The sequence below is a fragment of the Cynocephalus volans genome, chromosome 17 (assembly GCF_027409185.1).
Source record: "Cynocephalus volans isolate mCynVol1 chromosome 17, mCynVol1.pri, whole genome shotgun sequence".
NCBI classification, from domain to species: domain Eukaryota; kingdom Metazoa; phylum Chordata; class Mammalia; order Dermoptera; family Cynocephalidae; genus Cynocephalus; species Cynocephalus volans.
The window spans coordinates 40,884,054-41,028,232 of NC_084476.1; the positions used below are offsets into that span (position 1 = coordinate 40,884,054).

The 144,179-nt window shown below is 40.9% G+C and overlaps 3 protein-coding genes across 7 annotated transcripts; all 3 read right to left on the reverse strand.

Annotated features, from left to right (window-relative positions):
• Positions 1 to 13,886: 13,886 nt before the first annotated feature.
• CCIN (calicin) lies at positions 13,887 to 15,653 on the reverse strand. The gene has a single exon (XM_063082662.1). It carries the CDS (start codon positions 15,651 to 15,653, stop codon positions 13,887 to 13,889), a length of 1,767 nt encoding a protein of 588 aa, XP_062938732.1.
• Positions 15,654 to 19,892: 4,239 nt separating this feature from the next.
• On the reverse strand, positions 19,893 to 37,808 carry GLIPR2 (GLI pathogenesis related 2). 2 transcript variants are annotated; one of them, XM_063082511.1, is made up of 5 exons: positions 37,749 to 37,808; positions 29,638 to 29,746; positions 29,195 to 29,298; positions 27,329 to 27,406; positions 19,893 to 20,403 (listed from the first exon to the last, which is right to left on the reverse strand). In XM_063082511.1, the coding sequence occupies exons 1-5, from the start codon at positions 37,759 to 37,761 to the stop codon at positions 20,243 to 20,245; spliced, it is 465 nt and encodes a 154-aa protein (XP_062938581.1). In that variant the 5' UTR covers positions 37,762 to 37,808; the 3' UTR covers positions 19,893 to 20,242. The 2 variants fall into 2 exon arrangements, with proteins under 2 accessions (XP_062938581.1, XP_062938582.1); XM_063082512.1 differs by lacking the exons at positions 27,329 to 27,406; positions 29,195 to 29,298 and having other exon boundaries at positions 20,337 to 20,403.
• A 15,110-nt stretch (positions 37,809 to 52,918) lies between these two features.
• RECK (reversion inducing cysteine rich protein with kazal motifs) lies at positions 52,919 to 120,274 on the reverse strand. 4 transcript variants are annotated; one of them, XM_063082163.1, is made up of 21 exons: positions 120,175 to 120,274; positions 110,649 to 110,707; positions 104,741 to 104,815; positions 103,808 to 103,844; positions 100,995 to 101,080; positions 99,325 to 99,372; positions 84,572 to 84,605; positions 82,035 to 82,232; positions 79,645 to 79,912; positions 77,119 to 77,298; positions 72,081 to 72,293; positions 70,342 to 70,478; positions 68,103 to 68,243; positions 66,347 to 66,535; positions 64,740 to 64,862; positions 62,687 to 62,858; positions 59,100 to 59,292; positions 57,602 to 57,812; positions 55,662 to 55,735; positions 54,705 to 54,860; positions 52,919 to 53,721 (listed from the first exon to the last, which is right to left on the reverse strand). In XM_063082163.1, the coding sequence occupies exons 1-21, from the start codon at positions 120,272 to 120,274 to the stop codon at positions 53,500 to 53,502; spliced, it is 2,916 nt and encodes a 971-aa protein (XP_062938233.1). In that variant the 3' UTR covers positions 52,919 to 53,499. The 4 variants fall into 4 exon arrangements, with proteins under 4 accessions (XP_062938233.1, XP_062938234.1, XP_062938236.1 ...); XM_063082164.1 differs by lacking the exon at positions 54,705 to 54,860; XM_063082166.1 differs by lacking the exons at positions 52,919 to 53,721; positions 54,705 to 54,860; positions 55,662 to 55,735; ... (8 more) ...; positions 77,119 to 77,298; positions 79,645 to 79,912 and adding an exon at positions 80,735 to 80,760.
• Between the last annotated feature and the right edge of the window lie 23,905 nt (positions 120,275 to 144,179).

Below are 144,179 nucleotides of genomic sequence, written 5' to 3' on the forward strand. Positions count from 1 at the left end.
CTATGTAATAAATTATCTTAAAACTTAGCACCTTAAAGTAACAAACATTATTTCACAGGTTTCTAAGGGTCAGGAATTTGAAAGGGCTTAGCTGGGAATTTCTGACTCAGGATCTCTCCTGAGGTTGCAGTCAAGCTGTTGGCCCATACTGTAGCCATTGAAAGCTTGACAGGGGCAGGACAATCCACTTTCAAAGTCATGCACATGGCTGTTGGCAGGAGGCCTGAGCTCTTTGCCACATGGGCCTCTTCAAAAGGTTGCTCACAACACTGTTATTGATAATGCTGCTATAAACATTTGTGTACAAGTTTTTGCGTGGACATGTATTTTCATTTCTCCTGAGTATATATTCCTAGGTATGGAATTACTGGGTCATATAGTAACACTATGTTTCACTGTTTGGGGAATTGCCTACTGTTTTCCAAAGTAGCTACACCATTTAACATCCCATTAATATTGTATGAGGGGTCCAATTTTTCCACATCATCACCAACACTCTCTTATTATCTGTCTTTTTTATTATTATAGCTATCCTAGTGGGTCTTAAGTGGCATCTCATTGTGGTTTTTGATTTGCATTTCACTGATGGCTAATGATATTGAGCATCTTTTTATGTGTTTATTGACCATTTGTGTATCTTCTTTGGAGAAATGTCTGCTCAGGTCCTTTGCCCATCTTTTAATTGGGTTATTTGCCTTTTTATTGTTAAATTATAAGAATTCTTTATATATTCTAAGTCCCTTCTCAGACATATGCTTTTCAAATATTTTCTCAATTCTTGTCATTTTACTTTCTTGGGTTGTATTTTCTTTTTTTTTTTTTTTTTTTCTTTTTTCGTGACCGGCACTCAGCCAGTGAGTGCACCGGCCATTCCTATATAGGATCCGAACCCGCGGCCGCTGGGAGCGTTGCCGCGCTCCCAGCGCAGCACCCTCCCGAGTGCGCCACAGTCTCGGCCCTTGGGTTGTATTTTCATTTTCCTCTTTTTTTTTTTTTTTTTTGGCAACTGACCAGTATGGGGATCTGAACCTTTGACTTTGGTGTTATAACACCGTGCTCTAACTAACTGAACTAACCAGTCAGCCCAGAGAATTTTTTTCAAAGAGCATACATTTCTCGACTCATTTTATGGGACTAGCATCTTCATATAAAACCCAACAAAGACAGAGCAAGGCAAAGTACAAACTCATAATATTGTCGCAAAAACCCTGAGTAGGGATAAGATGATGTAAATACATTCCTCCTGATCCCTCCCACTGAATGCAGCTGTAAAACCTACACAGAATGGAGCAGATTCTATTTGAGGACTCTGAATAGTATATACTGGCAGGGGAATTGGAGAAGAAAAACAAAATATGAAGCACTGAACTGGGGACAAGTCTTCCATCCACTGGTCCTTTTGCCACTTGGCCTCAGACACGGGAATGGCTGTGGAAGTGCATGGCAGAGTGGTTTAAGCAAAGCTCTAGTTGTCTGGATGTAGAATCAAAATGAGGAGCCCCATGGAACTGAATCATACAAGGGAGATCATGGAGAGGGAGGAAGTTGGGAAAATGACCCCATAAAATTGTTTACAAACTCCCAGGCTTGGCCCTGAGCTGCACTTATGTTGATTTGGTCCTAATCAGCATATAAGAGACTTTGAGAACTGAATTTACCATCATCCAGGTCTCATACTGGCCACTGGTTGGCACATACGTGGGACAGATCCAAATACTACTGCAAAGTCTTTGAAAACTGAAATGTAATTCTAACCATGGCCTACAAAGGGTAGGTTGGAACTTATAGCCTGAACCTAATTAGGTCAACTACATATTAATACAAAAATATCGACATTTTTCATAGGATTGAAATAAGGCCCAGTCTTATAGCATAAATGTTTAAGATAAAATCTGTAGTTACTTGGCATGTGAAGAACCAGGAAAATCTTAACTCAGATGACTCAGATAGCAGAATTATCTGACAAAGACTTTAATGCAGCTATTATCAAAATTCTCTAACAAATAATTGCAAGCCCTCTTGGAACAAATGGAAACTAGTAAAATTTTAATAAATGGAAAGGACAAAGAATAGCAAAATAGAAATGTTACAATTGAAAAAAGAAAAGAAGAGAAAAGAAATTCACTGGATAGACCCAAAAGCAGAATGGAGACAACAAAGATAAGAGTCAGTGAATATGAAGATAGATAATAAAAATGAGTCTGAACAAATGAGAAAAAAGATAGGGGGTAAAAAACCTGAAAAGAGCCCCAGGGACCTGAGGAACAATAGAAGTCCAATATTCGTTTCAGCAGACTTCAGGAGAGGAGAATGTGTGCAGAACTGAAAAAGAATTTGGAGTAATAATGGCTAAAAACTTAGACATAAAATCTACAGATTCAAAAATCTCAGTGAACCTCAAACAGGATAAAGACAAAGAAATCTACACCCAGACATATCAGAATAAAACTGCGAAAAATTATAGAAAAGAAAAAAAAATCTTCAAAGCAAGAGAAAAATTACACATTACCAACAGAAGGACAATGATTTTGAATGAATATTGAATTCTCATCAGAAACCACAAAGGCCAGAAGGAGGTGGCACTTTTTTAAGTTGTTGAAAAAAAGAACTATCAACCCAGAATTTTCATATTTAATGAAAATATCCTTTAGTAATGAAGATGGAATAAAGACATGCTCTGGAGAAGAAAAAGTAAGATAATTCATGGTCAGCTAACATGCTCTAAAAGAATTACTATTGGAAGTTATTCAGAGAGAAGGGAAATGACACCAAAAGGAAAGCTCAAACATTAGGAACAAAGAAAGGGCAACAGAAATGGTAAATATCTAGGTAATATACTAGACTGTTACTATTATTTTCCTCCTGAGTTCTTTAAAATATGCTTGATGTTTGAAAGCAAAAAAAAAAAAAAAAGTGTGTCTGAAGGGGTTTTCAACATGTGTAGATAAAATATATATGGCAACTATAATATAAAAGGGGGAGGGTAAAGGGACCTATTATGGCAGTAAAGTTTTTATATTCACCACTCAAAGTAGTAAAATATTAATTCTAAGTAGATTTATGAAAATGTCAGTACTTATATTGTAATTCCTAGAGCAGCCATTAAAAACCTTATGCAAAGAGACATAGTCAAACACAATAAATTAAAATGGAATACTAAGGAATATTTAAATAACCCAAAGGAAGGCAGGAAAAAAAGGTAGAGGAATGAAAAAGAAGAACAAAATGAAAAACAATAAAATAGTAGACTTAAATTCAAACATATCAATAATTACATTAAAATTAACTGTTTAAACATATAAGTAAAAAAATCAGAGGTTAGAATGAATAACAAGGGTGAACCAACTATATTCCGTCTACAAGAAACTCACTTCAAATATAATGATATGGATCGGTCAAAAGTAGAAGAATGAAAAAGCATGTACCATGCAAACACTAATATGAGACAAAATAGACTTGAAGCAAGAAAAATTATCAGGATAAAGACAGACATTACATAATGATAAAAGATTGATTTACCAAGAAGGCATTACAATCCTAAATGTGTATGAAAGTAACCACAATGACCTCAAAATATATGAAGCAAAAACTGACAGAACTGAAAGAAGAAACACACAAACCCCAAACTATAGTTGGGGACTTCAACATTCATCTCATGGAAATCCATAGAACTAGCAGGAAGAAAATCAGTGAGCGTACAGAAGGGACTGAACAACACCATCAACAAACTGAATCTAATTGACATTTATAGAACACTCTACCCAACAAGTTATACATTTTTTTCAAGTGCACATGGAACATTCACCAAGATGGACCATATACTAGTTCATAAAATAAACCTTAACAAATTTAAAAGAAGTGGAAGAAAATACAGAGTATGTTCTCTGATCATAATGGAATTAAAATAGATATAAAGGACAGAAAGATATTAGGAAAATTTTAAAACATTTGGAAATTTAAATACTTCTAAATGATCTATGCATCAAAGAGGAAGTCTTAAGAGAAATTAGAACATATTTTGAGCTGAATAAATGAAAATACAACATACAAAATTTCTGGGATGTAGTAAGAGTAGTTTTTAAATGGTTATATTAGAAGAGAAAAAAGATCTCAAGTAAATAATCTAAGATTCCACCTTAAGAAACTAGAAAAAGGGGCTGGCCATTTAGCTCAGTTGATCAGAGCACAGTGTTATTACATCAAGGGCAAGGATTCAGATCCTCAAACTGGGCAACCACGAAAACAAAAATAGCAATAAAAACCTAGAAAAAGAAGGGCAAAATAAACCCAAAGCAAACAGAAGGAAAAAATGACAAAAGATAAGAACACAAATCAATAAAATTGAAAACAGAAAAATAGAGAAAATTAATAAAATCAAAAGCTGGCTCTTTGAAAAAAATCAAAAAAATTAATCTCTAGCAAGACTGACAAGAAAAAAGACACAAATTACCAATATCATGAATAAAAAACCCTGCAAATATTAAAAGGATAATAAGAAAATACTATGAACAACTCTATGAACATAAATTTGACAACTTAAATGAAATAGAAGAACTCCTTGAAAACCACAAACTACCATGACTCACCAAAGATGAAATAATCTGAATAGTTCTATAACTATTTAGTTGAATTTGTAGTTAAAAACCTTCCAAAAAAAAAATCTCTGGTAGATGGCTTTGCTGACCAGTTCTACCAAGTATTTAAAGTAGCAGCACCAATTTTACACAATGTCCCCCAAAAAAGAACAAGAGAAGGGAGCACTTGCCAATTCATTTTGTGAGAGAAGCTTTACCCTGATACCAAAGCTAGACAAAGAGTGCCAAAAAAAAGAAAACTATAGACCAATAACCCTTAAGAATATAGATATAAAAATTCTCACCAAAATGTTAGCAAATTGAATACAGCAACATGTAAAAAGAACAATATACCATGACAAAATGGAGTTTATCCCAGAATGCAAGCCTGGCTCAATATTTGAAAAATCAATCAATATAATTCACCACGTTCACAGTCTAATGAAGAAAAAATTTGATTATATCAATTCATACAGAAAAAAATTTGACAAAATTCAACTTCCATTTATAATAAAATTCCAGCAAACCAGGAATAGAACAGAACTTCCTCAGCCTGATAAAGGATATCTGTGAAAAACCTAACATCATATTTAATGGTGAAAGACTGAATGCCCTACCTCTAAGATCAAGAACAAGCCAAGAATGTTCCCTGCCATCACTCCTATTCAACATTGTACTGGAAGCCCTAGCCAGTGCAACAAGACAGGAAAAAGAAATAGAAGGCATAAAAATTGGAAAGTAAGAAAACTGTCCCTATCTGCAGTTGACATGATTGCCCATATAAAAAAAAATTAAAGAACCTATAAAAAAAGACTTCTAGAATTAATAAGTGAGTTTGACAAAGTTGCAAGATACATGGTCAACACAAAAATCAATCATATTTCTATGTACTAGCAATGTATGACTAGAAACTAAAATTTTTAAAATACCATTTATAATTGCTACAGAAAAAGAGAAATACTTAGGTAAATCTAACAAAACTTGTACAAAATCTATATGCAAAGATCCATAAGAATCTGATTAAAAAATTCAAAGACCTAAATAAATGGGGAGACATAATGTGCTCATGGATTTAAAAACTTGAGAGTTAAAATGTTCACTCTTCCCTAAATCAATTGGATTTAACTCAATCCAATCGAAATACCAGCAGGATTTTTTTGTAGATATATACAAGCTGATTCTAAAATTTATGTGGAAAGATAGGAAGTAGAATAGCTAACCAGTTTTGAAAAAGAATAAAGTTGGTGAGTTCACTCTATTTTTGAACTTACTATAAAACTACCATAATCAAGACACTGTGATATTGGCAAAAGGATGAACATATAGATCCATGGAACAGAGTAGACAGTTCAGAAATAGACCCACACAAATATGGCCAATTGATGTTTGACCAAGGCACAAAGGTAATTCTATGAAGAAAGGATAGTCTCAACAAATGTTGGAATAATTAGACATTCATACACACACACACACACAGTCCTCAACTAAACCTCACACCTTACAAAAATTCATTCAAAATGGATTGTAGACTTAAATGTAAAACTATAAAACATTTAGAAGAAAACACAGGAAAAAATCTTCATGACCTGGGATTAGACAAAGGGTTTTTAGATATGACACCATTTTAAAAAAATCAATAAATTGACTTTCACCAAAATTTAAAGCTTTTGCTCTGGGAAAGATACCATAAAGAAAGTAAGACAAATTACATATTGGGAGAAAATATTTCTAAATCACAATCTGGCAAAGCATTTTTGTCCAGAATATAGAAAGAACTCTCAAACCTTAATAGTAAGAAAACAAGCAATCTAATTTAAAAACAGGCAAAAGACTTGAATGGAAACCACCAGAGTATATACAGATAGCAAAAAAGGACGTGAAAAGATGTTCAATATCATTAGCCAATAGGGTAATATAAATTAAAATCACAATAAGCTACCACTACACACCTGTTAGAATGATTTAAATAAAAAATACTGACAATACCTAGCGCTGACAAAGATGTGGAGTGGCTGGAACATTGATTGTGGGAATTAAAAAATTACAGCCACTCTGAAAAATATTCTAGCAGTTTCTTATAAAGTTAAACATACACTTACCATATAACCCACTCCAGGGTTTTCACTCTACAGAAATGAAAGTTTATATTCACACAAAACCTGTATGTGAATGTTTATAGCATCTCTACTCATAAGTGCCTCAAATTGGAAACTATGCAAATGTCCTTCAATGGGTTAATGAATAAATAATGGTATGTCTACACAGTGGAATACTACACAGAGATAGGAGGAATGAACTACTGATACAAGTACATGGATGAATCTCAAAGGCATGTGAACTGAAAGAAGCCAGTCTCAAAATATCACATGCCATATGATTCCATTTATATAACATTCTCAAAATGGCAAAACTATAGTGGTGGTGAACACATATCAGTGGTTGCCAGGGATTGGGGGGGTTCAGGTGCAACTATAGCACATGGTCAGTTTCTGGAAGTTATGGACCTGTTCTGTATCCTTACTACAGTGCTGGTGACATGAATCTATACAATGCGCTAAAAATTATAGAACTATGCACCCCAAAAACCGATTTTACCATATGATAATTTTTACAAATAAAATAAAAACTTGAATGAATACATAGCAAATGGAATACAGTAATTAATAAAAGAAGTTACAGTTACTGAACTCAGTAATTATTTAAAATATATGGTATTTTATATAAAAATATATATGTCATGGCCAAGTTAGATTTATTCTAGGTACGGGAGGATGGTTTTATGTTGACAAATGAATAAAAGTAACTCGTCCTGTTAATACATTAAAGAAGAGAATATATGCTTATTTCAATAGATGCAGAAAAAGTATTTGATAACATTCAATATCATGATATATAAACATATCAGTTTTTCCTAAATTGATCTATAAATTCAGCACAATCTCACCCAACATCTCAACAGGTATTTTTTGGTGGATCTTGTGAGCCTAACTCTAAACTTTATAGGATATGATAAAGCTACAGTGAGGGAGAACATGGTATTGGCATAAGGTCAGATAAACAGATCGATGGAATAAGAGAGCTCATAAACACAACCACCCATGTATGAACACATGATTTACAATGAAGGTGGCACTGCAGAGAAGTGAGAAAATGGGTACTGGGACAATTGAATATCCGTATGGGGAAAAAAATTTGGATCCTACTTTTTATCATACACAAAAATCAATTCCATACAGTTTATTGACCTAAATATGAAAGGCAAAACAATAATGGTTTTAGAAGGTAATACTTAGTAATACCTCTATGACCTCAGGATAGAGAATGACTTCAAGTATCAAAGAGCAGTAATGAAAAAAGACAAATCAAATTAAAATTAAAATATACCACTAAGAGTGAAAGGCAAACCACAGAGTGGGAGAAGATAAAAATTCCTACAAATCAATAAGAGAAAAATAGTCAACCAAATAGAAACGGAAGCAAAGAGTTCACAAAAAAAAAAAAAAAAAAAAATCCAAATGGCCAATAAACGTGAAAAGGAGCTTAAGTTAATTAGCAATAAGGAGAATGCAAATAAAGCCACATTGTATGCTACTGCATATCAGATTGGGTAATTAAAATTCACACAACATCAAGTATTGGCAAGAATGTAGAGCAAAAGGAATTGTCATATATTGCTGGTGGCAGTGTAAATTGGTACGATCACTTTGCAAAATAGTTTGGCATTATCTAGCAATGAAGACAGCAATTTCACGGCTAGATAAATACCCTAGATAAACTTGAGTACGTGTGCACCAAGATACTTTCACAAGAATATCATTGTTTGTAAGTGCTCAAACTAGAAACAACCCAAATATCTATAGACAGGAGAATGGATAAATAAAATGACATATTCACAAGATAGAATACTCTGAAATGAAATGGAAAGCCCAACACATAGATGCAGCAATAAATCGATAAATTGTAAAAACATAATTTTGAGTGAAAAAAACCAGACACAAAATAATTCCTGCTTACAATTATCTTATGTGAAGTACAAAAACAGGCCAAACTGGACTATATTGTTAGAAATGCCTACTTAAATCGTAAAACTATATAGAAGAGCAAGGAAAACACAGATGTGAGAGAATTATAATCAGGAAGGGGGCCATGGAGGCAGGTTTTGTGGTACTGGCAGTGCACTGTTTCTTGTATTAAACAGTGGTTATGTGGACATTTACAATAATTTAAGCTGTACAGTTACGTATTGTGCACTTCTCTCTTTTTTTTTTTGTCAGCTGGTCCGTATGGGGATCCAAACCCATGACTTTGGTGTTATAAGGCTGCACTCTATCCAACTGAGCTACCTGGCCAGCCCTTGTGTACTTTTCTATGTATGTGTTATATTCATAATTTAAAAAGGTTTGAACTGTTTCTTACAAGTCTGAATGAGCACTCTAACTTACATGTGGTGTATTTCCTTTCATTCAGAGATGCAATGCTGATCTTTCGGAAGTAAATGTGGAACTTCTTACGTCATCCATTAAATGATAGAAAATATGCAGCTAAACTTGAGAGAATGGGAACTCCCGCTCATTACTGAGAATGGTGAAAAGGTCATGCTTGGTAGCAGATATTTTCTAACATGCCCTTCCTAAGTCGGGAATTCTCTATTCTAAGAGAGAGAGGTAGGTAGGGAAGGCATGGAGTCTTGCCATGATTCTGTGGCCTGAATGAAATGATGCACTACGGTCTTTGATGTTCTGAGCCATGCTGTCTTTGTTTTGTCCTTTCAGAACTCCTCCTCAGGACTAATGCTTTCTCTAATAGCAGCTGAGTGTGGAAGAGGCAAGATTATTAAACAACTCTCATCAAATAAGCCTATGAAAAAATGCTGACCATCATTAGCTATCAGGGAAATGTAAATCAAAACCACAGTGAAATGCTACTTCAAACCCCTGGGATGGCTGTGTTTGGAAAGACAGATAATAAGTGTTGATGAGAATGTGGAGAAAATGGAACCCTCGTACATTGCTGGTGGGAATGTAAAATGGCGCATTTGCTTTGGAAAATGGTCTGGCAGTTCCTCAAATGGTTAAAATGGAGTTACTATATGACCCAGCAATTCCACTCGTAGGTATATACCCAAGAAAAATGAAAACATACATCCAACAAAAAACTTGCACATAAATGTTTATAGAAGCATTATTCATAATTAGCCAAAAAGTGGAAAGAACCCAGATGTCCACGAGCTATTAAATGGATGAACAAAATGTTATATATTCTTATAATGGAATATTATTCAGCAATAAAAAGCATAAGGTACTGACACATGCTAAAACATTGTTGAACCTTAAAAACATTATTCTAAGTGAAAGAAGGCAGATGAAGGTCACATATTTATAATTCCATGTATATGAAGTATCCAAAACAGGCAAATCCGTAGTGACAGAAAGTATATTAATGGTTACCTAGGGGTGGGAAAATGAGGGGGTTAGAGAGTGACAGCTCAGGGATGCAGGATTTCTTTGAGGGGTAATGAAAATGTTCTAAAATTGATTGTGGTAATGATTGCATGGCTCTGTGAATATACTAAAAGCCATTGAGTTGTACACTTTAAATGAATGAATCATATGGCTTGTGAGTTACATCTCCATAAAGCTTTTTAAAATATGTCATTCCATTGTACTAGTTTGCATTTCTGAACAACCCAACTTAGACCGAAATATCCTGGTTTTTTGTTTTTTTGTTTGTTTGGTTTTTTGAAAGATGACCAGTGAGGGGATCTTAACCCTCAACTTGATGTTGTCAGCACCACGCTCACCCAGTGAGCTAACTGGCCATCCCTATATGGGATCTGAACCCGTGGCCTTGTTGTCATCAGCACCACACTCTCCCAAGTGAGCCACGGGCAAGCCCAAAATATCCTGGTTTTTAACCCCAGACTTCACACCTTAGCAGCATTGTATAGTAAGACAAAAAAAGATAGGAAACTCTTCTTCAGGTATTGGTGTCTTGATAAAAGGAAGCTTCACTCACACCAGTTTTTACTCTTATGTGGTATACTAGGGCAATGCATCCTAGGAATATTTAGAAAAGGTAAAGCTTGCTTTGCGTGTGTGTGTGTGTAAAGTGTGAGAAGAATAATTTTGAAAGGGGAGGTGGGAAAAAAGAACTAGAATGAAATCTCCACCACAGGTGTATTCTCAGGTAGATCAATTTTAGAAAAAGTTGAGGATCTTGAACCTGATTAAAGTTATGCGTGTCTGACTTTCCCTCGGACAGTCTCCATATACCCCAGTTCAAAGGTCTTATCCTTCAAGACCATCATATCTGCTGTGAATTGCCAAAACTCGCTTATCAGCAAAAGCCAAGAAGTTGGCTCTGATTCCTACATTCAGCTGTGCCAGCCTCCTCAAGGTGACAGCACCAGACTACTGCAGCCTCACGTCTAAGTTTAATGTGGGAAGGGGCTTAGGAAGGTAGGAAGGAAGTACCATACTGGTCACCATATCAAATTATAATCCCACCATGACAACAAGATCTCCCATTTTAGCAAACATCCAAGTGATTCTGATGCAAGTGGGAGTGGTCAATATTGTCCAATACTGCAAGGAAAAGAAATATGACTGAGCAAAGGACAAAAAGGTCAATGTTGTCAAGACAGTGAGGTGGCATGGTGGGAACACAGGCCAGACTGAGTGGGCTAGAGATTGATTTGGAAGTGAGAGATGGAGTCAGAGAGCACAGAAAACATTTAGGAGGCTCAACAGAGGAAAAGATGAGCAGATAGCAAGAAGTGAACCTCAGAGCTGAGAAGCATTTGTTTTTAGGATAGGAGAAGTTTGAGAACATGGAATGAAAAGAAGAAATTGGGAGAGGGATATATAGAGAGGGCGAACTCAGGAGCTTAAGCTGGGAGGTGACAGAATTGAGAGACAGGTGGAGGGATCAGCTTTGAATCGTGGAAGGACACCTCTTCCTGTGAGGTGAGGAAAAGCAACAGAAGCTCTGGTGAGATTTTGGTGGACATGAGATTGTTTAGGGAGCTCAGGTCACATGGCTTCTATTTCTCTGGAGATCTAGTGGTAGAATGAGAGGCAAGGGGCTAAGAATGGGGAGAGGGGAAGAGTGGGGTCCCTGCACCCCAGAGAAGCTTGGAGAGTGCTGTGAAGAATGGCGTGGGGAGTTAGCAAGAGGTGGCTCAGTGGTTAGCCAAACCTGGTGGGGTGGTGGGCGGGGCAGTTGAGTTTAGTCCATGGATGTGTAAACCCTGTTCTTCCAGCTGTGGGGGGAGGGGGCAGTCAGGTGAGCAGAGGTGGGGACTGCCCAGGGTTGGAGAAATGTGCAATGTGAAAGATGTCCCAGGTGAGAGAGGGTCAGCTGTGAAGTCCAAGGTCCTGGCTGGAAGGAGGAAAGTAAGACCTGGCAGGCAGGTAAGCTTTGAGGAGAGAGGCCACCCAACAGAGGTCAGGAAGGTGATGCTGAGCAGACTGAGCAGGATGGAGTGGGAAGGAGAAGGGGAGTGAGCAGGCTGACCCGTGAAAATGTCTAGTTTCCTGCATAGTCTGATATAGTAGCCACTAGCCTCAGGTGCTATATACATGCAGTTAGACTGAATGGAGCTGTGCTGTAATGCAAAAGACACACCAGATTCTGAAGACTTAGTATGGAAAAAAAAAGAATGTTGACTATTTCATTAATAAATTTTTACATTGATTGCATACTTAAATGATAATATTTTTGATATATTGGGTTAAATAAAATATATTATTAAAATTAATTTCACCAGTTTCTTCTTACTTTTTTAACGTGGCTACTAGAAAATGTTAAATTACATATGTGGCTCACGTTACATTCCTGTTGCATGGCACTGGACCCTGGCACATGAATTGTCTGTGTTATGCCAATAGCCCAAGCACCTGGAACAGGGGCGTAGGACAGAGAGGCCTCGGTGAATGATGTGTGTGCGGGCATGTGAGTTCATGAATGAATAGATGACTAAGTAAATTCATGAATGAATGAGGATTACATGTGGTTTTCAAGGAATTGGTCTGTTTCTTTTAAATTGTTGAAGATTATATGTGAGTTCATAAATGAATGAAAGGGAAACAGAGATAGTTAAAATTGAGGAAAGCTGGCCAAGGCTTTGGGGTAGGGAGTCTCAAAGAGCATTTTATGGGGCTTTACTTAATACAAGGGCCCAAGAATCTGGTCCCCTGCCTCACCTCTCTTTTTTTCCTTTTAAAAAAGTACTTCTGCAGCACTTTAATATATGCCGGGGACTGTCCTAGTCATTTTGCATGTATTAAATCATTCAAACTCACATCCACCCTATGAGGTAGGCACTCTTATTATCCCCCTTTTACAGATAAAGAAACTGAAGCACAGAGATGTTAAGTAACTTGCCCAGGATCACCCAGTAAATGATGGAACTGGTATCCCACCAGGCCACCTGGCTGCAGAGTCCATGCGTCTAATACACTATCCTGTCACTCTCTCCCTGCACTCTCGCCTCATCCCCAGGCTTCTCTCTACTAGAGATACAGGTTTCTTTCTTCTCCCTTTACTTGCCTCTCTTCTACCACCAATCCCTCAGACCTCAAATTCCTGGAGAAAATTCTCAAGGAACTTTGCTTACTAGAAACAATTGTAAGTAACCCCAACTTCCCCACAGATGAGATACAAACTACCATAGCTACGTGGTCAAATACAATAGCCAAGTAACCCTGCCTTCCCCGTTCCTTCTGCCACCTTCCCCAAGCCTTGGCTACACCATCTTCTCCCTCCCCGGATCATGAGGATCCTCTCCCAGACCTGGGATGGGCCCTCCCCTGCCTTCCTGGAAGACTTGAGGGAGGTCGTGATAGGGGAGACCGAGGTTTCACAACTCTGGGCAAATGTTCATCTGTCAGTCTAGCAGATGCCTGAGAGGCATCTACAACGCACAGAATAAGGCACTTTCCAGACATCACCTGGGCCAGTGCCTGGGAGATGCCTCTATTCCACCCACCAGGGACTCCTTTCCAGCTTTGGCGTGGATACCACCAGTGACAGGGTATTCCTGAATTTCCTCCCACTTGGAGACAGTACCTAGGAGATGTCTCAGTCCCACCCATCAAGGATTCCATTCCGGCCTCTGTTGGATACCTCCAGTGATGCAGCAGCCCAGAATTTCCACCCACTGGGAGCAGCCCTAGCCCAGGATCTCCACCTTCATGGCCAAGCATAGACTGGAACACTAAGAAGGAACAACAGGCCACCTTCCTCTCTTTCTCTCTCTCATTAAATTGTGAATAATAATGCATTTACTTATTCTCCCACTTAAAAAGTTGTTTAAATCCTTTGAAGAATCTTGCAAGGTAGCTTGGCTAGACAGCAGGCAGGACAGTCCAGTGCCTCTGGTGGGGGTGCCAGGGTCTTCCACTCGCCTGTCTTTTGGTCTAGCAAGTAGGCGTTCGGATTGATGGTGTAGTCCTTTGTCTGGACATCATTGGCTGTGGTGACACCTCCACATACAAACACCTTGCTATCTCCAATGGAGCATATAGCATGGGACACATCCAAGGGGCAGTTGTTGGGCAAGAGAGGCACTGAGGTGTTCGTCTTGTTGGCCTTTACCTTCTGCAGGTTGATTTCCATGCTCTGCCGGTGGCTGTGCACACAGAGGATGTTGTCCTGATGCAAGGAGAGCAGGGGCCGGTGGTTGAACTCAATGGGGAATGTGATGCACTGGACCACTTCCCCAGTGTTGGTGTCAAAGCAGTCCACTACCCCGACCCGGGAGATGTAGCCCTTCACCAAACATCGCCCAGTGACAATGTACAGGTTCCGGTCACCCTTAGTAATCACGGCTGTGCCATCCATAGGGATGCTCATCTTCCCTGCCAGGGACCAGGTCTCCTTGCGCTCATCATAGCGATAGATGTTGGAGACGTACCGCCTTGGGGCAATGCTCCCACCCACTGAGTACACTGTCCCTCCACAGGTCACCATGGTATGGAAGACAAGCCCAATGGGCAGGTCAGGCAGCTTGGTCCAGGAGTTGTCATCCATGTCATACCGCCAGGCTGTCTTTAGCCCTGAAATCTGCTCAGTGGTGCCACCAGAGATGTAGATGTAGCGACCTGCAGAGGTGGCACTAAGTGCTGCTGCCCGATAGGGCATCTCTGAGAGCTTTAACCACAGATTCTCCTGAATGACATAAGCAAACACTCCATCGTTGAACTTGCCATGGGCCTTTTGGCCACCAAGGATGATCACCGAATCAAGTAGGGCCCCTTTGCGCTGGTAGCTCAGCAGGCTGCAGGGCCGCTCCTGCTTGCGGTCCATCAGGACACTCTCAATCAGGGTGGCATGGACTGAGCTGTTCTCTATGCCCGTCAGCTTGTTGCTGGCAAACATCAGTGTTTTGTTGGAGACAGCATTAAGATTGATGTAATTGAAGAACTTCTTGAAATACTTCTCCCGCTCGTCCTTCCGGAAGTACACCCAATTGATGAGTGCGCTGAGAGCCTGGTCCTCATTGAGCACATGAAGGTTTTCATCTCGGAGCAGGCGGCCAAAGATGACAGGCGGGCAGCGCATGAAGTGCATGGAGCCCTCAGGACTGGCCCAGTAATGGAAGTTGTCACGAATGCCAGAGTAGGCCAAGTCTGATACCTCTTTGAGCTCAAACAGCTCAGCCAAGAAGAGGTAGCGCAAGCAGTTGGCACGGCGGATGGACTTAATAAGGAAGTCATTGCAGTGAATTCGAAGGCGTGGTGTGTTGAAATACTGGGCTCCACGAAGCAGCTCCTCCACGTTCTGCTCTGAGATCACCACCCTGCCGCTGTAGAAGTAGTCCAGGAGCTGGTCCACCGTGATGGGACTCAGGTAGTTGGGGTCAATGGTGATAAAGAGTTCATCAGGGGTCTTCATGTCATTGCTGGAGATGAGGTTCTTCACCAGTGGAGAGACAGCAGCCAGCACGTTGCGGTGTGCAAAGAAGACATGGTGGTCCACAGTCAGGGCCATGTCCCAGTACTCTTTGCGTTTCCTCTGTTTGTTCAGGTTCTGCAGCACAAAGCTGTTGTAGTTTTTTTCGGTGAATTCCAGTTTCATGGTGCTTCTTGCTGGCTGAGGCAGAAGAACAGCAACAGGCACTGGAGAACAGACTTTCTCAGGCTTTGGGGATTCAGATCGATGGTTGTTTGCAGAGCAGTTGACCAGAGAGGAGTGGGGGTGGGAGAGAGAATGATGTCATAGAGTGGATGAGGTCATCACAATGCAGGCCCCCTTGGGGCCTTTCTCAGAGGCACTGGACCTTTCTCCCCTCTGATCTCTGATCCCTCCAACTTCCAAAGGCCAGATACCCTACCAGGACCTAGAATCCGTGGCCCAGAGTTCAGGAGCAAACTCAGGATGGGGGGACAACTTTCAGATGTCAGTTCAAGGCTTCTGGAATGTCAGATTCAGTTTGGGTAGAACAGTGGGGAGTGGTTTGTGTAGTGGAGATAAGGCAGAGTAGGGGAAGGGAACAGATGATCAGGTCATCTAAAAGAATCCTCTTATTTTACAGTAGGGAAACTGAGGCCCAGAGAAGAGAAGGGACTTGCCCAAGATCACATAGCCAATTGGAAGCAGAGTAGGGCATAGAACCCAAGCCATCTGTAATTCAGTACTCTTTCCATCCTTCCAGGAAGCTCTAAATACCTAGCTTTCCCCAGTCTCTGATCCTCAGGCCTCAAAGTACCTTTCTCTGCCAAGACTCCAGGGGATCAGAGAAGAAACACTCTGTCCTTTGGCTTCTGACCTTTATGGCCATGGACACCATTTTGCTTCAGATGAGAGGCCTCACACTGGAGCAGGGATGCAGAAGTTAGTCACTTACCTACCAGGAGATGGGAGGGCCTTTAAAGGCCTGATCATTTCAGTTCCAGGGCAAACTGAGACGTTCTCTCCACATTTCCAAGTGTCTAGCTGTAAAATGTTGGGGGCTGTTGTGGGTTGGTTAGGACAAGTTGCTCAGACTCTCTAAACCTCGGTTTCCTCATCTGTGAAATGGGAATAATAGTAATACTCGCTTCAAAGATTGAGTTTAAATGAGAAAATGACTAGAGAGTGGTAAGCACAAGTTTGGCTCGGAGTAAACGTTTATTTAATAAATGCTACTGCCGTTTCCTTACTAGTACTCCATCAGTTCGCGCAGCACCCGCGTCCTCGGCCGCTCCCTTGGGGAGGCTGTGGAATCCCTCGCGTCCCTTCTGGGCGGCCTTCCCTAGCGCACGCCGGCCACACGGTGGGGCTGGAGGGCCATCCCTGCGGCGGGGCTCCGCGCTGCAGAGCCGCGCGCCGCCCGGTTTTCCGCTTTGCTTCCACGCGCCCGCTGGCCCCGCGGTGCAGACGCGGCCGCGCAGTTCCGTCGGCTGCGGCCCCGCAATTCACACGGCAGGATCGGGGGCTCACAGCCTGGCAGGCCTTTAGAACTAGAAGGGCCTCCTAAGACAAACACACACCCGTCCCCACTTCACAGATGCGGGCACTGACTCACCACGGGGGTGCGCTCCCGTGACAGGAGCCGACTCTGGCTCCGGGCATCATCAGCTTGGAAGGCTCATGACTTCCTGGAGCCCCGCTGGGCGGGGTGTCCGCAGACCCCAGCTCAGGCTCCCGCCGGCACTCCCTGCCTCCTGGAGGTCCCGTGGCCCACCTATGGTGCTGCTGCCTGTGCAAAGAGGGGATAAGGGCCAGCTCTGATCTCCTAAGCAACAGCAGCACTTGGGTGAAAAATGAGATCTCCCAGATACCTTGCCCCCACTGGCATCCAGGCTGGCAGGGCTCATCTCCTGGGGCATCTCTACCCAGGAGTAGGGGGCGTGTGGGTCAGGCCCTGCTGCTTCACATGCTCCTTTGCCCCGACATGCTTCATTCAGCCTTGGGGACATTTCAGTGCTGGAGGGCAGGTCCTTTTTGATTTTGTTTCAGGTCCCAGAACACAAGGGCAGAAAGGATCTCTCTCATCAGATGCTTCCAGCCAGAAAGTTGGGCCTAGAGGCGGGTCATGGAGACCTGAGGAGATATGATAGACCTAACTCCACGTGCCAGATTTCATACAGCTGGACACATTGAGGCCCAGAGACAGGAAGGGGCTTTCTCAACTCACAGTTCACGGAGCTAGGACTTCCAGCCAGGGCTCTGTCTCCCTCCTTTGCCCTCTGGCTACAAAAGAGAGCTGGCAATCTGGCTTGTCCTCTGTTTTTGTTGGACTTGTGCTCTTGCCATCTTCAAGAAATCCATTAAAGTGGGATTAGTGCCCACCTGCTCAGCCAGCTTCGCTGTCTGGCTTTTCTTCAGCCCTGGAGAGGTCGCCTGGTCCAGCTTTTTCCTTAATCCAGCCAACTGTGGAAATGGGCTCCAGCCTACAGAGACTGGCTGCATGCCCGCTCCCACCACCTGGTTATGTGCATGTGTACTGGGGGTGGGGCTGGGGCATCACTAGGAGCCACCAGGAAGTTCACCGACCGGCAGCTTGCCAGGTCTCTTCACTCCACACATCCTCAGCTTCCTGCCCCACTCAGCATTTTCCTTTCCTGGGGATCCCCTAGCGGAGGAAACCATAATATTCTAATCTTCGAGGACCATCAGTTGACATACCAGTTTTTTGGGAAGCCCTGAAGAAAATGAGGGGCATGTTTTAAAGTTACACATATTTGGCCTTTAATTAGAAAGCTCAGGAACAGTCTCTCTTTCACCATCTCCTCCTCTTTTGTACCTCTAAAAACTGGCTTTCTCACTTCTATGTATTTCCCACTGCTAACTTGGCTTGCTTATGGTTTTGGTTTGCCATGGTCCTATTTCAGACTCATGACATCCTTACTTTTTCAGTTCCACTGGTAAATTCTCTCCACATTTCTTAGCTCAAATTCTCAGTCCTTGGCCAGCCTAGGTGTTGGCTGCCCTTGGACCAGGTAGCCACTCTAGTCCAATCAGCTGTGTGCTGGTGGGTAACATGGTTCAAAACTTGGCCCCAAAAGCAACACAGTCTACAGTGGAGGGGTTGGAGGTCTTCTGGGGCTTGAGTTACTCAAGATGGGGATTCACAGTCATGGACTGCCTCAGCCACCAACTAAGAATTGGGCATGAATCACATTGGAGGAAGATATTACACAAGAGAAAAAGATTTTATTGTCTTATTAGTTAATATCCCTGGATGGGGCTGGATGGTTAGCTCAGTTGGTCAGAGTGTGGCCTTATAACACCAAGGTCAAGGGTTTCATTCCCTGTGCTGGCCAGCCACCAACAAAATAAAATAAAATTAAATTAAATTAAAAAAATATATATATGTATGTATATATACCTGGATGAAATGAGGGGCATGGCATGAGGCTGTGTTCACAGTGCCAAATAGACCTTCAGTAAGCTATTTTCAAGACTGGTCTGCCCAGACTCCTGTCTGTAAGCCGGCAACCCCCTAACTCCCACCCCTGCTAGCTTGACAGATGGCAATGCCAAGGTTTCAGGGACAGCTTGGCATCTGGGTTGGCCCTCCCATATGGACCTTGTGAAATTCCTATTCAAGCGAACTTTTGTAGAGTTTGAAGAAAACACAGAACCAAATTAGCATTTCTGAGCCCCCCGCCGGGGACATCTCCCTGGAACATTTAGGCTGTCACACATTCCCGGGAGGAGCAGCAGCACAGCTGCAGCTACAGCTGCCAGGAATAGGCCTGGGCCCCCGCCCTGAGCCGGCGGGAGGGTGGAGGCTGGAGGGTTTCCTCTGGGTGCACCCCTCCCCTCTGCTGAATGAGCGGAGTGAGTCAGTGAGTCAGTGACCTCCCCCTGCACTCCCTGACTTCATCCATCCGAGGCTGTTTGGCCAAAAGCCCAGGCAGTGTGAGGGGTTTTCTTCCAGAGCAGGCCTGGGCCACCTAGCAGGGGTGGGAGGGGAGAGTTTCAGGCCTAGCCCAAGACCCCAGAATAAGGGCATACTGAGCTCTGAAATGCCAGAAGAGTTTAAGAAAAAATGGGGAGGGGGACAAGAGGTGGTGGTGGTAGTGGTATTTTGCTATTGAAAGGTAGAAAAATGCAAGGAAGTAAAGCTTTCTTTTCCATTTGTTCTTTGGCATTCCCACTAGAGGATTCCAGGAGGCATGCAGGATGACATCATGTCTTACAACTGAGAAATCTCTATAATTCTATGAAATGGAGCCCCTGACTGCCCCCACATTTCCGATGGAAGCCACTTTATGTTAATGTGTTTAAAGCTGTATGTCACATTTAAATGAGGATTTAATACTTCTAAATATCTACCAAAAGTAGATTACAATGCATGAAGATCACATAAAATGAACTTCGCTTCTCAGCATCACAAATATTTGAAATACAAAAAGTCCAGGGACAGATATTAGAAGTAAGAAAGGTACAAAAGAGCTTAAAATAACAAAAAAATTTTAAAAATTGATTTCCCCCCCGAAATCCAAATAGCTGTGACCTAGGTAACTAACCATCAGGGTAAATACTTCCTATGCTCATTTCTTTAACGAGAATGAGCTCATGCAGAACTGTATATCCTAGTGTGTGTACAAGAGATGCTCACGTGCATCACACACACAAGCACTTGTACCCCCAGGGACAGACACACAGCTGGGCTTTTGTTGTTCTAGGCACTTTGTATGCACATTCAAGTCTGCCACCTTCCCATTACATTTGAATTACTTCTTCGGAGGCAGGACATTTTCTTCGAAGAAGCCCTGGTTGACAACATTCCCCGCGGGGAAGTATCTGGCCACCACGAAGGAGGACCCGTCACTTGCAGATGCCTTCCCCACTCCCATCTTCTTTGTGTTCTTCCACACCATGGCCGTGAAGTGTCCTGCCGGGGGAAAGGCAGGGAAAGAGGGAAACAGGTGAGTTAGCAGAGCCTTGAGAAGGTTGTTGCAAAGGGATTCTCGAACCCCTGTGCCATGTTGCCAGACTTGGGGCAGCTTGATCTTCATAGACACCAATCAGAGGAAGGAGAGACTGCCTGATTTCTAAAGCAGGTCCTTCCAACCAGCCACACAGATTTTGGATGCCACACAATTAGGATGCCACCCTCCTTGGCACCTGCCTCCAAACTGCACTCTTCAATGTCCCCAGTGAACTCCTTGTTACTCTCCAATGGTCACTTTTGTCTTCATCTTACTTAACATCTCAGGAACATTCACTACAATCAATTCCACCCCTTTTCAAAGCACTCTCCTCTTTTGGTTTTTATGACGGCACCGTCCCTTAGCCTTCCTCCTGTCTCACTGCTGCCTCCTCCTCTTCTACCTTCCTTGTGAATGCTGGAGGACCTGCATTTCCCAGGCCTCAATCCTAGGCTCTTTTCTTTTCTCTGTGCACTCTCTTTAGATGATTTCATCTTTCCCTGGCTCCCAAGTTTATTTCTCCAGCTCAAATCTCTGCTGTGTGTTCCAGACACAACTACTTACTGGACATTTCCACTTGGAGGATTCACAGGCATCTGCAATTTAACCTCTCCAAACGTCATTCAATTTTGTTTCCCCCAGATTTACTCCTCTCCCAATATGCCCATTTTCATCAGCAGCATCTCTATGCACACCATCCTAGGGGTGTGCCTTGGGTAGAATGTCCCCCAAAACTTAGTCCCCACTGTGACAGTGTAAAGAGGGTGAGAAGTCCTATTAAGGTAATTGAAAGGTGAGGCCTTGAAGAGGTGATTACATTGCAGGGCCATGCTTTAGTGAATGGATTAATAATGATGGTCATGGGCAGGGTTCTGAGGCTTTAGAAGAAGAGCACATGAGACTTTAGTCTCTCTCTGCTCTGCCATTTTCTGTCATGTGAGACCCCTGGGTCACTGTTGTCACCCCCAAGGCCTTCACCAAATGCATTCATTCCCTGGACTTTGGACTTCCCAGCCTCTGAAACTGTAAGCAATAAATTTTGTTTTCTTACATATTACTCAGCTCCGGGTATTTTGTTACAAGCAACAGAAACAGACTAATACAGGGTGGGTCTGCATTTCTCCCTCTCCCCCATTCTCCCCACAACAACTCATCATTCAGTCCTGAAGAATCAAACTCCAAAATACATCTCAAGTCCATCCACTCCCAAAACTTTGGTCCTAACCACAAACTTTTCCTACTTGGACCATGGCAATAACCTCCTGCCTGGTTCTCTAGAGCCCACCTTGGCCCCCTCTGATTCATTTTCCATGTAAGTATTCAGAGTGATCATTTTGAAACAAATCATATCTGTTTACTTCCCCGCTTAAAAATCCTTCACTGGCTTCCAGTTGCACCTAGAATGAAGGTGAACGCTTTGGCCTGGTGGCCTCCTTTCCATTCCCTCCAGGGAGCCCTTGCTTACACTGACCACTGCATGAATGCTCTTCCAATGACCAGCGGCTTCCTGTCCTTCAGTCTAAATATCACTTGTTCAAAGAAGCCTTTCGCAACCACTGGATACCTCCCTCCCAAGATAGGCTATCTTTCCCCTCATAACGTTCTTACCATCTGCAATGATCAGTTTGCTTGATTACTCGATTATTGCTTGGCTCCTTCCCCGGGCAATGAGCCCCATGTAGGCAGAGACCTAGTACCTTAGCATAGCCTGGCACGTGAAAAGTCTAACATAAACTTTAATTGAATGAATGAATGAATGGAATAAATAAAAGTATGAAAGAACCATTGTGGATTCAAGTTCTTCCTTCACTGTAGGCACAGGCCTTGCATGTTTTGAGCTCTTTGAGACCTTTGACAATTCACAGCCTCATTCAAATCCCTCTGCTCTAAGCCAAACAGCCCAGTTCCTTTTCAAGCTAATGTTCCACCCCAGCCCCTGACACTTCTGTGGCTTGACGAAGCTTCTTCACACCAGTCTCCCGCTTCTCAGGCTGCCTGCCCTTCACTCACGAGTCCTTTCAAGCTACTAACATAGCTTAGCTTCCAACTCTTAGCCCATTTGGGGTCAGAGTTGATGCTGTAATGTATTCTTTGCTTAACAATCATAAATTCTTCTCTTCGGAGTAGAGGCCGGGTGTTCATCACTCCCATTTTTATTGTTTAGCACTCACAGAGATCAATGGGATATTTACGTTCATGTCACTGGGTAGCATTCATTTGCTAAAGCAACCCTGAAGAGACTGTTTCCTCCTAAATATCTGGCTTGCAATTTGGCAAGCTATGTGAGGGCGGGCACCACATCTGTTTTATTAACAACCATATTCCCAGTGTTTAGCACTGGTCTTGGCACATAACAGATGCTCAGTAAATACTTGGTGAAGAAAGGAAGAGACAGAGGAGGAAGGAAAGGGAAAAATCATGCTCAGGGCAGCTAAGCTTCCCATAGAATAGTTAAGAAAGAAAGAGGGCAACCACTTCACACCCATTAGGATGGCTATTACAAAAAACAAAAACAAAAATAATGGAAACTAACAAATGCTGGCGAGTGCTATGGTTTGAATGTTCGTGCACTCCAACTTGACCCACATTGTAAAAGTATTAAGAGGGTAATTCAACTATGATATTTGAAAGGTGGAGTCTTTAAGAGGTGATTGGATCATGAGGGTTATGCCCTCATAAATTGATTAATCCATTCATGGGTTGACGGGTTAGTAGATTGATGGATTATCACGGGAGCAGATTGGTGGCTTTATAAGAAGAGGAAGGGAGCATATGGATGCTCTCAGCCCCCTCTCCATGTGATGCTCCGTGTTGCCTTGGGGCTCTGCAGAGAGTCTGCACCAGGAAGAGGGCCTTCACCAGATGTACCCCTTGACCTTGGACTTCCCACCTTCTAAAATTTGTTTTCTTTATAAATTACCCAGTTTCAGGTATTTTGTTATAAGTAACAGAACATGGACTAAGACCGCAAGGATGTGGAGAAATTGGAAATCTTGTGCATTGCTGATAGGAATGTAAAATGGTACAGCTGCTGTGGAGGAGGGTATGGCAGTTCCTCAAAAAGTTAACCAAGGAATTATATGATTCAGTAATTCTACTTCTAAGTATAACACAAAGTACTGAAAGCAGGAATTTAGATATTTACATCTATGTTCATTGCAGAGATGTTAAATAACTGGCCCAAAGTCACAGGACCCAAATGTCCATTGACAAATGAATGGATAAACAAAATGTGGATATATACACAATGGAATATTATTCAGCTTTCAGAAGGAATTCTGATGCATGCTACAATATGGATGAACCTTGAAAACATTATGTTAAATGAAATAAGCCAGATGCAAAAAGGACAAATATTGTATGAGGTACCTAGATTCGTCAAATTCATGAAGACTGAAAGTAGACTAGTGATTACCAGGGGCTGAGGCAAGGGGGAGGAGGAATGGGAGGTTATTGTTTAAGGGGTACAGAGTTTCAGTTTGTGAAGATAAAAATGTTCTGGAGATAGATGGTGGTGATGGTTGCACAACAGTGTCAATGCACTTAATGACACTGACATGTACACTTAAAAATGGTTAAAATAGTAAATTTTATGTTGTGTATGTTTTACTATAAAATTTTAAAAAAGAAAGAAAGAGAGAAAGATTGGTGTTCACACTCTTCTATACTTTCAGGGAAGCATCTCGTATATGGTAAGAACTGAAAAAAAATATTCATTGATTAAATTCTGTTTCTTCCCCCTCCAGTTGAATTCCATTTTTATAATTTGTAAATTTAGGAACAATTTATTTCTTTGTCTACATCCACAAAGGATCTGAAGTTACTAAATTCTTCATGAAAATAACCAAATATAAACGCTAATCCACATAGTTGCCATGATACAACTGAAGCAAGATTAAAAGAAAACAAACCCTAAATTTAATTATGCGTCTTTAGCACTCATCCTTAAGCTTGCATTCACTCTGGTTTTCTGCTCAGCATGGAGGAGAAACATTTCTTGCCCATTCACTCTGTGTCCTTATACTTTTGGGTCACAGCTCCAGGCTCTAAGAGAAGGAAGAAGCTGCCATTTATCTACCAGTTGCCAAGAAAATAATTACAGACACAAAGTGCACATCAGTGCTACAGATGCCTATGCAGCTTTTCCTAAACAGATGCTTGAAGCAATTTTTCCTCTCACTGAGGAGGTTTCTATTTGCACAAAGATAATGAGGTTACGAGTATTTAGAATATAACTTCCTTAGCAACCATCAGATACACACCAGTTTCTAACTAATCTACTAACAAAGTTACCTTTTTTTTTTTTTTTTCTAAAGGGATCACATCCTCTTTCCTGCTATGGACCCAAACTACCTAGAATATACCTTTTGAAAAATTCATTAAATAAGTTACAGTATATGCTTGCAAGAGAATAATGTGCAATGGTAAAAAAAAGATATGAGAAAGCTCTTTTTGTACTGATATGGAACAATCTCTGACAAGTGCAAGACAGATCACATACTCTGACATGAGTGTAAAAAAGGAAAAAGAGGACATATATACACAAATGTTGGCATAAGCTCAGAATTGCTATAGAATGATACACAAGAAACTGATGTCACTGGTTGCCTCTTAGGAGGCAAAATGCTGGAGATCAGGGCTAGAAGGAAGACTTTTCACCTTATGTAGATTTCAAATTTTATATCATGTAAAAGTATTACTCACTTAGAATAAATAAATAAACAAACCTACTCATTTACATAACAGAGTAATTATAAGAAATCATTTCTCTCCACTCAGCACATAGCACACACCGGTGCCCTTCATCACAAGCTGCTGGACCAGGGTGGGGGTGGAGGTAGATTACAGGATATCTCAAAGGCCCTTTCACCTACAGCAAGGACTCAGGTCAGGGAGCTGCTGAGCAATGGCGCAGCAAGAAACGGCTGAGGGCAGGGTCAGCGGGAGGCTGCGGCATGCAGGATGCGCCTGAGGATCTCTAAGGGTCTTGTAAGCCCCCATTATGACACCACCCAAATCCCCACTCCTGTCTTGGGATCAGGCTCCCTCTGTCCCAGGCATTGACTGCTGGCACCTGGGGCGGCACAGGGGCTAGTTGCTCGGAGGTTTTCCTCTTTAAGAGTGGGAGATGTGGGGCAACGAGTGAGGCACGTGGTCGGTGATCATGGAAAGTTGAGCCCCATTCCCAGCTCTGACTCTTTGGAGCAGGAGCCAAGGCAAAAGTGTCAGATTGGGGACAGAAGGCGTGAGAAAAGCCTCTTCCCCTTTTTAGGCCTCAGTTTCCTCCTCTGCAAAATGGGCAGTATAAAAGCCCTTCTTTCAAATACTGTTGCGAGGCTTACGCGGCAGTGGACATGGAGCCGTGTCATGACCATCAAGCGGTGTGTGCACTCAGATGAACCACGCTAGTAACTTGCTCTGACACATGCCTGATTGATTGCTCGTGAATCTTGCTCATGGGAAAAGTAAGCCCAGCAGTTGTACCTCTCCCAGCCCCTCAAACATCTTCAACACAGAATCAGCAAGTCTTACTCAAGGCCCTGAGAGCAGCCTCCTGCTCCCTGGCCCGGAGTCCTGCAGGAGTTAACTGAGAGGAGAAAGGCCTCAGCAGAAGCTTCTGCCTCTGCCTGAGTCCTACCCACACGGTTGCAAGAACCCCAGCCCAAAAGGGTGAGCAGCAAACCACAGGAAACAGAGATGGGCTCCGTGAACGTGTCACTTCCTGCTTCTGAGGAAACCCTCCAGAGGGAGGGAGGCCACCAGCGCTCTGCCCCTGGGTAGGGGAACGGGGTGGGGAGAGCATCCCTTTTTCAGTGTCCCCAGTGCTTTCTGGTCAGAGAAACCCACAGCCCCTTCCAGCAGCATCCTGGGCCCCAGGCACTGTCTGAGGCGTTCCAAGGAAAGACAAGGAGCTTGGTGAGGCCAACACAGAGGCAGGAGGAACCCCAGGGCACACAACGACTGTCTGGGGCTTCTGTTAGCTAAATGTGAAGGCCCCTCCCTGCATCTGAATCACCAGCCAACGAGAAATTTGTTAATGGACACAGAGATTGCTTATGTTCTATAAAGATGAATTTGCTAATTATCCTGATTTGATCATTCCATACTGTACACAGGTATTGATATTCAACTCTGTACCCTACAAACATGTATAATCAACTATGTCTCAATTAAAAAAAAAAAGAATGTCCCTTAGTGACCACCACCTTGTTCCTCTCCCTCAGGACAGGGAAGGACGGGGAACTGATCCAAGTTAACACAACTAGTAGTGCCAGAGCTGAGACGAGATCCAGGTTTTCTGCATCCTAAGCTCACCTGAACCACAAGCCAGAGCGCAAAGGTGCCGGGCCCAGGGAGGCCACAGGGTGGGGGGTGTGGCAGGCAGGGGGTGGGGTGGGGAGCGAAGAGGAAGTGAAGATCAGAGGCTGCCTGACCCTTTTCCTGACAGCCCCAGCGGGCCATGGCGGTCTCATTAGGTGAGCACTACAGAGAGCATTGTAGAAATATTGTGGGTGCAGGAGAGCAGGATGGATTGGAGGAGGGGCAAGGCTCAAAGCAGGACGACCAGTAAAGTGTTGCGGCACCAATTCAGGGGGGAGCTCTACGCAGCTTTTCAAATCAGTCTCCTTATGACACACACCCATAATGGGAAGAACTCTGAGCTGGTGGGGCACGAACCAGCAGCTTGGGTGCATTTAGATGAAGGGGTATGTGTGTGGGGGGAGGCTTGGGAGGTATTGGGGAAAGGAGAGCTTTGCGCTCTGGGCAAAGTCAAACCAGAGAAATATGGCAGAGATAAGACAGGAAGGAAATGATTGGTTTTCAGAGGGTTGGTTCCCTCTGTAATGTTGCCCAAGGCCAGGCCACTGGTGAGACCCTGTCACTCACCAGTCCCCGAAGTGAAGCCAGGCTGCTGGAAGTTGTAGTTCTTGATTTCACTGTACCATCTATCAGCCACCTCCTTTCCTGTATGGAAAAGAGACTGTTCTAAAGCTCAGCAACAAAATCCACCCACTCCCTGTTCCCTGCATCTTCTCCATCAACCCCAAAGCACTCATCTCACAATCAGATGTCTGATACAGCACCAATGAGTTGAAACATCTGGATGCTCCCTGCGGACTCCAAGAGACCCCTGCCCATGAGTATGTCTGGGTTGAAGCTAGGACCTTGTTGGGGGTTGGGAAGAGCCCTGGCCTGGGGTCAGGGGACCTGCATCTGTGTCCCCGCCCTGCTGCTGGCTGACTGTGCAGTTCTGGACAAGGCCTTCCCCTCTCTGGGCCTCTGTGCAACAAGTGGCTTGGATGCAGTGTACTCCAAGGGCCTTCCATGATGCTCTGAGTTTCTGGGAGTCTCTACCCTCATCCCACCCCATGTCTGGCTCCTGAAATATCCACAGGAGGAAAGGCAATTGGGCTGGTAGGCCAAAGGTCTACCTGCAGAAACAGGGCCCTCACCTGGAGCATCCACTGGCCCCACAGGTGGTGACAGGAGAAAACCCACAGCATTTCCCTGGGAGCTGCTGATCTCAGGGCCAGAGCTAGGAGCCTTGGACCTCAGAGCAGAAAATCTCAAGCTTTACTGCATGAATCACCCGAGGACCTTTTTAAAATGTGGATTCTGATTTCGGTAGGTCTAGGGAGGGGCCTATGATTCTGCATTTCTAAAAAGTTCCCAGATGCTGCCGCTGGTCCATGGACCACCCATTAGACTCACCTGGGGAGCATTTAAAAAATACTGATGGCTGGGCCCTTTTGTAGACTGATTCTGTCAGTGTCTCTGGAGAAGAGACTCAGGCATTGGTATTTTAGAAGCTCTGCAAGATCCAGTGTGCAGCCAGAACAGGGAAACATTGTCTTAGAGACCACCTACCCAACCCTTGTCTGTAGAAATGGGGAAACCGGGGCCAAAGGGGGCAGTGACTCACTCAAGGAACCCCAGGGAGCCAGTGCAAGTCTGGATGGAAAGGCCCCTCCTGGCTGCCCACTAGAGGCTCTTTCACATTCCGGTCCTCCAGGGGCCACAGCCTGGGCCTGGGGAGGAGCCTGCCAGCTGGGCGCAGGAGGCCCAGGCTCAGGCTGGGTTGGGGAAACCAAGAGGACTCAGGGCTCCCCTGGGAACTCCGAGGAATGTGAAGCTGGGGAGGGAGGGAGGGCGTCATTCTCCTGCCGGGGTCTGGAGAAAGCTTCAGAGACCGAGATAGCTCTCTCTAATATTGTTCCTAAAAAGCCACTTGAGGAATGTGAGAGCCAGGAAGGTCAAGAATGTTTGGTCAGTGTGGTGGGATCATTCCAGACTGAGACCTTGGATGGAGGAGTTGCTTTTCCATTATTTTTTTCCAAAATGGAAAAAAGCTCTATTGCTTTTCTCTGATTATAAAAGTAATAACACCGGTACTTAAAAAGAAAGTAAAATTTCTCTGTAGCTGGGGATGCTTTGGTGCGCACAGAATCAGGCTGAGACTGGACAGAAACAGTCTGTCTCCCCCGCCCCCACTCCTCAGCCTGGGAGCTCTTCCGAAAGGGGGGCTGGTCAGTCTGACTCATCTCCCTGTCCCTGGCACCCAGCACAGGCCTGGCCCTGAGCCAGCCATCAGAGACCTTGTGGTGAACCGAAGACAGCCTAGGAGCAGATTTAGAGAACTCTGGGTTTTCACTCCTTTCTGGGCCTGCGGCTATATCACAGCAACACCGTGGAGGGTGCTGGGGCCAGGAGGGGTCTGAGACAGAGAGGAGGGGACCTGAGAAAGCAACCCACCTGTCTGATCGTAGGATGCCCACGCGAGGTTCTCGCCGCACTGGCCACGACTGGACTCTGGGCTGTGCTTTAGGATCCTCGTGCTGGCCAGGGCCTCAGAATACCTGCCGGAGTCCGGGTGTTTTCTCAGAGCAGGCGTAGAACCCCCAAAGTATGAGCCCCAAGCTGTTGTGGCTGAGCTTCCTCCCCTGCCCTGAGCTTGCAGAGGAAACAGAGGAGCATCCCACCCGCGTGGCTTCTGAGCCCCCCAACAGTCCCATTTTACAGAGGAGCAAACCAAGGCTCAGAAGAAGAAAGGGACCCGCCTAGGTGAGTGGCAGAGTGGTATTCAAACCTGGTTGTATTTGACCCCCAAACCCATGTCCCTCCAACCATCCAGGGGCCCTCTGTGGCTGCAGCAGCACATGAGGGCCCAAATCACCCGGGGTGCTGGGGGGACTCACTGCTGAGCCTCCCGGTTGAGCTTGTTGCAGAGCTTCAGCGGGGGGACGCCGTGCTGCTGCCGGTACTCATTGTGGGCCTTCAGGACCTCATTATTAAACTGTTTGGAAGCTGAAATGATTGCAAAGTGGAGAATGGCTCAGTGCAGAGAAAAGACCCACCGGAAGTATAATGGCGTGTTTTGCAGCAACACCCAGCCCAAACCTCATGCTGTATGGACAGGTGGCCGCTCCCATTCCTACACCTGGTGGCCCGGCCAAATGGCCCTGCTCCACACTGCTGCCCACCCTGCCTGCGCCCAGATATCACCCTCCACACTTCTGCACATCTAAACCCCATGGATTATGTGGGCCTTATGGACCAGGTCAGGGGTCAGGGTCTTTATCCAAGACAATGGGAAGCCACTGAATAGGAGGAGGGGAGTGAGCTGATTAGATCTGTGTTTCTCAAAGACCCTGCCGCCTGCTGAGTGCAGAGGACAGGTTGGAGGTGCAGGATGGATCTGGAGGCCTGGACAGTCAGCAGCAGAACTTCTGAAGGACAATGTTTGAAGGAGACTGAATATCTCGAGCTGGTCCCATGGTGAGTGGTGGGGACTGTAAAGGGGTAGAGCTGGGAGTCCAGAAAGAAGTGACCTGGCTGGAGTGGAGGGGGGCCCACACTGGGCTGGTGAAACCAAGGAGACAGAGGGACAGATGAGGAGGAGGAGGAGGGAAGGGAGGCACTGGGGAAGCAGAGTAAGGGGAGAGTGTAGAAGAGGAAGCGGTGGTGATGGAAGGGTGGGTTGTGTGATCAGGTGGGTCTGGAGCTGCAGTGAGGGAAGAGGCAGAGCCTGGGCTCAATTGGGTCATGACCTCAGGAAGGTCAAGGTCAAGGGGGCTGTAGCGAGGGAGAGAATAAGTGGTTGAAGCAAAGGCAAGAAGGGTCAATAGTGAACAGAAGCCACATCACTTTGAGTCTGAAATGGGACTCCATTTCCCTATCCATCCAGTACTGACCCAATCCTATCCATCCATCCATCCATCCATCCACCCACTCATCCATCCATGCATCATCCAGCCAATCCCAATCCATGCATCTCTTCATCTGCTCTCTAAGCCTGGTCCTACAACTGTGTGCCAGGGGTCCAGAGACAAACCAGACATGTCCTGCCCTCCAAAGAGCTTACACGCAGAAGGGAGACAGCCTTGTAAACAGACACTAGCAGTGTGATAAGCACAGGTGCAAGAGGAATGTGGAGAAGAGTGACCTAACATGGTCTGGGGGATCAGGAAGGAGGTGACCCCTGATTTGCGGTTCCAAAGATGTCCATACAGGAGCTAGCCAGGCTAAGATCTGAAGGGCTGAGCACCAGCCTTAGGAATCTGGGAGTCCCCCTCTGTGGAAATGGAGATGAGTTGGGTGGGTTGTGAACGAGGGCCACAAAGGGCCCTTACACTGAGCTGATCCTATATGGCCAGGAGCCTGTCCCCCAGTGGCTGGCTGTGGGGTGTGGCAGGAAGGAAGTGCCACACTCTGTCCTCTGCCCCAGGTCACATTCACCTGTACCTTTCTTCTCCTCTGCTGCCTTTTCACCCAAGGCCGAGGAGGTGACTCAATGGGGAATCCTCTGGGGCTCAGTGGGGCCATCCAGTGAGGTCCAGTCACAGTAATGGGGGGTGGGGCAGGGATGACAGAGGTGCTCTGAACCCTAGGAGCTTGGAAATTCTGGTTGACAGGCAGAGGCATGATGATGTGGTGAACAGAGGCACAGAGGTGCACGCTGTGACAACAGTGACTAGGCATAAGGCAGAGAGCAGAGCTACAACCGAGAGCAGAGTCAGGTCTTTGTGGCCAAGAAGCAGACCAAGCCCTTGTTGATATGAAACACAGATTTCAGGTCTACTGGGGAAGGAAAAGAGGAGGTGGTGTTTACTGGGTATAGAATTTCAGTTTTGCAGGAGGAAAAAGTTCTGGAGCTGTTTCACAACAACATGAATATACTTAACAGTACTGACCCGAACACTTAAAAATGACTGAGATACATTTTATGTTATGTCTTTTGCCACAATAAAAAAAGATTTCAGGTTTAGCATTTTAATGTGGTATTTGGAATTACAGAGTCACGGAGCTTTTAAGGAATATCTCACGGGGAAATGGTGCAAGCCACAGCAACTCATGGGAACCACTAGGGTCCTGTATGAGTCAGCTGGGTAGCATGGCGGCAGAGACACCTGGGCTCCTGAGGATGGGCTGCCTCACCTAGCCTGGCCCCTGCTTTGTACAAGAGGCACTGACAATCTCAAGTGTGTTCAGAGGCTGGAAATGGGGTCTTATAAGGAGTGGCTGCAAGTACTAGTTATGTTCACCCAGAAGAAGAGGCCCCTGATAAATTCTGGGGCCCCAAAGGGCAAAGATGGGGCCAGTGGGTGGAAAGGGCAGGATGACAGATTTCAGCTCCACCTAAGACAGACCTGTCTCTCAATCAAAGCTCTCTGAAGACTGAAAGGGGCTACCTCACAAGGTAGTGAACTTTCTCCCCCTGGGGGAATACAAGCAGGTGAGCCTCTCTCAGAGGGACTGAGGGACTGGGTGGAGACCCAGTCAGATGACCTGAAAGTCCCTTCCAATCTTGAGATCCTATAAGAGTCCATCAGAGGGGGGTGAGAGGAGACAAGAAAAACAACTGACCCAAGACTTGCAAGAGTTTCCTGAGCTTCTTTATGGTGACAGAGTGATCAAAACAAGTGGATGTGTACAGGCAAGGGTATGTCTGGGTGCACACAGTCAAGGGGATGGAGGGTTCACATCTGAGTGACAGGTGTGGCCAGATCCATCTTAAAATCCCTTCCAATTCCCATGTCCCAGGCAGGCCATGGTGGGTCAAATGGGACACCATGGAAGGTGGCATGAGACTGAGTGGCATGTGCAATGGTGATCACGGATGTATCAGGGAAAGCTCCCTGGAGGAGGTGTTCCTAGTTCAGGAGGTGTGAGGTGATGAGGGAAAGAGCACAGAAAGGGCCAGAGTGGGAGGGACCTAGGCATATCTTGGGGCTCTGAGGAGGAGGGTGGACACTCCTCTAAGGAGAGTGGGTGGACAGCTCAAGTGAAGCCAATTTAAAGGCAGCCTGAGTGCTGGGGTCACTTTGCAGTGGACCCCATACTGTTGTAGGCCCTGCAGGCTCCTTGGCAGAGAAGGACATATAAGGCTGCTAAAAACTAGGTCACTGCACTCCCAGAATGTGGGAAGTAGAGAGAAACAAAAGTGAAAGTTCCTGTGCCCAACTCAAGCTCAGTGCCCAGAAGCCAAAGCCAAGCACTGTCCCAGCAGGGCCAGGTTCCCAAGGCCAGGGTTCTCTGGAAGAGGTCAGGAGGTCTTCCTGGTAATCAGGAGGGGATCCCTCTCTCCCCATCCCTGGCTGGGAGCCATTGGGGCTCCTCAACCACATCTTGGGCGGCCCCTGGAGTCCCCTCCTACCACAGCAGCCAGTCCTAGCCCAGGTGGCTCCTGTGAGCACCGCCTCAGCCCCAGCGAGGGAAGTTATCAATTGTGATTACATCCAGTAAGAGGCACACCCAACTTCTATAGAAAACCCTAAGAACACAGATAAACATAAGCGAAAAAAGTCAAAGCAAAAGCGCCCATCCCCCATGTAGTCAGGGAGAGCCCTCACAGCCCCCCTGTGATGGGGGAAGGGCAGGGATTATGTCCTCATTTTGTAGAAGGGTAAACTGAGGCTCAGAAAGGTCACACAGCCTTAGAGAGCAGGCCTGGAATGAGGGAGAGGCAAGCCCGTCTGTCCTACACCATGCTTTCTCCCGTGTGCTGGCCAGGCCTCTGGGGGCCAGGCCTAGGCACGATCTTATTTACTTTTCACCACCCTTTGTGGGAGCTTCCATCACCTTACCTGTGTTTTTTGATTAGGAGGGAAGTACTCTGCCCTAATTCCCACAACTGGTCCAGGGGTGGGTCCATCAAGAGGGAAACTGGATCTGAAGCAAAGCTCCTATCCTAACACCCCACGCCAGAGCCCAAGGGTCACTAGACAAAGAGAATGACAGAGAAGAGGTAGTGGGGTAACCTAGGAGACTAGGAGGAGGACCAGGCTCAGGGACACAGCCGAGGAAGCCAGGCTTAGCAGCTGCCTTCAGATCTCTGAACGGAGAGGAGGAAGGAAAAGAAGAAAAAAACGAAGATTTCTCAAGAGGCTCCCCTGTGCCAAGCCCTTTACAGACGGACCTGCCTGAGCAGCCCCAGAGGCAAATCAGGGACTGTGGAGTAGAAGTTGCCAGGGGGCAGGTTTGGGGCTTAAAATAAAGGTCAGAGCTGCTGAAAGGTGGCAGGGACTTCCTGGGCGTGGCTCCATGGGACTGGTGGCATGGACTGGGCTGTTTGGGGTGGACTGTGCTTGTCCCAGTTAGGCTGCCCTGGGTTCTCGAAGGTCCTTTTGGAGCCCCTGCTGCTGGGGGCTGTGTAGATTCTGAGGAGGTCTGTGCCCCTCCTCTTCCCTCCTGGCTTTTGGCTGAACAGGCTTCTCCCTCAGCGTTGTCCTTCTCTTCTGAGGCCTCCCTGAGCCCAGCATGACTTATTCCTCTGCCCTCTCCAGACTCCCCCCAAAAGAGGGCCATGACAGTCAGGGGCCAGTCAGGAACTGTGACAGGGCCCCTTCTGTCCCCTTGACAAGAGGCTGGAAAGCCATCTGATCCTGCCTTCGGGGCAAAGCTGGCTTTACTTGTTTCTCAGGAAGAAAGAATAAAAAGTTGATAACTAAAAAAATAAAAATAAAAAGGAATAAATTCCAGAATGAATGCCTGCTTTTTAAGCCTGGGTTCCCGGAAATTCAAGAGGCAAACAGCAGCTCTGCCTTTTACCAGCTGTGTAATCTTGAACAAGCTGCTTAATCACTCGTGCCTCATTCCCCTACATGATAAAGTGGGGATACCAGTATCTACCTCACGGGCTTGTCATGAGGATTAAATGAATTAACCTATGTAAGTGCTGTTAGAACTGTTCTGGAACATAGTGAACAGTCATTAAATGCCAACTATAGTGATTACTATTACCATTGGGCAGAAAGCCTTTGGCCTCGAGCTTTGGGAGAAACTGCCCTTGCCCCCTCCAAGTCGGATCCCCTCCCTGCCTTTAAATTGATCTTTGATGGCATCTTTCAGTGCCTCTGAGCTGGGATATTCTATTCTCTGAGTGAACAAAGAATGAATGAGATTCCCACACCAGTCCAGTGAAGGCAATAGGACAGGATTTCTTTCCTCATTACATTTGAGGAAATTGGGGTGGGGGCGGGGGGTCATGTGAATTGTCCAAGGTCACACAGAGAGTCCACTTTAGAGCCAGATCTAAGAGCACCCTTCCCATCACCCCCTCCCCTGCCCCAAATTTCCCACATTTTCCACTTTACATATATCTTCCTCTTTTCCTAACGGCAAGAATGATTTCTACGAAAAGTTGCTCAATCGCTTATCAGAATCCAACCACCCTGTCCCCCTCCCTTCCCCCAACATTAGCCTCCTTCAGGCTGCCCTGTCTCCAGCAGACAATGGTTGTTGAAGGAATGAAGGAATCGGGGCAGGGAGGAGCGCTGGCTCTTGCTCTGCAGTGAGGCAGCCCATTCTCCAGCCATGCTTGCTGCCACCGAGCCTGCCTAGAGGCAAGTCTCCGCCCCTCTGGGCCCTGGGTTCCCCATCTATGGGGAAGGAAGGATGACGTTTGTGGTTTTCATAATGTCATCAAAGCAGGGAAACCCTTTCTTTGAATGAAATCTTCAATAAAACCAATAGCTGTTGGGGTTGACCTGACTCACACAGCTCTCCCTGCCCCTCTCACACTTGCAGGGACCCACTCAGTGGGAAACTCCTGGGCTAGTTGGTCCCTAAAGGCCTATTTACTCTTATATACTCTGGTGCTAGGAGATGTGGGTCGAGGGACACTAAGATTCTAAGAGATGATGAGAGGGTGTGTGAGGTCCCCACTGGGCCAGAGTCCAGGCTGGGAAGGGGGTGAGGGTGTGGGCAAGTGGTTTATCAGTGTGGTAGAGAAAAACGTACACAGCTGGGAAGTCAGAGCTGGGTTCCAATCTGTCTGTCCACTTACAGGTGTGAGCTTGGGCAAGGTGCTCAACCTCTGTAAATCTATAAAATGAATTGATAATAACTGCCTCGCAGAGTGCTTACAAAGGGTGGTAACATAAAATACCTAGCCCATGCCTGGCATGCAGTAGGAACTTAATAATTGGTAATTATTAGTAACTATTATAAGAGACAAGAGGCTTGGGGAGGGGGGGAGGGAGAAGGGAGGGAGGTTTTGGTGATGGGGAGCAATAATCATCCACAATGTATATCGACAAAATAAAATTTAAAAAAAAAAAAAAAAAAGAGAGACAAGAGGCTGTCACTGAGCCCAAGGCATTGTCTTTCTCTGCCCTGCCACATGTGCTGCACACTGAGGCCCAGAGGGAGACCAGGGCTGGGAGCAGGACCTGGGAGTGTCTGAACATTGGGCATTTCAATGGCTCTCCAGATCCCACAAGATAAAGTCCAAATTCCCAAGGCCCTCTGGGGTTTGAGCACCTCATCCTGGAGCCTTCAATGGCGCCCTAGCAGAGAAGCTCTCTCCATGCGTTGAGCTTCCACCATCCTTCAACTGTGCCTGTCTTGTGGGAATTGATTTCCCAAGTAGAGATCTCAAAATGCTCTCTCACATCTGCCATACTTTTGCCCCATCACCACCTATCATTCTGGTGCTTTCAACTATATGACAACACATGTCACCTTTCCATACTGCTAAGGAATGGAATCTATGGGCCACCCTCAATGTACAGATGGGGAAACTGAGGCACAAAGAGGAAAGAGCCTTGCTCAATATCACAAGCAAGTGATTAACAGAGCCAGGGCTGAAAGTCAGACCTGCCACTAGAACCAGACATAAGGCTGGTGGGCCGGCTGGTTAGCTCAATTGGTTAGAGCACAGCCTTATAACAAACACCAAGGTCACAGGTTCGGGTCCCTATGCTGGCCAGCTGCCAAAAAAAAAAAAAAAAAAGAGGTAAGTCCGGTTAGGACCAAAGCCGGGGAAAGCCACTTACTTCCAACGCTGGTGTCTCATTGGACGGCAGATCCAAGAAGGGACCTAGCTGTACTCATCAGAGTCTGACGACCCCAGTGAAGGATGACTTCTGAACACTGTTCGACAGCTGTTCACTAAGAGCCTCCTGTGAGGCAGGAACTGTGCTGAGATAAACATGGGCCCTTGATCACCGTAAGTGAGGAGTCTGGGGGAAACAGGGCTATGGCTGAATACGTGTCCCAAGCCCACTGCACGAAGGGCTGCAACAGAGAACACACTGGATTCGTCCCTCTGCAGGGGAAACAGGGATGGGGCAGCCTAGAAGGATGGAGAGGATTTTCAGGTGGGGTGGGGGGGTGGTGAGTGCTGAGCAAGGTGCCAGTCTCAGGATAGCTCAGGTGGAGGGTGCAGGTAAAGGGTGGTGATGAACTCCCAGGTGCCTGAAGACTGGGCTGAAGAGTGTGCCCTTTCGCCCACCAGACAAAGAGATGGAAGATGTTAGGGAGTGACAGGAGGACATCTGCGTTTTAGAAAATTCTCCCGGACAGGATGGGCAGCAACAGGTCAGAGATAAAGGGAGAGCCAGACTGAGCCTGGCACATGGCCTGGCACAGAGCGGGCCCTCAGGAGAGTAGGAACAACTGAAGAATGAACAGGAAGCTCAGAGCTGTCCTTAGGAAGGATGAATGGGGCAAGATGGTTCGCAGGGAGATGCTGTCACACTTTGGTGACTTTCTCCAACTCTAACTCTGTCCTCCTCCTGAAACAAAGCAAAAGCCCCGCCTCGGCCGGACGCAGAGCCTGGAAGCCCTCCCTGACGCAATCTCTGGCAGACGGGGACCCTCCCTCGGTCTCGCCTTCCCTCCGTCTCTCCCGGTGGCCTGTGGCCACCCCGGCTGCCCGGCTGCCCCGGAACCTGCCCGCGCGCCCCTGCATCCCGCACCCGGGGGTGCCGCACGGCATCCAGAGCCGCGTCCCGGCGCGGAGGGTGACGGCCAGGGTCTGGGAGCCCGGGGCCCGAAGCCCTCCCCGCACCCGGCCTCGGCTCACCTGACTTGCCCATGGCCTCGGCTCCCGCTGCCCTGCGCTGCGCTGCGCTGCCTCGCCCGCCCCGCGCCGCTCCGAGCCCGGCAGGGGCCGGCCGCCCGCAGCCCCTCCCCCGGCGCCGCCCGGCCCCGCCTAATAAGGCAGCGACAGCTGCGAGCGGAGGCGCCCGGGGCCGCCCCGCGGGCCGCCCGGAGGACTCACCCCGGGAAGGGAGCTCGGCCACCGCGCAGGTCTCTCCAGGTGCGGGCGCCGGGCCCCGGGCCCCTCTCTGTCCCCTCTCTGGACGCAAAATGGGGGGCGCGTAGGGAGGCCCGCGCCTCCCCCGTGGTCCCCGGTAGGTCCCCCACGGCTCATGCGCTACGAGGACCGCGGTGCTCACTGTCGGGGCGCGAGGAGCCGGCCCGCCGGCGCCGCCAGGGGTCACTGCTCTCCCTGCCTCAGCCTGACCCCGACAACCACCTCAGGCCCTGAGGGTGCCCCTTCCCTCTCCCCAGGACATAGCCTCTGACGCGAGTCCGGGTTGGAATTGGGCACCCCTGACCGTCCAGCGAGAGCCGCTCCAGGGAGGCTCCTACAGCCCCATGCTGACCTGTCCGCTTGTCCCTCACGGCCTTTCGGACCAAGCCAAATTCCCCGCCCCCCAAGTCTGGCCCCAGATCTCCTGTCTCCCCAACTCGCTAGCTTTATCCCATGCTCCAGTCAAACTAGATTTCTCGATATTTCCCAAACGTGTTCTGGAATTTCCTACCTTCCTGCCTTTGGGCGCTGCTGGCCATCTCTACCCATTTAAGTCCTACCACCCCTCAGGGTCTGTTAGTCTTTTCAACTTCCAGAGGCCCTGCCCTTGCCTGCCCTTGGGGACTGTATACACCCGGTATTGGGGAGACTCGGTCCCAGTCATGGCCCCACCCCTGTGTGAGAAGAGCACTTGGGTGAAGGCACAGCCTGAGACACCTGCGCCAGACTCCCCACCCTAACTCCTTACTGGGAAAGGGGGTCCCTTAAACCCTAACAGAAGGAAGCTAATTTTAAGACCTTTCAATAAATGGGCACTGAAGTGAACTGACCCGCTGGTTATAAGGGCAGATTTGTAATACCAAGGGCTTACAAATGTCCAGTAGGGCAGCAGCAGGGTGGGCCCTGCCCACTCTATTCTTTCCTCCTATGTCAGGCAATTACACGTATTAGTGGTCAGGATGGTGCCCACTCCAAGTCCAAAGGGACTTCTGGTGCTAGGTGGGGATCTAAACCCTTCTGTTCAATTCGCTGTCCCATTTTGCCAACAAGTTCCCGTTGAAATGGTCAAATGACCCCAGTGGGAAGAATTCCGTATCGCCCCCAGAACCTCTAGAAGGCTGCTTCCACTTAACCAAAACTTCAAGGCCGTGAGTGGAGACACCTGAGCACAGAGTGCCACTCACTGTAGGCAGAGGGAAGCCCACATGCGACCATAAAGCTTCACCCACACCTTGTTCAGAGGTGACGGCTGGACATGGGAGAGGGCCCAAGAATAGGTGGCATCAGATTCCTAACTTAGTGGCATCTTTGGAGTCTGTGTGGGGTGGGATGCTGTGGGCTCTCAGAGCTGACCTTAGCAGCGGGTACGTTGAAGGGACAATGTACTGATTAGACTTATGGCAGTGTCAAAGCTGACCCCTACCAAGGGCCCTAGGCTGGTTGGAGAGGGAGTCACTGCCCAGGCAGCAGACAGAGACAAGAGTCAAATGGCGACAATGGTCAGACAAAAGGAAGACTGACTGACCCGATGTATAACTTTTTTGATTTTATGTCCTATTTAAGAACTCCTTATCTAGTCCAAGATAATAGAAATGTCCTGTTTTATTCTAAAAGTTTGAGTTTTAGCTCTCACATTTAGTTTTACTCTTAAATTCATAAACTCCTTATCTAGTCCAAGATCATAGAAATGTCCTGTTTTATTCTAAAAGTTTGAGTTTTAGCTCTCACATTTAGTTTTACTCTTAAATTCATTATGATGTATGGTATAAAATGAGGGTTGTGGTTCTCTCTCTTTCTTCTTTCCTTCTTTGGCATATGAATACCCAATTGTTCCAGGATCATTTCTTGGAAAGACCATTCTTCCCTAATTGGCCATGTGTATGTGTGCTCTCTATTTCATTCCATTATCCTATACATGATTTTACACTAATGCCACACTGTCTAGATTATTGTAGCTTTATAGTAGGTTTTGAAATCAGCATAAATCCTCCTACTCTTTTTTTCTTTTCAAAGTTGTTTATTTATTTTAGTTCCTTTACATTTCCATATAAGTTTTTGAGTCAATTACTGGGAAGCAAAACAACACAAAAGCCTGCTGGGATTTTGATTGGGATTGCATTGAATTTATAAATAAACTCGGAAATTTGTGGAGAATTGATCTCTTAATAATGTTTGCTGATCCATCGGCATGGTATATCCTTCTGTTTATTTATATCTTTGATTTCTCTCAGCTATGTTTTGTGGGATGTTGGTCTGCAGTTAGTTTCCCAGTCTTTTAATGTTTTTGTTTTTTTTCAGATTGAAAACCTCTCTCCTCTTCTATTTTCTGGAAGAGTTTGTATAGAGTTAGTATTATTTCCTTCTTAAATATTTGCTGCTAATAATCAATGAAGCTATCTAGGCACAGAGGTGTTTGTTTCTTTGTGCTTTTTGCAGGGGGGGAGGTTTTCTTTTCTTTTTTTTTTTTCTTTTGCAGGTGGCAGGTACCGGGATTGAATGCTGGACCTCGGTGTTCTCAGCACCATGCTCTACCGAACTGAGCTAACCAGCCAGCCCTTGGGGGGCAGTGGAGATTTTAAACTACAAATTCAGCTTTATGAATAAATATAGAATGATTCAGGTTATCTATGTCTTTTTTATTTATTTTAATTTTTTTATTGACATGTAATTGTACATACTTATGGGTACAGCGTGATATTTTGATACATGTGTACAATGTGTAATGATCAAGTCACGGTAATTAGTATACCCATCACTTCAAACATTTACTATTTCTTTTGGTTGGGAACATTTGAAATCCTCTCTTCTAGCTAATTGAAAATATACAATAAATTATTGTTAATTATAGTCACTTAACAGTACTATAGAACACTGAACTTATTCTTCCCATCTAGCTATAAGTTTGTATCTGTTAACCAGTCTCTACCTATCTCCTCTCCCTTCCCAGCCTCTAGTAACAACAATTCTCCTCTGATTCTGTGAGCTCAACTTTTTTAGCTCCCACGTGTTACTGAGAACCTGACTTATTTCACTTAACATAGTGTCTTCCAGGCTCATCCATGCTGCCACAAATAACAGAATTTCATTCTTTTTTATGACTGAATAGTATTCCATTGTGTATGTATACTATGTTTTCTTTGACCATTCATCTGTCAATGGACATCTAGGTTGATTCTATATCTTGGCTATTGTGAATAGTGCTGCAATAAACATGGGGGTGCAGGTATCTCTTCAGTATTCTGATTTCCTATCCTTTGGGTAAATACTCAGTAGTGGGATTGTGGGGTCATATGGTAGTTTTATTTTTAGTTTTTTAAGGAATCTTCATACTGTTTCCATAATGACTGTACTGATTTACATTCTGACTGACAATGTATGAGTTCCCCTTTTTCTGCATCTTTTCTAGCATTTGTTATTTTTTATCTTCTTGATAATAGCCATTCTAACTGGGGTGAGATGATATCTCATTGTGGTTTTAATTTACATTTCCCTGATGATTAAAGATGTTAATCATTTTTTCATATACTTGTTGGATATTTGTATGTCTTCTTTTGAGAAACGTCTATTCAGGTCATTTGTCCATTTTTAAATCAGTTTGTTTTTTCCAGGGCCTGCCCAGGGTCCTGAGGTATGAAGCTGGGGATTGGACCCCCCCTCCCACAACCAGGCACACCACCATCACCACCACCAACTAGGTAAGGAGCATGCCAAAATCATCACCTCCATGTGGGTGGTCCACCACAGCCATCACAATAACCACAGCTGCCACGAAAGCAGCTAGATGCCACAACCACCATGCAGATGGTCTGCCAGCCACTGGAGTGCATTGACACAAGGAGAGTCACCAGCAGAGATCAAAGAAAAGAAGAGGATGTCTCTCTCCACAAAGTTCATTCCAGAGTGACAGAAGCATCTGCTCTATGATAATATTGGGAGACCTGAACACACCACTCAGCATTGGACAGATCATCTAGGCAACAAATCAATAGAGTAACCGTTACTCTCTCAGAAGGAGAGAAGAAATCTAGGGTAATTAGAGGGGGGAGGTGTTACACTTCTCACTGTGTAATGGAGATGAAAAAAGGATTATTCAAAGCACCATGAATGCAATGAGAAGCCCGAAGGGTCTGTACCCCAGCAACTCCCCTGTTAGAAGGAGAAAACTGTGTACAGCAGCCCTGATTCAAAGTTAGCTTCTGTTTTTTATTGTAAAGATGAGGAAGTTTCACAAGAAAATTCAGTTGATTCAATCATTACAAAAGGACACAAGGACATGGGCAGTGTTACAAAAGTTATCTATGGCTAAGTATAGCTTAAACAATAGGAACTAGTAACATCAGTAAAATTAACAATACGACATTCCAAAGCACAATTTGTGAAAAGCTAAGTTGGTCAAGCTGTGCTCATTATCTAAAGTATAACCTCTCCTTAAGCAAAAGTTATATTCTTATGATAAAATCTAAGTATAATTATGTCTAAAGTTTCCCCCAAGAGACAGCTTGCCCCTAGCAAACATTTTTTTTCACATCTTTCCTTCAACAATTCTTAAAATCTCTTAACAGGATTGATATGACAACCACCTGTTAGCTCAAAAGTCATTAAAGTATACAATCCCATACCTAAGTAGTGATTAGAGTTGATTAGATGGGCTGTCACCCCCTGGCTGTAGGCTGTGGCCTCCCACTTGAGGGCTTTTGCCCCATACATGCATTTACCTAAAAACCCTATTCTAAAATCAAATGAGAATCAAGATTTCTAACCCTCCACAGGGAGGAAGAAGAGAGGAGGGAGATGGGGTGAGACTGGACAAGGGGCATAAAGAATAAGTATGATTTGTAACAATACATATGCAAGTAATATCGATTCAATCAACATATGTCAATGTTGAACCCCCAAAATATGTATAATCAATTATGATTCAATAAATTTTTTAAAAATCAGATTATTCGGTTTTTTGCTGTTGAGTTGTCTAATATCTCCTTCTTGAATGAGCTTTGGTATCTTTCAAGGAATTTGTTCATTTCGTTAATCTATGAGATCTAATTTATAGGCATAAAGTTGTTCATAATATTTTCTTATTATCCTTTTATTGTTTGTATGATCTGCGGTGTTGTCCCCTTATCATTTCTGATATTGGTAATTTGTGTCTTCCAGAGGTTTATCAATATAGCTGATTCTCATTTTTTGTAGATTCAGTATTATGAATTTGCCTACTCGTTACGATTTACTTGGAATCCCCAAATCAGTACTTGCTGTGCTCTTGTAATCAATCATAGCCATGTGCAGAGCAGCAAAAATCTGAGTTGCCCAACATACAGGCTCCCAGGTGAGTTCGGACAAGGCAATGCCTTGCCTTCTTATTTCGGATCTCATACTGTAAACAAGTGTCCTGTTTGTAGTCTACTTAGTGCCATTTTAAAAAAATTTTTATGATTCTTGTTGGTGATTTCGCTGTTTAAAATGGCCCCCAACCATAGTCCTGAAGTGCTATTTAGTGTTTCTAGGTGCAAAAAGGTTGACATGTGCCTTACAGAGAAAATTCAGGCATGAGTTATAACGCTATTGGCCATGAGTCCAATGTTAATGAATCAATAATAGATAATAAATAAGGTGTCCTTAAACAAAAAGACACATAAAACAAAGTTATATACCGATTGGTTGGTGAAAGGTTGTGGCCAGAGTCTTGCAAGAATTTAATCCTATATTTTCCTAAGGAGCGATACTTCAGGATTAGTTAGTTCAGTGCTCCCAGTGACTTTATTGAATGTAACTACCGTGAATAATGAGAATCAACCGTACTATTGATCAGCTTTTGATTTCATTGATTTTCTCTATTGTTTTCCATTTACTATCGCATTTATTTCTGTTTTTATCTTTATTATTTTTTTCAGCTGCTTACTTTGGGTTTAATTTGTTCTTCTTTTTCCAGTTTCTGAAGGTGGAAGCTGAGGTTATTGATTTTAAGCCTTCTTTTCTAATGTAAGCATTTAATATAAGCATTTAGAGCTATACATTCTCTCTAAGCCTGTCTTTAGCTGCATACCACCAAATTTGATATGTTGTGTTTTCATTTCCATTCAGCTCAAAATAATTCCCGATTTCCCTCATGACTTTTTGTTTGTTTTTGGTGGCTGGCCTGGGCAGGGATCGAACCTCGGACACTCGGTGCTACTGGCGCCACCGCTCTCACCAACTGAGCTAACTGGCCAGTCTGTAACGTATTCTTTGACTTTTGAGTTAATTTTAAAATGTTATTTTGAAAACTTTCCTGATATCTTTCTGTTATTGATTCACACTTTAATCTGTTGTGGACAGAGAATATACTTTGTATGATTTCAGTCCTTTCACATTTACCAAGAATTGCTTTATGGCCCAGAATGTGGCCTGCCTTGGTAAATATTCTCTGTATACTTAAAAAGGCTGGGCATTCTGTTGTTATTGGGTAGAATGTTCCATAAATGCCAATTGGGTAAGGTTGATTGACAGCGTTGATCAGTCTTTTATATCCTTACAATTTTCTATCTGCTTGTTCTATCAAACATTGGGACAGGGATGTTGACGTCTTCAGCAATACTTGCAGATTTGCCTATTTCTCCTTTAGGTTCTATTGGTTTTGCTTCGCGCACTTTGGACCTTGCTATTTGCAGCATAAACTTTTATGACTCATATCATCTTGATAAATTGACTCTTTTACTATTATGAGAGAACTCTGTCTCTGGGAATACTTCTTCCTGTGCACCCTACTTTGTCTGATATTAGAATAGTCATTCGAACTTTCTTTCAATTAGTGTTAGTAGATTTATCTAATTTTTATCCTCTTTTTCTTCTTTCAGCAAAGTCAGAAGACTACTGTTTCACATAGCAAAATATAATTTTGCTTTTCTGTTTTGTAGAATTATAGCTTTACTGGCATAAAACTTGATTTTGACGTATTTTGAAGGTTAGGTAGGTATATTGAGTATCTTATAGAAATATATGACAAAATTTGCACACATAGGCAAAAAAAGTATGCTTTTTGTTTTATTGTAGCCTTGTTTACACTAAATCCCTTGTAACTTAATGCTCTGTAAAATATAAAAATACGAACTCCATGAGACCAAAGTATGACCTTGAACTAGTTACTTTACTCAGTTTCCTGCTCTGTAAAATGGGGGTAGTGACAGCATGTCCCTTATAGGATGGGTGTAAGAGGAAAAGTACTTAGAACAGTTCTTGACACATAACAAGCACTCCATTTTTTAACTTTTAATCTATTTCTTTATGCTAAAAACGGGAAGCTTGTAGTTGACAGTATGTAGTTGCGTCTTTTTATCCAGTCTGAAAATATCTGCCTTTTAATTTGTGTGAAGACCATTTCTACTTGATAGCATTATTTTCAAATTTACGTAGAACAAGTACAAAAATTGACTAAATATTAGGCCTTAAAGTAAACCATAATAAATTCCTCCTGAAAGTAGAAACCATTCAGTCAAGTTTTCTGAACACAATGTAATAAAAGTAAAACTTAATAACAAAAGGATAACTAAAAATTTTTGAATCATCTAGAAAATTTAAAAAAAAAATCTCTCCTAAGGCACTGAAAGGCAAAAATCAAAACAGATGTTTAGAGGTAGATGACAATTAGAATACTGAGCATGGGCTTGAAGTCATGTGGCCCAAGTCCCAGTTCTGCCTCCACTGCCCACTGATGTGACTCTGATCCTGGGCTTGAGCCGCTCCACATCATTTCCACTTCTATAAAATTTATATAGTAATACCTTAGAGGATATTTTAAAAGATTAAATGCAATGCAGTTAAAAAGTACTCTTTAAATGTCACTTATTTTCACATCTGTAATATTTCACTGTCACTTTTTTTTTTTTTTTTGGCAATTAGCCAGTACAGGGATTTGAACCCGTGACCTTGGTGTTATAAGGCTGCGTTCTAACCCACTGAGCTAACCCACCAGCCTAATAGTCACAATTTTGATGGATAAAAAGGTAACTTTGTTTCTCTATATAGAGCAAGCCCAAATTCTGCTGCTGGGGAAAAACTTAAACTTGCACATTCAAGGAAACTCAGTCACATCTACTTCAGTTTCTTTGGGATAAATATTTGAGCAATTCAGGATCTTTCCTGGCTCCTTTCCACACCTTTGAGTCAACTTCTCCAGACTCAGATTCTTGGGCAGGAGCATCTGTTTGGCCGAGCCTGGGTCACAAGCCTTCGCACAAGCTTCCAGAAAGAGATGAGAGGAGATGCCTGCCCTTCCCCCCGCCTTCCATAGTAAGATACAGAATCTTTTACACTCAAATAGAGACTTTGCCACATGTTGAACAGCCAAAAAACAGCAAATGTCTACCACCTCCCCCTTTTCAGAAGGGGAGATTTTGTTTCTGTCCTAATTCTGTTTGTTCCGAATATGCTGTACCCAGCGACTCTGCGCCTTCTCAGTGTCTAAGCACTGACATCATTGTGAATCCTTTCCCACACTATGGCTTGTGGTACAAGCTCTGCTTTACCCCTCCAAGGCTCCAGATCTTGCTCTGCAGAGATTTTTGGAATTAAAAAAAAAATCACTTTAATAGACAATGGGTAGAAGGCCATGGTATTAGAAAAGTGGGGGAAAAGGGGCCGGCCTGTGGCTCACTTGGGAGAGTGTGGTGCTGAAAAGTGGGGGAAAGAAAAACCTTGGCAGAAAATCTTATTTTATCCTGTTATGCTATTTATTTATTTATTTATTTTGGCTGCTGGCTGGTATGGGGATCTGAACCCTTAACCCTGGTGTTATAACGCCTTGCTCTAACCAACTGAACTAACTGGCCAGCCCATCCTTATTACTGTTGTTAGAAAATACATGGGATGCAGCCAAAGCTGTACTTAGAGGAAAATATACAGTATGATAAATACAAGCACAGGCTTTGAGTTACACCCAGGTTCAAAACATCTTCATTCTGCTATTAACTAGCTGTGTGACTTTGGAGAAATTATTTAATCTCTTCAATCCTTAGTTGCATCAACTGTAAATGGTGTTAATTATACTATTTGCCTTATAGAGAGGTTGCAAGAAGTCTATGAGATTATTCACTTAAAGCATTTGATGCTATGCTTATGTGATAAGAATCCTTGGATAATAATCTTGAGGAAGGGGGCCAGGAACCTTCTTGGTCATTGTCACATAACAGTTCTTTCAGTGGAAACTGTCGATAGGAGAGCTTGATACACAGGCTCAGCTGTTCTAGTTCCATGAGATTATAGGTGTAAGATATAACAGAGCATGGGGTGTGATGGAGGTTGGATGTGTTGTCCCCTCCAAAACTCAGGTGGAAATTTGATCTCCAATGTGGCAGTGTTGGAAACTGATTGAGTTATGGGGGCGGATCCCTCATGAATGGATTAATGCTCTCCCTGGGGGGGGGGATTAATGAGTGAGTTCTCGCTCTATTAGTTCCTGCGAGAGCTCGTTGCTTAAAAAGACCCTGGCACCTTCTCTCTCTCTCTTACTCTCTCTCTCTCTTGCTTCCTCTTGCCATGTGATCTGCTTGTACCCGCCAGCTGCCTGCCACTTTCTGCCATGAGTAGAAGCAGCCTGAGGCCCGTGCCAGATGCAGCTGTCCCAGAATCATAAGCCAAATAAACCTCTCTTCTTTATAAATTACCTAGTTTCGGGTATTCTGTTACAGCAACACAAAACGGACTAAAACAAGGTATTTGCTAGATTTTGCATTTTGCTGATTTGTAATATAATATTCCTGTTAATGTATAGACCAACTTCATCTCTCAGTGCTCCAAATGGAAAAGAAAAATTGTAGTTAGATGACATCTTTGGCAATCTTGGATAAGCAAGAGAAAGGCAGGAAGGAGAGAATTGGCCAGGTCATGTCCATGGAGATACCCCTTTCCTGAGAGCACTGAAACCAATGAGAAGAAAGATTCACCATCAAAGGGCTGAGAAAGAATTATAGATATTGACTTATTGAAAATAAAGGGACTTTAATGAAAAATCCCTTCTTACTGATATCGTATCTTAGAACTCTGAATCTTACATTAATTGACTTATAAAAATAACCAATTTCCTAATTTGGGTCCTGGAAAGAGAAGACTCTTTGATAAAAAAAAATTTTGTAAAACAATCTGAAACATGATAGATGGTCAATAAATAAATCTTAAATATTATTGTTACTTATATAAAAAGAGAAAAATAAATGAAGTATTGGACTAAAGGAACTAGCCCAATAACAAAAAATGAATGCTAAAGTGCTTAGGGGTAAAATGTATTGATGTTTGCAACTTCTGTTTTGTTTTGTTTTGTGGTTTTATAACTTTGTTTGACAATCAGCAGTTAGTTCTCATCCACATTGACTGCAGATTTTGGAAAGTGGTAACAGATAACCAAAGTATAGAGCTTGTCTGGTGAATCTTCATCCTCATTACATTTTCTGGACAACCACACATGGATACAATAGGGGACATTCCTTATTGCTTTGGCCCAGACAGCTTTGTCAAGCCTGGTATCCATGTGCACCTCTGGAGTCCCCATCTCCTTCATGGCAAATTTCCGGATCTGTGAGTGCCCGAGGGGCACACTTCTTGAAACCCACCCCATGGATAAACTTGTGAATGTTGATGGTTTTTTCTCAGGTCACCACCTTGCTGATGGCAGAATGGCCCTTCTTCTAGCCACCCTTCTTTTCAGGAGTCGTTTTGCTGGACCCAAGTTAGAAATCTGCAACTTACTTTGAAATACACATACACAAAAAAAGGATTTAACTTACTGTACTTTGAAACACATATGAAATAAGATGGATGGATAGAAGGATAGATGGATAAACAGAAGCGTATATAACAAAATGTTAATTGCAGAATCTAGATGGTGGGCATATGGATTTCCACTTTCAAATTTTCTGTGTTTGAAATTTTCCATTATAAGGTGTTTAAAAGTTAACTAAAGAAATTAACGTAGATAAAACAGAAAATTATACTTTAGAAAACAGGAAAAGAGCAGAACTGAAATATATATCCTAGAGCTGGAAGACATATCAGATAGATAAATCTGTATAAAATCAAATCAATAAAAAAGTCTAAAAAGAGAGAAAACTCAAATGTACCACATTAGTAATTAAAAAAGAGGGGATGTCATCACTTTTTAGAAGCAGTCAGAAAAATAATGTTGACAACTCTCCACTGTAGTTTTTCCTAATTGGGATGATAACACTTCCCATTCCTCCTCCATCTCCATCTTCTCAGGAAAAAGCATGGGTCACCTGATTACCTGGTGGGGTTCTGGCCAAGATGGGGCTTCCACCTGTGAATGGTTAGGTGGGGAAGTGCTGACCAGCAGGCTATATCCCAAATATGAAACCAGTTTTCCCTGAGCTTCCCCTCACAGGGCAGTGAGGTAACCATCTCCTCCCCAATCAAGGACAGAGGAAGGACCCTGCCCCAATCACATACAGAGAAATATACAAGGGTACTTCAAAAATTTCATGGAAAAATAGAATTAAAAGATAATACAAATCTTTCCATGAACTTTTTGAAGACCCCTTGTATGTACAGAGAAGGCTCTAGAAGGATTCTGTACTCATTGCTTGGTAGAGGTAGGGAGAGGGAGGTGTGGGACTTTTTTTGTTGTTTATATTTGCAGGCGTTTTGGAGAACGTGCATGTATTATTCCTACAATGAGAAAATGGTGCAATGAACTTCATTTTGGAGAAATGGAAGAGTGGGTGGAGCTGGGAAGCCTTGCTGCCTTACCTTATCTCCATCAGCCTAACTCCCTGAGGCTCTGCTCCAGAATGTAACTCAACCTTGGACTTGGCCTTAAGCCTGGGTCCTTTGTCCTGGAGCTCTTAGGAAGCTCTGATAGAGCTTGTCTTAGTCTGTTTGGGCTGCTATAACAAAATACACTGGGTGGCTTATAAATCACAAAAATTTATTTCTCACAGTTCTGGAGGCTGAAAAGTCTAAGATCAAGGCAATTTTTGCTGTATGGTGAGGGCCCCCTTACTGGCTCATAGTGGCCCTGCCTTTTTGCTGTGACCTCTCATGGTGGAAGCAGCAAGAGGTCTCTCTCAGACCTTTTTACAAGGGCACTAATCCCATTCGTGAGGGCTCCACCCCCATGCTCTATTCACTTTCCAGAGGCCCCACCTCCTAATACTATCACCTTGGGAGTTAGGATTTCAACATAAGAATTTGCAGGGACACAAACATTAAGACCATAGCAGAACTGGCTCTGGAGCTAGCACACAGGAGGCAGGCAGAATCTTTTCCAAGTGGGCCTGCTTCTTTTTGCACAAACTGATTTAAATGTTCTGCAGTCATCGCAGTCTCTTCTGAGCTTTGTTGCCATTTTTGCTCTGGGTATAACAGTTATTTTATTATTAGTCACCTTGGATAATCCACTTTTTCAACAGATCATTCTTACAAAGCACCCTTGGTTGTTACTGGGCTCCAGTGGCTAATGTGTACATTTCTAGGTGTGCATGTGGCTTGAGGGTGAGGTGCTGTTGAATGTCACAGGTTGAATTGGTTTGGGGGATAATGGCCTGTTAGAGAGATGCACACTCCCCAGAGGACACATCTAGCAGGAGGCTTATTCTAGGAACAGAATTCTTTCCCATGGGGAATTCATTATATCTGGTTTAGGTGGGGCTGAAGTTCCCCTCCCTTTCCTCCTCTACCACAGAAGTGAGCATGTGACCCGAGCCAGAACTATGAGCCTCTTGGGGTCCATTCCCAATTACTATGTGTAGACTGGCCAGGGAGGTATTTCATCTGTTTTTCTAATATTTTGGTTTCATTACTCATGACCATAGAAGACTCTCTAGAATCCATTTTCATGCAGTTACCACACCTTCTAAATTGTCTTCTTCCTGCAGAACAGCTTTCTTCTGGACTTCCAGGTACTCTCTCATACTGGTCCCTGGTAAAAATATAGGGCACAGGAACCCCATTTCTTTCTCTTCCCCATAGTCCCAGTTCTCTCCTGTAGGATCCCAAGGCCTCTCCCAGACTGACACCCTTGGCCCTGGACAGAACCCTGGAGAGCCATCTGGCAGGGACTCCACTGCTCTGGTGCTGGTAGGTCATGGTAATCTGTCCATGAGGCCGCCGAGGTGTCCACCACAGCAGCTGGCAACCGAGAAACATTATCTCCTGAACTGAACTTGGGTTTGGTTTTTCCATCCCCATTTTCAGAGTTCTTATCATTGTGTACCCAGAGCAAGCCAGCCTTTACATCGTTCTCTCCCTTGAGATACCTCCTTCAAACCCAAGTACCCTTCTCAATTCTCTTACTTCCTTCCCAGACCGTGGAACTCCTACTGCTTTTCTAGTAAAAAATCTAGTCAGTCCTGGCTTTTGTCCTATCCTGATGAGAAAAGACCTCTGTGGTATAAAGTATTATTCAAAATACTTACTGCATCTCCCCACAACAACACACACAAACACCATGGGAAGATGATACGCCTCCATCCTTTGAACTCAGGAGCGGCCATGTGACATGCATTGGCCAGTAAATTGTAGGCAGAAATGACAGCGTCACTTCTGAGGAGAGGCTAAGAGCCAGCTGTAGTTTTCTGTATCTTTTTTCTCCCTTTTGTGAGGATACTAGAATGGGTCCTGGAGTGAGCTTGTGTCCAAAAGGCCTGCAGCTGACCCACCATGGATATGTGAAGGGAACAAGATAGAAGTTTTTATGTTTGTAAGCCACTGAGTTTTGGGGAGTTAGGCTGAGGTGATTGGTACTACCTCTTAGGTTGGAACGACAGGCCCACCATCTCCATATTCCAAAGTTCTCTCTGCCCCAGGATGTATCCTGGAGCTAGAACAGCAGGCCCAACACAGTGGGGAGAAGAACTGCCTAGCCTGTTCCTTGGTCTTGGAAGGACTGAAGCTCTGTGTCCTGAAGGCCTAGAGCTGGAGTCTTTGTCCTTGACTCTCTGCTATTCACTGCCTGCCCTCTGGTCCCGCCTCGATCTGGTCTGACCAGTTCTGTTCTAGCTGCCCTGCTCTCCCAGTGCCCTTAGCTTGGGATAATAGCACTCTATGACTTCTTATTCCAGAGCAAAGGACACAGCTCACCTAAGGGTGATCAGTGGTTTCATTTTGAATGTCCACATTACTTAGAAGTACACATGATCATATAAAAATTATTTTTATTAAAATAGAAAAGCTTTCCCGTATATTGCATTGAAGACATTTATACAAAAAAAGCAATTGCAACCAACATGCTACATCAGCACTGAGATATTCTGAAAACTTTAAGTGCCCACTTTTCAACAACATTTTGGTATAAAAAGCATATCCCTATGTATTTCAGAGAGTACGTATAATACTGAAAAAAATACTTCATGTAAAATCTAGGTTCAGGTGCATACAAACAAGTATTACATTGAATAGCTTATTTCAAACTGTGAAACACATTCATGGTATTAAATTTCTTAGACAACATGCAAACATTTTAATACTCAGTTTGACATTTTTAAATATATAAACTACAATTCTTTATCATTCTATATCAAAAAAGAAAGTCAGACAGAACACTTATCTACATTGTGCATATCACAAAAAGCAAATGTGTTTTCATGAACGGAAAGTCCTGGGTTAACACACATGATTGTCATTTTACAAATATGGCTATTCACCTTTTTCATAATAAAATAGAAAAATCATGTATTATTTACATGAACTACTAATTATTTCACTTTTTGGCAATTATATAAATAGCAGCAATTGGTTTAAAGATTGATGTTTAAAAACTCTAAATTTAACTTGGATGAATACCAAAGAATATATATCTGGTTAATATATAAATTGCATAATGCAAGACGCTTTGATGCAATGTAACATCTCCCTTTCACAAGTCACAAACACAAACACAAATCAGTGACCACTGAGACTATCACAACATATTATTACATGAGTGACATTTAGTCAGCTCGCTTTTGCTTAACACAATAGATGGAGTCCTAAATTAAATTTCCATAAATTAACTGAAATTTGCCTGATGATTTACATTCTAATTTCAAAAATGCTTAATTTCATACTCTCTCTTAGCAGGGCTCTTCACTAGGACACCTAGCTTCTAGATAGAGTAGGTAATTATCTGTAAACAAAAACAAATACAAGGGGCACCTTAATACTTAGAGGAACTTTGAAATGAAGTGTCCGTGATATGAACCTGATGGTAAAGTGAGTTATCTTTCTAAATAATGATCAACTCATTTATCAGTGATATTAAATTTGCTTTAGAGTAGGGGACCCATCTAATAAGCAAACTGGAAATCATAAGGCAGTGATCCACCAGAAAGAGACATCCTCTTTTCATTAGCATTTGGAAGAACGTATTTTAACACTTGTAAAAACAAAACAAAAACCCTACTAATATTGGCAGATTAAAAAAAAAAATACTGTGTGGTGAACAGAGGCGACTTGTGCTTTACTTGGCCACTATTCAGCTACAAACCAGCAATCCCGAGTGTCTTGCACAGGAGGAAAGGTTAGGTTGAGGACCATTTTCCCCTCTCATGGGCAGTCAGTTATGTGTCCAGAACAAGCGCAAGGCCAGGCCCAGGCTAAGGGGCAGGAGGAAGGAGTGGCAGGGCGGCCTGGCCCCGATGCCGGCCGACGGCACACTGCTAGAGACCTGCACCTGGGAGATGATGAGGGCAGAGAGAGGGACGTGGGATGCCAGAGCAGGGCTGTCAGAATTGATAAGGGATTCGATCTTCTCTGCTTCTTTATTGCAGGCTTCAATCTGAGAGTGGAAAATAAGATTCTTTTAATATAAAACCACAGAATCTGAAAAGGTCAAGCCAGACAAATTTCACGTCACAAAAGTAGTGTGACCTCAAAGGCAATTTGCTTTCTCTTTGTTGTTCTTTTCTTGGCCAAAGTAACTTTTTATTGTTGTCTTAGTTTATTATATAAATATAATGGCATTAAAGGAAATCAAATCAGAAAAGAAGCAATCACAATGCAACTGCCCTAATCAATCAACTGTTTTCATTTCTTCACAATCCTGTTCACCTGTTATCCACATTTAAACATGGTCTTTGCACTGTTAAATATAGTCATAGGAGGTGAATGTACTTTCAATGCCTATTTAACCATGAGGACGGAAGCAATTTGACTTAAAGTGATAGTAGCTCACAGGCCGCCTGCATTCGTCTCTTTCACTTGAGCCCTCACTACTTTGATTCTGAAGCTCGGGCCTACACGAGTGGGGTTCCACATGTGTCTAGATTGTGAGAAAGAAAAATTGGGGCCCATACAACCAGCTCTGGTGGGGTCCTCCACCACAGTGGGAGCACAGCCCTCAGGAGACCGACCAGAGTCTATCCTGGCTTTGTCACCACATCACCTGTACCAGTCCCTTCCCTCCCTGGGCCTGGGCTACGTCATCTGCACAATGGGCAGATTTGATTCAACAATTTCCCAGACCCCCCCCCCCAACTCTGCACAGTGTGAGTTGCATTATCTTAACCTCTCCCTTCCCCTGGCTCCTTTGCATTCTGCTGTCACATGTATGACAGATGTCACATGCCTCAGATGCCTGGAAAAGTACTCGGTCCTTCAGAGACTGCCCTGCTTCCCTCTCTCCTGCCCTGCTGAACTTTTCAAATGCCTCCATTTCCTTATCCCCTGATCCTTCCTGGGGCATGGTTTGTGGCCACCCCCTCCTAAGTCCACCAAACTTGAAAGTGACAAGAAGGCTGCACAATGTGTGCTGAAGCCCACCTGCAAAGCTTTTGGATAATGATCGACAGGAATGATCAGGATCACGATTTCTGACTCAATACTGAAGTATCCAAATACGTCACACTGTGGGACAGATACATGCATGCGGATTTTCTGAAGTATTTCCAGAACTGTTATTGGCTTTTTGTTTGTTACCTAGGAATAGAAAACATTTCTATTACCTGAAGAAAAGAAGAATTCCCTATTACTGTCCAAGTTTCCTTGCTCCAGGCTGCCAGCTGAGGAGGCTCTTTTGACTGCGGAACCCCTCAGCAGGAGACCAACTCAGCTCTGCTAGGCCAGGGTCCATTTCAATTGCCTAACTGTGGAGCTTTGTAGCCAAGATAAATACTCTCATTAGAAGCACTCTTTAAAAAGTGACTGTTCTGAGCTAGAGGCCACAGGGAAATAATTACAATATTCCTGTAAAAATATAGGTAAAACAAAATGGGGATAATTCCCTAGGTGGTGGCAAGTGTTGGCTGCTCTCTTCCTGGAGCCCTATCTCCATAAACGGGAGCAGCAAAAGTGATGATACAGAAGAGGGAAAGTGGCAAAACTATCCTGGGAAGGTGGCAGGATCCAGAAGTTCCCATCAGGAGAAATGGGGACTGGTGTGACACCATCTGGGCATCTACCAGTCTCTGGCTCCCTGGTTCTACCTTCAGCCTATAACTACACACTTACTATGCCAGGGGGTGATTTTTCCTAAGAAAGGCTCAGGCTGACTGTGAGGTGCACAGCCAGGGTGTAGATGGAAGGAGTGTAGGCTTGGGAGTCAGCCAGCTTGAGTGCAAACCCGGGTCTACTGATTGTGAGCTGTACGGCCTTGGGCAAATCACTTTTCTGAAGATTAGTTTCTTCAGCTATAAACGGAGACGTACATTCTACTCTCTAGGGTTACTGAGAAGTTTAGCAATAAGGTTTCAACAGTACCTGGCATATAAAACAATTTACCTTAGCAATGGTATCCAGCTTTTCTTTGTCAAATAAAACTCTTAACATCCCAGCACATAATGGGCAACAAGCACCTGTATAACAGAAACCGTTTTATGTGTTCAGAATTAGAAACAAGGAGAATTCAAGAAAGTTGGTGAAATGACAAACCCTTCATTTGGGACTAGGAGAGTTATGGCTGTCCTTCCTGATGACTGCAGCTTTAGATATATTCCCTGACAAACCTGGGTCTTATAATATGTACATTTACAAAAATCCTTCTTCCATCCCTGCTTTCATCCTTTAGCACTTCTCAGGGTGAGGCAGCTGTGGTGTAGACAGCATGGAGAGAGCTGGCCTCTAAAGAGACATGAGGCCCAACCCTACTCTGCCTCAAAACTCACTGTGTGATCCTAGGTAAATGCTTTCTCTGGGCCTTTGTCTGCAAAATAAGGGAGCTGGTGTTTCAGAGGTTCCACGAGTGTTTGATTCAAATTTAATTTAAAAATTATTTTAAACTGTCCAAAAACCATAAAAAATATGGTATAATCAAACATAATACTATACTATATTTCACTAACCCATCCATTAGCAACGTCTCCACCCCAGGCCCTCCCAATCCTTCCCCTTCATTTCACCTCACGTACTTGTTGCCACCTGAACTTAGTATGGATTTGCACTGTAATTTGTGTTTGGTCTGTCACTTCCCTCAGAACATGATCTCTAGGAGGAAAAAGGATTTGTTTTGCTCACTGCTGTGTCCTCAGTGCTTTGAAGACTGGCATGTAGTGAAAGCTCAATAATTAATTTTTGATGAATTAATGGGTAGAGCAATGAACTTAAGACTCCAAATTAACCTGTTCTATGCAGACTTGGAATAAAGTCTCTTCTGCCACCTCTGTAACTGAGGAGTGTGAGATTGTAAGGAAAGCTGTTCAAAAAAACTATTGCTGCTTACAACAGTCTGTGTGAAACAAGACTTTCCTGATTATATGCAACTAAAACAATTAAATTATATGCTAAAGCCAATCTAACACAACAACTATCTTCTGTTTCTCTCAATTTCAAATGTTTCTGTTCATCAAAATGACTTCAATATTCATTCATTCATTATTAATTCATTACTCATTAACTGTAGTAAGTAAACACTATGCATTTAAATTAATAACCCTCATTTTAGTAACCAAATAGTCATCCCTAAGTGCTCGCTTCGGCAGCACATATACTAAAATAGTCATCCCTAAGTATCCACAAGGAATTGGTTCCATGACCCCCCTCAAATACTATAATCAGCTCAAGACCCTTATATTAAATGGAGAATTTGCATATAGCCTACACACATCTTCCTATACACTTCAAATCATCTTTAGTTTACTTAAAATACCTAATACAATGTAAATGCTATGTAAAGAGTTGTTATATTGTATTGTTTTTTACTTGTATTGTTTTTATTGTTTATGTTATTTTTTATTTTATTTTTTTCTGAATATTTTCCATCTGAGGTTGGTTGAATCTGGGGACGTGAAACTTGTGGATACAAAGGGGCAAGATTCATTTTATCTTCCAATTCTATTTTTCCACAATTTTTTTCTTTCCTTTTCTTTTCTTTTTGCGGCTGGCCAGTACAAGGATCGAACCCTGGACTTTGGGATATCAACACCACGCTCTAACCATGAACTTTTTGAAGTACCTTCATACTCCTTTATCTGTTTATATATAGGTGTTTGGTGTAAGATTTTGTTTGAAAAAAGGTTGCTGTATTGTTTTAAAATCACAGGACCAGCTGATATCTAAGGTAATTCATAGCTTTTAGAGGTCAACCCAGAATAATGTTCCTAATCAAAACTTTTTGAAAAATTTAAATAAACTAGTCAACTCTTTTCTCAAGGACTCACTCTCTGGAGGTGGATAAGCAATCTTCCCCATCCCACCCCTGCCCTCCCCAAATATTGCCAGCCTACCGGGTGGGATGATGGGTTTGCATCTAGTCACTGAGAGTGAAGGACACTTCACAGCAGCACACTCGGCGACAGAACTGTACTCTGAGAGGACCCCGACAGCCTGGCAGGGCCCATAGTAATCTACTGCCACACGGTCTGAGTAGGCAGCACACACACTGCTATAGGTCTCACCATTGTGCCCGCAGACGGGCTCTGTGGCTCTGCAGAAGGGCTGAAGGCAAACAAATCACAGTTAGCCTGGAAACCTCTATGGTGCACCTTTGCTAACCAAGGGTATAGAACACATCTCCCTATTTTCAGGAAGGAAAAAAGACACAGGTAGAAATTGTGGAGACCTTCTTAAGCTCCTAATGTAGGCTGAGAGGGGGGCGGAAAGCAATAGGGTTATCTCGGGATGAACTGAAAAGATTACTTTTCTCAGCCTCTCTGAGACTTGGGTGCTCATTCCATGTGAACTAATATGAGATAAAAATCCCCCTCCTGCCACAGGCCCACCACCCCTGCCACCTCCTCGCACCACCACGCCACCTATTAGTATCCCTGAAGTGCCTGTTTGAAGAGAACAAGATCAATCTGCATGCAAATGCAAGGCCTTATCATTTCATGCTGGGTACAGACTAAGGAGCGGGAAGAGAGCAGGGATCAGTGAGGCAGACAGATCTGGACCTGTGGACAGGTTAGGAATATATCAGAGAAAAATCATGGCCAGGAAGAGGGAACAAACAGGAAGAGAAGACTGGAAATGTAGAGTAGACAGTATCAGTGCAACTGGAACAGAGGCTTTGAGAGAAAACAAGCCGAGGGAGACAAGCTGAGGGGATTTTTTTCTAATCATAAAGACCAGGGAACGAGAAGAAATCATGTCAGGGGTTAGCTGGTAGTGGGCTGGGCCCAAAGGTGGGAAACCCCCAGGAAGAAGGGCCAGCATGAAACCAGTGGTGCGTGTGGGAAGCCCCAAAAGGGTTTTCCTTGGGGTTATTTTGTTTTGTACATGAATGCAGATTCCACAACCTAAAAGACAGAGAGAGAAGCTGATAAAAAAGACACTAAGTCTTAGAGAAGTGTTCAGGTGCTTTTCAGGACCACAGGAGGTGGGACTGTGGTGGGAGAAGTGAAAAAACTCTTTTCTTGGTTGTTTTAACTCATTTTCTTCCTGGTCTGTTTTCTGGTGAGGGCCCACAGAGCTATGAGAAGTGAAAGTCGTGTTGACCATGCCAGGGGTGTGAAGCTTTAAATTCTTTTCCCAGGAGTGGGCTGCAAGAAGCCACTCTCTATTCTTGCTTGTATACTAGATGTGCAAAGGCACACGCACTAGCAAGGCAGCCTTCCAGAGTTAGGAGAAAGAGCCAGTCCTCATTTTTAGTGGAGGATTGGGTTCTCTACATTTGACAGGATTTACAGAAGACCTTCAAGTGGTCTTACTGCTGATTCACCTGTAAAAGATCATAAACCAATTTTATGTCTATTGTACTTTGATTTGTCAGCCAAACAACTGTACCTGGCATGAGCCTTTGTAAGAGAGGCTTTTTCCTCTTTGGTACAAAGTGCAGAGATTATTGTGCTCCATGTGGTCTTTGTCGCAAACAGGATCACGAACCTGGTCACAGGCAAGCTGTCTTGGCACACACTCATATTGGCTACATCCAAATTTATCAAAAGTCGTCAGGCAGACTTGTGGTTTGGGTATACATCTGAAAAAGATGAATGTAGCACCATGAGCCAAAGTAGAGAGGGACTATGGTGGGGTAGGCACAGGCGAATGCGGAAAAAGGGAGAGTTATCAATGGAAGCAGTCCTGTCCCGAAGGAGCTTATGTAGAGCAGGAGAGGCAAACATGCATATAAAGTAGGTATAATGTAGAAAATAACATACAAAATACTCATAGGAATGAGTCATTCTGCTGAAGGAGCTTGGAGAAAGTATCAGAGAAGATGGTGTTTTAGCTGGAGCCTGAAGGGTAACTCCAGATTCACGGGCATGCCAGGCTGAGAGAGCAGACATGAACGTAGGTACGATGCTTGAGGAGTAGGGTGCTGGGGAGATGGCAGGTGACCCTGAGGGCGGGAGCCAAGGATACATGCCTGGGATAGAAGTGCCGTGATACGAGGCCAACAGTTGGGTTGGGGTCCAACACTGGAGGCCTTGTTAATAACAAACGAAAGATGTTTAATTTTCAGCTTGGCTAACATGAGTCTATCTAAGAAAAGGCTTTACTCTATGTCCTAAAAAATTCAGGTTTCTATGCTTACAGGACTGAGGAGCTGATTGATGCTGGCTGGTTGCAAATCACTGAGAACGCCACCATGAAGCTGGTCTTTCCTGGTAATAACTGGACTTGCTTCACTCGCAATTCCTGAACTCCTTCACGGGGGTTAAAGATGATGGCTCTTTTCTTCTTTCTTTCTTTCTACTTTTTGGCAGCTGGCTGGTGCAATGATGGAATCCTGGATCTTGGTGTTATTAGCACTGCGCTCTAACCCAGTGAGCTAACTGGCCAGCACCACTGTTGTTTCTACTTTATACTTTTCTGCTTTCCTAATTTTTATAAAGGGTATACATAACTTTCTATAGGAAGATAAGACCTATGAAAATGTTTAGCTTTCACTGAGTATTTGAAGTAGTATGATGTATAAGTATTAATCAGTAAAATAAAAAAGACTATAGTAACTAGCATTATTTTAATTTCAAAGGAAATTACTTATACTCTTTATGGATAAGCCTACTGCACTGAAATCACCACCATCACCAATTAGAATGCACTTAGTTATGGTTTTGTGGAGGCTTAAGATGTTCGAAGACAAATAATGAAAAAGAATATACACAACTTCATTATCCGTTAACATGGAAGGGATGAGAACCAAGTATACCAGGAGAAATTTGGGGAGAAAAAACGTGATCCATTTGAATATATGGAAATAAGAAGACCATAGGAAAAGGCTGAGGATCTGGGAGCAAATGAAAGTAAACATGAGCAGGGCAGGGACTTGGTCTGACTTGCTTGTTGTGTCCTAATGTTTAGAAAAACGCCTGGTATATCAGTAGATATTTCATGAATAAATACAACTTATTCTCTTTTAAACAATTAATTATTTTTTGTACAGATAATATAAGCCCATGGTGAAACTAAAAAGGTATACAATGGTATACAGTAAAAAATAAATCCTTCCTCCCAGACACCTAGTTCCTTTCCCCAGAGGCATTCACTACTACCAATTCCTTATTTACCCTGCCAGAGATATGCTGGATTTATATAAGCATTTATATATGCTGATCCAAAGGGTCTGTGCATTTAAAATTGCAGACTTGGCCAAACTACCCTCCACAGAAGATGTACAATCCTCCTCAATCCCCTCTTATATGAGAAGTACCTGTTTGCCTATATTATGTTATCAAACTTTTTATCTTTGCCAATCTGATAGATGGAAAATAGTACGCAATTGTGGTTTTAATTTAATTTACATTTCCCTTAAGATGAGGAAGGTTAAGCATGTGGCAGACTGTCCAGATGTTCATCAAATTCATTTGATTTTCTTCCTAGATTACATTTGTCAGTCTCCATGGCAGTTAGTCGTGGCTGAGTGACTGAGTTCTAGACAATAGAACGTGGCTGGAAGTAATAATAAATGTCACTTTTAGTCTGGCCCATAAAAGCTTCTCAAGAGCAACCTCCACTGTCTCCCATCTTTTATCTGCTGGTGAGAGGCAGAAGATATAGAGGAGGACTATGAGGCTGTAGGAGATGGCAGAGTCACTACATGGAACGATCTTAAGTCTCTGAATAACTATGTAGAAAGCCACCTGCTGACCATCCAAATGAACTTTGTTTGATTTGCTGCTATGTGAAAACACTGACATTTTGTGATATTATTCCCAGTTTGTCATTTGTCTGTTACCATGCAGAAAATTTTGATTTTCATGTATTATACCCAGAAAGCCCTTCCCACTTTGAGACTTCTTTTTGTTTTATTATGAAAGCAAGAAAACCTTATTCAGAAAGGTTAGCCAATAGAGAAAAACAAACAAAAGAACAAACCAGTACCAAAACAACCTTCAATTCTATTTCCCAAAACCAACCCATATTATCCTTTGGCTTATTTCTTAATGCATGGCATCCTGTCTTCTTTCCATAGAAACTCCCCTGGCTTAGTTTTCATTGTATAAACTTTGGCAGATGGGTGACCAATTCTTTGCCATTTTTTTAACACATGAGAAAATTGTCCCCTCCCTCTTTACCGCACCAGGGTTTTCAGGGTGGGGAAGCAATTGCTTATTCTCCACAAAATCCTTCATAAGGAAAGGACTGTGGCACTGGGGTGCGTTCTGCTTAGGTCTCTGAGGCAGCCAGTGAAAACTACAGTTCCAAAAGGCTGCAATCTAAAAGGGTCAACAAGCCACTTGCCCCAGTGGACACTACATACAGAAATCCATCATTAAGGCCAGGTCAACTGTCCTCTGAGCTCAGTGAAGAAATTGTAGAGAAAGAAGCCTGAAATAAATAACTTTAAATAATACCAAAGTTGCATTTCTAGAGATTTCTCATGTCCAATTCCTAAAATGGAAGCATCTAAGTAGAAGAAAATTTCCCTGGACTATCAGGCATAAATAGCTAATAATAAGAACATACCTGTTTCTCTCATCTCATCTGCTACCTCTCCTTATGTTACACTTTCTGTTTCAGTGTTACACAACTGCTATGGCCCCCAGCAGACACCACGCTATCTGTTCATCTCCAGCGGCCACAATTTCTGCTCCTGTACTGTGTGCCTTCACCAACACCGCCTTTCCTCTACTGTAAACTTTGCTTGCAATCTCCTACTCATCTTTCCAGATTCAGTTGAGTATCATCCTCCAGAGGCTTTCCCAAGCCCTTCCTTCCCCAGGCTGCATTAACTGCTCTACTTCTGGGCTCTCAATCACAGCGTATTACCAAGCAGCTTTAACATGGTGCTCTTTCCCTCCAGACTCCAAACTCTTCAGGACAGAGACCACTTTTTAATTCACTTTGTATTTTCACTGTCTGGCACATGGTGGATACTTTGTAAGTGCAGTCTTTGGTTGAAAAAAATAAGGAGCCATTTGACTTACCTTTGGTTTTTTTGGCAAGGGTTAGAATCACATGGATCCTTTGAGATGCATGATCCAAACTCAAACTGATGGTCTTGGAGACCCACACAGCGAGCAATGCAGGCACTGGGATAAGTGCGTCCATTCTGTCCACACACAGGGACAAACTGATCTGCACAGTTACAGGGCAGACCTAAAGAGAGGAAACAGTCTCGGAAGTATGTACTTATATATTCCCCTTCCCCTCATATTTCCCTATTAAGGCAAACCATTAGCAATCATGTAGAGGTCTCATGTTAAAACAGAATTGTAAATCAAGTCAGAAAAAAACATTTCCCTTCAATCTCTGATAAGGTTTTTAAAGGAAGCAAGGCTCTAAAAAGTCTTTGTTTGCAAGATGGCTTTCCTTTGTCCTTTTTTTTTTTTTGGCAACTGGCCAGTACAAGGATCCAAACCCTTGACCTTCCTTTGTCCTTGTTATTGCCAGCTCATTGAGGACCCCAGACCTTGATCCCAGGTAGAGACCCCTATAAACAAGGCTATACGTAGGAAAAGTAGGAAATGTTTCTCCCAATCTGGCATATAAGATCTAGAATTTAGATGTTTGAAGTCTGGCTTGGGAGTTTTCTTGAATGTTAAAGGGTAATACCAAAAATAAGACAAAGTGAAGGTTGTAAGCTCTCACACAGTTTCCTTACACTCTCCTCTCCTTAGGGAAGGGGAAGAACAAGAAGATAATGTGGGAGATAATTGTAATTTTAAGACGTACACATTTTTGTGAACATCTGTCTCTGAGTCATGTTTGGACTGGGGCACTGAGTCCCAAGAAATGTGGTACACTTTGGGGCCAATAATACTTCCTTAGAGTCTGGCAGCTAAATAATCATCAACTTAATTTACTGCAGGACACTAGGGGCCACACACTATAGGGAACAAGAGTCTTGCTAGTTGTAAAATTTATCTTTCTACAACATTTAGATGTTAAAAAATAAAAGTCTTCCTTGTAAATCTTTAGCTCACTCTTCATCCCCACATCCCTCTATGGCTTCTTTAAGCAGAATAAATTGTCCTCACCAGAGCACAGCAAACAAAGGATAATAATAAAGGATGGTTCAGATCCCCATACCATACTGGCCAGCCACCAAAAAAAAAGATGATAATAATAATAATAATAAGGCACTGAAGGCTGGTACTCATTAGGGTGGAGAGAGGATGGGGTAGAGTTAGTCCTGCTTAAACTACCCCATCAGTCTGCCGTACACTTCTCATTTCTGATCTCCTTTTTGTTTCTGATGGGCTGGAGGTACAAAGTTGGTAAATCTTTTATTCTGTTCTCTCTCTCCATGTGTAATGCTAGCTGCAGGGAAAAAAGGATCAAGTTGCCACTGCATGAAATGGGGCAAGGGAAGCTACTAGTACCTCTTAACCCAGAACCAAAGGTTCTTCAGATCTGGGGAAAGCAAACACCAAGACACCAGTAGACTGCTGTTGCTGTTGGCACCTGCAGCTTCACAAGAGAAAAGCATCCCATCTCGCCAGCCTTTTCACTTACAGTAGCTGGCGTGAGCATAATACCAGCAGCATAAAGCATTGTAAAGTCAAGAAAGTAGTATTCTGGGATATTATTGTTTGTGGGAGCCTAAATGAACTAAGATAAGTAAGATAAGTAAATGGAGTAAGATAAGGTAGGTTAACAAAGAAGGTGTTGAGAAACAAACAGAAAATACATGGATGCTTTAGACTGTATAGTAGGGGTAAATAGGATATTTTACCAGGTAGAAAATTTCCATTTAACTAAAACCATCCCAATCACTAGCCCTGTTCTTTTTGAGTCATGAAATTCCAGAATATTAGTGCTGGAAAGGCCCGAAGAAACCATTTAGTTTAATGCTTTCAATTCATAGAGGATGAAACTGAGGTCCAGAAAGGGAAAGTATCTTGTCCTCAGATTCTGTATTTATCTTACTGTGTGTATTTGCAGTTAAGGCAAAATCAGAGAAGCCACCTTGAAGTGCAAAATGGGCACAAAGGAATGATGGGCCCCCCAGGACATCCTCTGGGTGACTATGGTCACCTGTGAAGGTGCGATGGTCATCTTCTGAACTGTGCTCACTGAGGCAGAGGCGGGTAGAACACACCAAATTGCCAGCAAAACAAGAACAGACGTTGCAGTCAATACTAAAGGATGTTCCATGACCTAAGAAGAACAGGAAAGAAAATGTTGATCTATATCATGTGCTGAGAAATAGAGCATAAATTAAAATTTGAACAGTTCAGAAAGTTTTAAAATTGAAGTTCTTGAAAGATGACTTCTGAATATACAAAGTAGGGAGTTACATCTGTGATATTTATATTTTCATATTTACCTCCCACCGTATTCCTCCCAGTCCCTAATGTGCTGTTCTCATCAGGCTGTTCCCTTTTCCGTGAGGATGTTTCTGGCTGCCCCTTCTGCCTCAAATGCTCCTCTCCTCCTCTGGAACTTTGCTCATCTCTCCAGGGCCAGGCCTGATGCCATCTTTGGAATGAAGACTCTCCTGATGCCCAGGCAGAAATAACTAGCTCCCAGAAGAGCACTTGGTCTGCAACTTTTTGTGGCTCAAATTCTCTCCCATGTTATCACATAAAGCATGATTTCATTCCCCATCCCAGTTTCAGCTCCACAAGGCAATAGTATGTTCCTTTGTACAGAATAGGCGTTTAGTCAGTGAAAATTTACAGAAGGAATGGATTTGTTTGTCCTCAGATATTTTCTATAATACAAGGTAACTACCTTCACATTTTAGCTAAGTAAAATATGGACTAAGAAACAAATACTTGACTTACTCTGGGGCAAAAATTTGCAAGCTCTGTTTAGCTAAGAGCACTCTTCTTTCAGGTAAGATCTCATACAGAAGAGTAAACCAAATAGCATATAAAAACTGAACTATATGGTTGATGGGGTAGGAGGATGGGTGTAGGGCTAAGGTGGCAGGGTGAGCTGGTGGGGAGGGAGCACATCCTCAAAACTGGCATTTTCCCACAATTTTTGAAGTCATATATTGACATGAACAGTTGTTAGGGCTATAAGCAAAAGATGGTTAAGGAAACAGTGGGAAAGCAAGATTCTAAGATTTGTAGGGAAGGTGATCAAAGAGTGGCAGTTTTTAATGTGCTCATTCCAAACCCCTAACCAACAGTGCAGCATGGATTCCCATCAGCTTTCCATGATGTCAAAATCTGAGTTTCACTTCTGGAGAAGTAGGGGTGGGATGGGGAGGAGGGTACCTGGGTTTTGCAGTCACATAGGCCTGAAGCTGAATCCTACTTTGGTCACTAACTAGAGAGATGACCTCTGAGCATCAGCTTCCTCATTTATGAAGTAGGTATAACAATAATACCTATATCAAAGAGTAACTTAGAGGATTAAATGAGACAATGTAGGACAAGCCTTAGCATCGTGCTTGGCACACAATTAGAATTCAATAAGCATTAATTAATTAACCACTACCCATTCTTGAAGAGGCTTTTAGAGGGTTCCTGAGAAGTCCTAGAGCTCTGTATAGTTTGGAAAATACTGCCCTGGAGTATCTGATATGTAGATCTTACTCCTTGGTAAGAATCCATCCAATGTTCTTCCAACAAAGTGTAGATACCTCATCTCATATTAAAAACAAAAACCAAATACAGTTCAACACTCACTTTTTCTTTTTCCACCAACAATACAGGACTTCTGGAGATCTATACAGTGCATCTCCATACAGTTTTCTAAGAGTCCACTTTGTCCACATGAACAGATTTTATAACAACCAACTTCTCCTGCAGATGAGGGCACCTGGATTAGTGTCCCTTGACGGACAATAAAATCAGAAGCTTCTCCCAATTTACAACCTGTATAAACAAAAATTAGTTGAGAGACATGATATTGTTCTATGACATTAGACATACTTTATAAAAGTATTATAGTTATTATGTAGCTATTAACAATTATGTAAAGAACTTTCACCAAATTAAGGAATTGCTTTGGTACAATGGCCAAAAACATACCCTCTCAGATAAAAATTCCATGTTCTGAGGGACGGTGGTGATTAAGAACCTGTACCCCAAAGTTAGCTAAATTCAGTACAAAAATGCTGTAAGTAGCTTTTTATTTCTTTGGGTTAATCAAAGATATTTTAAAATCATAGGTTTTTAAAAATGGAATATGGAAACTGGGAGTATTTTTAGAATAATCTTGGTCAGGAAAACTTTCAGTGATGAAATACAAGAATACCTTAAATTCAAAGAAAAATTGAACATTTGGGTGGGCTTCAGGAAAACCCATTTTCTATCTTATACATTTCTATCTTATAAGACAGGCTTTCTGAGTTTAACAAAAGAAGAGAATTCTGAATTGAATTCCTTATTTAAATAATAGGGAATAAAGATGTCACTATTTTAAGTAGCTGCTTTATTTTCTTGCCAAAGAAAACATGGACCAAATTATAATGTAAAGATAAAGGGACAAAAAAATACTATCTTGAATTTAAAACAGCCCAACATTTCCAATTTTAACAAGATTTATTACAACTCTATAGCTGATATTTATGGTACTACATAATATTATAGACGATCCATTGAGGTATCATGCTTATTTAATCTTTTGCTCCTTTTTACTTTAAAGATATTTTAAAATGTTGATTTGAACATGATTTAAAAAAATTTCAATTAGGAAATAGATAAAAAGAAGCAAAAGCTTGGGCTGGCCCGTGGCTCACTCGGGAGAGTGTGGTGCTGATAACACCAAGGCCCCGGGTTCGGGTCCCAAATAGGGATGGCTGGTTAGCTCACCGGGTGAGCGTGGTGCTGACACCACCAAGTCAAGGGTTAAGATCCCCTTACCGGTCATCTTTTAAGGAAAAAAAAAAAAAAAAAGAGAGAAGCAAAAGCTTGCCATAACTATATTCTAAAGGGACTGACTGAGAGATAAAGACTATCAAAATTCTATGGGATAAAAATTTTTCAGCCTTAAAACCATGCATTTAAATACAACATTAATATTTATGGAGATAATTATACATCCTAGTGAGGATGCCATTTTTCCATATACTAAAGGAAAGGAAAAAAAAAATGAAAAAATGTACAATATGTTTTTTCAAACATTACAATATGCAAGAGAAAGTACAAAAAGCTGGCCCAAGCTTCTTTTTGCTTTTGTAGTCAAGAACCCTATAACTCATTATGAGTTTTGGATTGATATTATTAGTTTACAATCTAAAGGACAATTGAAATTACATGTCTTTGTCTTTTTACACTTATATAAATAATGCATGTTTATTGGGAAAATCTCAAACATTATGGGAAAACATAATACAGAAAATAAAATCCTTTGTAATGTCACTTCAAAGATAACCCCTACAAAGAAACACCAGCAGCATCTATCCATGCTCATCCCACAACCACACCCACCTACTATTACCTTGAACACAAGAGTACGGAAGACAGGGATCTCCAGGTGGGCACCCTTTTCGGTTCACTTCACAGAGCTCATTGGCTGGGCAAGGATTTGGGTTACAGGGATGAGTCACTTCTTCTACAATGTTACCTAAAGTACTTGGCCCTGAAAAAACCAAAACAGATCAGCTAAATCAACCTAAAAGAGTAACAAATCTGTGAATTACCTGAATTAATTATGGCTGGAATAAATGGACAGCTCATGAGCATAAAGCAAGGCCTGAGTCTAACAAGGTATCAAAACACTCAGATTCTCTCATCATTTGTGAATTTAGCATAAACATACATCCACTCATTCATTTGTTTATTTATTGGGTACCTACGATACGCCAGGCAAGGTTCTAGTCACTGGAGACACAGTGATGAACAAAACAGTCTCTAACACAGAGTTTACATCTGGTAGAGAAAGAGACAATAAATATTCTGTGTGTGTGTGCTCGCGTGTGTGAGTAAATAAAAAATAAAGTCGGACAATTATAAATAATCAGTAGGGGATTGAAAGTGACAGGTTTTTCTGGATAGGGTGGTCACATACATGCTTATGTCTAAGAGGGATAATTTAGCATGTTTTATCATAAGTGATAATTTATTATGGTATAATATGGACCCCATACCATGAATATATTTAACTTCTGAAATCATGACCAAGGAAGAGTCTTACTTAATATAGAGTACGTATAATATTAAAACAGAGTACTGAAATTCAAACAAATGCATTTCTTTATTTGTCCTCCTACTGAAATAGTTTCCTTTTATACATACATTAGGGTATTTCAAAAGCTCATGGAAAGATTTGTATTATCTTTTAATTCTATTTTTCCATGAACTTTTTGAAGTGCCCTTGTATATGACTGCTGTAATAGAGTCTAGGATTGTGAACTCATTAGTTTTGCTTACTTGATTTTAGGCTAGACTCAGACTCTAAGACTAATAGAGGTATTGGGGCTCTTGGAGCTCATCCCAATCAGTTTAATCATTTTATAAATAAGGAAGCTGAGGCCCAAAGAAGTGATCTGCTCAAATTCACAGAGGTCTAAGTTTTAGTCGAATGCTTTCTTTTTTGCTATACTGGGCACAAAAGTTAAGGAACATAGTTTGCTGGTCTTGAGAAAACATGGCAGGTACTACGGACTAATCTAGCATTCACTCTTCTCTCCCTGTTTACTAATAGATCTCCATTTTTACTTAGGATGGCAATGGGCCTGCAGCTAAAAAGGATAATCTTTCCCACTTTTCCTTACAACTAGGGGTGGCCAATGAGATTAAGGAGAAGTTGTTTGCTCTCCCCTTTCTTTTCTACTGTCTGGAACTAAAATATGGTGGCCAAAATTCTCATAGCCATGTTGTGATGAAAAAGTACATGAAGTAACCTTGATGACTGAAGCCAAGTGCTAAGGATGGTGGAGAAGGATAAAAGGAGCCTGGATTCCTGATGACGGTGCCACAGTAAAATCCCTGCACTGTTTGTTTCTAAGCTTTCTTTTACTTCTCTCTGTTGCTCTGCTATTTGCCAGTCAAACTAACACAGGAAAACAAAACAAGTAGGAGCTTACTGCACTGTCTGCTTTTCCAGCCAGCTCATGGTACTAATGCCCCCTGGTGGCAGCCTAAACCCTTCTCTTACCCTAACTACTGTGCGGAGTACGTAGGAGCTCTATTTGTTATCCACGGTTTCCACCACATAGTCACCTCGCTGCCAAGAAGCTCATCTCCAGGACCTCAATGAGATTCCAACTCACTCTTCTTGCTCTTGGCAGGAGTATTTGGCAGAGAGAAGCTGAAGCAGTGAGACAAGTTCCATTTTCACATACTAACCCAGACTATCCTTTTCTCCTTAGATGGTGGGTAAATCCAAGCCAATACCTATCTTGGGTCAACTGATATTCTGATGGCAAAAAGCTGAGTACTTCCTAGGGGCAAATTCCAGTTTTTGGTCATATCATGGCGAGGAGACAGCAATAATATGGAGCTGGTTATCTGAGCATGCTGGCCTCCTGATTCACTGCTTAGAATTCCTAATTGACAATAACTCATACCTCCTCGGACTGATATGATAATCACTTCTGTTTACATATTTTAAGATGACAATTGTTTCCTGGGCCAAAAAGCACAAGAAAATAAGATAAGAGTCTGTGACTGACATGGTATCATTGAACCACATGTTCTCCACAGATACTTGCTCCTCCAAAACAAACAGTACTTACTGAGGTATGTATCCAACGGTATACAATTCTCCAGGTCATCTGTAGGTGACAGAAGCTCACAAATACTTTCAGCTGTGTGGTCTTCAGGGAATTTGTTCTGGTCTCCACACTTTTTGAGAATTTCTACACAATCTGATCTTGAAAAAAAAAATGTACACAGATTTAGGGTTTAAGGAACCTCTTCATATTGTCTAGTCAGTATCATTTATGTTTCTAAAGTGCTCCAGAAAGTGAGTTTTCATAACTTAATGTTTCAAAGTTGGTTAGGTGTAAGTATGGCAAAAGAGAATAGGAGTCATAGTGGACCTCAGGTTGAATAGTAATTCAAGGCATCCCTAACTTTCTGTTAACTGAGATCAAAGGCCTTGCTCAAATTTCATACTTATACTTGCTGGTATAATGTGGCTTTCATCTTTTTTTTTTTTTTTTTGGCATCTGGCCAGTACAGAGATCTGAACCCTTCATCTTGGGCTTTTCACAAATTTTGAAAGGAAATTAATTAGGCTAGTGTGATTTGCAAAATCATGTATCCTTATTTTCAGAATCTTATGCTTGCTTGTTTGCTTGCTTCCTTCCCTTCCCTTCCCCTTTTTTTCTTTTCTTTTTTTTTTTTTTTTGGTGGTTGGCTGGCTGGTATGAGGATCTGAACCCTTGAACTTAGTGTTATAACATCATACTCTAACCAACTGAGCTAACTTGCCAGCCCTGCCTTACTCTTTGTAAGTATTTTTTTAGTTATCAACATTAAGGTGTTTGGCCTATAACAACTGGAAAGCCCAAAATATACTTTAAATTTCTCTTAGTCTTCAATGGGGACTTGACTCCTCTTCTGTAAGTTTTCTGTGCTAAGAGTATTTATTTCCCACTTGTTGCCTCTTGTTTGTTACCCAATAGTTATACTTCGGTATCTCCCCTACTCAGCTTATCCCCAGGTCTTGTCAGAGAATGGATCTGGACCCTGTTTAAGGCTGAAATAACCTGAAATGAATCATGAACAGCAGCACTGAGCCATACATCAGTAACTTAGGGGCTTGGGATTAACTTTGTTTTGGAAAAGCTTTTGGAAAAAAGATGCTTAAAGAGCAGCTGACGTAGATTACTAGGTAGTTAAATACTTTTGGCTTCACCCACCATAGCAGATCCAATCTTTACTTTACCCTAGATTTCCTAAGCAAACCATTCAAAAATGTTTACTAGGAGTAGACCCTAATGACTGTATTCATTAACTCTTTCACTCATCAAACATTTCTGGAATACCTATTGTGTGTCAAGATTAGGCTAATAACTGAAGAGGAGAAAAAGAGGAAAGAAGATAAGAGAAAAATGGCACAAAGAATAAGCTCCTTAAGGGGAGCAAAGTGTAACAGAATATGACAAGTATATACATTAAAATATAAAAATAGAATTATGCATCGTTACTTAATAAATGTTTCTTGAACTAAGTTCCACAAGAGAAGTACAAATAAAAGTCTATAGGAATTTGTAGTAAGGATAAATTACTATCAGCTGGAGAAATCTGAGAAGACTCCATTGGAATGTCTGGTATTTGAGAGGAGACGAAGGACAGGCAGTGGGCAAGTAGAGATGGGGGAACAGTATTTCAAGCTGAGAAAGCATTTGACATGTGGGGATAGGCAAAGGGAAGTGGTGGGAGAGAAAATTCTAAAGAGAGTCTGTGGGTAGAGAACATAGAGGGTCTAGACCACAACGGGACAGTCATTATAATGAAAGAAACTTACTTGCAAATAATACTTCCCCGGGATTTGCTGTGACAAGGTTTAATCTGTAGTGAACAAGCTATTGCTTTCCACATTTCTGGCTGGCACTTTTTAATGTCAAGAACAGGTATGTTGATAAATGGCATCTTTATGCTTCCTTTCTCCCACAGTTTCATGTCATTCATGGCTCCTTGATCTGACTGAGCATTACAACTCCTGAAAAGTTCTGTTGGCCTAAAGAGAAAAAAGGCCAGAAGGAATCAAGAGGCGATTATTTTCGGACAAAAACAATGAGTAAAATCCTGACATACGAAGGCATCAGGAAAATCCGATTTTCTTAAAGAAGAAAGCACATAAAACCCATCAAAGGATATCACCTTCGAGTGTATGAAGACTCAACGGAGACTCTAGCATTAAAACTCTACATGTTTTCTTTTTAACACAGATTTTTGTGAGGCATTTTAAAACTTCAAAATGCTTTGGACAGGACTGTTATCCCCAGAGCATCCCATTTCTTCCATTTCACAAAATAAATAAGTCCACGTTTTTTATTTTATTTTTTTAAATTTATTTTATTTATTGAATCAAAATAGATTATACATATTTTGGGGGTTGAACATTGAGATATGTTGATTAAATCAATATTACTAGCATATATATTGTTACAAATCGTAATTATTCTTTATGCCCCTTGTCCAACCTTGCCCCGTCCCCCATTCCCTCCCCCTCCCCCCTCTAATTGCCCTCGATTTCTTCTCTCCTTCTGAAAGAATAATGGTTACTCTGTTAACTTGTTGCCTAGATGATCTGTCCAATGCTGAGAGATGTGATCAGGTCCCCCAATATTATCATAGAGCAGATGCTTGTCACTCTGAAATGGGTTTTGTGGAAAGAGACATCGTCTTCTTTTCTTTGTCTCTGCTGGTGACTCTTCTTGTGTGAATGCACTCCAGTGGTTGGCGGACCATCTGTGTGGTGGCTGTGGCGTCTAGCTGCTTTTGCAGCAGCCATGGTTATTGTGGTGGCTGTGGTGGGCCACCTACGTGGAGGTGCTGTTTTTGGCATGCTCCTTGGCACTGGCAGTATGCCTGGTTGTGGGGTGTGTTTGGTCCCCTTCTCCATGCCTCTGGTCCCTGGGCAGGCCCCAAGGCGCTGGCGCCATGTGCCTGATTGTGGGGAGGAGAGTCCAGTCCCCTTCTGCATGAGGTCCAGTCCCCTTCTCCTTGCCTCGGGTCCCTGGGTGGGCCCCGAGGTACTGGAGTCGTGTGCTTTGTTGTGGGAGGAGGGTCTGGTTCCTGAATCCATACCCTGGATCCCTGGGTGAGCCCCAAGGTGCTGGCTCAGTGTGCCTGGTTATGGGATTGAGGTCTGGTTCCCTTCTCCTTGCCTCGGGTCCCTGGGCAGGCCCCAAGGTGCTGGCGTGGTGTGCCTGGTTGTGGGAGGGGGTCCAGTCCCCTTTTCCATGCTTCAGGTCCACAGGCTGGCCCCGAGGCACTGGTACAGTTTGCCTGGAAGTGGGAGTGGGGTCCAGTCCCCAGATCAAAGCCTACAGTTCCCAGGCAGGCCCCAAGGTGCTGGTGGTGTGCCTGGGCTGGAACTAATTTTTTGTCCTTTGCTTCTAACATGGGGGGAACTTCCTGTGGGAACCAGTACTTGAGCTGTGTGGTTGTTTTAAGTTGCTACTTTGCTGCTGTTTTCCTAGGGAAGGCTTTTTGTGCAGCTCAGGGTTTAATGGTTGATCTTATAGGTACTTCCGGCTCTCCAGAGACCCGGTGGATCCGTGTTCTGTAGAATCTCTGATCTGGGCCTAAGTTTTATCATCAAACTGCACCCCACGCAATTCTGCATTCCTGACCAGTCTCCTCTGAGTGGTCCTGTGCTGACTGGGGGGCAGATCAGCTGTCCATGCTGTGTCCCAGTGTTCCCCTGGTGGGCCTGTCTCCCCCACCGCCCGTGCTGCAAACACTTCCCATGGGACGCGCCCTTCGCCGGTCCCTTGCAATGACTTGCAGGCCTCTGAGTGGCTCCCTTTTTTCAGTTGTTCTGGCTCCTCGCTCCTGCGTGGGTCCGCAGGAACCCTATTAGTGGTCTTGTTGTCCTGGGGGCCGCCAAGGCCCTCTTCTCCCCTGCTGCGTCCCAGTAACTCCATCTGAAGGGCACAGCTGTGGTTTCTGCCGGCTCCTGCTCCATGCGCTCAGCAGCTCGAGCCTTAAAGCAGCCACGGCCCGAAATGCTCAGAGCAGCTTTTTCTTTCTCTCATTGTAGTTTCTCCCACCTTCATGAACTCTGTAGGTCTCTCCTCCTCTTCCGCTGAGCTCCAGCGGCCCTGGCTTGGCTGATGTTACATTTTCATAGTTGTAAATTGGTTGATTTGTGGGAGAGAGTGACGCTGGGGACCATCTATTCCGCTATCTTGATTGGATCCTCCTTGATGGCTTTCTTCTTCATTTGTTCTGTAATTTGGGTTCCCAAGTTTTTTAAATTGAAGTATAATTTACAAAAATAAAATGCACAGATTTTATGGGTACAGTTTGATGTGATTTGACAAATGTGTACTTTTGTATAAACATATCTAAATCAATTAAGAAACATTTCTTTAAAAAAATCTAGAAATATCTATTTCACTTCAATTTCTGAAGAATATTTTCACTGAATATAAGATTCTCAACTGATAGGTCAGTTGCTATTTTCATTGTTATTTTATTATATATAACATATGTTTGTTTCCCCTTTGGCTGCTTTTAGTATTTCTCTTCACCTTTGGTTTTCAGCAGTTTGACTACGATGTGCTAGGTATGGGTTTTCTTTGTATTTATCTGATTTGGGGTTTGCTAAGCTTCCCCAAGAAGTGGGTTGATGTATTTAATCAAATTTGGAAAAATTTCAGCCAATGTTTAATCAAATAATTTTCTGTTCCTTTCTCTCCTTTTCTTTTGGATTCTGATTACGGATGTTATATCAATTATTCTCCCTGTGCTGTAGTTTAGATAATTTCTATTGAGCCATCTTAAAGGTCATTAATTTTTTCTTCTGTTGTGTCTAATCTACTTTCCATTCCCTCCAACTAATAAATATTTATTTATGTATTTATTATTTTTAATGACCTTCCTTGGAAAAAACATTCCCTCTGATAAATTTTTAATTTCATATATTGTATTTTTCAGTTCTAGAATTTCTATTTGATTCTTTTTTTAGAGCTTCCATATCTCTCTCCAAACTCCCCATCTCCTCACCTATATCCATTTTTACCTGGAGATACTTTAACATGTTTATCATAATTACTTTAGAGTCCTTATCTGCTAATTCCAGTATCTGGGTCATCTATGGGTATGATTATTTTTTCTCTTGACCATGGGTCACATTTTCTATTTTTTCCTCATTTCTAGTAGTTTTTGATTGTATAATGGACATTATGCATGATACCTTGTGGGATTTAAGATTTTGTTACCTTCTTTTGAAGAATGCTGTTTTCATTCCAAAAGGCAGTTAAATTGTTGGCAAATACCTCATTCTTGTGGAGGCATGGTTTCAGGTTTTGTTAGGGTTGCTTAGTCCTCAGATGTAATCTTTACTCCCAAGGTGTGGCCCTTATAGGGTTTCAGTGAAAAAAAGCTCAGGTGTTTACTAGGCCCTTCTAACTTGGCATAACTGAAATTCCAAACTATGTCTGCCAGGAAAAGGTAACTGCTATAATCTATGTTCACCTGCCAGCTATTATTTTCCCCTGGGTTCCTTGTAGTCTCATCCTGCACAACTGCAATTTAGTAGCCAGCCAAAGATTTAAGGGGAGTTTGTATATGGATTTTGAGACATCTCCTTTTGTGGTTCTCTCCTTTGTGGGATTTTCTCCTTCAATATTCAGCCTCTCTGTGAGCCCCAAACTCTTATCTCTAACTCCTCAGCCCAAGGTGGCTGCTTTCTGCTTGAACTCTATTCCCCATGAAAGGGGACTGAGAGTGCCTGTGAGGAAAAAGTAGATAAATGTGGCTATTCCGTGGGGTTTTTATCTTTCAAGAGATGTAGCCCCTCCTGTACTTGACCACTCTCCAGTGCCTTCAAAACAATTGTTCTTTTATATTTTGTGCAGAGTTCATAATTGGTATTGACAGAGGGGTTATTCTGATACAGGCTACTCCACCATTACCAGAAGCTAGAACTATGTGCTCAAGTTTAATTTCAAACATTTCGCAGATTTCAAATTTATTCAATCTCTAAACTGGGTCATTATTGGCTAACACTCCATCACCAGTTGTAAAGATATCTCAATTTTCTTATACAAGGTAATAATCTGAATCCTTTAGAAAGGATAGGATGGTGTTAGCTTTAGCTAAACATCATCTGACAAAAACATCTGGAACTTCCTTCTGGTCCAACTGAACGATTCTCTTCCCTTTTCCCTTCTTGATTTCTGAGCTGCAGCTCACAAAACCAGCCATTGCTTTTTAGAACTCTCCCTCTCTGGCTTCTATATGGAGTTCTTTCATTCTGTGCTTCTGAATGCCCTTCTTATATGTTTTCTTCACTGTTTCTTCAGCCATTAATTGTGCATATGCTCCAAGGCTCAGTTCTTGGCCCCTTGTTTTTCCTCCTATACTTGATATCAGGAAAACAACTATTTGAACTTCTTCTGTAAAGAAATATTTTTGTATGAAACAGGAGACTCACTAAGCAGGAACCTCTACCAATCCAAAGGTGCTTCAAAATAAACTGTCCACAGGTGAACATTTGGATGGCCAAATAGTCCACAATGATTTATTCTGCAATGAATTGTTGCTACTGGTTGTTTAGTAGAAGGGATAGGAGACCAAAGGCAAAGGAGATTCTTTTAATTCCAGGAGCTTGAGGTATCTCTAGATTAGAAGGAACTTTGTAATAGTGCTTCCTTTCCCAGAGGTAGTTTTCCAGATGGAATACCATTTAAAGATGAAATTATAAAGAAACACAACTTTCTTTTAATCCAGCAGGAAGAAAATCAGAGTAAAGTGGTATTTTACTTATTTAAAAACCAGATACTTAATGATAAAATATTTCCACTCCATGCATAATAATTTGTTCCTACCTGTTGTTAAAATTGGTACAGTAAGTAAGGTTTCTACAGCCCAACTGGCAAGGTTCCCGGACATCTGCTAAACAGGTCAACATCGACACTTCCACTGGGTTATATTCACAAAAGCGATCAAACTCTTGCCAACTCTGCGTATTGCCCCAGCTCATGCTATAAAGTTTAGTGCACAGTTCCCTGAAACAAAAGCGCAAATGCAGAAACATAGAGATGAGCCAAATGAGTAAATATGTGATTTGCACAAAACTCAAACTCTATGAACAATATACTTTGGAACATAAGTAAGAAAAAATGTGTAAAAAACAAGACTACCTCCTAGAATTTAAAGCCAGAAAAAGTTATCTTTTCCATGAAAAATCGTTAGGTATTCTTTTATCATCCATCTCTTTTCTTTTTGCCATGATTGCTAGAAAGCTCAGTGCTAAATTTAATGTTCCATTATGGGATTTGTACATCCTTAGTTCTTGGCACAATTATTTCCCCTATCTCTTTCTGTTCTCTTTTTTACCTTTACTTAAAGTGAAGCACATAGTTTTGCCTACACAAAGATATATTCTCTTACATTTATGTTCAATCACAGGAGGTAAAAGTAAAACTGTGACATAGTCCTACTTCTTTTAAGAAGCATTATAGACTCAGGGCTCACCAATTTCTCCCTGAAAAATTACCCCAAAGCCACTTATATTCCTTAAGATATTTCAAGCCTTCTATATACTATTGTAGTTAATACAAGATATTCTTATTTCCAGTACTCGATGACTACAAAGCAACTTAAGTGTGTGTATATAGCTAAAAGAATCTGCACCATCTGCAAAGTGTTTTCATACATTACATTCATTAGTTTAATTTTTTATTTACAAAAGTAATACATGTTCATTATACAAAAATTTCATATTATAAAGAAATAAAAAACAAAAATTTCATGTTATTGAAATATATAAAGTCACAAGTAAAAATTCTCCACTCTGCTTACATTTTGACTCTCTAAACCCTGTGGGGGTGGTTATCTTTGCTTTTATGTTTTCTTCATTCATTCTGCCAACGTTTATTTAGTGCCTGTTTTGTGTGAGGGCCTGTTCGAGGCACTGAAAATGCAGTGGTGAATAAAACAGACAATGTCCCTGCTCCCAATGTAGCTTACACATTACGGGGATGAGGAAGCTGAGATCAAGTTACGGTAAATATCTTGATTTGGAAACCAGTCCTTTCTCTAGTCCTCAATTTCCTACATTTACCTTGGACAGACTATTTAACATCTCAGAGTTACTTTCTTACATGTAAAATAGAAATTACACAAACTTCCCCAATTATTTCATGAGGTTTTATGAAGATCAAATCTGATGGAAATGAAAGCATTCAGCGGACTATAAAACTCTACATGCTGTAAGAGAGAGGAAACAGCATTTCTTACTGAAGTTTCTCCAGGAGTACATAGCCATTCTAATCTCCAGTGACTTTACGTAGGCATAAACTCTTTCAGGGCATTCAAAGAACTATTCAGCATACCTCCAATAAATACTTGTACATTTATTAACTTCTATAAGCAACCCAATTTCCTTAATTAAAGGGCTGACTTAATTTCCCCTTAAGCCCTTTTGTTAATTTTCTTTGGATATTTTTCAGATTTTTCATATCTTTGGTAAAGTTTGATAAGCTCTTCCAGGTACAATTTTTTGCTAAAGTCCATCTAATTTAGAAATCAGAGGAAAGATAGTTTTACTCCTGGTATCTCATATTCACTTCAGGAAATCCTAGTAATGTGGTCTCTTTTTACTCAAAATGTCTCTAATAAAGCAAACTTCTATTTCATCTGTGTTCTGTCATGACCTTAGTTATCTCCATTTATTCTTGTCTCTACACTGTGTTTCCTCCATCCTATACTTGTATTGTTAATTTTCTATCCCTAAGCCTATCACCCAAGTGAATGCCAATACACTGCTATTTAAATACTACCCCTGGGCCGAGCCCGTGGCGCACTTGGGAGAGTGCAGCGCTGGGAGCGCAGTGACGCTCCCACCGCGGGTTCGGATCCTATATAAGAATGGCCGGTGCACTCACTGGCTGAGTGCCGGTCACGAAAAAGACAAAAATAAATAAATAAATAAATAAATACTACCTCTGGTTATTCACCAATACAACAAAAGGTTGGGTAAGTTCAAACATCATAATTTAATAAAGAAACTATTCCTTAGATGTCAGATCAAAACATCTTCTAAACTGTAAGCTTACTCAATGATCTCCATGAGGGTAGAATCCATATTGTGTCACCTTTAAATACCTATTGCCCTGCCAATGCTAATACTCCACACCCCAAAACACAGTGCTTTTAGCACTCAATGTACAAAATAATGCATTATACAATGCTCAATAAATATTTGCTGGATGAAAGAATGAAAGATTTTATATCTTCTAAACACTAAGCCTACACCATGCAAGAATATAACACACATTTGCTAGGCTTAAAATTATTAATTAAAATGTTATTTTTCTGCTGATTTTAATAAAGGCAAATAAGATACTGACCTACATGTTGAAGTGTTTGCTTTAGAACAACAATGCAATTTAGCCCCATCGAGGCCTGTAGAAGGAGGAGGGTGTACAGTGACTCCAGGGTGAACGGACTGTGAGCTTTCAAGAAAACACTGCCAAAGAGGATCTTGAGGCAAGGGCTGGGTCTTGCAACCCTCAATGAGACCATCAACAATCTCCATTTCTGTTTTCTTAGACATCAGAATTCTCTTGCAGGCATTTTGGCAAGCATGGTCTTCAGCTCTATCACAGCAATATAAACCTGTATTTTCAGAATATAAGTGGCCTAATTAGCTGATTTTATATCATGCACTGCTCAGAACAGAAGAACATGGCAGTGTAGCAGAAATCATGACTACTCTTATATGTTATATGTCAAATCTGCAGAAAACAGATTCTCTCTCTATTACTTTGCAGCATAGCAAGTAGATGAGGAGCTAAAGGTGGACAAGGTATCTACTACCAGAATTCATCACCATCCCCAATCATGGGATCTTTAGCACCATCCTTACAAAAATGAAATGCCACCCTAAACCTAAGAAGTCCTCATGTGAAAGGTATTTTATGTTCCTATAAAAGGTACTGTATATCAAACTGGAATTATTTCCTGGTAGAAACAACTACCTAAAAGGGATTATGTTCTTGACAAGACAGAGATGACTAATTCTCATAGCAACAAATGCAAATACCATATTTCCTCATATTCCAGGACAGCATAAGCACACACACACACACACACACACAAATATGTTAATTAACGTAAGTTGTAATTTAAATAATACAATAGCAAAGTCTGACAAGATATCAGTTTGCTTCTGCCTTTAATTTTCTACAAAGAACGAGAAAATTAAAGAACACTTTCAATCAGACTATAAGATTTGAGAGGGTTTCTTTGAAGTAATTTTCTCAGGTGTCTTTGACTTTAGCAGAAACCTATTCAAACATGTCAGTTTGTAGCCTTCTTTTCCAGATTCCTCTGTGTTAGCACAGACATTAGAGATGTTTGTTCTTCTATCCTTAAAATCTCTCTCTGTTTTTGTTTTCAGCTGCTATCTGCTTAGCTCCAGCAGCACTTTTGTATAGCTTAAATGTCAGAGAACACAGATCTGCCTTTAAAACATATGAAGACTATTTGTGGCAAATACTTAATCCTCTGATTTCTACCACACAGCCACACCAAAGAATGTCAAAAGCCTTAGAGTTCTGATTTAGATGGTGGCCAAACAAGGCACACAACAAAAACAAATCTTTTGACATCCCAGGGTAAATCAAAATATTGGCATCTGGCTTATAAATCAGTCTTTTGTCAGTTTGGTTAATCAGTCAGTTCTTCAAAATCTGATAACCTTTAGATGAAGAAAATGGATTTCAGGATGTATAAAAAGCTAAGACTCTGAGGACCCCCATAAGGTACAGGTTCATTAGGAAACCCTGATTTAAAAAAACAATAAGGCTCTCTTCTCATTTTTATGATTTTTTATTACAAAAGTAATAACTGCTCACTGGTAAAAATTCAAACAGAAATATATAATGTGGAACAATTAGGTATATAACTAAAAATGTATCACATTATACCTTAGTTCTGTAACTTGTTCTTTTTCTCTTTTTGCTTAATATATCTTGAACTCCTTTCTTTTCTTTCTTTCTTTTTTTTTTTAAATAAATAGATCACTAAATACTATGATGATTATTTTTTTTTTTTGGGTGGCTATCCAATATGGGGATCAGAACCCTTGATGTTGGTGTTATAACACTGTGCTCTAACCAGCTGAGCTAACCGGCCAGCCTTGGACTTCTTTCTATATAAATATATTCCTTTCTTTTTGTTGGTTGTAAAGTGTTTTTATTATATATCATAATTTATTATATATATAATATATGATATATATTTATTATATATCATAATTTGTTTAATCAATCTTAATCGATACCCTATTAATGGATGTTTAGGTTATTTTTTATTTTCTCTAATACAACAGTGTTATAGTAAACATCCTTTACATGCAATACACAAAATATTTTCACAAATTTCTGTAAGTTTTCTTGCTGAATAATTTCTGAGAAATAGAATTGCTAGATCAAAAGGTATGATCATTTGAAATTCTAATGGTCATCACCCAACTTCCTTCAAAATATCTATACCAATAAACTCTCCCACCCTCAGAATAGAGAATTCCTGTTTCCTCATACCCTTGACAGTCTCACCTTTCTTGGCACCTTTTAGTTGTGACAATAATGTCCAATCTTCCAAATCTAAACACCAAAGGAAGTCTGCTGTTCCCCAAATGACCCAGACTGCAGATTTCTATAAGAATGTATCACTTACTTTTTATAAACTCTTTTACCAAAGATTGAAATGAAAGGAATATGTCTTTTTTACTTACTGTCTGTGGGGTTCCTCATTGGATAAGATTGGGTATAATTGTTCACACAGTGTATTAATTGTGGACTAATAGAGGCACAATAATTTTCCACTGCTTTGATCTGAGATGGACCAGGAGAAGAATCTGTTCGAAAAATGGCTTGACAGTATTCTCGGCAGTTTGTGTGATGACCTGCATAACTGCAACAAACTGAGCCCACTATGGGGAAAAAAGATGACAATGAAATGGAAACAGCTTTTTGTTAACATTAAACCATCATCATAATGATTGAACAATGTCTTTCTGAATTTGAGAAATAAAACTATGCCATAGAAGACACACACTTAAAATCAGCACTAATGTAGGCATAGTCATGGGACATTCAAGTGCTCACTGGTATAAAAAAGCCATTATTCGTCAATTTATAGTCTACAGTTCAGTGGCTCTCCACAGGAGCAGTACCACCCCCGTGGAAGAGTCTGGATGCACGTGGAAGTACTGTATTTCTGGTTGTCATGATGACTTGGGGACTACTGTTGGCATTTAGTGCACAGTGGTCAGGGCTGCTAAATGTCCTGCAATGCACGGAACAGTCTCACACAACCAAAACTGTCTCTCCAAATGCCAAGAGTGCCCATGTCGAGAACCACTGAAACAGCTTCTTTTGGTGTTAGATTTGTGGAGGTTTGTAAACAAAGCAAAGCAAAGCAAAACAAACAAAACCAAAATAAAACAAAACCCCAAATGCTTCACATTTATAAAATAGAACGAGTAAAAACTAAAAGATACCAGGATCACTTAATAAATGTGTCAACTGTATAACTGTATATCTTGAAACAAAATCCCAAAAGTTCTATAGGGTTTGAACATCTGTAAAATATGCCTCAATTGAGATAGTCTTCACCTCACAATTGATATGAACTGCTTCAATACTGAAAACTAAAACTCATTTGAAATAAATATGACTCTAGATTTATGTATTTAAAAAAAAATCAGTATCAGTGGGCTGCCATTTAAAGTATCTAGTAAGACTGTATGAGTCACTGGGGGTGCAGATGTGGGATTTATAATGGAGAAGAGCAAGAGACCTTCACAGGGGCCTAAGCGGATCTGTGGGAAGCTGAAGGGAGCCAGGGTAGAGGTGTGGCAGGAAGAGGTTGAGAGAAAGGCAGGTAGGAAATCCCTGATAATTATTAGAGATGGATATGGAGGAACCCATCAGGTTTCTGGTGAATTCCATATACCAATGAGCAGAGAATTCAGGTGACTTCCAGAAATAATGACAATGATAACGATAAAATCATACACAAATTAACTAAACTATGACTGAACTAACTGATATAGAACAAGACTAGACCAGGAAACTGTTCCATATCTACTGCGCCATTTGTTTTTGACTTGCAATTACTAGCAAACTTACTGTACCCATTGCTGAAGAGTTAATTTTCATCACAAAGAACAATTATGAATGGCTACATTTATTACTGTAAGCCTCAATGAGGATAAATTGGGGATGGTGTTGGGGAATGATGAGGACAGAAAGGACAAGACACCCATCTTCTGATTCCCCCCTCAGGCTGGCTTCCTCACCAGTGTTGGAGGACATAAGATTACGTGCCGGAGACTATCCAGGAAATCCTGAATTAAGCACCAGTTAGAAAGGATAGAAGATAAAGTACAGACAGCTAATGTTTCTTATTATCCTTGGATATACCCCCACCAAACTAATCTGAATACATCTTTGTTCCTCAGATGTGTTTTTCCATTTCTAACTGCTCTCATTGTTCTCTTTACCTGGAATACCCTCTCTCCCATCTCCATTGTTCACATCTTGGCCATCCTTCAAGGCCCAGCTCAGCTACCAACACCATGAAGTTACCTCTAAGCTACCCTGCAGCATGTGATCCCTCCTTTCTCTGAACTCTTACAGCACTTTGTCAGTGACACTATCTCATAACCTACTATGTCCCAGAGTTCTTGTGTACAGGTCATGTCCCCCACAGATGTGGGTCTGCCCCACACCGAGCAAGTACTCAATCAAAGTCTGCTGAATGAACTGATAGGCAGCCTTCAGCAAGTTTTACAGTGTGTAATGTGGGTGTGCTTAACTTCTGAAAGTGATCCTATCTACTGGGTCAAGATCTTCCTCTGGCACATCCAGCTGTAGTATCTGCTTTGTAAATCTTTGATTAGGACATGGGAATTGTTATAATATATGAATGACCTGAACACCCGGAGAAAAGAGCCTATCAGAATCTTGCTGTGCACATTCCCTCAGATGGCTTATTAGCCTAAGTTTTTTTTTTTTTTTGTCGTTTTTTTTTTTTTGTGACCGGCACTCAGCCAGTGAGTGTACCGGTCAGTCCTATATAGGATCCGAACCCGCGGCGGGAGCGTCGCCGCGCTGCCAGCGCAGCACTCTACCAAGTGCGCCACGGGCTCGGCCCTAGCCTAAGTTATAATGCCAGGGTCTTGGCAATATTTGTACAGCTAATGTTCTGTAAACTGTGTTTTCCTCTTTGAACTGCTTGTATATAACCGTTGACAATAATACTTACTTTCATTTCTGCTAATGCAACTGAAAAGAGCATTCTGTAAATTAAAGAAAAACAAACAAATTAACAACCAGACAGAATTTCTAATTTTATTCTACTTTATGTTACATGGAAATCAGGATATCAAACTATTTAATTCTTCTCTAAGTCCAAGTCTGAAAACAGATGCTATAAAAATGCCAACCAAGGAAACAGGGAAACTATCTTCCAACATATATTGGGGATCAAGATGATCACCCCCAGCCATAAGCAAACCAAGTTTATGTAAAGCTGTATCAATGTGTGTGGGGTGAGTGGGGACTACAATGTATTAATCTCAATTATTTCTTGCAGGACATAAAAAAACTTTCCAAAAAAAATCTAATAAAGGATATTTACATACTTCATATAACCACTACATTTTAGAATTGAAAAGATCCTAGAGATCACCTCTAATTGTTCTCAAACATGGCTGTTTGAAGCAAACATCCAAGTCATGAAGTTTGCTTCATGGCCAAAGTTAAGGGCTTCCCATGCCTTATCCTAGACTACAGAATCAGAATCTGAGTGTGGGGCACAGAAATCTAAATTTTAAAAAAAGATGGTTCTTATGTAGCCATCCTGGGATCAGAGTTTGAGAATCTCCTTACCATTTTACAGATGAAGAAACCGTTTCCTCAGCAGGGGAAAGAGACCTGCCCCTGGTCACAGAGCAAGTCTGACAGCTGGCTGGTTAGCTCAATTGGTTAGATCATGGTGCTAATAACACCAAGGTCAAGGTCTCAGATCCCCCATACCAGCCAGCCACCAAAAAAAATAAATAAATAAAAATAAAAATATAAATAAATAAATAAATAAATAAATAAATAAATAAATAGAAAAAACAGAGCCTGAGAGTAGAATTAGTGTTTCTAGAGCTTTAGTTACTGTTCAGAAAAAATCACTTTGTATTAAAGTCATTGTAAGGAAAATAAGAGGAAAACAGAAGCAAAAAAGACAAAAATGAAAAACTACTTATACAAAGACATTTGGATATTCAGGTCCTGTCAGCTATGATTAATATCACTCACAATTGTAAGAAAAACAATTCTTAAAAGAAATAATATGGGCATAAATAAAAGGTGGATGGAAGTTAAGTGCACTCTTCCTCTTTGATTTAGATGATTCTGGCTTTTAATTGTAGCTGAATCACAAGCCAGAGAGGTGGTCTGAACTTGTTAAAGAACCAGCTTTACTGACATTCAAAACCTAGCTTCAAAGATCCACCTATGTAGTTGTATGAGGCTGTACTGCACTCATTTTCTGCACTAAATAATATTCCATTGTAGGAATAAGCCACACTTGATTTGTCCACTTAAAGCAAAACAAAATAAAACAAAAAAACCCTCGGGCGTCATAGATAAAGGATAATGAATTCACCCACTATAAATTCTTTCTGCTAGAGATCTTGTCAAGCAATATAGACATTGTGAAAAAGTAAATATTTTAGTGTTCTCTCTTCACTCATGTTTCCTTGTTTTAGGGTGACTGTTTAGCTACCTATTATACACAGCTCTCTACTTGGTTTCACTGCTCTCAGGAACACATAAAATGATCTCAATCAATATTAAAAAAGTAATGTGTTACCAACTTTCCACCCGCTTTGACTGGGTGAAGGCAATTCTCATTGCCCTTCTCTTTCTAATAATCTGGGTGTTCCTTTTAGTTTTGCCTTTTTTGATCTTGTACCTGAAGAAATGTGTTTGTTATCTTGGTGGCTATCCTGAGTCACACGGCCTGATTTCCAGTATTGGTATTCTTCTAGTTATTCTTATAGTCTCTAGAGCAGTGGTTCTCAACTGGGGGTGATTCTGCCTCTCAGGGGACATTTGGCAATGCCTGAAGACATTTTTGGTTGTCACAACTAGGGGAGGGGATGCTACTGGTATCTAGTGGGTAGAGACCAAGGATACTGCTAAGCATCCTACAATGCACAGGATAGCCCACACCCAACAAAGGATTATCCAGATCAAAATGTCAATAGTGCCAAGCCTGAGAAACCTTGCGCCTTAGAGACTTACAAATTTGTTAAAGCTGGAGTTTTAAAAATTTGACCTTACAAATAAAAGAAATGTCACTCTCAGTCAGTCTTGTGGATCACTTAGCTTCAGAGAGGGGTACTAAAAGACACAAAACCTGAGAAACATTAGAGATCATCTAATCCAACTTCCTTGACAAAAGCCAGAGACTGAGGCCTAGAAAGGGGAACCTTTAAATGAATTCTAGCTTGTTGGGCCCATTTTTAGGAGCAAACATTATCTGTGAGCCACATGGTGCCTATGGGTGGAGGATGAAGATGGCGCCTGCGGGAAGTAGGGGAGGCCTAACCCAAGATAGCTCCAAAAGGTTTTTATTGGTCCTCCAGTATTTCTGCACTCGTGAACCCTGCGTGATCACTATGCTCAACATATTAGTACAAAATGCATGCCCACATGATCCTTTAATTGATTGGTTAGTTCATGGAAAGCCCCTACTTGCTAGCTTATATAAATTGCAGTGTAATGGCAATAAAGTAGAACTGCCCTGACAGAACCCCTGTCGCGTCTGAGTGTCTCTTTCACCGGGCTGGGTTGGCGGGCAGCAGGCTCACTTTTCCCTGAGATCCCTCGGTCCCAACACCGGGGGTAATCCTGTTGGCTCCTTCTCCTGGGTCTGCAGGAGGACCCCAGGCACGCCCCGCACTAGCTTTCACTCACAAACTGGGGTCAGCAAGCTATGTCACACAAGCCAAGTCTTACTCACTGCCTGTTTTTCTAAAAAAAGCTTTATTGGAACACAGTCACACCCATTCATTTACATATTTTATATGGCTACTTCACTCTAAGCATGCTACAATGGCAGACTCAACAGAGACCATATGATCTGCAACCCTAAAATATTTGCTATCTGACACTTTACAGAAAAAGTTTGCCAATCCCTGCAGAAGGAAGGAAAGGGCACAGCTGCTTTCCTTGATATCACATCCAGAGTTCAAAGATGTTCCCCAAGCATCTCTCACTTCACTTAGTGTTCATTGAGAGACCTTTCATACATAGGTTTACCAGAATTTGTTGAACTAAAAGACTTTATATTTTCATGTTTAGTGTTAATAAACACCATTTTAAGGTTAAAAAGAATGTTCGTTCATTCTAGTATACTGGTATTTGATGAATTCATCAATCCTCTGTTATACCCATCATGATTTCACAGACTTTGACCATAACCCCCACTGTGATGAGTGATTCTTAAATTGACTATAGGTAACTCTGCCTTTTCTCTGCTTATACTATTGCTGATTAGTTTAACAGGGCTTAAGACATACAGAGTTCCAGCATTTACTTATACTTCCTTCATTTCTTAAGCAATCTTGGAGTCTTTTTTTTTCTCCCCCACCCACAGCTCTAGTCAATTAAGTTTTTCAAATGTCTGATCACCATCTGGTGGCAGTAACTGAGGGTTTATATTCATTTGTTTGAAGCCTCTTTTGATCTCCTTACCAAATACCACACCCAATGTGCCTCCATAAAACAACTCCCTCATCTTACTCATCTTACTTGAGAATAGGTCAAAACCACAGTGGTACTGAGATGAGGATCTACCCCAACCTCAAAGACTCGAAGTCTGTGTAATGGAGTTGACAGGGTCCCAAGAGAACTTCAAATCCAAAAGCCTTCACTATCCAGCTGGAAAGCCAGATGGACACAGTAAGCAAAGGGCAGAGCCAGGGCTAGAGCCCAGACTGCTCCACCAGTGCTCTTCCACGACACTGTACCGTAAGAACAGTCTGGATTATTTTTCTGAATGCAGCCAATGCAAGGTTAAATATACATCCATAGAGCAACCTATTTGACCAGTCCCCCATTTTTCTACATTTTTTGGGGGGCTGCAGGAGGGTATGGGGATCCAAACCTTTGACCTTGGTGTTACTAGTTTCCTATTTTTTACATCAGCACCTTATATGGTGGAACAAAACAAGTCATTTTCTTGAGGTTAATATTATTTTCCTCAAAAAAATTTTTTGATCCTGAAATCTTTCCCCAGGTAGCTGCTTTTATTAACCAGTTCCCTGCCCTACTCCCACTGGTTTTAGAGAAGTGCAACAAGCCCTTCAATCTAGTGTCGGCCACAGGTAACCTGTGGGCAAACCTGGCAGAAAAACAAAGAGATGGAGTGAAATCAAAGTTGATAGAACCCCATGTCATTCATCACACACCCTGACTTTTGCCTTGTGGGGGAATAGCCCTGAGAGATAGACTCTGCTGGTCCAACCTACAGTCCAGAAGTTGGCTCTGCAGATTTATTTTCTGTACCAGCCATCCACTCCTCTTCAGTGACCTCTTTCTAACATTTCTCTACTCGTCCAGTTGTTTCGATCCTTTATCTTTCCACTGCCCTTCTACTACTGGCCACTCCAGCTCCCTCTCCCATTCTCACCAATGATAGGATGATGAAAACTAAGCAAAGACTAATCATATGAATCTCATAAAAAAAATACATGTTTTAATTTTGTATATTTCAGTCACTTTTGGACAAAGACCAAAAAGGGCATATTTTATAAGTTGTTATTTAATACTTTCTATGCCCAATACTTTCTATTTAACTAGGTTAATTAGTTAAAAGTACAGGGGCTGCTCTATTTCTAGGGCCTCAATATAAAATCTGTTTGCATTTCACAGATGGATTGAAATTTTTCCCGCTTTAAAGTTTTGCATTTCTTATGAGAAATCCAGCTCATCAAATGCTAAGTCAGAGAGGTTAAATAACTGACCCTTAAAAACAGACATGTTTTTAAACCTCTACAAAGTGTTTTTTTCCTAGTGGATACTATGACTGTCGAAAAGTAAGAATATGTAAAGGAGCTTAATATCATAACCTGGATATCACCAAACAAATGATGCTTTAGTCTCCCAAATAACAAATGTCATTTCAATAGTTGGGTAAAAAGGAACACCCAAAACTGAAATGAGATTAATAGGCCTAAACTGCTCAGAGAAGTTGGTTCATTATCACCACAGAGCATCCAATCAGCTGGAAGCAAATTCACTGGCAAGTAACATCTGGAGAGAAACACAAGGTCTAGAAGAGAGCCTAGAACAGTGTTATGTTCTTGTGGCAGATTGACTGCAGTAATGGCCCCAATTTTTCACATCTCCTTATATCTATTTCTTGCACACTAACTCTGGACTTAGCCATGTGATTTGTTTTTGCCTAGTGGACATAAGAAGCTTGAAGGAAGGAAAGGTCTTGCCACCACCATGGCAACATGCCTGAGCTAGCCTGTTAGAGGACGAGAGAGAGCTGAGGGACGGAGGAGAGCTGAGATGACTTAGCCAAGGGCATCCTAAACCAGCCAGCCCCGGGCTGACCTGCCAGCTGACTGCAGACGCAAGAGTGATCCCGGCCAGCATCAGCTAAGCCTGGCCAGATTAGAGCTGCCTAGCTGGCTCTGAGGTTTGTGAGAAATAATAAATTGTTACTGTTTTAGGCTATGGAGTTTTAGGATGGTTTACTATACAACACTGTGATAACAGATACAGTACTCAGTGCTTTCTCAACTCACTCAAAAAATTCATAGACATTTACACAGGGTTTCCACATAAAACTGTTATTTACTCTGAAACAAAGAACCTTATATAATTCAGCTGTCCAGAGTGGAAAAAGAAAATCCATCTATAAGAGTACTGACTGTAGCACCAAGTTACAGGGAGTAACTTTCTGCTCATCCTTTAAGTCTTACCTGCTCTGGGAAGACTTCCCCATTACCCTAGGCTTTCCTTCTGGGTTCCAATGGGTCTTGTATAGACTTCTAACAATGTACTTGTCTCACTGTATTGTAATGGACTATTTGAATTTCTCTACTCCCATGAACTAGACTATGAGCTTCTTGTAGACAGTGGCTAAATCCTTTCATCTCTGAACTCTGAGAACAGTGCCTGATACACATTAAGTATACTGGTTCAGTGTGTATCAGTTCAATGAATGCTGAGTGAATGAATAAATGACAGACACAAAGACAGTTATATGGACTCTGTCCTAGAAACTCAGAGTTTAGTATTAAAAAGAGACATGTGAACATAGAGTTACACTATAGGGTGACAAATTATAATAAAACATGCAGAGGGTTTAGAAAGATCAATTTTATGTGTGTGGAGAGGAGAGGGATGGTCAGGAAAGGTTTCAAAGAGGTACCATCTAAGCCAGATTTGAGGTAAAGGTTACCAGTTGAATAGGGGTAGTGGAGTGCTGGGACCAGCTTTCTCTGGGGGAGACAGTCAGGGGGAGGGAGTTCTGATTTACAGAATTTGGGGGGAGCTGGTATGGTGGTGGATCCTGATTTGTAGTATTTCCTGATGTTCATGGTATAAATACTCCCACCCATGACTGATTTCAAGTTACACACTGACTTGCAAAATTCCTGAATATTTAACAATCAGTTCTCCCTAGCTGGTAGAAGCCAGCTCCAGTATACTATTGGATGAGGAAGAGGGATTGGGGAAGAGGGAATTCCAGGTAGAACAAACAGCTTGTATAAATACAACTAGCAAATAAAACAACATGGTCAATCTGGAAAATTACAAGTAGCATGCTGCTGAAGTATAAAGGAGGGAAGAGCCAGGGGCTACATCAAAAGCTTGGTATACTAGGCTGAAGAGCATGAACTGTATTCTATGGGGGAGCCATTGAAGGGTTTTAAGGAAAGGAGTGATATGATCAAATTTATTCTTTAAAGAGATCACTCTAGGAGAAGTGGAGATAGTAGATAAGAGTAGAAATTAGATACAGGAAGACTAGTTTGGCAGCTATTGCAATAGTCCTGAAAAGTAGTATAAAGGTCTGAGCTAAGGCAATAACAGAATCTAGAAAGAAGACTGATTTAAGATATATTTAAGAGGGAAATCTTTAGGGCTTAACAGCCAGTAATTTGTGGGAGGTGATGAGAAAGAGGAAAAAGTAGACAATACCTCTTAGGCTTTTAGTCCTGGGAGGACTGTACTGGTACAACCAAGAAAGAAATGTAAGATAAAAGGTAAGTTTTTGTTTTTGGCGGGTGTTTGTGCCTGTGCGCATGCACATGATTGCATGGTGTTGTGTAGGGGTAGGATGAAAGAAAGGAGATAGAGAAGGTAGGGAAAGCAATAATTTGATTGATTTGAAATCAGTCAATTTTGGTTAATTTGGTTTGTTATTCCAAAGGAACATCAAAAGTACACATAACCAATAGTGGTTCAGGAGCTCAGAAAAAGAGGTTAGCAAATTAGATTCTGGAGTTGTCATCATATGGGGCAATTAAAGCTATAGAAGTAGATGACATTGCCTACGGGAAAAACTTTGACCAATTAAGATTAGACGAGGTCACAGTCTACTGACCTGATCAGATTTCCCTTTTGGGATCTCATTCAGGTGACTTCTGAGAAGAATGAGCTGGAGAGGAAATACACTAGCAGCAAGGAGACTAAACAGGAATTACTCCCCTCCCACACTACGATACGAATATGACAAAACAAAACAACATGCAAGTGGAACATAATGTTTTATATTATCTTAAGCCAGTACTGCAGGACCTAATAGGTTTCGCTCTTTTTGGAGCTCATCAGCTGCAGGTAACGGCTCAAATCTACTCTTACATAGCATACCTGTATATTTTACCATTTACAAAGTTTCCTGTTCACAATTTTCTGTTTACTATATCCTAACAATTCTTGGAGTTTCTTAAGAATCAACTAAAACACCTTATATTTAGGTCCTGAAGGCTCTGCCCAGGGAAAAGTACCACCTGATTCTTTGCGTTAAAATCCCCAAAAGCTGATTGGGTAAGGGACAACACAGCTGTTCACCGCCTAGGCTGTCATCTCCCTCTCCTCTATTAGAATCATTGCAGCACAGATTCGACCACACTGAAGTTCAGGAGGCCTCTGGCTGTCCAGAGAATCCTGTTGGTCCTGACATCCCTGCTCCTCTTATCTCTAAATTGATTTAGGCTATTTTTTCATCTTTTTCCTTTATGCTTCTGGTAGTATATCTAGAATCAGGGTTAATTTGAGAGAAAAAGGAACAAAATAAAATTGATACACAGAAATCTTTAAGCAGAACATTTTATTGTGACATTTTCTGAGGATACACCGTACAGTCCGTGTAGGCATACATAAATATACCCCAAACAATGGCATCCAGGGGCAGAACAAAATATATGGCAAGCTACCATTTGTGGCAAAGGAGTACTATATACACATATTTACTTTTAATATGCATAAAATATCTCTGGTAACTTTAGGAACTGGGTGGCTGTGGTACAAGAGGTGGAAAAGAGACCTTTTTTGTACACCATTTTGAATTTTGAACCATGTGAATATGCAAAAATAAAATCTAGCATACCTGCACACTTCTCTTATGCAGTGTGTCGGCAGTACTTACAGAACTGTGCCTGGAACTCACAAGGCTTTTTTTGTGTGCATGCGTGTAGTTCTAAGAGTCTCTTTAACATCCTCAGAATCTTAACTTTATCTTATTAGCATTTTCACAGAACCAAAGCCCCATGGCAGAACAATATTTTAGTTGCATTAGCAACTGTTTATTTAAAACTTAACTGCCTTAGATTAAAAAAAAAAGCTAGTCCTCAAAAAAATACCTTCTATTGACTTTGCTTTATACTTTCTCACCTTTCTTATGAAACAACATCAAATAACTGGACTACAGAAGGCTAGGAAAAAAAGAGAGAAATAAAAATGACATTACTGAATAGAATATAAAGGAAAGCCTAGAGAAGAATCTGTGAAAGAAAGAAGAAATGAGTAAAATGTAAAAGTCTGATGGCAGATTTGTAGCATTGTACTTCAGTAGCTCACACAGCAAATGGAAAGGTATTTATATTTATGGTCATTATATTAAGAGAATGGCAGGTAAGGTCTGATAAGGAATGAAATGAATTTATGAACCTCAAACTAAAATTTACCTCATCACTTTACAGTCATTGAGAAGTCTCTGGAAATTCACCAGCCTCACATCATCTCCATGATGTTTATTTTGACATACAAAGAAGAAAATAACTATCAACAACCAAAATCTTTTTAAAAATCACCATTTTGGTGGCTAGAAGAAAATGTTCATAGCCAACCAAAGACTATGCAAAAACAATCTACACTATAGGTCTCACACCTCATGGAAAACATGAATTCCTTTTTACTTTAGTTTGAATCAATCAATGTGTGCTAATATGGCAGTACCTATGGTTTACAGTCAGCATCTATTCTGATTGATGGTGCCTATGTCACTCCAGCTGTTGAGTATTTTTGAATATCATCCCCGGTTCTACCATCACCTATCCATAAACCCCATGTGGCCTAACCAATATTTCTAGGTGGGCCAAAGACTAAGCCTGTACAAATGCACAAAGAACCTAGAACTGAGCATGTCCATGACACCTGAACATGTCCATGTAGAAGTTATCAAGCTAATAGTTGATTCTGTTAGCTCCTACAGACCAGGGCTTGGTGACCCTCAATCAAACAGGTATAATTCTCAAAGAAGTACTCTTCAGTACTGAAGGAAGTGCTTTTCTCAAGTATTGGTCAGAATAAGAGAACAGTAGAGTTAGAAGGGAGATCATCAGTCAAATCTCCCATCCATTGCAGAAATCCCCTTTACAATATGTGATTCCAGTAAGTCTTTACTTGAACATTTCCAGTGAAAGAAAATTCTCTTTTCTGGGAACACTTTATTCCATTTTGAACACTGTTCTGAAGTGTCAGATCAATTTCTGGCTCCCTGTTTTCCAGTTCCCTAAAGAAGCAGTTTTCAAAACCCAGCTCTCACTCTCTTTCACAGAGCTTTCATTCACTCTCAAAGTTCAAGGGTTACTTCAAGGTTGACTATGGGCATATCTCTCCTTACCTTTAGTCCTGTATTCCTAACTACCTCTAAGATTGGGTCTTTACATTAAAAGACCTAACGCTCAATATACTTCAATGTCTTTAAACCCCTTTCTCAATGTATATGCTATTACTGCTGTGCATTTTAATTCTTTTTAAAAAACGCCAGTGATAATACATTATTGTTTTATACAATCTGTGAGTTTTAATTTACCCCTTTTGTATTTTCATATTTCTTTTTGCATATCAAATAATTTTGTCTGAAGTAGATCTTTGAGAACTTCCTTTAGAAAAAGACTTCTAGGAAGGGCCCAGTAATGGCAATTCTGTTTTTATTGTCTGGAGATATCTTAATTTTGCCTTCTTTCTGAAAAAATACTTTTGCTGGATATAGAATTCTAGGTTGATAGCTGTTTTCTTTTATAACAGTTTAGGTACCATTCCACTATCTTTTGGCTTCCTCTGTTGCTACTGGGAAATCAGCTGTTGGTCTCCTTTGAAGGCAATGATTTTTTTGGTTGTTTTTTCTGACTGCTTTTAAGATCTTTGGCTATGAGATATGTCTATTAATGTGTAGGTTTTTGTTTTGTTTTGTTTTTAAATCCTGCTGGGGATTTGTTGGACTTCTTTAAACACTGCCTCTGCCCATACTATTTCTTTTTCTTGTAGTAATCCAATTAGAAGACTTTCTTACTTTATCTTTCATGTCTCAAACTATCTTGTAGCCTCATGTCTCTCTGTGCTGCTTTTCCATATAATTTCTTCAGTTTTTTGGGGGGTTTGTTTGTTTTTTTAAGATGACCAGTAAGGGGATCTTAACTTTTCACTTAGCGTTGTCAGCACCACACTGTCCCAAGTGAGCTAACCGGCCATCCCTATATAGGGATCCGAACCCGCAGGCTTGGTGTTATCAGCACCACACTCTCCCAAGTGAGCCATGGGCCGGCCCCTAATTTCTTCAGTTCTATCTTCCAATTCACTTTCTTTAATGTATCTAATGTGCAATAACACCTATCCACTGTGTTTTTAGTTCAAATATATACTTTTCTGGAAATTCTCTTTAGTTCTTTTTCAAGTATCTTGCTATTCATATTTTCAGGACTATTTTATTTCTTAAACATATTAAACATTTTATAGTCTGCATCTGATAATTTCTATATCTGAAGTATCTTCATGTCTGATTCTGTTTACCACTGTTCCTGCTGACTCGTTTGATAAACCTTGTTTTCTGGTGAAATTTGTGATTTCTTTTCTGTGAACTGCTGATTTTCTTTAGAACTTTATCTGTGAAAATACTAAGAGGCCTAGAATAAAGATCAGTTCCTCCAGAGAGGATCTCTGTTAGCTTTTCTCAGATACTTGGGAGCCACTACCATTTCAGAACCACTTTAAATAAATTTTCAGCTTGAGGTTTTATAAACACTCAGTATGAATTTGGGCTGCAAACTCAAGGTAAGGCCAGCTTATAGCTATGAATTTTCAATTGAGACAACATTATAGTTTAAGAGAAGCAATTTTCCTTGCAGTCCCCTGGAAGGGGAAGAGATGAGCATATTTCTCAATCACTCTAAAACTGTGGGTGTGTGTAGTACCTTTGAGATCCCAAACTTATTGATGGGAAGGGGAAAGAACTTCAATTATATTTTTTACCTTCAATCAGAACCAAGAATTTATCTCCTGACTTCTGAGTCCCCTGAAGCTACAAAGCTATGAGACTTGATTCAGCAAATCCCTCAAGGCTACTCCCTTTTTTGTGCTCTTAACTTCTCTAGATTCCTGTCTTCATTTAGTTTTTGGCCCAAGCATTCCATATTTTCTTTGCAGAAAAGTAATCTAGCATTTTTAATTGTTTTCATCTAGAGGACTAGTAGAGGTACCAAGTCTGTCCTATTGCCAGAAAGAGTAGTTCTAAATAGTACCTCCAAGCATAGGAGAATAGCAAATGTAAGGAAACTAGGCTTAAAACAATTGTTTCTTCTATCTCCCTGAACATCATCTCCTACATTCAATCCATCCTAACAAATTCCTGTTGATGGATTCTGCTTTCAAGTCTCTGATTTACTCCTGAATACTGCACTTTATTGCTATCATCCTAGTTCTGGGCCTTATCTCTTTTTAGCTACACTAGAGGGGGTTGGGAGATCCGAAACTCAGCCTGTACACGACTAAGAGTTTCAGCATTCTGAAAAATTAGCTTTGTTATTTGTTATATTGGTCTTCTTTTTCAGAACCTTCATCATCACCTTCTACTTAATAATGGGTTGAACCCCCAAATGTCATCTTTCTAGGATCTGGTCCCACTTTGCCTATCCAAGCACAGATTCTCAACCCAAAAGAGGCCTATCTTCCCTTTGTCCCCTACAAAGGCCATGTATATTTTTGCTAACATAACTTTGATACAAAGTCTTATTACCCAAATCATACCAATCTGTTCAGGCCTCTCTCACTTTTGCAAAATTTTCCCTGATAACTTCCAACATGCTTGCTCTGCTTTCTGATTTCCCTGAGCACTGTGTGTGTGGTATGTATTTTAATTAGCTTGACTCAATTAGACATAATTCTTTAGTATGTGAAGTTAAGCTATAAGTAGCTTAACCAGAATTCTAACCTAAGTCTGACTCCAAGGTTTGTGCTCTAATATATAAAACTCCTTAGTATTCAATAAATATGTATTGATTTGCATAAGAAAGAAACCAGACTCTAAAGGAACAGATGTGACAATGCTTTACATTTAACTGGTTAACTTGTATCTTAGGTTGGTTGGAACCAAACAGAATCTTAAACGGCATCAAAATTTTTATTCACTTACATAAACTTCTTAGGAAATCCCCTCAAAAGGAACTCTTCAGCAGCTTACCAATTAAATTTGGCTCCTCCAAATGTAATTTTTACCCATTCTCTGAATCTTTAATCAAACTACACAAAACCATCCTTCAGGGTTAATGCTACCTCTAAAACTGTAAGTATAAAGAAATGGCTTACGGGCCGGCTCGTGGCTCACTCGGGAGAGTGTGGTGCTGATAACACCAAGGCCATGGGTTCGGATCCCATATAGGGATGGCCGGTTGCTCACTGGGTGAGCGTGGTGCTGACAACACCAAGTCATGGGTTAAGATCCCCTTACCGGTCATCTTTTAGAAAAAATAAAGAATAAAGAAATGGCTTACACCTCTAGAAGTTCAGCCCAGAGACTACTCCAGTGTTAAGGAAAAGATATTAAAAGCCTAGTTTTGTAAATTATTCTGATGTTGATAAACAACCAGTCCAGTAAAAACAGGCTTAAAATTGCACTAAATTTACCCAAATTCATTTTATAACAAATAACCATTATCTCTAGACTAGACGTCAACGATCATGACAGTGACTGTAATTTGAGGTTTATGATACAGAACACCTTTGTAGGTTCTGTAGCCTCTTTTTTAATTCCTAAATAACATATAAGAAATCAAACTGAGTCTGAATTATCTTGACTAATTCGTTGAGTCGGCTTTCAATATATAAAAAAGAATCCTTTTGGCATATAGGTCTTTGGAAAATGATTGCTAATTCTAGGCCAAATAAGGGAGAATAGAATGGGAAAAGTAAACTATTCTTAGTATTTCTATCATAGGACAGTGTTTGTCTCTCTTACCTTTCCTGTCCCGTCCTTCATCAACACATACTGGCAGACTTCCTAGGGCAATGCAGAAATCCAGACAAGAGAAGGAAGCACACTAAAATAATGGAGGGCAGGCTACAGGAGATGGACAGTGTCAGACATCATGTGGGGGAAAAGAAGGAATTATTACAGTCAGCCACTTTGTTCAAGAGCAACTAAAACTGGTCATTTTAAAGGCAGAGAGAGATAAGAAACATATAAAAAGGATCTTTTGCTTCTCTAGAGCAAGGCTCCTTTCAATAAGAACAGAGGAGAGCAGCAGTTAACCTGGAAATTTGTCTTCAGAGGAACAGATATAACTTAGCTAACAGTACAAAGTGACAAAAGATAAATAAGTTTAAAAATGTTAATCAAGAGATATAGGCTTTAAAAAAAGAAAAAAAATCAGAACTATAATCTAGAAGCAGACAAGACAGAGTTATTCTATTTTTTTTCTTCAAGAGAACACAGACTATTAAAAGCAATAGGAATCCCAATGATTAGATATAAATGATGAATGAGGCATATGCACTTAAGTATCCTTAATTACATGGCCTTACACATGAAAAACAATCATCCTGTCACATTTAACAACGGAGTCCTAGAAACCAAATAAAGTGACCCCAGTGAGGAGCTTTCCCATATCAAGGACAAACTTCAGTACACGTTTGCATAGTATAAAATACCTTCTCTACCCCTTCCCTAATATCTCCCCCATCTAGATACCACAGTGCTTGAAATCCCACCATTAGGAGACAAGAGCTCTTCAGACTTAATACAGCTTTGTAACTTAGTTTTTTCCCCCCAAACATAAAACATTAGCAAAGTTTGAAGCTACTCACACTAGCAGTGTGATTTTGTTTGATTACTTTTCTCCCTGATTAGAGGTAGTTTATAAAAATGGACACCTGGATGGGTCAAGAGATAGGAAAAGGGGCAAAAGGGGATAAGCAACCTAATAAAAACTACTTCACAACCTTGGGTACAACCAGTTGCTTTGTTATGAACACATTGTAAGTTAAGTACTTTGTAGTGAGACGTAGGCATTTCTTTAAAATTAATACTAATTTCAAAAAAAATCTATTGAAGTCAGGACATTTCGAAACAAAGTAAATGACATTTTCGTCAAGGCTACATTTTTTGTAAGGTAAGAGGCAATTTGTGTAAAAATGAATTCATTTTTAAAATTTAAGTGATTTTGTTAAATCTGGTAACCTCTGAACGGTCCATCCAAATTTGTTAAATAAAATGCGTACCTCATATTCTTTTCTGCAAACTTTGGAAATATCATTCTTTGAAGATGCCTAAAAGCCAACAAATTTAATCCATTAATTTGTTACACATGCTATTCAGTACAGAACAAAAAAGAACACAAGTTAGTATATGTTAATTGCTGGTACAGTATTCTTTATTTCATAAAAGAAAACCTTATATTCAACTATTTAAAAGTTCCTAAAATACAACAAACGAATTTCATGTAATTTGTTTAGTCACCCCTAGGACCTACTCAATATTCTAGAACTTCACTCTAACTTTTATAACTTTAATCTCACATAATAACATGGCCCTTTTGTTATTTCAAAAACTAGATGGCTTTGAAGAAAATGTAAATCAGAAGATTTTTTTTTTTTTTAAGCTGAATTCCACTCCAGCAAATTTTCTTATGAAGCTCTGCCAGGGCATTTGTATTTTGCTTTTTCTTTAACCCTTCATATTCTAAGCTTTCATTCTGAACTTATTGAGTCACTTTCCTGAGAAAAGAGCCACATGTAATGGAGGGGGCAAATAAAGAGGGAAAGGATACTATGCCAGGCAACTAACAAAAGTTATTTCTATGTAATTATCTTAAGTTTATGAAGAAGCTATTATGTCCTCTATTGAGGAAATTGATGCTCAGAGAAATACCAAGTTATTTAGCACATGAAAGTTTGTACTTTCTATATAAATCAAACCAAAACAAATCTGCTGAGAGGTGGTTATTCTTCCATTTAGAGATACAGTTCCAGAGCCACAAGCTCTAGTCCTGTGTTCCGTTTCCTCCTGTTCTATCACCTAGGACCACGCAATTTAGATCAGGCCAGCTGATGAGGAAGGAGAGGGCAAGAAGAGGGCCAGCAACTATTTTATGTTCCAATAGACCCATTATAGTTCAAATCCTTCTCAACTTAGCTTCACTTTAATGCCTGGAGAAGAGCAGCAGATAGCTAGGCCATGTGCTGCCCAAAGAGCATTGCTCAGGCAGTAATACAATGGTCTGTGTGAAAGTGAAGGTGACACCACGTTTCATGCACTCCTGCTCAGAGACTAGTCCCCAGAAGAAAATAAGCGAAGGCTTTCCAGCTGTGGTTTCAGGTCCATCTAGTAACCTTTTCTAGTTTCCCAGTTAAGTCTTTTCACACTACTTGAAGTGGAGGAGCCAGGAGGTCAGTTTTCCCACTCTGTGGAACCACTATGAAAATATGCGCAGCGAGGAAGAACTCAGGGGCTTAACCTGAACTGGACCAGAGATGTATCAAATCAAAGAGAAGTCATAACTCACTGTAGGAGTCACACTCACTTTAAGAGCAGAGAAGGGATATAGGAACATGTTCAGGGTAAAGCCATAATGAAAAAGAGAAGGGAAGATGAAAACAAAATAAGCCAACTATGTCAACTGCTTACTTCCAGGCAAACCCTAAATTTCTTTCTTGGTGTGGCAGAGAGAAGGAAAGACAAAAAAGAATAAGAGAAGGCTGAGGATTTACATGTAGTGGCCATAACTAAAAGCAAGTCTAAAAGGAAATGGTCTATGCTAGAAATACCAAATCTGCAGTTTTGGGGGAATCACCTCTCCAAAGCTATGAGGTAAGCAAGGCCCAAGACACATGCACAGTTAAAACCCAAACTGCACTGCATGATGCTTAAGAGCCTGACTGCCAAGTGTTACCTGCTTGCATGCCTGTCGGCACTCCAAGGCAATAGCCAGTTCACAGCAGCCTAAGCCAACCCAGCCATCAGACTTCTTAAACACACCTTAAAAACAAAATGTTCAAATGTTTTGGTCATAAGTAGCGACAAAGACAAATATCCAAATTGTTTTATGGATACCACTAAAAGTCGAAGCAGGTGTCCATACGAAAACTAGCTCAGACAGTAGCTCAAAATATTAAGCCCTTCCCTTTACCCTTACTCCTAATGCTATCAGCCTCCACAGGTTCCCTCAAAGCATAATTACCAGGTCCTTTGTTTTTTTCTCTTTTTCCTGCCCACCCTAAACTTTCTTTAAGTCATTCTCACCCTTGGGTAGGTAGCATCTCTATCACAGGATATACAGGGTAAGGAAAGCAAGGGATAGGCCTTCCTTACTTTCAGACTGTGAGTCAGAGGCAAAGATTCTAATTTAATTTAACAAACAAACAAACAAAAAATGGACACAAGTATTATTGTATTCAAAATGTTAAACACCAAGAATAGCATAAAACCAACAATCTTGTTTAAAAACTGATACTGAGTAAACAGCCTGTGAGCCAGGCCTGGCTTTGATGGGCACACTTAATCATGTGGCAAAATGACTATGAACTATTCTGGTTCAATTTATGTTTTTTGTTGTTATTGCTTTGGTTTGTTTTTTTGGCGGCTGGCAAGTAAGGGAATCCAAACCCTTGACCTTGGCATTACATCTGGTTCAATTTATGCACAGCAGCGATTTCTCTAATTCAATTACTGTGAAACCAAAAGATGATAAAATTATAAACTGCCCTAATTTGCTTTTTATATCCCCTTTGTAATCATAAATATCAGCAAATGACTCCTAAGATAAAATTAGTATACAAGAAATAATTATGAAAACAGAAAAGACTCATGCTTGTAGGGATGCTACAAATTCTTATCTCCTTTAAAAAATGCTTTATACTGCTTCCATGTAATACATATATCAGCAAATCCATCTCTACACTAAATTAATTATTATTTACATTTGAAAAAATGTCAGGAATTCAAGGCAATAGGTAATATAGCTCTCCAAATGAAACTAGGACTTAATACAACAAATAGAAACATTGTGTTAAAAAACAAAACAAAACAAAAGCAAACAAATCATTCGCAGATAGTCAAAGCACTCAAAATATAAACTACCGCTAAAGCTGATATAAATATAAATCACCTCAATTGTAAAAACTGACTAAAATTACCACATAGTATACGCTCTGTGTGTATCTCTATGTGTTTTAAGGGTACAAAGGGCAACAGACTCCAATCTAGCTCCATTGCCTAGTACAGTTTCCTTTAAATCTTTCCTGCTTGCTATTCAGAATCCCTCACATTTTAGAAAGAATTTTGAATAGAATCAATGTAGGCCATAAACTCTGTGAACTGTTGTACCATAATGTAGTATCTTGCTGTTTCTATGTATCCAGGGGTCTCTTAGAAAATAATAAATCATTCAACAAGCATTTAATTTACTGAGCCCCTATTATGTACAAGGCATTCCATTAGGTGCTATGTGGTCTATGAAATTATGAAATAGATAAAATATAAGATTTATCCCATTATGGAGATTATAGTTTGGTAGGAATAGTGTGTGTGTGTGTGTGTGTGTGTGTGTGTGTGTGTGTGTGTGTGTGTGTGTGTGTGTGTGTGTGTGTGTGTGTGTATTTAAAATTTCAGGACACTAGGTAGAGGGATAAGTAAGAGAACAGGCAAGGAGGTGGGCAATTCCAAGAAGGCAAATAGCCCAATTTGTTTGACATGCAAACTTCAAGTAGTGTGACAGCCTTTAGAATTCAGAGATACATAAGGTATACTCCTTATTTCAAGGCACTGTCTTTAAGCAAGACTGGAAGGTCTTCAATCCTAAGAGACCATGAATATCAGGCTAGGGAGTTTTTGAGCTTTATTCAGATGGAAGTGGATATCCCCTAAGGGATTCTTTTCAAAGGGAGAGGGGAGGACAGACATCATTTGTTGAAACACCAGTTATAAGGTTATTACAATATTCTATCCCAATAGTGTAATAACAAAGGCTTGAACTAGGAGTAGAGAGGACCGACGGCAAGATTTTGCAAGGGGAGCGTCAATGTAGCTAAAAAGAAGAAGGAATCAAAGGTAACTTGACAGTTTCTAGTACAGTGTTATTCACAAGTGGGGCAGTTAGGAGTTTTGATTTTGTATTTGTACTTCAGATGCCACTAGATGCAGAGAACCAGGTAGAGATGTCTATAAAGATATACAGAAGTCACAAACAATGATTTGGATTTGAGAGTTACCTTCTTAGAGCTGATTGATTAACAGTTCTGGGAAGGAATGAGATTACCAGATGAGTATGGAGAGAGAAGTGAGGAGGATCACACATAGGAATAACCACAGTGCTTATGGCAAGTCAGAGGAGAAAGGTAAGAGAGAACAAGGTTCTGAGGCCAAGGTGGAGTCACAAGGAGGTGGTAGTCAATAATATCAATTATTGCAGCAAAGTCAAAGAGAGTAAGTACTGAGAAAAAGCCATAACATCTAGGAACCAAAGGATCTTTGTGATCTTTCAAATTCTAGTTTCAACAGAATGGTAGAACTGAAGACAGAGTACAAAGGTAAAGATCAAGTGAATGAGAATAAACCATACATTGGAAAATTTGGATGCTGAGAGGAAGGAGAGGAAATAAACTCCAAGCTACACACAGACTACACACAGGACTATAACACAGATTTTTCATTGACAAAATAAGTTTTTAAAATTAAAGTGCTAAATGTTACACTTCTATTTCTTACCTGGCAAAGATGAATTCATACAACTCCAAATTTCAACCTAAAATTGTAATCACCAAAAGGTTTTTATGTAGATAACAAGTTCCTAAATATGACAATTAATTTCTACAGAAGTTATAGACAGCTAAAATGATTATGGTTGTGTCTATACAGTCAATGTGCTAGGACTATACGTACATCAACCAACTATTCAGGGAAGAAAAAAAAGCTGAGATAAAAAATATGCTTGTTCTTTCCCCATTTTCCCATCTAAGGAGGAATCTGATTACTCAGGATACTTACTGGAATCACTGTTTCCAAGCACACAGACAAAAGTGTCTGCAGAGTAACTAAAGGAACATGTGTCAGTTACAACTATTTGATCATCAACTTTTCTCTTCCTTCACATAACACATGCCACAGTGTCTAAAGAGGTTCTTTCAGGCTTTCTGGGCCTGACGCATAAGCACTCCAAATACTGAGGATAGCATAAGCATCAGAGATATTTTAAGTTACATAATTCAGACAGGCAAGCAATGTATCTATTATATGTCAGAAAACAAAAAGATAGGAATAACAAGAAGTCACATATCTCTCTTATCTCAAATTCAACTTTTCAAAATCAAAATAAATATGAGATTTAGTTATTATAGCTACTCAAAATACAATAATAAATAAAATTACAAATCCCAGATAAAATATTATAATAAAATTTAAAGATTGATATACATTTATATTTGATTGCTTTTAGACCTACCTCATAGGACAATAAAAGATGAAAGACAATACTTGATCTAGCAATCTGTGTAAAGATCTTTTTAAAGTAGCTAGTTAAACTTAACATTTTACTTTGACCACAAATCCCAATCACACTTAAAAATTGCTACATCTGAAAGTAACTGATTAGATGGCTTCATTTAGACAAAAGCTTCCACAGTCAAATTAAACAAAACTTACCATTGCTTCTGGACAATAATCTGGGGCTCGCTGCAATAGATGTTTTAGTCGGGATTCACTTTTTGAGGAGAAAATCTATTGGACCAAAAAAAAAAAAAAAAAAAAAATTTCTGGAATTTTTTTTCATAAGAAAGAAGGTAAAATGTATTATCCTTTAGATTTATCAATTGCCTAGAATATTTTCAAACTTCCTTTTATAAATGGAAAACCTCTGAAAGGATCTAAATTAAGCTGAGGTAACATTTCTTAAAAGATTGGTTAGTTTGGCAAATAATCAAGAAAGTACAAATACAGCAAGTCTAGACCCTTTTCTATTGAAAAACCAGGCTACCAACCTACCAACCTGTTGGGGGGCGGGTAGGGAGAGACTGTGTGGAGGGGGGAGGAAAACAAAAAAGGAAGAAAAAAAGATAAATTTACCCTAAACTGTTCTATAAATTACTTTTAGTTAACTAGTGATGATGAAAAATAGACTATGTCCTACCCTTGATGTTGGTGAAGAACAAATTTGTAAAAAGCATTATGGCACATAAGTTCTCCATAAATAGAGACAAAAGCCATTTTTTAAATATACATGCTCAGGTGCTGACGGGATTCACATACCAGGCTAAATGGCTAATTTCTAAATAGGACTTTAATTAATGCAATAACAATTTGTGTCTCAGTAAATTATAAATCATTACATATATCAGACAGACCATCATGGTTACCTGCAAATAGCTGAGACTGTAAAATCCACGAATGCTAAGGACAACGAAAAAGGATTTATCTACGGTTAGTTTATTTAGTATCCATTTTGCTCCAAAACTACCAATTACAACTAAGAAGTGAGAAGAGCTAGAATATCACCATCCTGTAATTCCTAGTGAATAGTACATTTATTTAAGGCAGTTATCAGCGATGACTACTGACATTACAAAAAGAAACAACCAGACACAATATCATTTATGAGGAAGACTTGCCAAACAAACAAAATAAAAACAAAACCTTACCTGAATCTGATCAAGCCTCTGGATTTGTCTTATAAGGTAGCTGGTAGCCATGTGTGACTATTTAAATTTAAATTTAAACCAATTAAAATTAAACAAAATGAAAAACTCAGTTCCTCATTCTCATTAATGTCATTTCAAATGTTCACTTGGCATATGTGGCTAGCTGCTACCACTTTGGATTGCATAGGTATAGAATACTTTCTTCATCATAGAAAGTACTATTGGACAAGCTATGCTCTAAATCTAACTACCAATTACTAAGAAGTGTAGAGCAAAGAGGAACATGTTAAACAATACCATGGGTATGTGAACAGCAAAGTTTAAACTGGGGAAACCCTAAAAGATAAATGACTAAATTCATTCATCAAATAAATTGCAAGGAGAAGCTCACAGATCAAAAGATATTTAAAAGATATACAACCAATTAGAATGCTTATATCTCACTTGGATCCTGATCCAAACTAAAAAAACCTTATGAAATAATTAAGAAATCTGAATAACAACTAGATATTTGGGTATTACATATTTATTTATTTATTTAAAAAGATGACCAGTAAGGGGATCTTAACCCTTGACTTGGTGTTGTCAGCACCACGCTCTCCCAAGTGAGCGAACCAGCCATCCCTATATAGGGATCTGAACCCGTGGCCTTAGTGTTATCAGCACCACACTCTCCCAAGTGAGCCATGGTTCGGCCCTTGAATACTACATTTTTTCTTTTTTTTTTTTTTGTCTTTTCCGTGACCGGCACTCAGCCAGTGAGTGCACCGGCCATTCCTATATAGGATCCGAACCCGCGGCGGGAGCGTCGCCGTGCTCCCAGCGCCGCACGCTCCCGAGTGCACCACGGGCTCGGCCCGAATATTACATTTTTAAAGAAGTGATAATGGTATTGTGGTTTTTTTAAAAATAAGTCTTTATAATCTATATTATACAAACTGAAAATTCGGGGATCAAATGATAAGACAGCTGGGATCTGCCTCAATATAAATTTGCCCCGATATAATGGGTGTGGTGGGAGGGAAGGAGTAGATGGGGGTATGAATGAAACATAATTGGCCATGACTTAATACATTGAAGCTGAATATGGGGGCTTGTATACTTTTCTCTCTATCTTTGTATAAATTTGAAATTTTTTACTATAAAAAAATGGAAAATGATAACAATGAATGACAAGAAAGAATGAAAAAGAGCAACAGAAAGAAAGAAAGAAAGAAATACAGGCAGGCATAATAAGCATATGACATTGGTAATGAAATAGGAAAAAGCACAGAGAAAGCTAAGCTTTCACAAATCCCCTCTTCTCTTGACTCCATCTCCCCGCAAAAAAAACCGAATAAATAAAAAACAAACAAAAAAACTAAAAAAGCAAAAAACCTACAAGAACTTGAAACAGTTTAGAACAATGGAAAGAACATGGAACTGAGAGTTGGAAATAATATATTTTGAGTAACTTTGGGCAACCTACTTGGCCTTACATGAGGTGGTTATTGACTGGTGGCTAAGAGTATAAACTTTGCAATCAGACAGATTTGGGTCTGAGCCCCTGCTCTTCAAGTCACTGGTTTGGGGTCCTTGGTAAGTTACTTTTTCTATCCCTCAATTTTCTTACCTATAAAATTCAGAAAATGACGTTACTTCCTTTAAGTGCTTGGTATAAGAATTAAATGAAATAACACATGTAAAGGGGTATAGCAAAGGGTCTGGCAGATATGGAAAAAATGAAATAAAATTTAGCTCCCCAGATTTGAGTTATGTGAATAGCTAAGAACCAACATTAAGAAGTTAGACAATCTATCAGGTCTCTTCTGTCTCTAAAATACAATTCTCTAAAGTACAGTGAATTAAACTGAGAAATATATACTTATTTGGAATACATTTAAAGAAGCCAGCATGTATATACTTTTTTCAGATAATAAAATAGACTTGAATATAAGTAGTCACTTTTTTCACTAAACAACTGGTAATCACCTAAAAAGAAAGATGAATGCTTACCCAGAATATATACTAGAATATATGCCATGATTATACAAATCACCTCAGAGTGAAGAATTTAATAACCAAGACTGTACTCCATTCAAGGCAGAAATAATGACATCTACAAGCCTTATAATCCTGAATTTGAGGGTTTTTTTTTTTTACCCATACTTATCTCCTCCATCTGTTATAAACTCATTTCCCTTTGTCTTCAAACAAGCAAAGCCCTCTCATCTTGAAACAATCTTTGTGTCCTGCACTGACTTACTGACTTTTCCAACTTTTTCCTTTCATTGCATCCATTTCTTCACCAATCAACTCGCAAACATTGGTCAGCTTCCTTTAGCAAGGGCATGAGTACAACATGGATGAGTAAGATGCAATCCCTATATTCAAAGAATTTATAATATAGTTGGGAAAATGAGATATATATAAAAACTGAATACATTTTTATAAGTTTGAAAAATTACATAAATTTAAATTCTTTTTATTAAAAAATGTTTTTAAATCCCTGCAGTATGACTTTTAGCCCCACCATTCCAGTCAATCTAGAAATATTTATTCAGAGTTCCAAGTGTTAGGCATTGTTCTATACACTGAGAGACTTAGCATAAACAAAGCAAACAGAAGCACCTGCTCTAGAATATCTCTGGTAACAGTCTTCTTTTTTAAAAAACTAAGAGTCTTTTCTCACATCTCAAACTCCTTAACTTTTCTTTGGCATCTGACATTGTTGATATAAATCATCACACTTATTTTATTGACTATTATAAACCACCAGCCCTGACTTCTTATCTAAATTCAAATTCCAAAAGTTTTCATTCCAAATCTTCAACTGTCTTCACACAGTGGTTTTCACTGATAATTCAATGACTCACTTTCCTCCCCAAACCAAATCTTTTTCCCAACCTCCTTACAGCCATCAAGGGTATTACTATTCACCCCAACTCAAAACCTAAATGCCACCAGGGCTCCATCTTCTCTTCATTGCCCCCTGGTTGAAGAAATAATGATTCCTCACTCCTGGTATTTCCTTCCATTTGGAGTGAGTTCTACTAGTTTGAACAGCCCTGGTCTCTCTCCACACCCCTCACTCCTCACATGATTGGGATGACTAACTTAGCTGACTGTTGAGTCTGGTAGGAGAAAGTGAGCATATGTAACCCAGCCCTTAACACTCCTCCTCTTAGGAGTAGGTCTACTTCTGTCATTTACTGCGTGCCTGGAGATAAAAGGCACATTCAACATCTGTGTAACTAGTAATAAATGTAACACATTGAGAGCTTATTTCTCAATTAGTTAAGAACTTAGGGAAGAATGTTTTTTATTAGGGTGACTATAGTATTCAATTAATTTGCTAAGATTTTAAGAAATTAGACCTTGCCTGCTGCAGATGTCTCATTACAAAACACCTCTTAAAAATCATTCACCCAAGGGAATACCAGTGGAAAAAGTAAAAACAAAGTGAAAAGTCAGGAAAGCAGTGCTTCCAAAAGTATCAGAGCTACTTTAAAAGTTTCCTTATTATGGCCATTTTTGCTTTTAAAAGCTGTTGTTCTAGCAGTAAATTTGCAGAATACTTGATTTGCAATAATTTGACATATTGAATTCTCTAATAGTTATTTAGATGAGCTGAGTCACCTTTCATGTCTTAAAATCAAGGAGTATCTTGCAAAATCTAAGTCCACAGTATTGTTTGAGAGAAATTACAGTCTCAGTTAAGTAGCTTTCCCAGTCTTAGAACATGACAAAATAAAATTATTACTTAAAAATTCCTCCAAAAGATGACTGAGACCATTATTTCTCAAGTGCCATGTCTTGAACTACACAACCAAGATGATGAAAGAAAGGTAAGACATTACAAACAGGTATTATTTCAGTGGAGCTTGCATGAAAAAGGCTCATCCAGAAAAATTCAAACAACAGAGAAGTTTTAAGAGTAGTACAATGAACACCCACATAGTCTTCACCAAGATTCACCCATTATTAACATTTTGCAAACTTTGCTTTAACTCTACATATACACATATTATTACTACTATTATTTTGATTAATAATTTTAGAATTCATTGATTCATTTGTTCCTAAATCCTACCATGTTATCTCCTAAGAAAAAGGACACCATCATACCTAACCACAATACAATGACCAGATTCAGGATCACAGTATTGATACACTATTAAGAGGGTACTTCAAAAAGTTCTTGGAAAAATAGAATTAAAAGATAATATTAATCTTTCCGTGAACTATTTGAAATACGCTCATATTAGTTAATATCCAATCCATGTTCAAATTTCACAAATCTATCCCAATAATGTCCTTTATAGCAATTTTTTTCACTCCAGGATCCAATCCAGGATTATGCATTGCATTTAGCTGTCACGTCATTTAGCTTCCTTTAATCTGGAATAGTTTGTTAGCCTTTTTTTGTTTTTGTAACTGATATTTTTTGAAGAGTACAGGCTGGTCTTTTGAGGAATATCCCTCAATCTGGGTTTGTCCGATTGTTTCCTCATGATTCAGGTTATGCATTTTTAGCAGGAATCCTATATAAGAGACTGTTTTCCTTCTTAGTGCATCACATCAGCAGACACATATCAGTTTGTCCCATTATTGATGATGGGAACTCTGATCACTTGGTTAGGGTACTGTCTAACAGATTTCTCCAAACAATTATACAGTCATGCACCTCATAACAATGGTCAACTATGGACCGCATATACAACCGTGGTCAGAGCAATAGGCTATACCATACAGCCTAGGTGTGTGTAGGCCATACCATCTAAGTTTATGTAAGTACTCTCTATGATGTTCGCACAACAATGAAATTGCCTAACAATGCATTTCTCTGAACCTATCCTTATCATTAAGCAACACGTGACTATATCTTACAAACAGTTACATAACTAACAGCCTTAACAATTATTATGCAAGCTTACCTGTTCACATACATCACGGCACATTTGGTTATCCTTTGAATGATTACAACACAATGCACCTAGGGAGAAAAAATACATATCTGATGTTCCACTGTTAAAGAAACAAGATGACTAAGCTAATTCAGAGGGTTACACAAACCGTTTATTCAATAGATTATTATTATTACTTATCTTAACTCAACAAACTTTACTGAGCACCTATTACAAGCAAACGATAGTGCTAGATTTGAGCATATGGTGCCTGCTCTCAAGAAGCTTTCAGTCTAAAAGGGGAGACTGCATTTAATATTAATAGCTAGTATTATTGTATGCTTTCTATGTGGCAGAATTTTACTGTTTGTTTTATGCATTACTTTATTCAATCCTTAAAATTACCCAATGGACTAGATTCTATTGTTACACCTATAATACAAATTCAAATGACAAAAGTTGGTGAATTTTGTTTTGGACCTGTTGAATTTGAGGTTCCTATAGAACATCCAGATGGAAATTCCAGTAAAATCAGAAATTCAAGCCTGGGGTGTAGATAAAGTCAAGCTTAAAGATCCAAATTTGGAAGTTATCAGCATAAAGGCGGTATAGGGACGTGAATGGTACTGTCTAGGGAGAGTTTCTAGTGAGAAGTGAACATAGCACTAGATTCTAAAGAACAGTAGCATCTGAGACTTAGGAAGAAACAGGGAAAGAGACTGAGATGGAACAGAGACGGAAGTCAACCATGAGAGGCATCACAGGAGAAGGAGTAGTTAATATCATGCACAACAAGAGTCAAGTTAGATTGAAGACTGGAAAAAGGAAATGAATTTACTAATTAGAAGGACAGTTTGTGACCTTCACAGGTGCTTTCTGTAGAGCTGGTAGAAGTGAATGATATTAAGGAATAAACCAGAGGTGAGAAAATATAGGAAGCAAATATAGATTCTCAAGAAGTCTGACAGTGATGGAAAGGATAAAGAGAGTGGCAGTCATAGGAGGATGCAAGATCACAGGAAGAATTTCCCCCCTTTTTTAGAGTGGTAAAGATGAGTTTCTTTATAGACAGAAGGAAATGGTAGAGAGCTAATGCTCCTCTGAGAGAACAACGTCTCAAGAGGAGTTCAAAGAAGATGAAATCAATGTATATGTGAAGGCACTATCCTTGGAAATAAGCAGGGAATAACTTTTCCTCCAAGATATTTATTAACTTAAAAAATATTTTATGAGCAGGTTATTAAGTACCAGGCATTGATTCATTCACTCATTCGTTCAACAATCATAAGTCTCTGTCCTCATGGAAATTACACTAAGGAGACAGATATTAAACAAATAAACACACATACATATACACACACACATATATGAGGGTACTTCAAAAAGTTCATGGAAATATTCATATTATTTTTGAATTCCATTTTTCCATGAATTTGTGTGTGTGTGTGTGTGTGTGTGTGTGTGTGTACAGAGAGAGAGAGAGAAAGAGAAAGAGAGAAAGAGACTATATGAATACATGGATACAGCTGGATTGATCAGGGGCTGCTTAGGACTGGCAAGTCAAGACACAAGGTGAAAATATGACATTTCAGGCAGCTATATCTGATACAATGGTTTAAAATATATTTTTTTAACCTACATATATGTGTGTGTATATATATATGCAAGATAATCCTCTCTTCAAATAAAATCCATACAATTTAATATGCAAATTAGATAAAAGCAGATTTTTTGATTGAAAGTAGGATTGGTATTGGTATTGGGGTCCTCCTGTGTAACAATGATGTGCTCTTTTGAAGTGCTCTAGAAGTTGGCACTTTCTACTTTTCTACCATCCCCTAGCACAAAGGTCATATGAGGGCAGAAAATCCAGCTGATCATGAGCAAAGATAACTCAGGATAACATACGGTCCTAATAAACACAGGCTTAGCAAAAAGTAAACATCTAGGCAGTCTAGTTGATTGGGCTTAGGGATTTTTGAAAAACAGTTTCTTGGAGCAAAGGTCCATTCAAAACAGAAACACAAAATGTGTTATAATTAAAACCCCAGTAACAACAAAGGTTTTATTAAAAATTAAGTATAAAAGCCTATTGTTTTCTATTTAATGGTGGTAAAGATCAAATTTATAGTGGAGTGATCTCCAAAGTTAAATTTTTGAAATAATTATATTTTCATTAAAACAAAACCCTCAAAAATTTGGAAAATAAGAAGAAAAAGAAAAATGATCTACATTCCCATTTTTCTGTCACAACCTCTGTTGACATTTTGGCCTATTTTTCTTCTAGTCTTTCCAAAAGCCTTTTCTGGTATTTCTGACAAAATGAGATGAAAGAGGGCAGCCTGAAGTCTTCTGGTAATAACTCCTTTCCCCTTCCCAACCAAGCATTCCTCTGTAATAGGACATGTTCTCCCTCAAGAGGACTGCCACTCTCCATGAACAGGATGGGGACAGGCCTCTACTCCATCATGTTTTTTATACCCTCTTCTTACCCTTAGCCATTATTGTATTAGTATACATTCTTCTTCCTTTGAAACAATAAAAACTGATGGGAGTCTTTAACATTGCTTTTTTTTCAAGAAATAAATGTCTACAAATAGACATCAATTCATATGCCTTCATTAAGGATTGGGGAGAAGAGTTCAAATGCAATTAATGTGGCAATTAAAGGTCTTTATCTTTTTAGAGCAATTAAAATGGATTAATTGGGTCATTCTACTACTATGGTGCAAAAAAACTCTCTTAGGCCTAATGTTTTCTACAGGAGAAGACAATAAATTCTAGAAATGTTTTAGTTTTATAACTCAATTCTAATATGTTCTGCAAGAATAATAGTTTAAAACTCTAATTTTATAAAATGGAATTGAACAGATAAAAGTAAAATAGTTAAAAATAAAATGATACCGACATGATAAAAATAAAAAGCACAGGTTTTTTTATTTTCTTTTAATGAGGATTCAAAAAATCCTCGTTAAAGATATCAGGATGAGTGTCATATCTTGCATTCTTATTCCAAGAGTCTGTGATTATAAAAATAATAAAAACCAAACATTGATTACTAAAGGCTATGTTTTGGGGTTTAGGAAGGTATTCGTGTAGCCTAGAAATATGCAAGCAGAATTATCCAATAATTAGAAACATCAAGGTCTGGCTGCTGGTTTTGGCCACGTGTGTACTAAAGATAGGCAAGTAAGCAGGAAGCACATGCTCCAGCCACATGCAGAAAAATGCAACTTCTAAGGCCAACTAGTATTTAAAAAAACAAATACACACCCTAATCTAAAAATAAGAAATATCCATAGAATTATAAGATTTTTGAAGTTAACAGGGATTTTGCCACAGAAGCTTCCCAAAAGCTATAATTCAAATTTGGCTAATGAAATGCCATTCTTGTTTTCTTTTTAAACAAAATAAAGATTCCCTCTAATTAATGTCTTCCTAAAGAAACTAAAAGAGAATATATACATATATATGTATATCCCACACTATTGAGGGGAAAAAATAGATCTGAGCTAATACTTGGGAAAAGGCCATTCTAAATAAAAAAGATATATTAATTTTAAAATCTGGTCTTATTTTTATTATTTAAGTGAAAACTTATTTTTAATCAAATTTTTATTTTAAAAACAACCTGGAAAATGACAACCACTTTAAAAACATTTAAATGACAACTGCAACTTTAATTTATAAAAACATTCATGCAGTTGCCACATTTATCCCTTTAAAAATATATGTGTGTGTGTATATATCTATATAAAATATATTGTCAGCCAAGGATGAGCCAAATAGTAAAATGATTACCCATATACCCACCACCTCTATTCAACATTGCTAACATCTCGTCATACTCCTCTGTCTGCCTGTTGGTATATATAGGCAGATATATATTTTGTTTATTTCTGAATCATCTGCAAGTTACAGATATACTTCTCCATTGCTTCCCTCATACTGCACTACTACAGCAGCCAATTATATTCATTCAATTCTAGTATCCATGACTGCCAGATTACTTTTTTTTTTACAGACCTTTCATGATGTTACTCTTCTAATCAAGGGCCTACAATGGTTTCCTGTTTTCCCAATTGTAAATTTTCCAAGTCTTTCTCTATCCTTTCCTTCCCTAAACTTCTAACACTTTTAACAAGGAAAACCTACATTTATGTGGAACAGAGCCCTCTGCCTGAAATGCTTGGTGCCCCTTTCCTGCTGACTTAAATCCCAAATATCTTTCAAGGCTTAAATCCTATCTCAGCTCTTAGTAAGCCTTTCTTCTCTAACAACCCCAGGCCGTGTTGATTTTTTGGTTATTTAATACCCTACTATTCTAGTCAGAACTGGAAACTTTAACACTTAACTCTTTTCTAATCATTTCATGTGAGTTCTTTTGGTGTCCCCAGATTAACTATAAGCTTCTTGGTTCACTCAGCACAGTGCTCAGCTCAAAAAATTTTATTTGTTGATTAATAAGTAATAATATCCTAGTTATACAATGTCTTCTTAATAGGAAAAAAGTACAAAAAGTCTTATTTCTCTCACTGTACTACTTCAGCACCACATTTCATATGGTAACCCACCCATAATTTAGCAAACATCATGATTTTTTGGCTTAGGTCAAAAGATAAATTGGACCCAATCACATACTCAGGCAAGACGTAAGCAGCTTCTGCAGTATAAGGTCAAGAAGAGCTGGGGCTGGGAAAGCTGAAGTTTTATGAAGATGCAGAAACCATGAGTAAAACGAGGAAGCTGGCTGGTAGAGAGAGGAAAATGTAAGAGATGCACAGAGAGAAGCCATGAGAAATAGAGAGACTGTCTCTAAAAGCAGTCTCAGTTCTTGGCAACTTTCCAGTTCCTCAGGCAGTCCCTGAGGTAGAAGTGTGCTGAATTTTATACTCTTGAATTTCCATGTGGTTTCTTGTTAGATGCTATATAATCAGCCTCGTGATCCTTAGCTACCTTGGTTTTTGTTCCTTGAGGTCAAAAGAACCTTAACCCAGACATTCATCATTATGAAACAACTCCAGCAAATGATTCTTCTTGAGTCCTCCCCAGATGCTAATAGCCAGTATTCTTGGATAATTCCATTCGCCAATCTGTGCTTGCAGGGCTCTTATCTATAAAACAAGGGATCTAAAAGTATGGCTCCCAATGGTATATCCCAGGTCAGAGTGTGTCTCTTAAGACACTATGTTTTTCTTGTAGTCTTGTTCAAATTATCCATGTGCTTTAGAGCATCCATCATATTATGTGGTCTATACTTGACAAAAATCACATGATTTTTTTCTCAAATATACTCTTCAGATTTAGAATATAAATAGATATGTACTAATATAAACACATAATATTACCAATGTAGATATTAAACATTTTTGGGTGATATTTACTGTATGAATTTCCCAGCCCCATGAAGGCAGAGACCATGCCTGTTTTTGCTTATCACTTTATACCCTTTGTCTATCACAGTGTCTGGCACTATTAACAGCTTAACAAATATTTGCTGAATGGTTTACTAACAGGTATAAAACTTAGCTTAATAAGCAATGGATTTGGGACAATTATTCCTAATATCATCTTAAATATATATAAAAATGGAACTTCTAATTTTCTCCCTGCCTTACCTGCCAACCCTCCTCCTACAGGCTCCTTCCTGTCTTCCCTACCTCAGTAAATGGCATCAACTTTTACTAAAGAGTTGCTCAAGATAAAAAAAACCTATGAGTAATCCTTTATTCCTCCTTCCTTTACTTTCCTTATCCAAGCCATTAACAATATATCTTGAATCTCTCCTCTTCTATCTCCACCGTCACTCTACTATGAGCCAAAATTGAGATCCTGCTTGGACTATTACAATGGTCTTCTAGTCACCCTGCTTTTACTCTTACCCCATTACTATACATATGTGTGTGTGTATTTTTTTTTTTTTTTCACTCAACAGCAAGAATGATCTAAAATTTAAGTCAGGGGCCGGCCTGTGGCTCACTTGGGAGAGTGTGGTGCTGGTAACACCAAGGCCATGGGTTGGGATATCTATATAGGGATGGCCGGTTAGCTTACTTGGGAGAGCGTGGTGCTGACAACACCAAGTCAAGGATTAAGATCCCCTTACCAGTCATCTTTTAAAAAAATAAATAAATACAAATAAAATAAAATTTAAGTCAAATCATACCTCTCTCACTTAAAAACTCTACTGGTTTCTATCTGCACACAGAAAAAATCCACAATCCTTATGTGGCTTCTTGCAAGCCTCAGTACCATTGAGCCCTAGCCTATTCTTTTGCTCACTATGTTCCAACCATACAGACCTTTTGTTGCTTATGTCTTAAGGCCTCTGCACTACTTGGACCCCTAACCCTGTCTTTCATAAGAATAGCACCTACTTAGCCTTTAGATCTCAGCTCTAAACTTTATCTTCTCAGAGCGTGTGCTCTTCTCAAGTCTATGTAAAAAACCACTCCCTGTCCACTCACACAATTCTGTTACTATCTGATTTAGTTCCTTCATAGCATACTTATCATACCCACAAATGATTTTATTTATTGTCTCTCTTCCCTACCCTAGAATGTGAGCTCATTGAGAGCAGCAGCTCTGCACCTAAAACGGTGCTTGACACATAGTAAGCACTCAATATTTTTTGGGTAAACAAACCCCATAGTATCTGTTTTGCTCTTTTTAAAAAAGCACATTTGTAATGTGTAAAAACCACTTCCTTCACATCTTCCCACCCTTTTTCTGTAAGTTCCATACAGTAAAAAGTATGATGAATGAAAGATTACTTAAACCTATGGATGCAAGATAGGAACTTTTAGCAGCATACCAGAAAAAATTATCATATCTGGTCTATCACCAATCCTAGCTCTTTCTACAGTGTGGGCCAAGATACTTCTTTGGGAAGAGAATCTGCTTCTTATTACTTTGCTCCAGATAGGCATTTGCTTTTTCTAACTTAAAATTCATTACATTCTTTTTCAGTATTCTAGGCTTACTATTACATAATTCTTTAAATGTCAACTTGTTGAAACCTGGCCCTTAATGTTACATTTTTCTCTCTTATGTACTATTACAAAACATCTTAAATAGAAACAGAGCTACTCTCAGTTATCAGGTGCCATGACACACAGATCCTGAGACTGCAGCATAGGGTTCCTTCCCATCTCCAAAATGATAATCATTGAGCAAGTCATATCACTCCTTCACCTCCACCCCCAGGGGAATAGGAATAGTCAGGGCAAATAAGATTTGTAAAGCCTTATAGAAGAGGGGGTCAATATCCTGTAAAGCTTTATACCAGAGGAAACAGAAATACCCAACCTTGGATGGGAGGGATAGAGAGAGGGGAATGAAGGCTGTCTGAGTGGGAATACAAGCTGGGCCTTCATTGAAATACAATTTAATATTGTCTTCTCAATTTCTGTTTAGGATTGAAGAACATTTACTTCATTTCTACAAAACCACAGTGGAAGCCTTTGTCCATTATATTTCTCAATGCCCTTTATGTAAGGAACCAGGCAATATGTGCTCCCTAGAATTTAGTACAAGGAACAAATCTCATTTTTTAGATCACACTTGGAATTTTTCTTTTTATCAAACAATGCAAACTATGTGTTGTCATGAACTCTTAGAACTGGAAAGGCCATTAGATATAAACTACCCCAGCATTTTCTAAAGTATGCTATAGGTATTATGAAGAAAAAAAGAGTTTTATCATCAAACAAGTTTCTTTCTTCCTATTAACAATTTTATTGAGATATAATTCACATGCAGTGAAATTTACCCTTTCAAAGTGTACAATTCATTTGTTTTTAGTTTGTGCAACTATCACCACTATCTAATTTTAGAATATTTTCATCACTTCAAAAAGAAACCCCATACTGTTAGCAGTCATTCCCTATTCCCCCAGCAAATAAGTTTCTACCATAGGAATCCTTGGACTCTTTATTGTGAATCTGTGTCTTGTGAATTTATAAAACAAGGTACAATGTGCAGTGTTTCCCAAATACATAATAGCTAACATTCAGTGCTTACTATGCTAAACTCTGTACATGTATTATCTCAACTAATTCTCAGAATAAAATCTATGAGGTACCATATATAATAAATGTAATTATTAAAGTACAAAAAGATTAAGGATAAGTAACTTGCTCAAGTGTTTTGTGTGGATTTTTGTCTGTCTGTTTGTTTGTTTTTTGATGACTGGCATGAATAAGGATCGGAACCCCTAGACCTTGATGTTACAACACTAACCGGGCCAGCCCAGCTAAAGTGTTCTTAATCACTCTATTCTACTAATTCCCACAGAACCAACTAGTTGTGGGAGAACGGACTAGTACTCTATGCACCATAACTTTGTCAGTGCTTTTAGTTCAATCTCTTTTAACTTACTGAGAAAAATGGGACCCAGAAAGGTAAGCTGATTTAGCCAAGAATACACAGCATTCTCCTTCGCTCTTTTTTCCTTTGGTTTCTGGGCTAATTTAAATTTAGAACTCAGTTACGGTTGACCATCATCCCAGGTTCCTGACACAATTCTCTCCCTTCTTTAAATGTCTTTCTTTTAAAATATTTATTTCAACATTGTAAGCCATCTTAAAACCTTGTTAGGATTGGCTTTGTTTTTTCTAGGTGTCTGTTTCTGTAAGCAATGCACCTTACCACTTTTGCACGTACATATCCCAGATATTTTTAAACGTCTAGTGGAGTTAGGAGGAATTACTCAATTTTCCGCCCATCCCAGATGGATGTCATCTCTCTCTGTGTGTGCATCCACAGCCCTTCATTTCCTCTGGACACTTCTGCCTTGAATTCGAACTACTTCGAGCTCCTGTTGTACCCCACCTCCTAGCCAGAGAGCTCCTGGAGGGCAGGAGTCTGCATCGACTCCGAAAGCCCAGCAATTGGGAGACAATCAATAAGCACTGAACAGTGTTCTATCCATCCTTGGTTAATTCCTCTAGAGCAAGAATAAAACCCTCCTCAAGCCTGCCGACCCCCACAGAGCAGGGTTTGCTGATTTTCAGTGGCTCTCGCCGGAGCCCAGCCCTGTCTCTGACATCCAGTGCACAGACCAGGCAGGCTGTGGGGCTCGTCAGTGCCCACCGCCACCGAGGCTGCTCTTTCCGAACCAAGTGGGGGTCAAGTAACAAGTAACTAACTGGAGGGCGGCAGTAAGACGGCTGCACATCCAAAATCCCATCCAGCCCCCGCGGCGATCCTGGGTGAAGTTTTTCATCCTGTTCTGACGGGGAGCGGAGCCAGGCGAGGGGGCCAGGGCTGAGCAGGGAGCCCACGTCTGTAGGTGACAGAGCAAGGCCTCGAACCCGGGTCACCGCTCCCTGTTCAGAGATCTTCGGGGCGGAGAGAACGAGGGTGGAAAGGGGTCATCGTTCGTCCCGCTTCGGCATCCTCTCACCGGGACCGCTGAGACCTCCCGACCCTGGGTCACTGTACATGGGCCGGGTCTGGGGGTCGCGCGCACCCCCGCCCCCTGCCCCGCGCCATCTTGGAGCGCTAAGGCGGCCGCTCTGGACTGCCCCGAACCGCTGCTCCAGCTGTTACTCACCCGCGCTGCCTGGGGCCAGGCTCCCTGCCACCTCCGCGACCCCCGCCAGGACCAGCAGAAGCAGCAGAGTGCCTCGCGGGGAGGCCCGGACGGCCGCCATGTCCGGGCCGGGCGGGTCCGGAGCCGCGCGATGCTCGGACCCAGTCTGGCAGCCTCCGCCGCTCGCGCGACGCCCCGCCCCCGGCGCCCCGGACCTTCGGTGATTGGCTGCGGCGCGCTCAAGCCCCGCCCCCCCGCCTCACCAAGTTTCCAAAACCTCCTGGGGGCGGGAACGTGCCCGGCGCCCCGGCTCTTTGTTATGGCCCAGCTACGTGTCTGCTTCTGTCGCGGAGTCCCCCAGCCGGCATTCTCCAAGAGGGGAGTCAGAGGCTGTCAGAGCTGGAAGGGCCATTACAACGCCTCTGCCACCTCCCGAAGTTTGCAGAAGGGGCTACTGGGACTGATGGCTGAAGCAAAGGGGCTTCTGTCCTTCACATACCCTCAGTGATACTCTCAGTATCCTTCCTGCTGAGAAGCTGCCTCACACCCAACGAAGGAGTGTCACCTGGGACAGCTCGGCCTCCCCTAAAAGATAAAGGGCTCTGCCGCAGACACGACCCTCTGACAAGGGCCTGAGGCACGGATTCACCACCAAAGCTCTTTAGCACATGTAGCCTCAGTGTGTCTTTGATGAACTGTTAAACACCCATTCCTCTCAGAAAAAGCGAGTGGCAGGGTGCTTGTGTATCTAGATATGGAGAGGCTTGAATGTCAGACTGAGGAGTTTTGACTACGTTCAAGAGGCAAGTTGGAGGTGGGCCCCCATCGTCCCCCCTTTTCCCCGCCCCCCGCAGCTGCTGTGGAGAATGTTTAAGAGGGTCCACTGGCTCATCGCCTCTCTCTCTTTCTGAATTAAATCCCTTTTCCTCCTCCCTTTTTAAAAAAAAGCATAACTACAGTAAAAAAGAAAAAATGAAAATTCATTAATATCATTAAATAACTAGTCAGAAACTTACATTTTCCTTATTGTCTCATAATTTCTTTTTACACTTTTTCAAGTTCCAAACAAAATCCGTATACTGGAGTTGGTTTTTATGTATTTTAGGTCTCTTTAAATTTATTCTCTCACTTTTGAGTTTATAAAAGGAAAACATGAGTAAGTTAAGATAGTTCTAAAACATCTGCTCTGACAACTCTCTTGCTTCTGTTAAAAAGGTAAACTGAGGCACGATAAAATCTTAAAGAGTTTATTTGAGCATACAGCAATTCATGAATCAGGAAACTCCAAACCAGAAGTGGTTCTGAGGCTTGGCTCTGTTGAAGAAGTGTAAGGGACTGGCTTTTATAGAGTGAGTGGGGAAGTAATACAAAGAAAATATTTGGTTTCTTACAGTTACAAAGTTGCATTATTAGTCTATCCTATTGGAAACTTTCTAGTTATATAAATTTGTGGGCTGCTTCTCATTGGTTGAGCTTAAGTTCTGTTTTTTCTTTAGTATATGCATTTACAAGAAATAGCTCAGGTTAAGTTTCTCGTAGGTTTGCAAATCAAGCAAGGTTAGGGTCACCTATGAGGCCTAATTTGCTCAGGAATTCTGGCCTGGTCTCCATTTTAATTTACTTTAACACTTCAAACTCTCTGAGAGGCCACTTTTTTCCTTGCAGGATAGAATAATGTACAATTGTTTAACATGGTGTCAGAGGTTCTTAGCAATTGACCCCATCACTTTTCCCAGCTTTATTTCCACACTCTGCATTCCTGCTACCATCCTTTTAGAACCTCTTATCTTGCTATTCCAGACCTGTTAGTTGCTATCATCCCTCTGTTACCATGTTTGTCTCCTCTGCCCAGACTCCCAATTCCTGTGGTAACTGGGATCAGCTGAGGGACTAAAATGGTTCCTCTGATCCCAACTGTGCCCTGGAAGGACCTGAGCAGGAATTGGTCTCTGTGTAAGGTGAACAACACATTTCATTTTGCCTGGGACTGTTCTGGTTTTAAAACTGAAAGCTGCATGTTCCAGGAACCCTCTCAGTCCCAAGCAAACTGGGACAGTTGGTCATCTTAGCTCTGTGCACCTCAGAAAATGTCACAAGGGAGGTCCATAAAAGGCCTTTAATAGGAAAAATGGGTTAAGACAGATAATAGATACCACTCCCAAAGTAATTGAATACATCAACTGACTACTATAAGCCATGGAGATGGGTCATTAGACCATTGGGTACCTGCATTAGTTACCTAGGCTGCCATAATAAAGTACCACACACTGGGTGGCATAAATAACAAAACATTATTGTCTCACGATTTTTGAGACTGGAAGTCCAAGATCAAGGTGTTGTCAGGGATGGTTCCTTCTGAGAGCTGTGAGGGAGAATCTCATCTATGTCTTTCTCCTAGCTTCTGTTGGTTTGGTGGCAATATTTGGCACTCCTTGGCTTATAGATTCATCACCTCCACCTCTGCCTTCATACATGGAGTTCTCCCTGAGTGTATGATATTGCGATATACATATTTGGTCTTTGTCCATAGATCCCGACACAGAGTTCCTAAAACCCTTGTGATTTCCTGAGTGTAGGGATATCGGAGAATCTTTTGTTCTGATATTTTGTCTTTGACTCCAGTTCCTGACACTGCGCTCCTAAGACTTTTGTAATTTCCAGAGTGATAGGAGCATCTGACACAGCTCTTAATCCCGAAGAATTTCCTGGGTGATGGAACCATCTTTTGTTTTAATGCAGTGACTCTTGATAGTCTCCCGCATAGCCTCAGGATGGGGGCTGGTTGCCAAGGGGAGCAACCCTGTGAGTAGAGGGTTGGGACTTGCAGCCCCACCCTCCAACCTCTGGGGAGGGAATAAGGGCTGAAGGACTGTGAAGGTGACTGTGTGAAGCACTCACAGAGGTGATAACTGAGGTCTTATACACAAAGAGAATGCTTGAATACTCAAAGATCTCTTAGCTATAAACTCATAAGTGACTTTATTTCTGGGTAACTCTTATGAGATATGGCAGCAAAGATGCTCTGGACAAGTGAATCAGTGTAGTTATGCTAATGAGGCTGAGGTGCGCTGGAAGGAGATTATAGCTATTTCTCTACTACCAAGATGTGTAATTGGGATACACATGTTAGGAGAATGGCTGAAATCTGAATTGTGATAATGAGCCATGCTGAGTGGGAGCTGCTTGGGATCCTTCCATCTCAAAAGATTGCTGACCAGCCACTGTGTCCCTGAGGAAAATCAGGAAATAGGGAGAATGAGGCCCTACCAGGCCAAGCATTTTCTGGTTCACCATATCCTCTTTATCCCTTCTGTGAGGGGAGCAGGTGGAATCTGGAGACTATTGACTGATTCCCATTGAGGCCTCAGGCGTGGTCAGTAGGCTTGGAAAAAAGCACATTCCTTTTGGAATTACCTTGCCATTCATTGATGAAGCCAGTAGCTTATTTCCAGTTTCTCTCCATTCAGACCATCAGAATCAGTTAGCTTTTCCATGGGACAGAGACCCGCAATATAATGTAGCGGAAAGAATGTGGGCTTAAAACACATCTGAGTCCAAATTGCACTCTACCAATAACCAGCTATGTGACCTTGGGCAAAGTCATTTAACTTCTCTGAGTCTCAGTTTTTTCCTTACTTTTATCTTGAACTTCTTGAGAAGATTAAAGAACATACTGTATTTCAAATGCGTAACACAGTGCTTGACAGATAGTGAGTGGTGTTAAACAATCTAGAACTGTAATGAGGTATGAGGACAATTGTCAACTTGGGCCAGAAGACTGGCTGGATTCACTTCTCACTTTGCTCCCTATCCCTCTTTAAGACAGAAGGGTCAAAAAGTTGCACTGTCTAATATGATAACCACTAGCCACATGTGGCTTTTGAGTACTTAAAATGTGGCTAGTCTAAATTGAAATGTGCTGAAACCAGATTTTAAAAGACTTGATATGAAATCAGGAATGTAAACTATTATTAAAATTAATTTCACCTGTTTCTTTTTACTTTTTTTTAAATAGGCTTTATTATTTAGAGCAGTTTTAAGTTCACAGCAAAACTAAGTGGAAAGTACAGAAGGTATATATACCTGGCCCCCACATACGCAGTGTCCTGCACTGTCAACTTCCTGCACCAGCGTGGTGCCTTTGTAACAAGTGATGAACCTACACCGGCACATCATCAACAAAGGTCCGGAATTTACATTAGGATTCACTTTGGGTGTTGTACATGCTGTGGGTTTTGACAAATGTATACTGGCATGAATTTACCATTATTCCTTTTTACTTTTTTAAATGTGGCTAATAGAAAACTTAAAATTACATATCTAGTTTGCTTTGGGGCTCACATTATATTTTTATTCTATAGTGCTCATGTAATCATCTTTTATTATTAAAAAGGTGAATGCTTAGAGAAAAGTGTGGTACTTTAACAATGTTATTCATCAATGATTTTGTCCTGAGCCAAAAAACTATCTTTCTGTATTTTAGATAAATGAAACCCATCAAATGCTTTAATTAGTGTTTGTATGGTGTATTGTCCCATCATTTTACTGTTAATCCGTGTCTTTATATTAAAAGTGAGTTTCTTATAAAAATCATATAGTTGGGTCTTGCTTTTTTCTTCTTAATCTAATCTGAAAATATCTGTATTTTAATTGGAATGTTTAGAACACTTCTATTTAATATAATTACTGATATAGTTGGGTTTTGATCTACTACCTTGCTGTTTGGTTTTTGTTTTCTCTATTTGTTCTTTTTTCCATTTTTCCACCTTTCCTCTTTTCCTGCCTTCTTTTGGAATAATAGAGTGTTGTTTTGGGGATTTCATTTTATTTCCTCTATTAACATTATCTATAACTCTTTGTTTTATTTTTTTTTTAGCTTTTTAGAGTTTATAGTATACATTTTATCATATTACAGTCTACCTTCAAGTAATAAATTATCACCTCATGTAAAATGTAAGAAAATGACAACAGGATACTTCCATTTTCCCCCTCCCATCTTTAGTGCTCATGTTGTCATACATTTTACTTCCACATATTGTTATTATTTTGCTTTAAACAGTCACTTATTTTTATTTTTTATTTTTTATTTTATTTTTTCTGTTAGAATAAAACATGTTGTATGTTTTTGTGGGGTACAGTATGTTGCTTCATACATGCATATACTGCATAATGATTCACTTAAGGTAGATAGTATAGTTTTTTACCCCTTAGTCCACCACTACTTCTCCCCCATACACCCCGGCCCAACCTCTGGTAACCATTATTCTACTCTCTACTTCTATGAGAACCACTTTTTTTTTAGATTCCACATATGAGTGAGATCATGTGGTATTTGTCTTTCTGTGCCTGACTTACTTCACTTTACGTGATGGGTTCCACTTCCATCCATGTTGCTGCAAATGATATGATATTTCTTTTTAAAGCTGAATAGTATTCCGTTGTGTATATATACCACCTTTTTTTATCCATTCATCTGTTGATGGCATTTTGGTTGATTCCATCTCTTGGCTATTGTGAATAGCATTTTGATGAACATGGGAGTGCGGGTGTCTTTTTGATATATTGATTTCATTTATTTTATGTATATACCCAATAGCAGGATAGCTGGATCATGAGGTAGATCTATTTTTAGTTCTCTGAGGTACCTCCATTATGTTTTCCACAGTGGCTGTATCAATTTACATTCCCTCCAGTAATGTAGGAGAGTTCCTTTTTCTCCATATCCTTGCCAGCATTTGTTATTTTTTGTTTTGTTGATAATAGCCATTCTAACTGAGGTGAGATAGTATCTCATTGTGGTTTTAATTTGCATTTCTCTGATGATTAGTGATTTTGAGCATTCTCTTGTGTACTTTTTGGCTAGTTGTATGTCTTCTTTTGAGAAATGTCTGTTCTCTCACTGTGGCTTCTCCCTCCTTCATTAACTTTGCAGGGCTCTCCTCTTTATTCCAGCTCCAGTGGTCCCAGGTTGACAGGTTTTGTTCTTAAATAGTTGTAAATTGGTCAATCGTAGGGGAGAGTGATGCTGGGGACTGTCTATTTCACTATCTTGATTATGTCCTAGTCAATTATTTTTAAAAGAGATTATAAAATAAGAAATAACATCTTTTATACTTACTCACATATTAACCATTTCTGATACTCTTCATTCATTGATGTACATCCATATTTCTCCCTGGTATCATTTTTCTAGTACCCAAAGTACTTCCTTTAACCATTCTTATAATGCAGTATACTGGCAATAAATTCTCTCAGCTTTTGTTTGCCTGAAAAAGAATTCATTTTGTCTTCACTTTTAAAAGATATTTTATCTGGATATAGAGTTCTAGATTGACATGTTTATTTTCTTTCATCACTTTAAAGATGGCATTTAATTGTCTTCTGAACTGCATAATTTCTGACAAAAAGTCTTTTGTCATTCTTATCTTCACTCTTCCGGGTACTGTGTCCATCTTTTTCTTTCTGCTTTAAAGTTTGTTGTTATTGTTGTTGTTGCTTTTAAAACACTTATTTTCAGCAATTTGATTAAGATGTAGGTTGGTGTGGTTCTTTGTGTGGTCTTTTCCTGCTTGGAGCATGCTGAGCTTCTGGGACCTACAGGTTTATGTTTCCACCAAATGTGGAAAGCTTTTGGTTATTAATTCCATTAATTTTTTTCTGCCTTTCCTGATCTCTTCTTGTGGGATTCCAGTTAAATGTATTATATTGGTTACTGAGTCTCTGTTCATTTTTTAAAATCTTTTTTATGTCTGTGCTTCATTTCAGATAGTTTCTATTGCTGTTTCACTATGTGTTCACTTAAGCACAAGCACATAGTTCACCATTCTTTTCTCTGCAGCATCTGATCTGCTATTAATCCTATCCAGTGTATTTTCATTTCAGGTATTATATTTTTCATCTATAGAAGTTTCCTTTGTGTCTTTCTATATCTTCATTTCCCTTCTCATTATATTCATGTTTTCCTTTACATCATTGCACATATTTATAATATTTGTAGTAGCTATTTTATTGTCCTTGTCTGCTAATTCCATCATCTTGGTATCTGTTTATATTGATAGATTTTTCTCCTGATTATGCTGGACCTAGGACATGCTCCTTACATAAGAGTATGGTCCCCACTCCTAAGGCATGGCTGTCACCTTAGTAGAAAAATGGAAACTATAAAAATAGAACAAAATGGAAATTCTAGGTCTATAAATAAAGCAAAATGTGTGAATTAAAATTAAACACATGGGGCCAGCCCCGTGGCTCACTTGGGTGAGTGCGGCGCTTGGGAGCACAGCAGCGCTCCTGCCGTGGGTTCAGATCCTATATAGGAATGGCTGGTGCGCTCACTGGCTGAGTGCGGTGCAGGCAACACCAAGCCAAGGGTTGCGATCCCCTTACCGGTCACAAAAAAGACAAAAAAAAAAATTAAACACATGGCAGGAGGTTGTCAGGATGTTGGGAAAAAATTCAACATACTGGAAATGACAAAAGAAAATATAATTCCACTTGAAGCTAGATCAATAAAAACTTTCTATCTAAAGAATGGGGTGGCAGGGGGAAGATTAGAAGAAAATGAATAGGTTTTCAGTGAGTTGTGGGACAATATCAAGGGGTCTTATAAATGTGTAATTGGAATCCCAAAAGGAGAGGAGAAAGAATAAGGTAGAAAAAATTGAAACAATAATAGCTGAAAATTTCCCAAATTTGATGAAAAACATTAACTTTCAGACACCAAAAGCTTAGTGTACCCCAGCAGGATAAATACAAAAAAAAAAACCCAAAAACCAAAACCAACAACACTTCAACCGGGACACATGATAGTCAAATTGCTGGAAACTAAAAATAAAGAGAAAATCTTGAAATCAGCCAGAGAAAGATGACTGACTAAATGTAAGAACATAATAATACAGATGAAGTCTAACATTTCATCAGAAACAACAGAGGCCACTTTTAACCACCTCCACTGCTACCACTCTAGTCCAAACCACCATCATATCTTTCCCGGAACATTGCAATAGGTTTCTAACTGGTCTCCTTTCTTTCACTCTTTACTCCCTACAATATATTTTCAAAAAGCAATTATGACAATTATTTAAAGTTATTTAGTTTATGTCATTTTTCTTTTTAGAACTCTCCAAAGTCTTTCCATCTCACTCAGAGTAAAAGTCAAATTTATTACAATGGTTCCCAAGATCTTGCCCCCTTGCCTCCTCCTTTTATTTTTATGACCTTATTTACTGCTATCTCTGTCTCATTTGTCCATCAGCTCCAGCCAATCTTGTTTTGTACCTTTCCTTCATTGCTCCATGTACTTCCTGCCTCAGGACCCTTGCACCTGTAGTTCCTTCTGCCTGGAATTCATTTCTCCCATATAGTTGTACAACCCTCCCTCTTCTTTTTTATGTTTTAACTCAGATAACCGACCTTCTTTCATTACCCTCTTTAAAATTACATCCCAGCCCCAACCAGGCACTCCTTTTTCCCTTTTTACACTTTATTTTTTCAAAAGCCATTATTGTCTTTTAACATACTATGTAGATTATTATATATATGTATATATCTAGATATTATAAAATATACTATTTACTCTCCTGATGTGTTTGCTATCATCTGTCTTCCTACTTTATGAGAGCAGAGATTTTTGTCTGAGACTAACTCAATTTCTTATTTGCTTCCTACAACATAGTCTGAATTTCTTTAAGAAAGAGAAACATTTTTATTAAGAACATGGCCAGTTTTTCATAATTTTAGTTAAATAGCAGTCCAGACATTGTTTTCTGGAATTAATGCTTAGTAAATTTCTAAAGTTAATCTTTACTGCAAATAATTGTTCTGGCTTTGTTTAGCCTAAACAAATTTTACTATGATGCATTGGCCTATTTTGATTTTTAAAAAGGTCCATTTTGAGATATTTAAGATTTTATAGTTTCATATGTGTATAGTGGGACAATTTTGTGAAATATTAATGTATTTCATATTCCCAGTAATTCCTTCACTAGAACTAAAACATGAGGGCAAAACATGCATTTCTTCAGGGATGATCATTAAGTAGAAAATAGACAAAGAGAACAATTCCTAGCTTTTGGGTTTAAAAACAGACATTTCGATCTAAAGGAAACAGAAGCTGACCATATAGAACATAGGATTTATTGAGCCAATATAACAATTGCAACCAGGGAAACACATAGGTCAGGTTGCCCTGAGAAATACACTCCAAAGGTGATCAGAAGAGCTTAGCATTTTATAATCACAAGAAGGGGAAAGAATCGAGAGAGAGAGAGTGAGGACACTCCCCCCTTATCATTACATCAGCTTTTCTATTGATTGTATATGACATATAAACTTGGGATTGTTACTAGTTTACATCTTACATGCAGAAATCCAGGGTATGGATTACAAGAAGCATTCTAGGTTATTTTATCACTTCTGGTGCCAGTCTGTCTGCTTCCAAGTTAAAATGGTCTGATGACAATGTTTTCCAAGTCATGGGACAATGAGTATTGACTCATCCCAGATTTTCCCAAGGCACTATAGTTTAGCTGGCCTGGTTGGAGCAGATTTTTTGAGTTATCAGATATTTGAAATTCCAGGCAGAGAGTGGCTTTAAAAGAAAGGTTTTTAAAATGTCAGAACCTGGCCTGAAAAAATGAGAGCATAAAATATTTGTATGAACAACAGACATGGAAGAATACTGTGATTGGTCAGATAGAGCCCTTCCCACAACCATCAGTCCCCAACAATTTGATACACTTGTGCAGGAGGAGGAGAGCCACTGGAGGAGAAGGGGTTGCTTGTTGGGGTTGCAGTGGAGTGAGACATAGAACCCCCAAAAGGCATGAGTCTGTGTGAAGGGATTTGAGTCTCACTTCCCCAGTGGAGCTCAGGGAAGTGACAGACCTGATAAAATTCCCCTAAACTTGGCATGATGTGTGTGTAGAGTAGAAACGGCTGCAAGTGTGTCCTGTTCCTTGCTCTTCACAGAAGAGTAGCTGAATGTTATCTAGGACCCTCAAGAGGGGCAAAGTAGGAGCTGAAAGATCTGAGAACCTGAAGAGGCCTCAAGATCAGAATGAGGAGGCTACAGCTGTTATTTGCATGGTTTACACAATTGGAGACCAGATGAGAATGCAGGTGTTGATGGGTATGGATGGTGAAAACTGAGGACCAGATGTCCTGTCTTCTTCCCCAGTCCCAGATGCTGGCTTTGGCTCTATATATTCCTCTCAAAGCTAGGGAGGGAGTGGGGAGAGGCCCTGACTGAACTGAGATCTCACTAAACTGACTGAGATTAGGTTTTAGTCATTCAGCAGGAAGGGGATGTGCAGAGTCAATTAACTGTCCGTGAAAGTTTTAAGCAACCCTTCTAGAAGCTGTTGCTTGGAAGTGACTACCTAGCCAGAGCCAACTCAGTATTTTTCCAACTGCAAGTGTGTTGTGTTCTCTGTTAATTTAATGACTGGGAGTATGACCTTGGAGAACAAAGGGTCTCTGTGCCTGGGAGCAGACCTGGTATATCTAACATCCCCAACTGACCCCTAAAATAAGATCTTAGAGGAGGAAGAGAAGCCTACCCCCAAGGCATCCAATACCAAAATGTTATAAAATTCAGCATTGTGTTATATTTTCTTTTTTTTGGTGGCTGGTCTGTACGATATCCAGACCTTTGACCTTGGTGTTATAAGGCCTCACTGTAACCAACTGAGCTAACCGGCCAGCCCAAATCAGCATTGTAACCTCAACCTGTGATGCTGGTATGACAGCTAACCAGTCTCCAATAAGGCCTCTAAATATATGAACCTGTGAGCATGAAATTGTCCCCCATTCTCTACTCTCTTTTTCTACTTATTTCAGTAATTTTCAAACTTAAAAAATACGTTTTCCAACAAAATCTTAAGAAACCAGAAAAAAGGTGTGTCATACTGCTGTATTTATTTTATAAGTTTAAATTTGTAACAGTTATGTCATTTGAAGACAATGAACGAAAATTCAAAGACAATGAATGATATTGACAAACATAAAGATTTGAAATTTGGAATTATGGATGACAATTGCAGTCACACAAGTTTCACCTTCCAATTCATTTGATTTTTATTTGGTTGTCTGCTGTAGAGAACATCCTGAATCATACAGATGAGTAGTTTGCCAAGGGTCATGGTTTTTGAAATAAGTCATCTTGCAATCTCAGACAACTCTTTATTTAAGTTAAGATGATATACCTTGAAAAAGTACTGAGAAATTTTTCTTTCAATATTGGTTCATGAACACTTATGATCACACAAAAACCTGCACACAGATGTTTATAGCAGCGTTATTTGTAATTGCCAAAACTTGGAAGTAACCAGGATGTCTTTTAGTAGGCAAATGGTGCATTAATTGTGGTGCATCCAGACTACGGAATATTACTCAGCACTGAAAAGAAATGAGCTATCAATCCATGAAAAGACATGAAGGAAACTTAAATGCATCTTACTAAGTGAAGGAAGCCAATCAGAAAAGGCTACATACTGTATGATTCCAATTATATAACATTTTGGAAAAGGCAACACTCAGGAGACTAAAAAAGATTAGTGGTTGCTAGGAATTAAGGGGAAAGGAAGGATGAATAGGCAGAGCATAGAAGATATTTAGGAGAGTGAAAATATTATGTAGGACACTACAATGGGGGATGCATGTCATTATACATTTGGTAAACCCACGGAATGTACAGCACTAACAGTAAACCCTAACATGAATTATGGACTTTGGATGATAATGATGTGTCAATGTAGGTTCCTTGATTGTTACAAATGTACCTCTCTAATGCAGAATGTTGATAGTGGGGGAGGCTGTACGTAGGTGGGGACAGAGGATAAATGGGAACTTTGTACTTTCTGCTCCATCTTGCTGTGAACCTAAAACTGCTCTAAAAAAGATAGTTTAGTAATTTTAAAAAATGTTAGACGTTAAAATTTAGAAAAAATTGATTCACTAATAAGATTTGATAAGTGCTTAGATCCTTTATCATAAATGTAAAGAAATCAAGGAAATAGTAGCCAAAATTTGTTTAATCCTGATACTATTTATAATGTGACATTTCTGTGTGTCCAGTTATATACTCACTTGCTATTGTGCAATTGGCTATGACACCATAGTGAGAACATTCACCAAACACATGATTCTGAGCCTCGCTGGACACTTAATTGAGAACAGCACACATGTGTCCTCCCTTGTATAATTTTATGTGAGCCATGTGCATAGGCTTGGATTAAAGAAAAGGTCAGTGCAGAGCTACACTATTTCCTAATTAAGAACACATTTAAAGAAGATAAAGTAATGCACAGAGATGACTGGGGAAGATTTATTCCAAGGTCCATACGAAAGGGAGTCAACGCAGCAGCACACATGCTAATGTGGTAGTGGCTTCCAGTATGTCAAAAATTGAAACATGACACATTTGCATGTGCCCTTTGTCTTACATATTAAAAGTTATTTAGAATATATATAATATTATTATTTAGACTCTATATATAAGAACTCAAATAAAATACTTATGGAACTTGACAAATTCCACTTAGGAGAAGTTTGATTCTTGTTTAATCAGACTATATTACTCAAGAATTTTGTGCAATGTATGTTTGAACATATCTATTTTGAGTTTGATACTCACTTTCTCCTCCAAAAGAATGAACAATGCTCTCTTCCACAGCTAGCTGGCATAAATATGTCATTCTGCTCTTTTTTAGCTTTTTGTAATCCTGACGGCGTTTTATGTTTAACTCTAATCCAGCTGAAGTTTATGGCACGGTATGGTGTGACGAATGGATCACAGGCAAACCTTCATTCAGTTGAATGGTGTGACTGTCCCACTATTTATTAAAGAGTACTTCAGTCTATATGCTATTAAATTTGATCTGATGTGTAAGCATTAAATTCTTACAGTTTGAATTCATTTTCTGTTACTACTCACACCACTGATTTTACACAACCTTAAAAACACAATTGTATATAGTTTAGTAATTGTTCCTTTGTAAATATGTTCAAATCTAATAGGAAGAATCTAACATTGTTTCCTTCAAAAGATCTTTGTATTGTTCAATTTTTCTTCCCTAGCAATTTATTTAGTTCAGTAGATTCCTTTGGGGGGATTTAAAACACCAAATAACTATGTTTATAAGACCAGATTTCCTATTGGCCTTATCTCAGACAGTGGAATTTGAATCTTTTGGGGTAGAGCCCAGGAATATACATATTAAAGTTCTTTGCTTTGTTACAGTTTAAGAGCTTCCATCTTAGTAATTAAGGTCATTTTTTATTGTATTTCTTCCCTCAAACTCCTGGCCAATCATTCTGTCTTCCTTATACTCCCATAACAGTCTTATAATATTTTTCTTGACTTGATCTGTCATGTCTGGAATTGTTTGCTCCCAATTATTTGTTACTTGTTACTATCATGAAAAATAGAATAGTGTCCTTCGTTGGTGCTGCTGTTGTTGTTTTTTCCTGAGTATTGAATGTAGGAATGTGTGTGTAGGTAAGTAGGAAGACAGTTGACTCGGAGGAAGTTATTTCTATCTCCTAACACTTCTTAATTCATATTACTGTTAATAATTTTCTGGTTAAGTTTTAGAAATACCATAATTGTGTTTCCTGCAATATTTGACATGTATTTCCTTCTCTGCTATATTTATGCCTCTTATTTTGCAGTTGATCACGTTTTTACATCTATTTGCATTTGGCTGCATTTTAGAACTATCTGAAATGAAAATTCGGGTGGGGGCAGAGTAGAGGAAGGTAATTTTTAAAGGAAGTTACTAGTTTTCAGTTAGATAAAAAACTGTACATAATTCAGATAAGAAATGAGAACCCAAGAAAGAAAGAAGTTGCTTCTTTTGTTTCTTTTAAATAAACTTTATTGAGGTATAATTTGCATACAATAAAATGTGCCCATTCTAAGACTCAGTTCTGTGAGTCTTAAGAAATGTATACATTTATTAACCACCAAAATCAAAATACAAAACATTCCCACCACTCCCAAAACCTTCCCTTGCAATCAATTCCACCTTCTCCCCTGACTCCAGGCAATAACTGATATGCTATGACTATAGATTAGTTTTAACTTTTCTAGAATTTTATTATATACCATGTATTCTTTTGTGTCTGGCTTCTTTCACCTAGTGTAATGTTTTTGAGATAATCCCATGTTATAGCATTTTATTGGTAGTTTCGTTACCGGACCAGGTTCTCTGACTCCAAGTGTAAGAAATTAACACAGGGTCAATGATTCTGCACAAGCAAGACTTTGTTAGAGCTTGTGCCCGAGCGGGCACAAGGAAGACAGCGGAAGGGAAGATCCTTCAGCTGGCTCTCCCAGAGGAGGTTGGAGAAAGTTTTAAAGGGACTCAGGCGGGAAGGGAGTGACGTTCAAGCATATAGAGGTAGGAGTTTCTTGGCGCTTGCCCACTTCAAGACCATGCGGCTTCATGCCTCTCATGTCCCGTTAGCGTGTTAAATCTCCACGGGGGGGGGGGGGGTAGTATTATAATGAAGGAAAAAGGCAGTGAGTGGTCAGCACTGGAGTCCCTCTTGGCACAGGCCGGTTTGGTCCTGTTTCCACAACTGGGTCTTCCTCCTCCTTTGGATAAGCGTCTTGCTCCCACATGCCTACAAAATATTGCTTAAGAGATAACATGGCTTAGCCTTCTCCTTAACGGAGTATGGGGTTGGATTCCTGTGGTGGGGAAACTATTTGTCTCACCCCTTTTTAGTCACGGGTGAGGGGATCCAAGGCCAGTCCCTGTCTCAGTTTGTTCCTTTTTACTGCTGAGTAGTATTCCATGGTGTAGGTATTGATGGAGTTTGGATGTGTTGTCCCCTCCAAAACTCATGTGGAAATTTGATCCCCAATGTGGCAGTGCTGGAAACTGATTGAGTCATGGGGGCAGATCCCTCCTGAATGGATTAATGCTCTCCCTGGGGGAGGGGAGGATAAATGAGGGAGTTCTCGCTCTATTAGTTCCTACAAGAGCTGATTGTTTAAAAGACCCTGGCACCTCCCCCCTCTTGCTTCCTCTCGCTATGTGATCTGCTTGTACCCGCTGGCTGCCTGCCACTTTCCACCATGAATGGAAGCAGCCTGAGGCCCGTGCCAGATGCAGCTGTCCCAGAATTGTAAGCCAAATAAACCTCTTTTCCTTATAAATTACCCAGTCTCAAATATTTCTGTTATAGCAACACAAAACGGACTAAAACAGGTATACTGCAATTTTTGTATCTTTTGACTTATTGATGGACATTTGAGTCATTTCCAGTTTTGGATTATTATGAATGAACAGTCTATGAGAATTTGTGTATAAGTCTTTGGCTAGGCACATATTTTCATTACTCTGGGTAAATACTCATACCTCAAAATGTATGCAGAGGTATTTTAGTTTATGGAGGTGACTGAATTATAACACACAGAAATCAATGCCACTGAAAAAAGATTTTTATTACTTACACTTCCCAAGAAGAGGGGGCATGCCCTGCCACACAGAGCCACGTGGGAGAGCACCACAGTGAGGTCAGCAGGCAGAAGCAGTAGTGAGGGGAAAACCTAGGCCAGAGTCTTTATTAGGGTTTCCATGGGAAAAGCAATGCAGGACAGAGTTAACAGGTTAGGACTGGCTATTTGTGCAGGGCTTTGGGCTATTGGGGTGGACTCTAAGTTGTCACCTGGCCCTGGGTAATTTAGGGCAGGGGAAATATTGGTTTGGTGTATGAGAATTAAAGAAGGAGGTAGTTCAGATTATGGGCTCTGGATCTCAGGGGAAATGCAAACAACTTCGGCTGTTGGTTTGGCCCTGTAATTAATGAATGTCAAATAGACAAATACAGACTCTAAGAAAACACAGTCAGAGCAACTCAGGACTAGAATTACTGTCATAAGGAAGTGTGTGTTGAACTTTATAAGAAACCAGTAGCTGTTTTCCAAAGGGTTACACCAGTTTTACATTCCCATCAGCAATGCAACTCTTATTCTGGTTGGTACATATCCTCCCTAATACTTGGTATTGTCAGTCTTTTAAATTTTAGATATTCTAATGAGTGCATAGTGAAATCTCATTGTGATTTTAATTTTAATCTCAATAATGACAAATGATGTTGAACATTTTTCATATACTTATTGGCCATTCATAGTCTTTTGTGAAACTCTTTTGTGAAGCATCTGTTCAAATCTTTTGCCCATTTGGGGGGCTGTTTTGTTCTTACTGCATTGTAAGAGTTCTTTGTACATAATGGATATAAGTCATTCATCAGATATATACGCATAGCAACTATTGTCTCGCAATCTGTTGCTTGCCCATTCATTTTCTTAATGTGTTGCTTGAAGAGCAAACATTTTAAATTTTGGTGAAGTTCAATTTAGCACTTATTTCATGCTTTTTGCATCTTAAGAAACATTTGCCTATTCTAAGGTCACAAAGATTTTCTACTATGTTTTCTTCTAGACTTTATAGTTCCAGCTTAAGCATTTAGGTCTATGATCCACTTCAAGCGAGGTTTTGTGTATGGTGCAAAGTAAGGGTCAAGGTTCATTTTTTCCCCCATATGAATATCCAGTTGCATCAGAGCCATCAATCCCCTGGCTGGCCAGGGTCTGCCTTGACTCTCTCTGTACTATGGATCCCTTAAGATATGGCTAAAATTCCTATTTGCTCTAAATCTTGCCCATTCTCCAGCCTTGAAATACAGGGTCACTTCATCACCCACCATGCTGACTCTGCTGACAATAAAATCAGATAATATATCCAGCCATCCCTGTGTTCTTCCAAAGGGAACCCAAGAACTTTGGACCCCTTTTATGCATCATGGGGCTGAAGAAGTGTTGGGAATGGTGGTCTGTTGTGGGCCCAGTCCATCTGGGCTTGCAGCTTCCATAACATGTTGGTCACTCTAGAGAAGTAGAAAACTAGTTAATATTTGTGAATTCTCTCTTAACCTATCTGAAATGTTCATCAGAGGTTTTATTGTCTCAACATCACTCACAACTTCTAGTTTTGGGCCCAGGATGGAGAGGGTGCTAGATTCCTTCCTATGGACTCAGTAGACTCTCACTCTAGTTCTGTCTTCTCTGATTCTCCTTTTCACTCTGAACATCCCACTAGCCAGAAAAGCTCTATTTTCCCCCAAGAAGTTTGGAAACCTCCTTTATTATCATATCCTGAATTCTCTCTCCTATGTTTTTTAGTAAAGTTCTCTGCTGATAAACCCACATTTTGCTCTTAATTTATAAAATGAAAATTCCAAATTTTTAAAAACTTTTTTCTCTAAGAAAGCCTATATTTAAGATTATTCTTTAATTTGACACCCTAAGAAGAAAAACAAGGGCCGGCCGGTGGCTCACTTGGAAGAGTATGGTACTGATAACACCAAGGCCACGGGTTCGGATCCCATATAGGGATGGCCGGTTAGTTCACTTGGGAGAGCGCGGTGCTGACAACACCAAGTCAAGGGTTAAGATCCCCTTACTGGTCATCTTTAAAAAAAAAAACAAAAAAACTTTGTTTTAGAGAGTATCTGTCCCTCCCCATGAATTAGTAAAGTCTATTTACTGAACAGAGAACGCTACCGGGCAACTTGATTTTGAGAATATATAAACCACATTGATCAAGGATTTCTCTTCGGGCAGTATGGACAATTAGATTCCCTGAGCAACCTCTTGCTGAGTGTGAAAAACGACTGGCCGTGCTGAATAAAATGTAGAAAAACATTTTTTTTTTAAATGTGCTGAGCTTTCCAGAAAGTAAGGGATACTCAGAGGCCAAAAACTAAGTGAGATCTGAAACCCAGAGACTTAAAAGCATTAAAGTCCTAGGCTTTTACCTTGAGGGCAGTTGATGCCTGAGGGTTTGGCAGTTTGGCATGCGGTGGGAGACCTGCATGCAGGAGTTGCTTCCCTGGCTCCTCCTTCAGTCCCTCTGCCCTGGTCCCAAGTCTTCCAGGGCCTCACTTTTCAAAGTGTGGCCAGCAGAGCGGCAGCATTGGCATTAACTGGGAACTTGTCAAAGATGTAGAATTTTGAACCCCACCTCAGACTCTGAATCCAAATCTGCATTTTTACAAGATTGCCAGTGGACTCACAAGCACATTACAGTTTGAGAAGCACTTATCTCAGGAGCTTGCAGAAATTCCAACTGGCAGATTCAGAAATGTCCACCAGATGGCAGGTTTGCAGCAGGCACAGGTAGCTAGAACCACAGCCACACAAGTTCCCTTCTATTTTTTTTAATTTAAATAATTTATTTTATTTATTGAATCAAAATCGATTATACATATTTTGGGGGTTGAACATTGAGATATGTTGATTAAATCAATATTACTAGCATATATATTGTTACATATCGTAATTATTCTTTATGCCCCTTGTCCAACCTCGCCCCTTCCCCCATTTCCTCCCCCTCCCCCCTCTAATCGCCCTCGATTTCTTCTCTCCTTCTGAAAGAATAATGGTTACTCTGTTAACTTGTTGCCTAGATGATCTGTCCAGTGCTGAGAGATGTGATCAGGTTCCCCAATATTATCATAGAGCAGATGCTTCTTCTGTCACTCTGAAATGGGTTTTGTGGAAAGAGATATCCTCTTCTTTTCTTTGTCTCTGCTGGTGACTCTCCTTGTGTGAATGCACTCCAGTGGTTGGTGGACCATCTGCGTGGTGGTTGTGGTGTCTAGTTGCTTTTGCAGCAGCCATGGTTATTGTGGTGGCTGTAGTGGGCCACCCACATGGAGGTGCTGTTTTTGGCATGCTCCTTGGCACTGGCAGTATGCCTGGTTGTGGGGTGTGTTTGGTCCCCTTCTCCATGCCTCTGGTCACTGGGCAGGCCCCAAGGCGCTGGTGCTACATGCCTGATTGTGGGAGAGGGGTCCAGTTTCCTTCTCCATGTCCCGGGTCCCTGGGCGGTCCCCAAGGTACTGGCACAGTGTGCCTGGTGTGGGAGGAAGGTCTAGTCCCCTTCTTCCAGAGGGGCCAGGAGGGACCCGAGGTGCTGTCATGGTGTCCCTGGTTGTGGGAGAGAGGTCCAGTCCCCTTCTCCATACCCCAGATCCCTGGGTGGGCTCTGAGGTGCTGGCATGTTGTGCCTGGTTGTGGGAGAGATGTCTGGTCCCATTCTCCCTGCCTCGGGTCCCTGGGCAGGCCCCAAGGTGCTGGTGGTGTGCCTGGGCTGGAACTAATTTTTGTCCTTTGCTTCTAACACGGGGGAACTTCCTGTGGGAACCAGTACTTAAGCTGTGTGGTTGTGTAAATTGCTACTTTGCTGCTGTTTCCTTAGGGAAGGCTTTTTGTGCAGCTCAGGGTTTAATGGTTGACCTTATAGGTACTTCCGGCTCTCCAGAGACCTGGCGGATCTGTGTTCTGTAGAATCTATGATCTGGGCCTGAGTTTTATCATCAAACTGCACTCCATGCAATTCTGCATTCCTGACCAGTCTCCTCTGAGTGGTCCTGTGCTGATTGGGGGGCAGATCAGCTGTCCTTGCTGTGTCCCAGTGTTCCCCTGGTGGGCCTGTCTCCCCCACCGCCTATGCTCCAAACACCTCCCATGGGACGGGCTCTGTGCTGGTCCCTTGCAATGACTCACCAGCCTCTGAATGGCTCCCCCTTTTCGGCTGTTATGGCTCCTCATTCCTGCATGGGTCCACGGGAACCCTATTAGTGGTCTTGCTGTCCTGGGGGCCACCAAGGCCCTCTTCTCTCCTGCTGCCTCCAAGTAACTCCATCTAAAGGGCACAGCTGCGGCTCCTGCCGGCTCCTGCTCCATGTGCTCATCAGCTCGAGCCTTAAAGCAGCCACGGCCCAAAACGCTCAGAGCAGTTTTTTCTTTCTCTCATCATGGCTTCTCCTGCCTTCATGAACTCCGTAGGTCTCTCCTCCTCTTCCCCTGAGCTCCAGCGGCCCTGGCTTGGCTGACATTACATTTTCATAGTTGTAAACTTGGTTGATTTGTGGGAGAGAGTGACGCTGGGGACCGTCTATTCCACCATCTTGATTGGATCACCACCCAAGTTCCCTTCTAACCATCCTGTAAGTAGCATTAGAAATTTGGAGTGGTTGCTTATGAACTGTGAAGAGAATGAAGGAGAGAACTCAGAGGAGACCCCTAATCAAAGAGTGGCAGGCTGTGGGGTGTGAGATATGAATTCTTCCTCTCTGGTCATTCCCCAGTTGTTTTCACATGCATTGTCTAGTGAGAGGGATGGGCTGTACCCTCTTGTTTCATAGAGAAAGAAATTGAGGCCCAGAGAAGGAAAGAAACTTAGCCAAGTGCTCAGCAGTGGCAAAGAGTGTTGGAGCCAGAATTGGAAGGCAAGTGTCAGGCTGCCTGGCCTGGGCTGAGAGCACCTCTGCAGGGGCAGGGTAGGGTGGATCAGCCAGCCCAGTCTATTCAGATCCGAACAGCCTGCCCAGTCCCTCCCTTCCCCCAGCTGCTCTTTGAACAGCTGTCTTGTTTCCCTTGGGAGTGCTAGAAGTGGCTGCTGTAATAACACAATTTGGATTGTTAATGGGCTTTCCACAATACTCAGGGTCCTAGACTTAACCTCTAAGGAAATAAAGCATCAGTCTTAATTGGGAGTAAACAGGAGCCCTGGTCCCCAGAGGGTCTCCTGGGAATCCTGATGATCTCTGAGTCTACAGCCAGCACCAGCTGTGAGCCACTGACTCTTCAAAGAACTTTCATCTCAACCTGTTTAGTTTTGCTCTTTTAGCTACAAGAGCAAAGATTCATTTGAGCAAGCTCAAGTACATTTTTTCCCTTTTTTTCCCCCCAAGTAAGAATACATGTGGATTGATTAGGGAAATCACACAGAATTCAAGAACAGAAATCTTAATATGAGTTGAGGCTGATTAAGCCTGAACTATGTGTGTGCAGACTATAAGGAAACTTATAAAAATATCTGGGGGGAAGCAAATGGTTATAATAATCTTAGTCCCACCCTATTTTTAGCCATTAGTGGGAATGTAAGTTGGTATAGCCATAATAGAAAACAGTATGGAAGTTCCTCAAATAAATTAAAAATAGAACTACCATATGATCCAGCAATCCTATTACTGGGTATGTATCCAAAGGAAATGAAATCAGTATGTTGAAGAGATGTCTGCACTTCCATATTCATTGCAGCATTATTCACAATAGCCAAGGTACGTATACAACTTGTGTCTGTCAACATATAAATGGATAAAGAAAATGTGGTATATATATACAACAGAATACTATTCAATCTTTAAAAAGGAGGAGATCCTGTCATTTGTGACAACTTGGATGAACCTGGAGGACATTGTGTGAAATAAAATAAGACGGGCTCAGAAAGGCAAATACTGCACGATCTCACTTACATGTGGAATCTAAAATAGTCAAGCACTAGAGTTCAGGAGAAGAGGAGGAGAGACCAATGGGTTCATGAAGGCAGGAGAAGCCACGACGAGCGAAAGAAGGGACCGCGCCAACCGTTTCAAGCCCTGGCTACTTAAAGGCTGCCCCTGGTGAGCGCATGGAGCAAGGGCAGGTGAAAGCCACAGCTGTGCCCTTCGGATGAAGCTGCTTGGAGGCAGCAGGGGAGAGGTCCTTGGTCGCCCCCAGGCCAGCAAGACCACTAACAGTGTTCCCATGGACCCACATAGGAGTGAGGGGCCACAGAAAACTGAAAAAAGGAGCCACCCAGAGGCCATCCAGCCACGACCACTAAGCTGTTGCAGGAAACGCCCTGGGCTCCCAAGCCAGGATGGTGGGGGGCTGGGGTCCTCAGCCATGCCCTCCCCTGATGTCTGTATCCAGCCCAGTGATGACCACTGAGCATCTGCCAGAAGCCCCCTGGACTCCCCTGCAGGCATGAGGGGAGTGGCACAGGCCTCAACCACACACCCCCTTCCTACCCTATTCCCCTCCCCCTCCCCCCACCTGCTCTGCAACAGCATCTCAGAATGTAAAATAAATAAATAAATACATACATACATACATACATAAATAAAAAAAATAAAATAGTCGAGGGCTGGCCGGGTAGCTAAGTCGGTTAGAGTGTGGTGTTGATAACACCAAGGTCAAGGGTCCAGATCCCAGTACCAGCCAGCTGCCAAAGAAATTAAATAAATAAATAATATAATAAAATAATAAAATAGTCCCACTCATAGAAACAGATAGTAGAATGGTTGTTGCCAGGGATGGGGGTTGGGGGGAAGTGGAGAGATGTTGGTCAAAGCATACAAAGTTTGTTATGCAGGATGAATAAGTTCTGGAACTCTAAAGTACAGCATGGTGACTATAGTGAATAATACTGTATCATACACTTGATATTTGCTAAGGGTGTAGATCTTAACTGTACTCACCACATGGGCACTGCGCGCACGCGCGCGCACACACACACACACACACACACACACACAAATCGTAACTATGTTGATAGATATGTTAATTAATTTGATTGTGGTAATCATTTCACAATGTACATGTATATCAAAACATCATGTTTTACATCTCAAATATATGCAATTTTTATTTCTCAATTATACCTCAATAAAGCTGGCCAAAAAAACCTATTAGTAAGACTTGCTCTTAACTACAATGTTAACAGCAAGTCAGAAGAGGCGTGGGGAGGAGGAGGGAGGTTAGGGAGAAATTGGTAAAGGGCCACAAAAAACGTTTGCATTGTGTAATGATTAAAAAAAAAAGACCAACAGGATAAAAAAGGAAGAGGTGGAGCCTACAAAACAAAGGTAAAAGCAGAGCGAATGAGAGATAAGCAGAGATAGCAGAGTTACCAACGAAGTGTCCCAGACCCTCCCTGCTTCCCCTTGCTCATCTTCTATGTTGCAACCACTTTCCTCTTCTTGGCAGAGGCCCCACCCCACCTCTTGGTGGTGAGGAGAGTAGGATTGTGGCCAATCCAATGAATCTAAAGAGCAGGATCTTCATTTTAAAGATCTCCGGGGAAGGAAGCTCTAATGGATCCCCTCTTACTGTCCCCACGCCCAAAGAGAAGCTCAGTAGAGCCTGGTTTTCTCTTTCTCCTTCCCTCCTAGAAAATCCACAAAAAGTCCTAATCTTTGCATGCCATTTGTTATTTTATAAGACATCCTATTCAGAATCTGGGAAGGAGAAAATTCTTTCAAGTGCAATTGCCAGACAGCAGGCATACCTTTGGGGGTGTCTGTGACAAAGGACCTGAGATCTGCTCACACAGGTTTGTATTCAAGTAAATCCAAGTAAATATATGGAAATAATTATAATCAATGTCTCCTGTACATGTCATAGAAGACATGTAGTAAATCCAGGGAACTGGGAGTTGAGCCAGCACCACAGGCTGCCCAATGATGCCGTAGGGACCATGATACTGAAAGGTGACTTTACCTAGGCCCGTTTCCCCATCCCTAGTCTCATACCACACAAGAGACCTAGGGTTGGAATCATCTTGGAAGGTCATCCTTGAAAGGACCTACCTTGGCAGAGTGTGGAGGAAATGTCAGAAGTTTCAAGGAGTGTGAATGGATTCTTATGTGAGACCAAAGAACCCTCCACCCAACTATTTTTCCTGGGAAGGCCCAGAGGCCACCCTCTTAACTAAAGCAATAGAGAATACACCGGAGATGGGAGAGCAACATCTCTGAGAAGCTCAGCAATGGCTGTTCTCCATGGGAGCATCAAGCAGCCATCCCTGCAGGCCCTAGGGCACTGCCATGCAGTATGGCTAAGTCCTGCCGAGAGTGAGATCTGCCAACCTTCATCCCTTTCCTTCCTGTAGGAATCTCTCCTCCCACCTTGTTCCCACAACCATTCTTCTTCCCCTTCCTCTTCCAGACACCTAAATGTATCTCTTTAATGCTCTTAGGCTTTAAAGAAAGTGAAGGGATCTGGTGAATTCCAGCTGTTTTAGGGCTCTGGGCCACCGCTATGTCCCCATTGCACTCCCACAAACAAAAACACATCCAACCTGAGCCTGATTTCACACAGGGATGAGGGAGGAAAAGGAGGAAAGAAAAAGAGAAAACACCTGCTATGTACTAATAATGGCTAAAGAACCAAAGTCTGCTAA

Excerpts from the sequence above, each read along its gene's own strand:
- CCIN (XM_063082662.1), bottom strand. The coding sequence starts at position 15,653 with ATGAAACTGGAATTCACCGAAAAAAACTACAACAGCTTTGTGCTGCAG.
- GLIPR2 (XM_063082511.1), bottom strand. Across the intron at positions 27,407-29,194 it reads GGCATCCTACGATCAGACAG|GAAAGGAGGTGGCTGATAGA; the intron begins GTGGGTTGCTTT and ends TTTTCCATACAG. Across the intron at positions 20,404-27,328 it reads TGGCTTCACTTCGGGGACTG|GACACTTCACGGCCATGGTG; the intron begins GTGAGTGACAGG and ends TTCCCCCGGCAG.
- RECK (XM_063082163.1), bottom strand. The coding sequence starts at position 120,274 with ATGGCGGCCGTCCGGGCCTCCCCGCGAGGCACTCTGCTGCTTCTGCTG. Across the intron at positions 103,845-104,740 it reads ATTATTGTCCAGAAGCAATG|GTTGAAATTTGGAGTTGTAT; the intron begins GTAAGTTTTGTT and ends TTACAATTTTAG. Across the intron at positions 70,479-72,080 it reads CGGGGAAGTATTATTTGCAA|ATCAGATTGTGTAGAAATTC; the intron begins GTAAGTTTCTTT and ends TTTTTTTTCAAG.